The sequence below is a fragment of the Macaca nemestrina genome, chromosome 1 (assembly GCF_043159975.1).
Source record: "Macaca nemestrina isolate mMacNem1 chromosome 1, mMacNem.hap1, whole genome shotgun sequence".
Taxonomy (NCBI): domain Eukaryota; kingdom Metazoa; phylum Chordata; class Mammalia; order Primates; family Cercopithecidae; genus Macaca; species Macaca nemestrina.
Genome location: NC_092125.1, coordinates 98,487,606 through 98,599,885, shown reverse-complemented (window position 1 = coordinate 98,599,885; position 112,280 = coordinate 98,487,606). Strand labels below are relative to the sequence as shown.

At 48.5% G+C, this 112,280-nt stretch overlaps 9 protein-coding genes across 37 annotated transcripts; 5 read left to right on the top strand and 4 right to left on the bottom strand.

Annotated features, from left to right (window-relative positions):
* Nucleotides 1-2,254: 2,254 nt before the first annotated feature.
* LOC105498195 (nectin cell adhesion molecule 4) lies at nucleotides 2,255-19,440 on the bottom strand. Of its 4 annotated transcripts, none has more exons than XM_011770124.2 (9): nucleotides 19,108-19,440; nucleotides 9,421-9,780; nucleotides 6,936-7,226; nucleotides 5,838-5,958; nucleotides 4,406-4,554; nucleotides 4,013-4,169; nucleotides 3,516-3,591; nucleotides 3,023-3,097; nucleotides 2,255-2,672 (listed from the first exon to the last, which is right to left on the bottom strand). In XM_011770124.2, exons 1-9 carry the CDS (start codon nucleotides 19,184-19,186, stop codon nucleotides 2,448-2,450), a joined length of 1,533 nt encoding a protein of 510 aa, XP_011768426.1. In that variant the 5' UTR covers nucleotides 19,187-19,440; the 3' UTR covers nucleotides 2,255-2,447. The 4 variants fall into 4 exon arrangements, with proteins under 4 accessions (XP_011768426.1, XP_024653853.1, XP_024653854.1 ...); XM_024798085.2 differs by having other exon boundaries at nucleotides 4,013-4,172; nucleotides 19,108-19,419; XM_024798086.2 differs by lacking the exon at nucleotides 3,023-3,097 and having other exon boundaries at nucleotides 4,013-4,172; nucleotides 19,108-19,419.
* A 9,118-nt stretch (nucleotides 19,441-28,558) lies between these two features.
* LOC105498196 (kelch domain containing 9) lies at nucleotides 28,559-30,486 on the top strand. The gene is made up of 4 exons (XM_011770127.2): nucleotides 28,559-29,210; nucleotides 29,484-29,643; nucleotides 29,736-29,934; nucleotides 30,198-30,486. Exons 1-4 carry the CDS (start codon nucleotides 28,684-28,686, stop codon nucleotides 30,362-30,364), a joined length of 1,053 nt encoding a protein of 350 aa, XP_011768429.1. The 5' UTR covers nucleotides 28,559-28,683; the 3' UTR covers nucleotides 30,365-30,486.
* Nucleotides 30,487-30,695: 209 nt separating this feature from the next.
* Nucleotides 30,696-48,765, bottom strand: LOC105498200 (prefoldin subunit 2). 2 transcript variants are annotated; one of them, XM_071082381.1, is made up of 5 exons: nucleotides 48,643-48,740; nucleotides 40,904-40,952; nucleotides 32,425-32,513; nucleotides 32,186-32,309; nucleotides 30,696-30,999 (listed from the first exon to the last, which is right to left on the bottom strand). In XM_071082381.1, exons 3-5 carry the CDS (start codon nucleotides 32,442-32,444, stop codon nucleotides 30,823-30,825), a joined length of 321 nt encoding a protein of 106 aa, XP_070938482.1. In that variant the 5' UTR covers nucleotides 32,445-32,513; nucleotides 40,904-40,952; nucleotides 48,643-48,740; the 3' UTR covers nucleotides 30,696-30,822. The 2 variants fall into 2 exon arrangements, with proteins under 2 accessions (XP_070938482.1, XP_011768446.1); XM_011770144.2 differs by lacking the exon at nucleotides 40,904-40,952 and having other exon boundaries at nucleotides 48,643-48,765.
* A 20-nt stretch (nucleotides 48,766-48,785) lies between these two features.
* Nucleotides 48,786-51,759, top strand: LOC105498199 (nitrilase 1). Of its 3 annotated transcripts, none has more exons than XM_011770142.3 (7): nucleotides 48,786-48,916; nucleotides 49,474-49,569; nucleotides 49,826-50,080; nucleotides 50,201-50,304; nucleotides 50,514-50,647; nucleotides 50,802-50,927; nucleotides 51,195-51,759. In XM_011770142.3, exons 3-7 carry the CDS (start codon nucleotides 49,836-49,838, stop codon nucleotides 51,459-51,461), a joined length of 876 nt encoding a protein of 291 aa, XP_011768444.1. In that variant the 5' UTR covers nucleotides 48,786-48,916; nucleotides 49,474-49,569; nucleotides 49,826-49,835; the 3' UTR covers nucleotides 51,462-51,759. The 3 variants fall into 3 exon arrangements, with proteins under 3 accessions (XP_011768444.1, XP_011768443.2, XP_011768445.1); XM_011770141.3 differs by having other exon boundaries at nucleotides 48,788-48,869; XM_011770143.3 differs by lacking the exons at nucleotides 48,786-48,916; nucleotides 49,474-49,569 and adding an exon at nucleotides 49,010-49,235.
* A 941-nt stretch (nucleotides 51,760-52,700) lies between these two features.
* LOC105498198 (death effector domain containing) lies at nucleotides 52,701-63,114 on the bottom strand. 7 transcript variants are annotated; one of them, XM_071082347.1, is made up of 7 exons: nucleotides 62,978-63,114; nucleotides 61,252-61,284; nucleotides 59,884-59,947; nucleotides 54,530-54,918; nucleotides 54,231-54,338; nucleotides 53,770-53,916; nucleotides 52,701-53,213 (listed from the first exon to the last, which is right to left on the bottom strand). In XM_071082347.1, the coding sequence occupies exons 4-7, from the start codon at nucleotides 54,852-54,854 to the stop codon at nucleotides 52,837-52,839; spliced, it is 957 nt and encodes a 318-aa protein (XP_070938448.1). In that variant the 5' UTR covers nucleotides 54,855-54,918; nucleotides 59,884-59,947; nucleotides 61,252-61,284; nucleotides 62,978-63,114; the 3' UTR covers nucleotides 52,701-52,836. The 7 variants fall into 7 exon arrangements, with proteins under 7 accessions (XP_070938448.1, XP_011768434.1, XP_011768442.1 ...); XM_011770132.2 differs by lacking the exon at nucleotides 59,884-59,947; XM_011770140.2 differs by lacking the exon at nucleotides 59,884-59,947 and having other exon boundaries at nucleotides 54,530-54,913.
* On the top strand, nucleotides 63,068-84,168 carry LOC105498197 (ubiquitin-fold modifier conjugating enzyme 1). Of its 3 annotated transcripts, none has more exons than XM_011770130.2 (7): nucleotides 63,068-63,207; nucleotides 79,338-79,532; nucleotides 82,315-82,382; nucleotides 82,619-82,682; nucleotides 82,935-83,011; nucleotides 83,438-83,528; nucleotides 83,729-84,168. In XM_011770130.2, exons 2-7 carry the CDS (start codon nucleotides 79,410-79,412, stop codon nucleotides 83,807-83,809), a joined length of 504 nt encoding a protein of 167 aa, XP_011768432.1. In that variant the 5' UTR covers nucleotides 63,068-63,207; nucleotides 79,338-79,409; the 3' UTR covers nucleotides 83,810-84,168. The 3 variants fall into 3 exon arrangements, with proteins under 3 accessions (XP_011768432.1, XP_011768433.1, XP_070938470.1); XM_011770131.3 differs by lacking the exon at nucleotides 63,068-63,207 and adding an exon at nucleotides 63,662-63,767; XM_071082369.1 differs by lacking the exon at nucleotides 63,068-63,207 and having other exon boundaries at nucleotides 79,326-79,532.
* Nucleotides 84,169-84,797: 629 nt separating this feature from the next.
* Nucleotides 84,798-91,522, top strand: LOC105498201 (ubiquitin specific peptidase 21). Of its 6 annotated transcripts, none has more exons than XM_011770145.3 (12): nucleotides 84,798-84,990; nucleotides 85,677-86,552; nucleotides 87,346-87,405; nucleotides 87,578-87,698; nucleotides 87,923-88,034; nucleotides 88,227-88,382; nucleotides 88,859-88,923; nucleotides 89,181-89,284; nucleotides 89,467-89,553; nucleotides 89,843-90,254; nucleotides 90,341-90,455; nucleotides 90,668-91,518. In XM_011770145.3, the coding sequence occupies exons 2-12, from the start codon at nucleotides 85,953-85,955 to the stop codon at nucleotides 90,756-90,758; spliced, it is 1,923 nt and encodes a 640-aa protein (XP_011768447.1). In that variant the 5' UTR covers nucleotides 84,798-84,990; nucleotides 85,677-85,952; the 3' UTR covers nucleotides 90,759-91,518. The 6 variants fall into 6 exon arrangements, with proteins under 6 accessions (XP_011768447.1, XP_011768450.1, XP_024653855.1 ...); XM_011770148.2 differs by having other exon boundaries at nucleotides 85,932-86,552; nucleotides 90,668-91,517; XM_024798087.2 differs by lacking the exon at nucleotides 84,798-84,990 and adding an exon at nucleotides 85,013-85,078 and having other exon boundaries at nucleotides 85,932-86,552; nucleotides 90,668-91,522.
* A 111-nt stretch (nucleotides 91,523-91,633) lies between these two features.
* On the top strand, nucleotides 91,634-104,242 carry LOC105498203 (protoporphyrinogen oxidase). 9 transcript variants are annotated; one of them, XR_011615356.1, is made up of 14 exons: nucleotides 91,647-91,973; nucleotides 92,142-92,236; nucleotides 92,404-92,538; nucleotides 92,677-92,792; nucleotides 93,295-93,427; nucleotides 93,736-93,880; nucleotides 94,299-94,489; nucleotides 94,966-95,026; nucleotides 95,212-95,330; nucleotides 95,709-95,819; nucleotides 95,919-96,068; nucleotides 96,206-96,248; nucleotides 99,695-99,821; nucleotides 102,488-104,242. XR_011615356.1 is itself a non-coding variant. In XM_011770157.3 (13 exons), exons 2-13 carry the CDS (start codon nucleotides 92,150-92,152, stop codon nucleotides 102,520-102,522), a joined length of 1,326 nt encoding a protein of 441 aa, XP_011768459.1. In that variant the 5' UTR covers nucleotides 91,648-91,973; nucleotides 92,142-92,149; the 3' UTR covers nucleotides 102,523-104,242. The 9 variants fall into 9 exon arrangements, 4 of the variants coding, with proteins under 4 accessions (XP_011768460.1, XP_024653856.1, XP_011768459.1 ...); XR_011615358.1 differs by lacking the exon at nucleotides 99,695-99,821 and having other exon boundaries at nucleotides 91,648-91,973; nucleotides 102,488-102,597; nucleotides 103,354-104,242; XR_011615357.1 differs by lacking the exon at nucleotides 99,695-99,821 and having other exon boundaries at nucleotides 91,648-91,973; nucleotides 102,488-102,597; nucleotides 103,022-104,242.
* On the bottom strand, nucleotides 96,609-103,151 carry LOC105498202 (beta-1,4-galactosyltransferase 3). 2 transcript variants are annotated; one of them, XM_011770153.2, is made up of 8 exons: nucleotides 103,055-103,151; nucleotides 102,070-102,215; nucleotides 101,437-101,703; nucleotides 100,625-100,860; nucleotides 99,505-99,695; nucleotides 99,251-99,373; nucleotides 97,525-97,629; nucleotides 96,609-97,387 (listed from the first exon to the last, which is right to left on the bottom strand). In XM_011770153.2, the coding sequence occupies exons 3-8, from the start codon at nucleotides 101,687-101,689 to the stop codon at nucleotides 97,114-97,116; spliced, it is 1,182 nt and encodes a 393-aa protein (XP_011768455.2). In that variant the 5' UTR covers nucleotides 101,690-101,703; nucleotides 102,070-102,215; nucleotides 103,055-103,151; the 3' UTR covers nucleotides 96,609-97,113. The 2 variants fall into 2 exon arrangements, with proteins under 2 accessions (XP_011768455.2, XP_070938412.1); XM_071082311.1 differs by having other exon boundaries at nucleotides 101,437-102,215.
* Nucleotides 104,243-112,280: the final 8,038 nt, after the last annotated feature.

The following is a 112,280-nucleotide window of genomic DNA, read 5'->3' as shown; positions in this document are numbered from 1 at the left end:
GGCTGTAAAAAGCACACGCACAAGGGAGGATGCCTGGGTTCTGCCTCTGATGGGTCTAGCACCTCAGTCAAATCACATTACTTCACTGAGCCTGTTTCCACACCTAGGAAAACGAAGGGAGAAGACTAGAGGACCTTTAAATGCTCCCACCTCTAAGAGTCTGTACAACTTATTTAACTTGGGTTTCAGTTTCTTTACCTGTAAAAAGGGTACACTGCTGCCTATTTCACATAGCTGTTTTTGAGTCTCCAGTACAATAAGGAATTCAGGCTGGGCTCAGTGGCTCACGCTGTAATCCCAGCACTTTGGGAGGCTGAGGCGGGTGAATCACCTGAGGTCAGGAGTTTGAGATCAGCTTGGCCAACAGGTGAAACCCCGTCTCTACTAAAAATACAAAAATTAACTGAGCGTGGTGGCAGGCGCCTGTAATCCCAGCTACTCGGGAGGCTGAGGTGAGAGAATTGCTTGAACCTGGGAGTCGGAGGTTGCAGTGAGCCAAGATCGTGCCACTGCACTCCAGCCTGGGCAACAAAGTAAGACTTCATCTCAAAAAAAAAAAAAAAAAAAATGGAATTTAAAACACTTTGCAAACTAAGGCACTGGCCATGCTCGAAAGGGTTCTTAGCTCCACTCTCCCACCTGGGGACTCTCAGAGATGGCCAAAGGCCTTGTGGAAGCCAATTCTTTTCCTATCCCTCCCAGCTACAGGCATCCTAAGTCCTCCCCTACTTGGGACTACCAGAAGGATGGTACCAAGACAGAGAGTATGTGACTCAGAGCTTACACAGTTCAAGGGGCAAGACAGGAACCAGACAGAACAAGTTTTGTCTGTTTATTTAAAAACAGAATATCATTTTATGTACAAATATGCACATATTTACATACAATGTACATATTAGGATCTTAGATCTTCAGGCTCCACATTCAAAGTCCTAGGCTGGCTGGGGAATGAAGGATGGGAGCCTTTCCTTTATGCCAGAAATCCAGCAGATTTCAGACTAAGAAGAGTTTGGGTACTAAATCTAGGTATTCTGGCTGAGTGTATCTGGGTGTGCCAGCTAAAAATAAACCTCATGGAACTCCAGCCCCCACCCAGAGAAACATCCAGAAGAGCCTTGAATTAGTGATCCAACACCCAGAGGGAAAGGCGACATTCTCACCCCAGCACCTCCTTCACCTCACCTGAACTCCTACTCTCTCAGTCTGTAATCACTGCTCTCTCTCTCCCCAACACACCACCATTGAACAGGAGCCCTTGTCACCAAGTCCAAGCAACTCCCCAAGGTATCACAAACAACTGTGGATGCAACTTTACCTTACCCAGTAACCACTAGGCTCACATCCCTAATTCCAGACTCCACCAGCTCTCAGGTGCCCTCCCAAGGGGTTGTCTGCATGAAGATGCCTTGGAAGGAGCCCCTTTCACAATCACAGGAATTAACCCCCTGGTGTTGGGGGGGCCTCACTTTAAGCAATCCCAGTAGTAAGCATTGGATAAATCTAAAGCCTTTCTTTAATTTTTCTTCTCTTAGTAAAGGATTCAAAGCAGGCACAGTGGTATACACCTAAAGTCCCAGCTACTAGGGAGGCTGAGGCAGGAGGATTGCTTGAGCCCAGGAGTTCAAGGCCAGCCTGAGCAACATAGTGATACCCCATCTCTAAAAAATAAAAATAAAAATAAAAATAAATAAAAAATACAACTAATGGAAAGGGCAAGAAAAAAAAAGAAAAAAATTAAAAATGATTCGGAGCAGTATTCCTGCAAGAAGCTCCCGGCGCATGTTTATTTACAGAAAATATGTACATGCAGCAGGCCCAGAGGCCACCAGAGGGCAGAGGGCTTCTGTAACAGTTCAAGCCTCTGGCTGCCCCCACTTGCCCCCATGGCTCCCAAGTGGTAGGAGACAGGTTCCCTCACACCGGAGGCAGATTTCAGGTCCAGCTATGCCCGCACACCTGGGTCTGATCCACAGTCTCCACCTCTCACCTCCAACCTCTGCATCATTAATACTGCTCTGGGGTCTGAGAAAATACCTGCTTTTTCAGGCAGAGGTCACACACAGCCACACGACACACATGCCAAACCCTGACAGTGTTGCCCACGCAGCCACTCAAATCCTGTGGCACATACACCATAGTTCACTTGACTCTGATATGATAGCACAATATACACCACGGACACAGTCACCCCTCCACACACACACAGTCAGTGAACACTCACACAGGCACACATGCACACACACAGTGACCTGCATGCATTTTGGGAGAGATTCAATCAGTGGAGCCCTCCCGATGAACAGAAGGGTTGGAGGTAAAGGTCGAGCAGTCAGTGGGATGGGGAGCATCTTCTGCAAGAAATGGGGGTGTTTAAGGAAGCCCCCAAGATGAGCTAAAATCTCCCATGTCAACAGAAGGAGCCAGGCCTAGGGAAGGGAGGCAGGCCTGGGTCAGACCAGGTGTCCCCGCCCATTGATGTAGATGCCATTGCCTGTGGGCTTGGCCCGTAGGGTCCCATTCTCCTGAACAAAATGGTTCATGGCCTGTTTGATGCCTTCATCCTGATCTTCCTCCTCCTCGGTCCGCCCAGAGCCTGGAGACAGCAGTTCAGTCTGTGTTTCGATCTCCCTCACCGTGGTCAGCGTGGAGTAACTGCGGCCCTCAGGCTCTTCACTCTGGAGACCAAGGGCAGAGGGCAAGTCAGGAACCAAAGCAGGGTGGCTGGACATGCTGGGGCACAGCTGGGGCGCACCTGGGTCATGGTGGGATCAGAGGCCAGGCACAAGCAGGGGTAACGGTTGCCTCAGAAGCATAGGGGCCCAGAGATCGGGGACCAGGAACAAGTGTTAGGCATGGGGAGGGGGAGACGGGAGAACAAAGATGTAGCAGAGATGCGGTGCTGGGCTGCATGAGCCAGGGCTAAGGCGAGAGGGACTGGTAAGTGGGCTGCTGACGCACCATATCTGGGACCAGGACAGGGGCCCGAGGAGAGTGGTGGGGACACCGGTGGGGCCGGGGGCCTCACCATCACAGAGCAGCTACTGTTGTCCTTGAGACTATCAGGGTGGCCCTCGGCTCTCAGCCCTACACTCTCCTCCGGCTGCAGGGCCCAGACATGGGGGAGTTAGAACAGGGCTCAGCCTCCTCCCCTCAGCCTCTTCCCCTCTTGTCCCCCACCAGCCTCCTCCCTACTCACCTGTCCCCCAACCCAACAGGTCCATTCTCTTGGAAACAAACATCCTCATTTCCCCACTGCCACCCCAAACCCACCCTGGAAGCAGAACTGATGGTGGCTTCCCAGAGAAGGCTCTAGGCCAATGCTGAAGGGAGCCTTCTGGAGCAGCCCTAGCAGACCCAAAGCAACTACACCCTCTCAACTCTACCCTAGCCAGCCCCAGCTGTGAGTCAGTGGCTGACCCAGCAGAGAGCTGTGCGCCTGGTCTGCAGAGAGGCCCAGGCACAAGCAGACCCCAATGTGACCACACTCCTGCATGCATGCACCCGGCCTTGGCACACACCTGGCTCCTGGGGTCCGTGTGATGGGAATGCAGCCTCCGGATGGAGTTCTCCCTGGTCAGGGTCAGCTCCTCCTCACTGGGAAAGACACACCCTTGTCAGGAGCTGAGGGTAGCGGCAGCCTTCCAAGGTGAGCCTATCCTGGCTGAGCCTAGTGAGATAGGCCTGGAGGGTGTGGGTGCCGTGCTGGCCCTGCAAGTGTGAGTGTGTGGCTGCAGATGGCAGTGCAGCTGAAGAGCATGTGTGTGCTGTGTGCGTGTGCATACTTGGCGACACCCAGGCACATGGATCTGACCCTCACTAAGGTGGAAGGATTGAGTGCTCCATCTGTGCTCCAGACCCTTAGCTCCTCCTCAGCCCTAGAAAGACCCTGCCCACCTCTAGTCTGAAACTCCTCAGTTTTCAGGCCACCCAGTCTCCTCGGTCCTGGCCCACCTCCTGCTATCCTCTTCTTTGTTCTCAGCTTAGTTCTACCCACCCAGGAGTGCCCAGTACTCACTATTTCTGGGTCATCTGCTGGGCCTTGCGCCGATGGTATCGGGACATGAGCACCACCACCACCACCAGAAGGCAGAACAAGAGTGCGGCGATCACACCCACCACCACCACCGAGGCTGACACTAGGTCCACCTGCTTCCCAGAGTCTTCCTGGGGGTCTGCTGGAGACAGGCCACTGTCTGAGGTGGAAGCCTGCAGCCACAACCCACCCCAGACCTCACAGCTCCCCTACAAAACATCTAAAACCACACCTCAGTTTGACTCTCTGCAAAAGACACACAGTCCAGCCCCCACTGAATAAACACTTGCCCAATTCACTGTCTCTGTCTTGCTTCCCGCTGCCCCCACCAAGCCCTTGGCCCAGGTCCCTTGTTTCTTCTGCCCCGGTGCTTACCAAGAACATCCACAGTGACCTGAGAATCCCTCGACGAGAACTCATTGCTGACATGGCAGACGTAGATGCCACTGTGCTCAGTGGTCAGTGGGGGAAAGCCCAAAGTGTCCCCATCCACTCGTACCCCACTGGGCAGAGGCCCATCCAGCCTGGAAGACAGGGAAGCTGAAGGGTGCCAGCCCGGAAGGGCTGAAGCCACCATCACCCAACGTGTCCAGACAGCTCTCCACCCTCCACCCCCATGACGTCACCCAGAGCCGCCGGCTGTTCCCACGGTGTCCCTCCCTCCACCAGGCAGGTCTAGGCAGAAGTCCTTTCTCCCTGCTGCCCAGCCTGACCTGGGCACCCCCTACACACACCCGGGGAAGATCCACACGTGTGCCATCCCACATGCTTCCACAGGCATCACGTCATCCAACACTGGGTACCAGGTACACATGTTATAAAGTCCACCCAACAGGACACTCCACTCCTAGCTGGGTGGAGAGGTAATTGGAAAATGTGACTGCCTGCTCCAACACCCGTGATGTTGCATGGCAGGATACATGAACATAGCCCCAGGCACAAGGCCACATGCATCGTTCATATGCTTACATGTGAGAACATGCCCGTCATGGGCTCACACACATGTGTACCCAACCTCTCCCTGACTCTCTAGATATTTCAGACCTTGGAAAAAGGCCAAGGATGCCTTGAGGGAACTGGAGGTAGTGGGTGTTTTTGAGGTGCTGGCAATATTGTGGTGGTTATAGGAGTGTTGGCTTAACAACTGCAAAAAGACACAGCTGTCTTGCGCACTTTATGCATTCACATAAATATGCAAAATATTAATATCGAAATATTGTGTTACATTTCACAATTTAAAAGTTAGACAAGGCCAGGCATGGTGGCTCACGCCTATAATCCCGGCACTTTGGGAGGCTGAGGCGGGCGGATTACCTGAGGTCAGGAGTTCAAGACCAGTGTGGTCAACATGGTGAAACCCCGACTCTACTAGAAATACAAAAAACTAGCTGGGCATGCTGACGCACACCTGTAATCCCAGCTACTCAGGAGGCTGAGGTAGGAGAACCACGTGAACCCAGGAGGTGGAGGTTGCAGTGAGCCGAGATCGCGCCACTGCACTCCAGCCTGGCAACAGAGCGAGACTCTCTCAAAACAAAAATAAAATAAAAGACAAAAAATTTAAGGGCTTATCCATTTATTCCCTACTAATGACCATGTATCTTAGATTCCCTGGGCAAGCCAATAATATATGGTGACCATGCATATTCTTGTACAATGAGTATAATAATACAAGAGATGTGAACACATACCCCAACTTATTTGGGGGCTCAGAATATATTGTCCCATCCCATAGTGAGTATACCCTGGCCCTGAGAGGGCAGGAACCTAGTCTCAAGTTAGGCCTTCCCCAGGCTCGGGCCCTTACCGTGTCCAGTTGTATGAGGGAGGGGGCTGCCCTTCACTCAAGCACTTGAGCATAGCTCCTTCTCTGCCAACGTGCCACAGATTTTGGTCTTCAAGGCCCCTCACAGAGGCCTCAGCAAGGACTGGAATGGGAGGTGGGAGGAGAAAGAATGGGAATGATGCCTTTGATCATGTGGTACCTCAAAGGGCTCTGCCCCCACCCCACCCTGCCTGAAATACCCTCCCTTGCCCTTCTCCATCCTACTCATCTGCTGCCAAACCTAGCTCAGCCCCACCCTGCTGACAGCTCCTGGCCACACTGTTCCCTCCCCTCTCTAAGCTCAGAGAGTCTATATTGGTTTACCTGTACAATGAGGCCATAAGTCCCTCAAGGTAGTGATCCATCACACATTCTCTGGATGTCCTGTGTTGCCTAGCATAGTGCTAGTCACAGAACAGGTGCTGAATAAATAAATGTTGCCTGATTCTTCAAAAGTGTAACAATCCTACTAGTTCGTTCATTTCTTCAACAAACATTTGTTGAGGACCTACTTTGAGCCAAATGCTGAAAACAGTCTTATCCCCTCCAGAAGCTTGAAATCTAACACTGGGAAAATAGTATCTACCATTTACCAAGCGCCTTCAATGCGCTAAGCACTGTGTGAGTTGCTCTGCGTTCATAATTTCTAATTCCCGTCAAAACCGTCTAAAGTTGGTATGAGTTATAAATAATTATACTCATTGCTGATAAAGAAAATGAAGCCTAACACAACTGAATAACAGCTGGTAAGTAGAACTAGGGCTTGTCTAAGTTTATCTGTTTCCAAATCCTAAACTAATATTTTAGAAAGTGTTTTCAATTCCATATTTATAGTTGATTCTCCCAACAACCCCGTGAAGCAGGGCAATCTCCTTTCTAAAGATAAGGACACAGAAGATCAGAGAGGTCTATCCTCTGGGATCGGGCTCCAGGTCTTCCACATTTGGACTAGTGCTCTCTTACACACTGTAGCCTCCAGGACCCAGGTTGACCAGCCCGGCCTGGCTCAGGGACCTATGGCGTCCCACCAATCTGCTCAGAACCCCTTGGGCCTCCCTATCCAAGCATCGAAGTACTTACAGGACACGTGGAGGATGTGGGTGATCCTTTGGTCCTGTAGCAAGCCAGGATGGGACACCACACAAGTCAGTGGCTGCCCATTCATGCTGCGGCTAGGCACCAGGTGGAACTCTGAGGTGACAGCGGCAGAGCGGGAGTGCTTGAAGGAACGGCTGGACGTTGTGCCTTTGACCTCTGTGTCCCAGGTCACGCTGGGGGCTGGGCTGCCCTCAGCTGTGCAGGAGGCCGCCAGGGTCAGGCCCTGGCCCTCTTCTAGTGCTGGCCCAGGATTCAGTGAGGGCAGGGGAGGCACTGAAAATGGGGAAAGGCAGGGGTCACAGGTCTGCACAACCCCTGTTAGGAGGCCCCCACTCATCGCATTTCAGTCTTGTGCAAGTACAAACTTTCAGGCCCCCGGGCCGGGCACGGTGGCTCACACCTGTAATCCCAGCACTTTGGGAGGCCGAGGCAGGCGGATCACGAGGTCAGGAGTTCGAGACCAGCCTGGCCAATATGGTGAAACCCTGTCTCTACTAAAAATATAAAAAATTGGCCGGGCGTTGTGGCGGGTGCCTGTTATCCCAGCTACTCGAGAGGCTGAGGCAGGAGAATCGCTTGAACACGGGAGGTGGAGGTTGCAGTGAGCCGAGATCATGCCACTGCACTCCAGCTTGGGCGACAGAGTGAGACTCCGCCTCAAAAAAACAACAAAAAATACCACAAAACAAGTTTCAGGTCCCCTTTCCTTCTCTTACTTCATGGAGACACAGATGAATGGGAGAAATTGAGGTGACTTTGTATCCTTCCCTACTGTGTGAATTTTTTACAATGAACATAGGTCATTTTAAAAAATAAAAATAATGAAGTAATTAAAAAACTAACCAGATATCATCTACATAATAATAATAACCACCTCCTAGTAAGCACTTACTATGTGTCAACTATTATGCTAAATATTTTATAAATGTTATCTCAAATTCTGTCAACAAACAGTGAGTTAGGTATTATTATCTCTATTTTCCAGATGAGGAAACCAAAGCACAAGGAAGTTAAGTGACTGTCCCAAGTCATCAGCTATTAGGTGACAAAGCCTAGATTTACACTTGGTTTTTTTTTTTACTCCAAGGCTGATGTTATTAACTTATATGTGAATAAAGGGGAACTATAAAAACCTTTATTGTATTTATTTATTTATTTATATTTATTTATTTACTTTTGAGACTGAGTCTCCCTCTACCACCCAGGCTGGAGTGCAGTTCCACAATCTCAGCTCACTGCAATCTCCGCCTCCTGGGTTCAAGTGATTCTCCACCTCAGCCTCCTGAGTAGCTGGGCACGAGCCACCACGCCTGGCTAGTTTTTGTATTTTTAGTAGAGATGGGGTTTCATCATGTTGGCCAGGCTGGTCTCGAACTCCTGACCTCAGGTGATCTGCCCACCTCAGCCTCCCAAAGTGCTGGGATTACAGTGTGTGAGTCACCTCACCCAGCAAAAAAACCTTTATTTTTATCTTCAAAATATTAACACAGAATGGAAAAGACCATAAGTCCAGAGTTGACCACAAGTGCCCGCAATATAAAGTGATGATTTAAAAAGTGATTGTGGCCAGGCGCGGTGGCTCACGCCTGTAATCCCAGCACCTTGGGAGGCCAAGACAAGCGAATCACGAGGTAAGGATATCGAGACCATCCTGGTTTACACGATGAAACCTCGTCTCTACTAAAAATACAAAAAAAATTAGCTGGTCGTGGTGGCGGCGCCTGTAGTCCCAGCTACTTGGGAGGCCGAGGCAGGAGAATGGCGTGAACCCGGGAGGCGGAGCTTGCAGTGAGCCGAGATCGCAACACTGCACTCCAGCCTGGGCGGCAGAGCGAGACTTCGTCCGAAAAAAATTAAATTAAATTAAATTAAAAATTTTAAAAAGTGATTGTGATCTCAGACCACATTCACTGAAGGTCCATATCAAGGAAGGTATTAGCCCCACTGGCCGCGTATGGCCACACCATAGCTGGGCCTGTGTCCACACTCAGGACCCACATTGTAAAAAAAAAAAAAAAAAAAAAAAAAAAAACATGGAGCACAGGATGGTGAGAGAGGCTTTGAAACTGTCTTTGGTGGAACTGTGTCAGGAACCAGTAAGTTTAGCTTGGAGAAGAGTAGATTTGGGTGGGGCATGACAAAGGGCCTCTGCTTTTGGAAAGGTTGTTGTGCAGAAAAGAGAATAAACCGTGCCATATTGCCACAGGGCAAAAGTAACAGAGGGAGTTTCATGTCGTCGGAAGGAAGAACTTCCTAATAAACGGAATCTTCCCCAGCTTTTGGGGTTACTTGGAGAGAATTTCTGGATTGGGTACAAGGACAGCTAGCTGGATGAAGCTCCCTCACCTGAACAGGACCCTACATTTTATTCCTGTTCTACTTCTGCCCCATTCATCTCTGCAGTTCCAATCTCTGCTTCCCCCTGCATCCACAGCAGCTCAGACCATCCCCAGAGAGCCCCACTTACCCAGCACTCGCAGCCGCAGCCGCGCCTGGAAGCTGCCGGCGGGGAAGGTGCTAACCCGGCACTCGTACTCGCCCTCGTCCGCCTGCACTGCGTTGCGCAGGAGCACCGAGCCGTCCAGGGGATTGCGTGGAGGCGGCGGCTGCTCCACGCGGCCCTCGTAAGCCGGGCTCACATGAAGCCCGTATTTGGAGTGCAGTAGCGCTAGTTCCTGGGCGCCTTCGCCCGCGTCCGCCCGAGCCCATGCCACTTGCCCCACTTGCTCGCCGGAGTCCCCTCTGTAGAAGCAGGGCAATTTTGCGTCCTGGCCCAGCACCACAGTTACCACGTCTGAGGTCTCCAGCTCACCCGCGGGGCACCGGCCTGCAGGGGGCAGACAGGGACAACCACCATTAAGGGTGCTGCCAGAGCTGGGGGAACGCATTCATAATGATAATGATAGCAAAGGTGGCCGGAACTCCTGAAGCATTTTGTGCTTGCAAAGCACATTCAGTTCATTACCTTATTAAATCTACAAAACATTCCCAAGAGGTAGGTGTTATTATCACCATTTAACAGATGAGGAAACTGAGACCCAGAGAGAGGAAGTGGCTTGCCTAAGGCCACACAGACGATTTATGGAAGACTCACACCCTCTTGCAGCCTAGGATTGTATCCTGAGCAGTTGCAAGGTGGGAGGTTGTAACAGAACAGGAGACCCAGCCTCTGCCCTCAGGGAGCTCACAGTCATCAGGGAGGTGGAATTCATGCACAAAGAAACAGGGAAAGCCATGAACAAACTTTCAGAGGAGGTTCAACCCACCAACCAGGAAAAAGTGGATAGTTTCAGAAAGTGTGGCCGGGAGCCACGGCAAGAATCCAAAACTGTTGGTGTCTGGAATGGGTCACATAGGGTAGGAAGGGTCTAATTCAGTAGGCCCTTTGGAACATTCTTTTCATGGCTTGAAGATGAGAGACCTGGATTCCCATAGCTTAGGAAGTGTTCCATGTGGGAGGAAAGGCATGAACCAAGGCTCAGAGGCAGGAATGAGCAAGCCACTAAAGACAGAAAGGGCCCAGGTCAGAGGCCCAGAGAGATGAGATCAGAGCAGGCACACAGCAACGGGGTCAGAATTGTAAGCCAGAATCAGAGTACAAGGGACAAAGGGCTAGGACAAAGGGCTAGTATTCTGCATATTAATGAAACCCTCAGGAATTCTGGAATCAGAACTATCCATCATGTTACCTTATCTGCAAGTAAGGATCCACTCCTTGCTCTCATGGGACTTGAGGTCTGCTCAGGAGCAAGAGATACATATGGAGACACATATGGAAACATGTGATGATGGTTTCTGATTTAGTGCTCAGGGGTGTGTTATAGGCCAACTGTGGGATGGGGCAATCGCTATGGGACTGAATCATTTGGGAGGGCCCCATGCATGAGTTGGGTAGGATTAGGAGGCAGAGAGGCCTAGAAAGGCATACAAAGTCAGGGACCACGGTGAGCAAACACCAAGGAGATGGAGAAGGTGGCTTGTTCAGGAAGCAAAGAGGAGAGGACTCAGCCTAATACAGGGTGTGTGTGTTGAGCAGGAGTGGAAAATATGGTTGGGGCAGGGTGGGGCCAAATCACCGGGGAACTTCCATACGAGCAAAGGAATTCAGACTTGGTCAAGAGGAAATGGGGAGTCACTGAAGGTTCCTTAGCAAGGGAGTGCCATGAGCAAGTGGTGAGGGGCAGTCACTGAAGGCTGCAGCTGCAGCCTGGGCGCAGTAGTGCTAGGAGGGGATAGGAGGGGACAGTTCCAGGGGGAGATTTGACAGGGATTTGGTCACTGACCAGAAAGAAAGATAGATGAAGGAGAGGAAAGACTCAAAGACAGCTCCTAAATTTCTAGGATGAGTAACTTATGAGGGAGACAGGGCCTGAGGATGTTCATTGTTGGGAAGAAATAAATTTGGAGTCATGGAATCAAAAGTGAAATATGGGGATTGGGGCCTGGGAGCAGAGCAAAGGAACATGCTGGGATGGCAAGAGCTCCTTGCTTTGGAATGCATGCCCCAGCAATCCCCAACAGTGTGTTGTCCCTGCCTCTGCCCAGCAAGCCACACACCTTGTTGTTCCTCACCTCTGCTCACACAATACCCCCTGCCTGGAATGCCCTCCTCCCTATGTCTGGTAGCGCCTACTCATCATTTAAGACTCTGCTTAGGCATCATTTCCTCCAGGAGTCCTCCCTCCTCCCACCCCCACCTCAGGCAGCATTAGGTGCCCTTCCTCTGTTCTCCTCATCACCCTGCTTTCACTCCTGTCACAGCACTTTATCCCTGTTTTCTGGGCCTCACGTCACATATGGAACCATTGTTTCTGATTTAGTGCTCAGTGGTATGTGGGTTCCATCAACATTTATTGACCGACTGAATGAATGAACAGGTGAATTAATAAATGAGAGAGACAGAAGAAAAGTGTAGAATGAGGAGGAACAGGCTGGGCAGAGTGGCTCACACCTTTAATCCCAGCACTTTGGGAAGCCGAGGCAGGCAGATCACCCAAGCTCAGGAGTTTGAGACCAGCCTGGCCAACATGGTGAAACCCCATCTCTACTAAAAATACAAAAATTAGCCGGGCGTGGTGGTGGGCGCCTGTAGTCCCAGCTACTCGGGAGGCTGAGGCAGGAGAATTGGTGAACCCAGCAGGTGGAAGTTGCAGTGAGCTAATCATTCCACTGCACTCCAGCTTGGGCAACAAAGTGAGATGCTGTACCAAAAAAAAAGAAAAAGATAAAAAACAAGAATGAGGAGGAACAAGCATTGGGCTGGCCAGGGAGGAACACTACATGGTAACCCTGGGGCGGAGGCAGGATAGGCTGGGCTAGCTAGCTAATTGGGTTCACTGGCAAAGGGAGCACCTCCAGACTGGACAGAGGAAAAAAATAGGAATGGAAGGAGGCAGGCATGAAGGGAGGAAATGAAGCTCCACTAGAATGGATCAGAGGGTTTTAGTGAGGCAGGACATAGAGCACAGGAAGGGGTTCCTGTGGCGCTGCTACCAGGAGAGGGAAGAAGGATGCTGTTGGGTGCTAAGAGGTCCCAGATGGGACAGGATAGACCTGCAGGGCCAGATACCAGGGCCCTGACCTGCCTAAGCTAATGTTGGTCCCACCCAGCCCAGCCTGGGAGTCCAGCTAACCACCCGCACCCATCCCAGGCTGCTTCTCCTCCTGGCACTGGAAAGAACAGGGCTGCCAAGGAAGGGCTGCGAGTGAGCTTGGGTAGGGATCTCCAGCACAACATATCCTCTGCTTCAAACGCTGTTGTCTGTGAAGGTCACAGGGATCCCAAGACCTGCCCCACTGGGATACTCAAACCTTTCTAAAGGCTATTTCTGAAACAACATCAGATGGCATATTTTCCAACCCTATTCCTATACTAGTCAACCACCTGCTGCCTCCCCACCACTAATCACCTATATTTCCCTAGGAAAATACAATACCTTCTTAGGGTACAGCAGGCATTAGATATCCAGCGCATGCCTGAATCTCAATCCTCCATGTTCTCACCTGTGAGTCGATGATCCCCACCCCTAGGGGACAAACTGAAGCTTCTCAGACCGAGGAACCCAGTAAAACAGGAAATTCCTTTCTGGGTATCTCCCACAGATCCTCATTGTTCTAAATCCACTATTTAGTAGGAACATCTCAGCCTGAGGCAACACCCTCCTCCAGTTGCATACCCCTCTACCACCCTAGGGTACAAGAGAAGAGAAAATAGAATTTGAGCCCTAGAATCCCTGTCCTTGGCTAAACAGACCCAGGAGTCCAGGCTTCCAGGCCAGGGCAGGCCAGGACTGCCTCCTCCTTCTCTCCTCCACCCAGTGTCAGCCTGGCGTCAGCATGATGATGTCATCAGACCAAAGGAGACACATTGCCTGCCTGGTGAGGTCACCTCGCGGGCAGGTGATAGCCAGGCCAGGCCAAGCCCACAGACCCTTCTGTTGCAAATTGTTTGCTGAGGCTGGTGGACTTGGGCTGGTTGGACACTCCTCCCTCTGACCCTCCCACCCCTCCTCCCTGGAGCACCAGGACGCTGGTCAGGAGCCTTGGTGACTCAGAAGCTGCTGCACAGCAGCAAGCCTAGCCACAGCCACCACCACCTTGCGCAAGGGAGAGAACAGGCCCAACTGGCCAGACGGGATCCCTGCCCTTGGCCTCCCCCACCCTGGCCAGGCCCCCACGGGCCTCTTTGGAGCCCAGCCCTTTGTGTACCCCGCCCGCTCCCAGACAGGCCCTCCGTTCCAGGTTTGGGCTGGCTGTTCCCCACCCTATGCCTGGGTCTCAACTTTCCTTTCTATGTGAGCCTGGCCTCTGATCTCAGGAAGGGAAACTGAGGCTGGCACTTGCTGATATCCAGCCATCAAGAGCATCTTTAAGGAAGTAGGTTTTCTTTATGAGGGGCCTTTCTCCATCAGGATCCCCTGCTGGGACTTACAGGTGTGAATGTAGGGGTACTAGAGATGGGTGTCTGAGAAGGAGGGAGTAGGTATGAGTTTTTTGTATATGGGAGCTGTGGCTGAGGGCCTGGTCTGTCTTAGTGCTGGTTCAAAAGCATGTGAGGCTATCTCCTTGCATATAAACTGGTGGGTGTTTGGCACATATATGTGTTCATGTCTTATCTTAGGGGCATATATGTACTTACTTGTCTGTGTCCAGAGGGAAGAGCTATGCACCGGTATGTGTGAACGTGTGTGCACACACGATTCCGTGTGCATGTCACACCCTCTGTATGCATGGAGTGCATTCTTGTCTCGCGGAACTCTGCACACATAGTAAATATTTTGCTGTCAGTTTATCTTGGCTTCCGCATGTCTCTCTGTCTCAGCTGCCCTTGGTCAGTGGTATGTAGCTCTGAGCCTTTGCCTCTGCATCCTGCCTGGAATGTCACCCCCAGCATCCCTCCCCATCTCACCCCAAGACTTGAGGACAGATTCATCTCAGGCTCAAGGTGGAAGTGCCTAGAGATGAGGTCACTGTCCCTCCAGGTGATGGGAACTTGCCATTAAGGACTCCCCAGCAGAACAAAACAAACGTTCCCTTTCCCCTTGCTCCTCAGGTTCCTACTAAAAGGACTCCCACATTTCTCACCACTACCCCCAGCCACTCCCCTGGGTCCCTCAGCAGCTCTGGCCCCCGAAGGAGGCCTCTCCCTGGAAATCTCTGTCAGGGTTCTGCTGCTGCCACTACCAGAAAAACCAGCTCTGGTTCCAGACCTGGGTAAGGGTTGTCTGGTGTGGGTTTGTAGGGAGTGAGGGGAATCCTGCCTGGGGCTAGGGGGAGGGGTCCAGGCTGTCTAGGGTCTCATGCTCCTTTGTTAACTCCTGCCTCCCCTTACAGCAACAACCTCCACCCGAGAGCTGGAGTATGTGGGTGAGTTTAGGGTGAGAAAGGACCTGGGAGGGATGCACCGAAACTCCCCAGCCAGGACAGGTGACACAAACAACCCAGCAAACCCCTTTCCATCCACTCTTTTCCCCATAACCTTGGCTTTGGAGTGCTAAGGAACTTTAAAAGCCAGAAGATTCCCTCTCCACCTTCATTCGCCTCCCTCACTTACCCCCCATTGTTCTAAGCCCCCCAGCTTAGTGAGAGCTTCCCAGCCTGGGCAGAACGCCCACCCACAGATTAGTGTCTGGGGAGGGGGGCCACACAATCACAAAGGGAGATGAGAACAATGGGGAGGACAGGCCTTGAGGCAGCCCCGGCTCTGGCCCAGACACAGCTCCCAGCACAGATAAGTCCCCTAAACCCCCCGGAGCCAGAGTCTGAGCCTGGCTGAGTCACCACAACAGCCACACTGTGGGTGGGAGACCCAGGATTCAGCTTCTCCCAAACTCCTGAGATCCTAACCCCTGCTCCACACTGCCCCTCCACCCACCATGGCTTGCTCTGCCCCGTCCCAAATCACAGCCTCAACTCCAGCTCTCAGGACACACCAGATTTAGAGGGAAGGGGGTGGGGGTGGCCAGAAAACTATGAGAAAATCTCCAGAGGCCAGAGGCTGCCTGTTCCAGTGAAAGAGTGACCTCAGCCACCTTCTCCACAGCCTTCGTTCAGGAGGCATGGCAGATGCCTCCTCAGTTCTGAACTTCACCTCTTCTTTTTTTTTTTTTTGACACAAAGTCTCACTCTGTCACCCAGGCTGGAGTGTAGTGGTGTGAGTGTAGTGGTGTGATCACGGCTCACTGCAACGTCAGTCTCCTTGGATTCTGGCAATCCTCCCAAGTAGCTGGGACCACAGGTACACCACCATGCCTGGCTAACTTTTGTATTTTTTGTAGAGACGGAGTTTCTCCAGTTGCCCAGGCTGGTCTCAAACTGCTGGGCTCAAGGGATTCACCTGCTTTTGGCCTCCCAAAGTGCTGGGATTACAGGCGTGAGCCACCACGCCTGGCCCCCTCCTCATTTTAGATTCTCTTCCCAAATTTAGACCCTAGACTCCTCTACTCCCTTCCCTTCTGGCTTCATTCCACATATCACCTCCATCGCTTCTCTCTGCCCAGACTTCGGTCAGAGCAAGGGCAAATTTTTGGAGGCCAGAACATCCAATCATTCTCTTCTCACTGGGTTTGTGCCCCAAAGTAGCTAATCCCCATTCACTTTGCCTAGAGAACCCCCAGATCCTGAGGCTCTGGTCCACCTGATGGAATCATGAACTCTAATGTCCTCATCACCATCTCTGTAGCTAGGGTCTCCTTGGCCCAGCCTCCTTAAACACTAGGGTGGGAACAAGGTCACTGAGGTCACAGGGCTTCCCTGGGATTCTCCCAGTTCTCACCACCTCCCTTGCTGGCTTTCCCAGGTTTGGGTAGGTCCTACAGGAAAGGGCCTGCCCCCCTCTGTAAACAGGAGTAGAAAAGTAAGGATGGGCCCCTCCCTTTTGAGGAAACTAACCTGAGACAGAAAGCTGATCCTAACCCCCAGAAGGCAGACCTCAGAATGCAGAGCACCACCACTCACCCTCTGGTCCTGCAGGGCTCCTGAACCCAGACAAAGAGCTAGGGACTAGGATCCTAATGGGGGAAGGGGTGTCTCATGGATTTGGGTCCCTCAGCCCCAGGGCAAGAGATGGGGGAGGGAGAAGGGAGGAGACCTCACCCGGAAACTCAACCCATTAAGGAGAGACAAAGAGCTGTGGTGCTGAGGCGCCTCCCAAGCCTGGGCTCCTTTCCCTGTCAGGGGTGGGGCAGGGCCCTGGGGCTCAGAGCTCTAATGGCCCAGGATTTGGGTGGGGGGTGAATTTGCAGTAGGGCCAGGAAGGCAGTATTCTGGGGAAAGGTACGCTGGTACCCTCTGAGAGATGGGACCAGAACCCCTTTCCTCCTCCTAGCTCCACAACTAGATCCAGTGACCTTTCCAACACCGCAGCACCCCACTTCAACCAGGGCTGGAACATCACAGAGTCATCGTATTTGAGCTGGAAGGTCAGTAGAGATGATCTGGTCCTAGCTCTTGGTCTACTGAAGTCTGGTTTCATCGCTGCCCAAGGTTACCAAATAGATTAATAGCAGAAACGGGATCTGGACCCAAGACTCCTGACTTCCCAGTCCAAGGATTTTTTTCAGAGACATGAAACATTCCAGATTCCTGGGGGCCATTGAAGAGAGTCTATATACAGAAGAGCCAGAATGGGGGTGGTAGTGGAGGTAGGACCATCTGATCCTCAGGCTAGTAGTCTCCAGCCCCCAGAGCAACCTCAGCTCTGTGCAGCGGAGTGCAGCGGAGTGGCCTCCTACCAGCTACCAGCTTCCTGGGGCAATCTGGAGCCAAGCTTCCTCCCTTACTGTCAGGGATTGCATGAGGTCTAACTAGAAGGGGGTCTCCTTTCCCCTTCCCTGGGCTTCTCTTAGTAAGAACAGTTTTGCCATCATGGAAAAGGAAGACAAAAACCATGTGATGCAGTCACCATTGCCTCTCCAGCATCTAGTATCCAGGCTGTATCCAGTGTGCATTCAAATGTACTATTCTTCAATGAACTTAGAATCACAACACCAAGACACTAACCCTTGTCATACTCCTAACACTGAGCAGAGATAATCAGGGATTCCAGACATAGTGACCTGGCCTGGGGGGCTGGGAGGGAGCATGAAAGGGAAGGACTACACTGGCTCTTCTGGGGGCACTGCTGGAAGCTGGGGTTGGGAGAGAGGGATTGGCTCCTCAGTTCAGAGTCAAAGGAAAGAGATTGTGTGTGTGTGCGTGTGTGTGTGCGCGTGTGTGTGTGTGTGTTAACTCCTAACATTGAGTTATCTTGAAGATCTCACTTGCCTATCTCTCTCAGTTTTCTCATCTGTAAAATGAGAGAGTTGGAGTGGTAATCTCTTTGATCTCTTCCAAGTCCTGAGATGGCATGACTCCACTCTTTAGGTGTGGGTAGATCCCACAGGAAAGTGACTGCTGGTTCCCCGACTCCAGCAACTAGGCTCCACCTTTTTGGCCTAAACAAGTTGAGAAGGATTATCTGGAAAATGGGAATTAAAACACAGGTGGTAGGGGACTGTGAGGAGATGGCAGGGGTAGGAGCTGAGTATCCTACGACTGGAGGCTGAGCCATGACCTATTATAAAATCAGAGTGGGGGCAGCCCATACCTCCACCAATCCACACATCTAGGCCTTATTCCCCTCCTCAAAGCTTCGGCTGGAGATGGAGGTGGGGGAATCACTGCCGGATCTTGCTGGGCAACAGAGGCTCCCTTGCTACTGCTCCTGGGCCCGAGAATCAAACTGTCCTATCCAGATCAGCCCCCATCTTTTAAAGGAGAAAGATTTCTGTTACTCATTACCCTAGGAACAGCCTATGGAATCCCACTGAGTCTCACTGTGCACACACACGCACACACACTCTCCTCTACTCTGAAGATTATACATTCCTATAATTCATATTTGTTGTATATACATTAGACAGACAGGAGGTGAGGAGTAATACAAGGCATCTAGTTAAGAAAATGGGGGAACAGGAGATGAACAAAAGGGGACCACATCCTATCTAGATGGTTCCCTATCTTAGACCCCCACCCATCTAAACCCCCTTATTACCACCCTGGCACCTAATACTGCGTCCAGGGAAAGGGAGGGGTAAGAGTGACAGGCATTCTCAGTTCTCCTATAGTCCCCAACAGGTGCCCCCGTCCTGGTGCTCTAGAACATCATGGAGAGAAGAGAAGGAAACAGAAATCCCCCATCCACTCTGTGGGCATCAGGCTTCCAGCACCCTGATGACTGCCGAAACCAGCTGAGCCCTGAGTCAGCCCCAGTTCCAGGCAGCTGTTCTAGAGCCCAGCGGGTAGGCCAAGGCACCTCCAGGAAACCCTGGGGTAAAAAGAATCCTCACAAGTCCCATCTCCCTGCCCACCTGCACTGGGTCTCTATTCCCCAAGACAGCTCAGGCCTAGGCAAGGCTTTGGCAGAGGTGTCAGGGATCCCAGACATAGTGACCTGGCCTGGGGGCTGGGAGGAAACATGAAGGGGAAGGGCTATACTGGCTTTTCTGGGGGCACTGCTGGAAGCTGGGGGTGGGAGAGAGAGACTGGCTCCTCAGTTCAGAGTCAAAGGAAGGAGAATGTGTGTGTGCATGCATGTGTCTATGTGTTTGTGCATGTGTGTCAGTGCCGGGTTGGGCTCAGAAGCAAGTGTCCTGATGGTTCAGGCAAGTCCTACCTGTAAACGATGCCAGCAGTAGCAGCAGCAGCAGCCAGGCCTCAGGCCCCCACATCTCGGCTCCCAGGGACAGGGGCATGGTTGAAAGGCAGACTGCCCAGCGTTTCTGAAGTTCCACTGAGATCTCCCTGGGAGCCAGCTGCAGACGAATAAGGAACTGACCCAGAAGGCAGGAAGCTGCAGAGTTCTTGCCTCTCGTACTTGGGTCTGTACTGGGGGACCCAGCCCCGGCCCCGTTCTACCCACCCAGCCGTAGCTACCCCCAAGAAGCCGTGATCCGGAGCTCCGAGCTCCCCCAGAGCTGCTTCCCACGCTGTGGCCAACAACGACGGCAGAAACCTGGGAACCTGCTCAGCAGGTCAGAACAGGTGCGTCTCTGGGGGCTGGGCCTGGCACGGAGACTCAGCAGCCACCGCCCCCACGGCCTGGGCTAGCTAATGGGCGCCAGGGAGGGAGGGAAGAAGGAAAGGACCTGGGTGGGGGCAGTGGGGTCCCATCCTCAGCTCCAGGCTTTACCTGTGAGTATGTGGAAGGGGCTGTGAAGGGAGAGGCAAGGGCGGGGGCTAAGGGAGGCCCAGGGTACCAGGGCAGGCCAGGATGAACAGGGGCAAGGCCCTTGTGGGTAGAAAGGAACCCAAGCATCCCACACCCCAGCTAGCCTTGCTACCTCCTGGGGGCCTTGACAAGTTCCCGGATCTTCCGGAGGGTCTCAGCTTTGGAGCCACAGAATCAGAGAAGGCCGGAACTGAGGAGGAAGGAGTCTGTCAGTGCTGGGCTGTATACTTCATTCTTCAGATGAGAAAACCAAGGCCCAGAGAAGGGGAGGGACTTGCCAGAGGACACACAACTTAGTCTCATGGTTTGCTCAGACACCTCTATCCCTGAGGTAGGGAAGTAGTTCAAAGACCCCTGATAAATAACTTACGTAACTCCTCTAATCCCAACTCCATATGGGAGAAGCCAAGGAAGTGGCCAAGGAATTAGCCCTAGGGGTTCCTGGCTTCCCTATCAGGGCCCTCTCTCAGCTTCAACATCTTGTTACCTGGCCAGGTAACAAGCGCAGCAGCACAACTTGAATGGAGAGAGGTTCCTCTCTAGGCTCTCCATGGTCATTTTACCCAGTGTATTCCTACGTCATTAGACAAGACTACATGTCTGGACTTTGCAAGGACAATCTTAATTTCAACGAGTCCTGTATTCCTGTAAGTACACTCATCCTTGTCAGACCACATGTTTCCATTCTGAATGCATAAAAAGTGACCGCCAAGTTACACAAAACCTTACTGGCCTCCCTGGGATAGCCAGAGGAAGAGGGGCATATTCTGCGCTCACTGAAAATTTAGTGAAGGGGAGAGGCAAGATCACTTGCAGACTAGGGCTAAAACAAAAACCAGGTAAATATAGAGATAGATGTGGGAGAAGAAAAAAAAAATAGGTTAAAGTTTTGCAATAGGACCCTTCCATCTGGAGGAGGCAGAGAGGAGGAATAAAAAAGCCGTAAGGAAGAGTTTTTCTATGTAGATTTTCTACCACACCATCCCCACCAACTCTACCTGTCAAACTCTTATTCATCTTTCAAAGCTGACCTCAAATGCCACATCTTCGTGAAGCCTTCTCTGCTCCTCCCACCCCAAATTAATCTTTCTTCTATTCTTCCTCAGCCTTTACTAGTCCTTTTATTATAGCTTATGTGCTCATAATTTGTGCACATCTTATCTCCTTAACTAAATTGTAAGCTTCAAGTCAAAAAAACATTGATTGAGGCCTGCTGTGTGCCAGGTATTCGGTATTATATTGTGGGACAGGGCAAGAGTTGTAGCCTGTGAACTCCTTGAAAGTTGGGCTTATTTTATAATCTTGTCTCAGTCTTCCATGCTAGGACAGGCCACAGCATTTCATGGGAACTGACTACATTTTGGTGGAGGCATGAATTTCTGAATAAATGAGTTGTCCAGATGGAAAGGGTGGTGAAGTAGGATCAGTAAAGCAGAGATCCCGACTAGCTGTGAGTTACTGTCCTGAACTGGGGTTGTGACCTGTACTTTACTCCTGTCACTGGACTATGACCCCAACTCTGGCTCTAGATCCCAACTGTCAGCAATGACCACGGCAGTGACCTCTTCTTCAGGGGCTATTTCCTGCAGGTCAGAGGCTCTTACAGGCCAGGCCAGATGCCAGAATTCCCCAGTTTCTCTCTGCCTCCAACCCCTTCCCCTCTTCAGGTCCCCACCTGTGCCAGGGGAACAGCCCCACCCAGATGCTGCTTTGAGATCCACTGTGGCAGGGGTGGAGTAGGGCCAGCGGGAATGGGAGGGGGAGCATCCTGTGTTATAATTATAATTATCACACCTTGGATCCTATCGCATGCTTTCAGAGGAGCTGCTTTCCTTCCCACGGATTCACCCCTCCAGGTACAGGAAGCCACAAGAGAAACTGAGGCACAGGAGTGGAAAAGCAGTTAGTTCACAAGATGGGTATCCAATCTCCTTCAGCCTGTCCATTCAGGGTATACCCCTGTGAAAGTGCTACCAGTCAGGATGTCTCTGAACCCCTGGTTAGGCCCCTTAATCACTCACCCTGAACTCTAGCTATACAGAGCATGGAAGGGAGGCAGAACTGTCCAGAGGTGGAGTTAGGGTATGGCTATATTCATTTTTTCATGGGTATGTTTGGGTCCCAGTAAACACCAGATGCAGCCTTGAAGTAGGCTAAGGGTACCACAGGGCCTAAGAGGGAGTACTAGAGTCTAGCAGCCCACTCCAGGCCTTTGACGGAGGTAGGGATCTCTCTCTCTCCTCATTTCACAAATATCTATCTCAAGTCCCACTGTCTCCTCCCTCCCCTCAGCGCTGTATGTCTCACAAGGGCCATGCTCTCAGAGAATATGCCCTCAAACTTAGGTCTCTCTTACCCTCTCCTAGCATGAAGGCTGGGGAAGGCATATTCTAGGATTGAGGCTGGAAGGAAATATTGGATGAGGAAGATTTTCAAGACCAATGCCTGGTATCCTGGTTCGGTTCTCCCTTCCATATTGAATTCTCATTCCCCACATGCCTCACTCCTACCCTCTTCCTACCCATATTGTGGACCCTAAGAATGAGAACAATTCAAGCCATGATAGTGTCTTTATCATGTACACGCCTGCACCCATGCATTCCTTCAACAGACATTAAGTGAGTACCACTATGTGTCAGGCTCAAGGGAGGAGACCAAGACACATAACACATAGTCCCTGCCCTCAAGGAGCCCTCAATCGGGAGAGTCAGACACAGAAACAACTGTAATATGCTATATCCCACCATCATGTGCTCCCTACGTATCTCTGTACGTGTACATGCTATGCACATATGTGGAACTGTCTCTGTGTGCACAGCAGTGGATGTTCTTCATGATCTGCATGCATCCAAGCGTCCACTTATACCTGTCTCTGTCCCCATGACAGGCTGCACGCCTCAGCCAAACCGGTTGGAGTGGGTTGTGCTGAAATTTTTGTTTGTGTCAATGGGACTTGAGGTGACTCAGGGAGGGACAAGGATGGGTGGGGTGGTGTGGGGGAGAAGAATAGTGAGAGTGAGGGTCAGATTGAGTGGGGGAGGGAGGGAGTGGGCCCAGGTGGGAAGGGGTGGGAGTGAGGGTGGGGTGCAGGAGGATGAGTTGGGGGTAGGAGTAGATGAGAGAGCTCCTTGGTGAGTAATATCCTGTCTGTCTGTAGTGAGGTCCCAGGTCAGAGAAGAGTCAGAGGCTGGGGGAGAGTCCCTTGTGCTTAGGGAGAGAGGAGGGTGAAAAATAAATCAGAGTGTAACTAGTTGGAAGCATGAGTGTGGATAAAATATTTATGATCCATTTCTGTACAGCTTTGTCTCTGTGATAAGCTATTCCTGATCTGCTCATTGCAAACTGTCTGCAGTTTGTACAGAAAGGTGTTGGGGAGCTGATGACACAGTGAAAGATTACCAATATAGGCCTTGATCTCGCCCGCCAGGACCGAGGCTTCAAAGTCACTCCTCCTGCTCTTCCCTAGGATCACTCCCCCCATCCATGGAGGTATGGACATTCCCCTATACAGAACACAGGGGCTCCAGCAGTTTTTCCACCCCTAGAAAACACCTTTGCTCTCCTCCAGATGGAGCTTCACTATGCTCAATATTAGGATGGTGGCCTTCTGTTTTCTAGGAAATTACGTCAAAACATTGCCATGTGCTATGTTGTTCTTTGCCTATCCTGCAGGCCCACCGATTCCCCAATACCCAGCCCCATTCTTTAATGATAACCACATTTCTTGGTTGCCTAACAACCCTTGGAGCTCAGGGGACTGAATTTGCTTGTTCCTCGAGGGCCCTAAAGCTGGAGTGTGCCATCCAGGGGAGGAGGCAGTTGAATGCAAGGCATATTCAGGTCCTGTTTCTCAGTAGATCCAGTTGTGTGCAGAGCCCCGTCCTCCTTGCACTCACCCCATGAACTTCCCAAGTTTCCATGAACACACTACCATGAAATCCAGGACCAGAGTATGGGTTAAGGCACAAATGTCTTTGTTTTGATACTAAGACCCCACTGTAGGGAAATTCTACTCCCTGAAAAGGCCCTATGTATTGAAGCTCACTCAGGTCCTCATCAAAAATTGAGACCTTATGACTGTGCCTGAGGACCCCAAACTGGTGCTACAGTTCTAGAAAGCAGCCAAAGGGAAGAAGAATGGCCACTTCTGGAAAGTTCTAAAGCTCTTTGCAGGAAAATCAGATGGCTGGCTCTGTCCAGCAGGAAAAAAAGGGCAGTAACCCAGAGAGAGAAACGCAAAAGTCGGAACAGTGATAGACAGATCTCAAGACACAGTGAGAAAAATGGAAACTTAGAGACAGAAAAAATACACAAATGCTCCTTGACATTTATGATGGGGTTATGTCCTGATAAGCCCATTGCAAACTGAACATATAACTTGAAAATGTGTTTAATATACCAGTCGCTAGCCCTAGAAAATATCAAAATTCAAAATTCAAGTATGGGTCCTACCGAACACATTATCATTTTTGCATCACTGTAGTTAAAAAATTGTAAGTTGGGGCCGGGCGCGGTGGCTCAAGCCTGTAATCCCAGCACTTTGGGAGGCCGAGACGGGCGGATCACGAGGTCAGGAGATCGAGACCGTCCTGGCTAACACGGTGAAACCCCGTCTCTACTAAAAAATACAAAAAAAAAACTAGCCGGGCGCGGTGGCGGGCGCCTGTAGTCCCAACTACTCGGGAGGCTGAGGCAGGAGAATGGCGTGAACCCGGGAGGCGGAGCCTGCAGTGAGCTGAGATCTGGCCACTGCACTCCAGCCTGGGCGGCACAGCGAGACTCCGTCTCAAAAAAAAAAAAAAAAAAAAAAAAAAAAAAAAAAAAAAATTGTAAGTTGGGTTGGGCACGGTGGCTCACATCTGTAATCCCAGCACTTTGGGAGGCTGAGGCGGGCAGATCATGAGGTCAAGAGATTGAGACCATCCTGGCCAACATGGTGAAACCTCATCTCTACTAAAAATACAAAAAATTAGCTGGGCTTGGTGGTGCGTGCCTGTAGTCCCAGCTACTCAGGAGGCTGAGGCAGGAGAATCACTTGAACCCAGGAGGTGGAGGTTGCAGTGAGCCGAGATTGTGCCACTGCACTCCAGCCTGGTGACAGAGCAAGACTCCGTCTCAAAAAAAAAAAAAGGAAAAAAAGAAAAAGAAAAATTGTAAGTTGAACCATCATAAGTCAGGGATTGTATTGGACACACACACACACACACACACACACACACACACACATATGAGTTATTGAAGGGGGAGAATTCAAAGAGACAAAGTGGCTGAAGTGGCCAAGACAAAATCTGAAACAGAGACAGAAGGACCCGAAGAGAAATTTCTGGTTGCCATGATTACTCAAGTCCTTCTCTCTTCCGCCGTCAATTCCCACCACTCAGCAATGACCCAATGATACTTTCCTATTCAACATTGCCTACTCCCTCAACAACATAAGCTCCTCCCCACCCTTATCCCACCTCTCCATCATTCTCTAACTTGGCTGATTACCACTCCCCTCCACCCTAAAGCCTGCTTACAATTTCACCTTTCTCTCAATCTCCTAGCTTACATCCAGTCAAAGGAGCTCTCAAGATCTGACCTCATGCAGTCTCTTTGCCTGATCATTGCTCTGTCCTTTTGTCTATGTCTTTATTCTGGCTGAGTTGAGAGCAAAGAGTCAGAATTGGGGCCAGGATGGCATAGGGCCAGGAAATCAAGCTGTGTGAGAAATAGAGAAGGGTCAGGGGACAGCAAAAGAAGAGTCAAAGAAAGGGCCTGAAGGATGGGGACAGCCTGGGAGACACGGGCAGAGGGAACTGTGGGAGTCTTGAGAGTGCGACTAAGACCCTTTGGTGCAATTGTTGGCTTTCTTTCTTTCTTTCTTTCTTTCTTTCTTTCTTTCTTTCTTTCTTTCTTTCTTTCTTTCTTTCTTTCTTTCTTTCTTTCTTTCTTTCTCTTTCCTTTCTTTCTTTCTCTTACTTTCTCTCTCTTTTCTTTCTCTCTCTCTCTGTCTCTCTTTCTCTCTCACTCAGTCACCCAGGTTGGAGTGCAATGGCACAATCGCAGCTCGCTGCAACCTCGGCCTCCCAGGTTCAAGCGATTAGCTTGCCTCAGCCTCCAGAGTACCTGGGACTACAGGCATGCACCACCACGGCTGGCTAATATTTTTATTTTTATTTTTATTTTTAGTAGAGATGGGGTTTCACCATGTTGGCCAGGCTGGTCTCAAACTCCTGGCCTCAAGTGATCCACCCACCTTGGCTTCCCAAAGTGTTGGGATTACAGGGGTGAGCCACCACACCCAGCCCAATTGTTGGTTTTCTGTATGTACTGAATAATGCTAAGAAGCAGAGATGGTTCCAGGGTCAGAAAATGGGGCTAAGGGAGGGAGAAGATAGAGTAAGAGCTTTGTGAAGGTTTGAGGCAAGGGGCCATAGATTTGGGGCTAGGACACACATCTAAGGCTAGGTAGGAAGCTGGGTGCTTGCTTGCTAGAGATCACATAGACTCTTGGCCAACTGAGACAAAGCCAACATCAGAGGATCACATCAGGACTGTAAGACTTTCAGGATATCCAGTCCCTGCTCTCATTTCTGGACAGAGGTTGTCCCTAGATATTATCAGCAGGTGAAAGCAGGTTTACAGCCCTGGCTGCCTTTTTCCCTGTCTCACAATTTTCTCTCAGTTCTCCCTTTCACTTATCTTAATGCCCTTTCAGTTTGTATCATTGACAAGGTCATTATAGACCACTGCAGATGCTGTCCTGCGGTGTGAAGCATGTGTCATGCAAGTCCAGGTTGGCTGGCTTGCTTTCTTCCTCTCTCTGTTTCTCTCTTTCTGGCTTCTCTTCTCTCTCCTTCAAAATATAGATTTGGTTCAAACCAACCTAAGAAAGTAGGAGTCCTAGGCAGTTCCTCTCCCAGGGTCTTGGGATGGCAAAGCAATGGACAGATGCTTCCAGCTATTAGGAGGAACTGGAAGCATCTAGGTCAGAATTGAAGAGGGTACAACCAAGGAGTATGTGAGGTTCAAGCTCTATGTCTAACTAAGATGCCTACTGCTAAGGACTCAGAGTCAGAGAGGAAGCTGGGAGAGAGGAGCTGGAAAGGCCCCTGGGGTGGGGAGTTCCCATTTCTATCCAGGAGAGACAGAAAGTAAGTCTGACAGAACAGCCAAGACTTAGGCAAAAGCAAGAGACTAAAATGGACATATAGGCCAATAAGGTTTAAGCAAAATTGCCCCACCCCTAAGGCAAGCCCTTGCCTAATCCTAGGAGTATGACAGATCTGAATCCAGCTGTTGGGAGGTTAGCCAGTGAGAAGCCTGAGGGAAAAGACTGACTTTTAAATTTCAGCCAAGGACAGTAAAAGTCAGTGATTTTTTAGAGATTCTTACCATGATTTTTGGAAAACTGAGAATACTGCCTGTCATACTCAGGGAAATCTGTAGTTGGGAGGGCAGAGACTTTCAAAGCTATTGTTGAATCTTGGCTTTAAGGCACAGGTGGGGAACAGGTCCTGGTAATCTTCCAGTCTCTATAACTGTGCCTTTCCTGCCCATGCCATCCCCATGCTGTGTTCTCTGAGGACCAAGAGTTGGGAAGAGGAGGGGAAAGCCCTGCTGTGCTATCAGACCCTGCATTACATGCCCATCCTCACTGCAGCCCTGGCCACTCTCTCCTTTCTTCCTTTTTTCTTTCTTTCGACAGGGTATCGCTATGTTACCCAGGCTGGTCTTGAACTCCTGAACTCCCGGCCTCAAGTGATCCTCCTGCCTGGCCACTCTCTATGGTCTCAGTATCTCAGGGATGATGGGGAGCAAGGTGATGTGTAGAAACCAAAGGCCACAAGTAGCAGTCATCATTCCCACTTACAGCCCAGTCCCAGAGGACACAGATCCTGTTTTTGCCCCACCCCAGCTGTGTTGGGAGGAAAATTCTGTCTGTATTTCCTCCTTCAGCTGAAACCAGTAAGCTTGTATCTGGGCCTCTTCAGTTATCACTTGGTCCTTGGGGACAGAGTTAGTATCTGGAACCTGGCTTAAATAAAAGATATCAGGGAAAGAAGGGTAGGGGTCTGTTTTCTCATTTTCTCACTTTTCCCCCACTTCACCCTTCTAAGGCTGCGTGGGTTCTCTCTCTCTCTCTCTCTCTCTCTCTCTCTCTCTCTCTCTCTCTCTCTTCTCTCTTCTCTCTCTCTGTGTGTGTGTGTGGGGGGGTTCTCTCTCTCTCTTCTGTGTGTGTGCGTGTGTGTGTGCGTGTGTGCGCGCGCGCGCGCGCGCGTGTGTGTGTGTGTGTGTGTGTGTGTGTACGTACCCTGAGAGACTGGGTTCTGCTACCCTCTAGTGGCCAGAGCTGAAAGGACTCTCCCACCCAATCAATCGGGACCTTCTTTGGGAATAAACCAACAGCCTATTTGATGAATGACAAACTGAGAAGGCCTAAAGAGAAACAATGCCTTTGAGGGTCGGGGCATAGTCGGGACTAGAACCCAGGTCTCCTCTCTCTCGGGCCAGTGCTCAGTCCACTTTCACCTCCCCCACCCTCTGACTTTTGCTTCTCCTTCCTTGTTCATCCCTGGGGTGGTTAGCCGGAGTAAGAAACCCTGAAGCCAAATGATCCCTTCCGGCCCTAGTGGAGCAGCACCTGCACCTCAAATGTCATAATCGCAAATCAGTTCACAGCTGAGATCACAAGGGTTTATTCTGAGGAGCCGACTGTCCTCCGACTTTCTGAAGTTAGCAATCTTGCAAGACTTTTATTGACCTGATACAGCTACGGTTCTCGATAGCAACCCAGGTGTCCTGTCTCCACGGTGACTGCTGCTTTGCGACCTTCGGTTTGCAGCGGTCGCGCTGCAGCCGCTGCAGTGGTTGCTGGGCGACGGCGGAGAGAAAGCCTGGGCTTGAGGTGGGAACCCCGGCTGGCGTCTGGTAGGGGGAGGTTCCCGGGGAAGCCCGCGGAAGGCGAGGTGCCTGGCCTGCCATGTAGGGGCTCGTTCCAAGCCGCAGACCCCACCGCCCTTCCTCTCCCCGGGGCCCATGGCGGTGGCCGTGCCCCCGGGTCGGGCCGCAGGCTCAGGCTGGGCCTGGAGGCCAGTGGCGCGGGACGCGCTTTTGGCTAGGGCCTTCCATTCATGCACCGAACTGCGGGGACGGTTCTATCTCGTAGGTGGTCTCCTAGCAGGAGGAACGAGAGAGCCCAGCAGCGATACGGTGGTCTTCGACCCGGCGAGGGGCCAGGCCGTACGATTGGGATCCCGGGGCAGCCCCCCGCGCAGTCACCACGACGCGGCACCCGTGGGCGGGCGTTGGCTCTGCGTGGTGGGCGGCTGGGACGGGTCTCGCCGCCTGGCCACAGTGACCGCGCTGGACACAGAGCGCGATGTGTGGGAGGCGTGGACAGCGACCCCTGGTGACTGCCCCCCCACCGGCCTCAGTAGTCACACCTGCACCCGCATCTCTGACCGAGAGCTGCAGGTGGCTGGCCGGGAGGGCGGTATCCACACTCAGCGACGCTATGGAAGCATCTACACATTAAGGCTGGACCCCAGCGCCCGCACCTATTGGTATGGCACCCCCTGCCCAAAACCTTTCACTCTCATCTACACTCTGGAAAAACAAAAGCCTAAACATTTCTCAGGCAATTTATCCACGTCCTCACCCTCGCACCCTCCGAACCTACCATGTTTAAGCTAGCTGAGCTCTCTACAGTATTACCCTTCCTCTCATCCCACCTACCGCACTGCCCTATGCCTCTTCTCCATCCATCCTCGGCAAGAGCGGTGGCACTTACATTTTCCAGAAAACCCACTCAGGCCTGAATTTCTGCATGTCCACAGCTACAAGCAAGAAGGCTGCCACATAGCCTCACGCTCAGGTCATTGTGCGGCCCTGCTCCAAACTCCTGGACCCCATCCAGGTCATCAGCTATTGCTCTTCGGAGGTTGCAACTTAGCTGAACCAGAAGTAGCTAGGCATTGGAGTCATGGGAAAATAAAGGTATTAGCTCCCCACACATCTTGTTTAGGATGGGAAGAGGCTGAAATTGTGATGCCCAGGTCTCTTCAGACAGTGCTTTCTTTCTCCCCAAGGAGGAACCACCTGTTGCTCCTCATTTGATGGAAAAGCTTGCAAGGCTTGTGAGCAGTGGGCAGGGGTCCCAGAAGGGGCCCCATGGACTACGGCATCACTCATGTTCTGTGGTTGGGCCCTTTGCTGTGCTATTTGGTGGAGAAACTCTGACCAGAGCTAGAGACACCATCTGCAATGATCTCTACATCTATGATACCCGTGAGAGCCAGACTAATGGCTGAAGGGGGGAAAGGTGGGAAGATGGGGGAAGCTGAAGACTACAGAAAGAGGATGGAGTGATGGGGTAGGGAGGATGAAAAATTAGTTGACAGGAGTTAAAGGAGTACACAGAATATTAAGCATTTGAAGAGGCCTACAAATGAAGTGAGCAGAAAAACAGTGGGCAAGCCCTTGGTCGTGTTGTGTTCTGTGAATGACAAAGTGCTACTGCCTCAATAACCACCCTCTGCCCCATCCAACAGGCACATCTCCTCCTCTGTGGTTCCACTTCCCCTGTGCAGATCGCGGGATGAAACGCGTGGGCCATCGCACCTGCCTTTGGAATGATCAGCTTTACCTGGTTGGGGGTTTTGGTGAGGATGGCAGGACAGCCAGTCCACAGGTTTGCGTTCTGGACTTCCTTATCTAAATAGTGCCAAGACACACCACTAAGCCTCGTTTTGTTTTGCTTTGTTGCAAATCTATAAAGCATTATCACCAGAGCTATCTGCTTCACTTCAAATGCTTATTAAATTTCAATCTGAGACTCAAGATTTGTCTCTGAAATTTTTTTGGGGAGGGGGAAAGGCAGTAAATAAGTGGACATACCTTTATTTGCAAGGAAAGGATAAAATAAATATGGGTCCTATTCTCATATTATGAGTCATTAACCTGATGGAAACAAAAACCACAAATCATATGCTGTTCCATGTCTCAAAACAATTTCCACCCCTAAGTGGGAGAAAACTTCAGGCTACAGCTAAGCATTCTGACCAAAACATTTAATTAACAAAAAATATTACAATAGCAGAGAAAATAATAATAATAACAATAAAGAGAAATCAGAAGTGGGAGTCAGGGTAGAAAAAAATGCAAAGGCCTTGGTCCCTAGGAGACCAACACTCCAGCTGAGCTGGCCTTAGCCCCAGCCCCTTCTGAGTTTTCCTTGGCTGCTGGCTTCTCATCTTCTCCCATGAGACGAATGTTGTGCTTTTCCCGGAATTCATTTAGTTCTTTTCCTTTTGCCTGAAGCTGCTGTGTCAATGTCTCAATGATCTTCTGTATCTAGAGGACAAGTGACAGGGATTATATAAGGTATTCAGGACTCCTTTTCCCCACCTGGAATGGACTATGGCTGGAGGAAGTGTTAACACGTTTAACCTTACCTTTAACCAAGTAGAGGAGTCCAGATATTAAAATTATTCCTTTCTTGAAAGCAGTGGTTTATACACTTTAATGTACTTAGAATCACCTGGGCTGTTTATTTTTATTTTTTACAGAGACAAGTTCCCACTATGTTGCCCAGGCTGGTCTCAAACTCCTGCCTCAAGCAATCCTCCTGCCTCAGTCTCCCAAAGCACTGGGAATACAGGCATGAGCTTATTTTTATTTTTTCATTTTTTACTTATTTTTTTTTTTGAGATGCAGTCTCGCTCTGTCGCCCAGGCTGGAGTGCAGTGGCGCAATCTCGGCTCACTGCAAGCTCCGCCTCCCGGGTTCACACCATTCTCCGGCCTCAGCCTCCCAAGTAGCTGGGACCACAGATGCCCACCACCATGCCCAGTTTTTTGTATTTAGTGGAGACAGGGTTTCACCATGCTAGCCAGGATGGTCTCGACCTCCTGACCTCGTGATCTGCCCGCCTCGGCCTCCCAAAGTGCTAGGATTACAGGTGTGAGCCACCATGCCCAGCCTAGCTTATTTTTAAAATGTCACTTCATGGCACTCCCAAAGGTTCTGATCCAGTGGGTTCGGGAAGCGGCATTTATAAATTAGTCCTTCAGGTGATTTTGATTCACATACCCGTGAAACACACTCTATGAGAAACACTAATCTAACCCCAATCCTCCCACCCCAATTCAGCCAGGTCACAGAGCCCACAGCAGTCAGCAATTCCTCTTGTCTAAGAGTTGGCCTTAGCATAGCATAATGAGCATAGGCTATTTTATGCTGTTGTCCTTTTTTTTTTTTTTTTGAGATAGGGTCTTACTCTGTCACCCAGGCTGGAGTGCAGTGAGGTGATCACAGCTCACTAAAGCCTCGACATTTTAGGCTCAGGTGAGTAGCTGGGACTACAGGCACATGCCACCATACTCAGCTAATTTTTTGTATTTTTTGTAGTGATATGGTTTCACCATGTTGCCCAGGCTGGTCTCGAACTCCTGGACTCAAGGAGTCCACCCACCTTGGCCTCCCAAAGTGCTGGGTTTACAGCCACTGTACCCGATCCTATTCAATGATTCTTGCTTACCTGCTCCTTGTTGTTCTCCAAAGCAGGCAGCACCTCTTTGACAGTTCGCTCCACCAGCACTCCTCCAACCATGCGGTAGCACTTACGAGTTTCATCTACCTCCTTCAGTGTATCGATCACTAGGCTGGGATAGGAGAACAAGGCAGGACCTGAGGATTCAGCCCCACTCTACTACAAATCCCCCTCACGGAGTAGCCCATAGAACTGTCCTACTGTTTGCTGCTCCCTGACTTTCTCACCTGTGCTCATTCAACTCCATCTCCAACTCAGCTGCTTTGGATGCCAGGCCTCGCTGTTCCTGCCGAAGGCGGTTGAAGCCAGCAATTACCTAACAAGGTGAGAGAAGAGATGAAAGAGGGGATAGTGGAAATGGCAGAGGGTCCAGATAGCACATAGGGTGGCAGGCTTTACAAAGCTGTAGTGGGCACCTACCTTGGAAAAGGAGTAGAACCACAAGTTTGCGATTTCGACCTAAAATTTTTCTGGAATTCCATTCACCAAACACGGAGGGCCTACTGAGGGATATCATAGAATAGATTTGGCCTCTGGCTTCTCATAGCTTATAGTTTGTTGGGAAACAGGCATTTAATATAATGGGGGCCAGGTGCGGTGGCTCACGCCCGTAATCCCAGCACTTTGGGAGGCCAAGGCAGGTGGATCACGAGGTCAAGAGATCGAGACAATCCTGGCCAACATGGCGAAACTCCGTCTCTACTAAAAATAGAAAAATTAGTTGGATGTGGTGGTGTGCACCTGTAGTCCCAGTTACTTGGGAGGGTGAGGCAGGAAAATCGTTTGAACCCAGGAGGCAGAGGTTGCAGTGAGCCAAAAGAATGGGGGTGGAGAGCTACTGGAGTACCTACAGGGGAGCCTAGACTTGCAGTGAGGGCTGTCAGGAAGGGCTTTGTAATGAGAAACTCTTGTTTGTGTCTGCTCAGTATTCCATCCATTGGGGAACTGCCCCTCCTTAACTTGGTGTGGTTCTTTTGGGGTTATTAACCACACGACCCCTGACCCAGGGGCAGTGACCTACGGAGTCTCTCTACAGGAATTGGAATTTTGCAGACAAATGGGTATAGAAGACAGCTGGAGTTAAGATTCCTATTGGTTCTATAGAGATGACCTTCCATTCCTATTCCTAGATTCCCTAAAGCTGCCCCAGTTCTTGAACTTTGTTCAGTCTATTTAGCCTTTTTTTTTCTGTTCAATTCTGTGAAATACCCACTATTATTCAAAAATAGCCCTTAAAAAAAAAAAAAAAAAAAGACCCAGGCGCGGTGGCTCACGCCTGTAATCCCAGCACTTTGGAAGGCCGAGGTGGGCGGATCACGAGGTCAGGAGATCAAGATCATCCTGGCCAACATGGTGAAACCCCATCTCTAGTAAAATACAACAAATTAGCCGGGCATGGTGGCGTGCCTGTAGTCCCAGCTACTCGGGAGGCTGAGGCAGGGGAATTGCTTGAACCCAGGAGGCGGAGATTGCAGTGAGCCGAGATTGCGCTACCGCACTCCAGCCTGGCGACAGAACAAGACTCCATCTCAAAAAAAAAAAAAAAAAAAAGAAAGCTGGTCAGAGTTGGTTTCTGTAGCCTATAAACCCTAACTGATACACGCTTCCTAAGGGATAATGTAATGGTCTTAAATGAAACCTGAAAAATCAGAGTGTGGGGAAAACAAATGAAAAATATGAGGCTCAGAGACAAAAGACCAGGTTTCAGGTTCTGCCTCTGCTACTTTATTGGCTCTATGGCTGGGACAGACATTTAACCCTGTAGTTCTTAACCACGGCTATATGTTAGAATCACCTGAATCATTTTAAAAACATGAATAGTGGAGCCTCAGAACAACTACACAACTACTGGGGGTAAGGCCCAGTCCTCAGTATTTTTAAAAAGATCTCCCACGTAATTCTATTGTGTAGTGTGAACTGAGAACCACTGGATCAACCCCTTTGAGACTTAAGTTTTCTTACCTGCAAAATGCAGATAATGATTCCTACTTCATAAGGTTGTTGTATCATGTGAGCCAATGAGTGTGAAACATCTTTGTGAACAGTGAAGTATATTAATACTGTCATGGACTTCTCTCCAAGTCCAGAACTGCCCCTTTAGACTCTCCTGGCCATCTGACAACAGTGGACTCAATCCATTCCAACCATTACCAAATCTCTCACTCCTATTTGTAAATATCATCTCCAGTCACACAGCCAGAAACTTTGCCCTAATAAAGATGATTAACCACTTCATCTTTACTAGGGTCCCATCTCTTTCTTTCTTTTTTTTTTTTTAAGAAAGGTCGCACTGTGTCACCCAGGCTGGAGTGCAGTGGTGCAATCACAGCCCACTGCAGCCTCAATCTCCCTGGGGTCTGGTGATCTTTCTGCCTCAGCCTCCCATGCAGCTGGGACTACAGGTGCACACCATCTAATATTTTTGTAGAGACAGGGTCTTCTTATGTTGCTTAGGCTGGTCTCAAACTCCTGGGTTCAAGCGCTCTGCCTGCCTCAGCCTCCCAAAGTGCTGGGATTACAGGCATGAGCCAACATGCCTGGCCTGGCCCCTTAGCTCTAGCTCGCCCTCTGCAAGGATCATATACAGCAAATATTATCCAAATGGCTGACCTGCACCACCCTTATATCCCTTCTACTGCCAATAAACCAAGGAATAATACTTCACCAAAAACTTGCCATTCCAGCAACTTCCTCCTTTCTCCCATCTATCACCCCTTCATCTCAATCTACTTTATCCATTCATTTCAACAAATGCCTTGGAAATCTAACTGATCTACAGGCTGTTTTTCCTTAACCTTCATTGCTTATCTCAAAACCATCCCATTTATATCAGCTTTTTCTCTAGAAAAAGCTAATTCCAGATCAAAATAATTCCAGCTAAAAAAAAAATTATGACTAAAGCAGATTCTAGATGTTCCCTTAGCACCCAAATGATCCACTTTTCTGGATGTATGTTGTTAAATACATCAAAGAAATCAGCTTAAGTGTCTAAAATTTCTGATGCCCCAACTTTTAACTCCTGGGCTCAAGTGATCCTTCTGCCTCAGCCTCCCAAGTAGCTGGGACTACAGACATGTGCCACCACAGCAGTTATTTTTTTATTTATTTTTTTTGTAGAGATGGTCTCGCCATGTTGCTCAGGCTGATCTTGAACTCCTGGCCTCAAGCAATCCTCCCACCTCAGCCTCCCAAAGAGCTGGGATTACAGGCAGCAGGCTGGTCTCAAACTCCTGACCTCAGGTGATTCACCCACCTCAACCTCCCAAAGTGTTGGGATTACAGGCATAAGCCACTGCACCCAGCTGAGATTTTTTTTTTTAATTCCGACTTTTCTTCCACATTCTTGCTAATAACTAATTTCCTCTTGTTCCATTTTATGAACTTTTAATCAAATACCAAACTAAAATCTACTTAAACATGTGAATTATCCACAGTTATTATGGAAAATTTCAGCCATAAGTGCACGTAAAGGAAATGAAATCTCTTAGCAGCTGATATAGTTTATGTGTCCCCTCTAAGTTTCATATTGAAATATAATCCCCAATGTTGGAGGTGGGGCTTGGTGGGAGGTGTTTGGATCATGGGGGTAGATCTCTCATGAATGACCTGGTTGCCATCCCCTTGATGATAAGTCAGTTATTGATCTGAGTTCACATAAGATCTGGTTCTTTAAAAGTATGACACTTACTCCTCTTTATTCCTCCTGCTCCCACCATGCATGAGACACCTGTCCCCTCCCTTTGCTTTTCATTATGATTGGAAGCTTCCTGAGGCCACCCCAGAAGCAGATGCCACATTTCCTGTACAGCCTACAGAACCATGAGCCAATTAAACCACTTTTCTTACAAAGTATCCAGTCTCAGGTAATTACAGCAACACAAGAACAGCCTAATACAGCAGCTAACTGCAACTTAACTGTAGACTATATGCAAAATAAGCCAATATTAAGCCATTTCTGGGGTCTGCCAGGTAATGGAAACAGAGAAGTTATCCTCTATTCCCCCATTTTTCCTTTTAAAACACAACTTTTCTAATGGTCTTGTCCCCTGTGGCTAGGACCTAATTATCCTTCCCTTTCCTTATTCCTTATTCTCTTTAAGTTGTCTGGTGTAAGCACAGATTGACACGTCAGTGTTGCGTCTCCCAACCCTATTAAATCATCATCTATGTACAAACAATTTTTTTCTTTTCTTCTTGAGACAGGGTCTTACTCTGTTGCCCAGATGGAGTGCAGTGGTGCAATCATGACTCATTGCAGCCTTGAACTCCTAGGTTCAAGTGATCCTCCTGCCTCCACTTATACTAGTAGTTGGCATGACAGGCACCCATCACCACTCCTGGCTAGTTTTTTTTAACTTTTTGTAGTGATGGGGTCTCACTCTGTTCCCTAGGCTGGAGTGCAGTGGCATAATCATGGCTCAATGCAGCCTTGAATTCTTGAGCTGAAGCGATCCTCCCACCTCAGCCTCTTGAATGATGGGACCATTGGCATGTGCCACTATGCCCAGCTAATTTTTGTATTTTTCTGTAGAGACAGGGTTTTGCCATATTGCCTAGGTTGGTCTTGAACTCCTGGGCTCAAGCGATCCTCCCATCCTAACCTCCCAAAGTGCTGGGATTACAGGTATGAGCCACCAAGCCCATACCCTATTGATATATTTTTAAAAACTGCTTAACTAAGGCCGGGCGTGATGGCTCATGCCTGTAATCCCAGCACTTTGGGAGGGTGAGGTAGGTGGATCACGAGGTCAGGAGATCCAGACCATCCTGGCTAATACGGTGAAACCCGGTCTTTACTACTAATACAAAAAACTAGCCGGGTGTAGTGGCACGTGCCTGTAGTCCCAGCTACTTGGGAGGCTGAGGCAGAAGAATTGCTTGAACCTGGGAGGCAGAGGTTGCAGTGAGCCGAGATCGTGCTACTGCACTCCATCCTGGGTGACAGAGCGAGACTCTGTCTCAAAAAAAAAAAAAAAAAGTTTAACTAATCCTCTGCTGTTGGAACATTTAGGTTGTTTCCAATTTTTCTATAATAAACAGTACTAATATAAAATCTCTTTGGACAGGCCTGGCACAGTGGCTCATGCCTGTAATCCCAGCAGTTTGGGAGGCCAAGGTGGGCAGATCACTTGAGGTCAGGAGTTCATGACCAGCCTGGCCAACGTGGTAAAACCCCATCTCTACTAAAAATACAAAAATTAGCCAGGCGTAGTAGTGCACACCTGTAGTCCCAGCAACTCGGGAGGGTGAGGCAGGAGAATCGCTTGAACCCGGGAGGTGGCGGTAGCAGTGAGCCTAAGATCGCACCACTGCACTCCAATCTGGGTTACAGACTGAGATTCTGCCTCAAAAAAAAAAAAAAAAAACAAAGGCCAGGTGTGGTGGCTCATGCCTGTAATCCCCGCACTTTGGGAGGCCGAAGCAGGCAGATCACCTGAGGTCAAGAGTTCAAGACCAGCCTGGTCAACATGGTGAAACCCCATCTCTACTAAAAATACAAAAAAATTAGCTGGGCATGGTGGCATGCACCTGTAGTCCCAGCTACTTGGGAGGCTGAGGTGGGAGAATCACTTGAACCCAGGAGGCAGAAGTTGCAGTGAGCTGACATCACACCATTGCACTCCAGCCTGGGCAATAGAGCCAGTCTGTCTCAAAAAAAATAAAATTAAAATTAAAAATTAAAAAAAAAAAAAACAAGGCTGGGTGTAATGGCTCACCCCTATAATCCCACCACTTTGGGAGGCCAAAGCCAGTGGATCATTTGAGGTCAGAAGTTCAAGACCAGCCTGGCCAACATGGTGAAACTCTGTCTCTACTAAAAATAATACCAAAAAAATTAGCTGGGTGTGGTGGCACATGCCTGTAATCCCAGTTACTCAGAAGGCTGAGGCAGGAAAATCACTTGAACCCGGGAGGCGGAGGTTGCAGTGAGCTGAGATCGTGCCATTGCACTCCAGCTTGGGCGCAAGACCAAAACTCTGTCTCAAAAAAAAAAGAAAAAAAAAAAGGAGAATCACTTGAACCCAGGACATAGAGGTTGCAGTGAGCTGAGATCATGCCACTGCACTCCAGCCTGGGCAACAGAGTGAGACTCCATCTCAAAAAAACAAACAAACAAACAAAACAAAACCACTTTGGACAAATAGTGCACGATTTATAGCCACTTTTCTTGAATTTCTTGAATGGTATTCAAAAGTAAGGTCAAGGCCGGGCGCGGTGGCTCAAGCCTGTAATCCCAGCACTTTGGGAGGCTGAGACGGGCGGATCACGAGGTCAGGAGTTCGAGACCATCCTGGCTAACACGGTGAAACCCCGTCTCTACTAAAAAATACAAAAAACTAGCCGGGCGAGGTGGCGGGCGCCTGTAGTCCCGGCTACTCGGGAGGCTGAGGCAGGAGAATGGCGTAAAAACCCGGGAGGCAGAGCTTGCAGTGAGCTGAGATCCGGCCACTGCACTCCAGCCTGGGCGACACAGCGAGACTCCGTCTCAAAAAAAAAAAAAAAAAAAGGCCAGGCGCGGTGGCTCAAGCCTGTAATCCCAGCACTTTGGGAGGCCGAGGCGGGTGGATCACGAGGTCAGGAGATCGAGACCATCCTGGCTAACATGGTGAAACCCCGTCTCTACTAAAAATACAAAAAACTAGCCGGGCGTGGTGGCGGGCACCTGTAGTCCCAGCTACTCAGAGGCTGAGGCAGGAGAATGGCGTGAACCTGGGAGGCGGAGCTTGCAGTGAGCCGAGATCGCGCCACTGCACTCCAGCCTGGGTGACACAGCGCGAGACTCCGTCTCAAAAAAAAAAAACAAAAAACAAAAAACAAAAAACAAAAGTAAGGTCAATAAGTAAAAGGGGCATTAGTATTATTACAGCTTCCATTGCATGTCGCTTGAAAGCTCTCCAAGATGACCAGATTAATTTATATTGCTACCAGCAATATCATGATTATATCTCTTACCCTAGAGCCCTAATGGTAGCTTTTATTATTTCTGTTAATTTAATACTTTTTAGAGTTAGAATGTAACTCCAGAAACCTTGGAATCATCCTTGATTCACTATCTATATCAAATTAATTACATCTGTACTACTATACCCTCCTTATTTCTATACTGTCTCCTGATTTGCCCCCTTTAATCCACTCCCCACACTGCAGCATCAGTGACCAAAAATATAAATCTAACCAATTATTCCTATGCCTAAAACCTTCCCAATGCTCACAGGATAAAATCTAAACTCCTCAAAAAGTCCTATAAAGACCAGGTTCCAGCTTACCTCTCCTAATCAGTCGTTCCCTCCACATCTTAACTCAGCACTCAGTGTCCTAAGTCACTGGTAGTTTCCCTTAACAGCTGTCTTCAGGCATCTGCATAGAATCTTCACCCTACCTTTGGTGTACTTTCCCAAACCTCTCTCATTCAGTTTTTCTCTGCCTAAGTCTAATTCCTTCTTCAGGTTTCAACTTAGATTCTTCTGGGAAGCAGAAGAATCTGGCCATCTTCCACTCCCATACGTTAACCCCTTCTATGTGCTCACATGTAAATGCATATTAGTTACTTAAATAATTTGACAAAATATTTTCTATGTATATTGTGTTATTTTCCACCATGCAGACTGCCTTCTATTATCTTCTTTTAAAATTTTAAATATACAAATGCAACCTATTTTAAAATATCTATTTCTTTCATAGTCCTACTATAATCTGCCTTCCAGTCTCAACAGTAAAGGAACACCCATTATATGCCAGGCACTGTGCTAGACTATCTCACTTAATTCTAAAAAACAAAAAAGACTGTAAGACCTGTAGCTTCAATTTGTAAAGGAGGAGACCAAGGCTGGTGGAGTGTTGTGTGGTGGTCAAAATAACCTAGTGTGGGTCCAGGCACAGTGGCTCCTGCCTGTAATCCCAGCACTTTGGGAGGCAGAGGTGGCCTGATCACTTCAGGCCAGGGGTTTGAGACCAGCCTGGCCAACATGGTGAAACCCTGCAGATCACTTAAGGCCAGGAGTTCCAGACCAGCCTGGCCAACATGGTGAAACCCTGTCCCTAATAAAAATACAAAAATTGGCTGGGCATGGTCGGGGGTGCCTGTAATCCCAGTTACTCGGGAGGCTGAGGCAGGAGAATCGCTTGAACCTGGGAGGTGGAAGTTGTAGTGAACCCAAATTGTGCCATTACACTCCAGCCTGGGTGACAGAACAAGACTGTGTCTCACAAACACAAAACAAAGCAAAACAGTGTGGGACGGGCGCAGTAGCTCACACCTATAATCCCATCACCTTGGGAGGCTGAGGCAGGCAGATCACTTAAGCTCAGGAGTTCGAGACCAGCCTGGCCAACATGGTGAAACCCCATCTTTACTAAAAATACAAAAAATTAGTCGGGTGTGGTAGCTTATGCCTGTAGTCCCAGCTACTAGGGAGGCTGAGGCAAAATAACTGCTTGAACCTGGGAGGCCGGGGTTGCAGTGAGCCTACATCACACCACTGCACTCCAGCCTGGGTGAAAGAGCAAGGCTCCATCTCAAAAAATAAAATAACCTAGTGAACTGCAGAAATCATACCTGTATCCAGGTTTGTCTAATTCTAAAAATCTATCTCTGTTAATATATTATTCCTTATCAAATATTAATTTCTTAGCAAATTTATATTCCTGTTTTTTTTGTTTACCATGTAGTTTTAATAATTTTAGGAAAAAATCTATAATCATTACCTTTCTCTCCAAAATGTCCTTGGGTCTTCTTACATGACATTTACTCTTACTGGTTTCAGTGGAATAGAAGAGGTAGAGAATTACCATTGGATGAACCTGGAAAAGCATGATCTGGGATACTGCTCCACTAATAACCTTCCTTTCAGTTCAGTGCCCCCTTTTCTGGAGAACATACTCAACTCTCTGTCAAAGAAAACTTTTTGACCTTATTACTCCATCAAATAATAGTACTCATCCCTTCTCTTCATGAAATTTTTATTTATTAATTTTTGTAGAGATATGTTTTTTTTGTTTTGTTTTGTTTTTTTTGAGACGGAGTCTCGCTCTGTCGCCCAAGCTGGAGTGCAGTGGCACGATATTGGCTCACTGCAACCTCCACCTCCTGGGTTCAAGCAATTCTCCTGCCTCAGCCTCCTGAGTAGCTGGGACTACAGGTGCTTGCCAACACGAACACACCCGGCTAATTTTTTTTTTTTTTTCCAGTAGAGACAGGGTTTCACTATGTTAGCCAGGATGGTCTTGATCTCCTGACCTCGTGACCCACCTGCCTCAGTCTCCCAAAGTACTGGGATTACAGGTGTGAGCCACTGTGCCCGGTCCGAGATGGGGGTCTTACTATGTTGCCCAAGCTGGTTTCAAACTCATGGCTTCAAGAGATCCTCCTGCTTCAGCCTCCCCAAGTACTGGGATCCAAGGAGCAACAGAGTAAAGTGGAAAGAACCCAAACTTCCTATTCTGACCTGGGTTGAAATCCCAGTTTTGCCATTTACTTGCTATATGACTGAGTTACTTTCCTTGTTTCCACATTTATAAAATGGACCTAATATACCACAGGGCAAGATTTCTCAACATTGTCACTACTGACATGTTAGGCCAAATTATTCTTTGCTATAAGGGCTGTCTCAGGCACTATAGGATGTTTAATCCCTGGACTATACCCTCTAAAAGCCAGTAGCAACCCCTTTAACTTGTGACAACCAAAGATGTCTCCAAACATTGCCAAATGTCTCCTAGGAAAAGATCATGCCAATTGAGAACCACTGCTATAGGGTAACAATGAGAACTAACTGAGATAATAGGTCAAGTGCCCGATACAATGTAGATCTTCAACTCCCCTTTGGTTTCCAGGTCCCTTCAGTTCTCCTTCCTATCTCAAGCCTCCTCCTTTCTCCTTTCTGAAAGTTCTTCCTCTTTCACTCCTACAATGGCCACAGGATCTAAGATTCTATTCACAGCACTTCTTCATTACCTTATATTATTTTTGAAATTATTTTTTATTGATTCATACTCATTCATATTTTCATGGTATATGTGATAATTTGATACATTCATATAATCAAATCAGGGTAATCTATACTATTTCAAGTGGCATTCTTAGCTACTTCTATAGTTCCAGCAATTGCCTTTATTCGAATTGCCTGCAAAACCAGGCCTTTTCAGAAATTTTAGTCCCACATTTACAAGTTAGAAAAAGAGCTTTTTTGTGCCTGACAGAAATGGCTTAACATCAGACCATGACAAGTTCCTTCTTTTCTGAATGTTTCTTCACCAATAAAATACAGATTAATACCTGCCTCACAGAATGCATAAGGATTAGTTACTTCTTTTCTGATGTTTCTTCACCAATAAAATACAGATAATACCTGCCTCACAGAATGTCGTTTAAGGATTAAGTAATTACATCAAGAACTTAGGACAATATCTATCATATAACAAGTTTTCAATAAATAGTAGCTGCTATTACAGATCATCTCCACCTAAATGTCCCATGGGTATCTTACACTCATGTTGTTCAAAGCTGAAGTGATCTTCTTATCTCTTCTATTTCTGCTACTGACATCACTCTAGCCCTCCTGGTAGGAAACCCTAGTTTCATCTTTTGTTTTGTTTTTAAAGATGGGGTCTCCCTATGCTGCTCAGACCGGTGAAACGTGGTTATTCACAGGCATGATTATGGCACACTATAGCTTCAAACTCCCAGACTCAAGTGATCCTCCTGTCTCAGCTTCCTGAGTAGCTGGGACTACAGGCACTTGCCACCATACCCAGGTTCATTTTTTAACATACCATAATCCCATCAACTGCCAAATGTATTGCACTTACTTCAGCAATTTATCTTAGGCTCACTGACATCACCTTAGTTCAGATGTTCATTACTTTCTTGTCTGAACACTGCAATAGTCTTCTAAATGATCCTATTTTTAGACTCCCCATATCTACTGTACACACTGCTAATTTAATCTTCCTAACACTTAGATGACATAGAAAAATGTTCAACATATACTATTAGGCTTAAAAAACAGATTACAAACCAGTACATACTGTAGTATAATCCTAATTTTATAAAATATGTAAAAAAAAAAAAAAACAACAAAACGCCCTCCTTCCATCCACACATATATACATAAAAAGATAAAGGAGGGGGAAAAAATCTCTCAAAGGATATACTCCAAAATGGCAAGAAAAGTTATCTCTGGATAGTTGGATTACAGGCAATTTATTTCCTGGTTTGAACTTTTTCCTGTATTTTCTACAGTTCCAACAATAAATGTATTATTTTATGTAAGAGTTAAACAATTAATAATATAACACATATCCTTCTGCGACTTCCTCACTGCTTATGTTAAAAGGTCACAAATTCTTTGCCCTGCACTCAAAGACCTCTATGGCCTTACTCAACTACTCTCCTCTTATATTCCCTACTTTCTATTCCCACTGCTACCTGTTCAAATCCATCCACTCCTTCAGGGTTCTGCTTAAATATCTCTAATACAATCACGGCATAAGTGGAAAAAATAGGTCTACCTGATTCTTAAGTCCCTCATTTAAAAATCTGCTCTTCCAGTTACTGACCTTGGGCAAGTTAACTAAAACCTCTGAAATTAAAATGTCCTCACCTATAAATGGAGGACAATACAACCTACTTCAAATGGCAGTAATTAAATAATATAAGGTAAGCCTGAGCGGTGGCTCAGCTCATGCCTATAGTCCTAGCACTTTGGGAGGCCAAGGCAGGTGGACTGCTTGAGCCCAGGAGTTCAAGACCAGCCTGGGCAACATGGCAAAACTCCATCTCTACAAGAAGTACAAAAATAAGCTGGGCAGGGTAGCACATGCTTGTAGTCCCAGTAACTTGGGAGGCTGAGGTACAAGAATCACCTGAGCCTTGGGAGGTTGAGGCTGCAGTGAGCTGTGATCACACCACTGCACTCCAGCCTGGGCAACAGAATGAGACTCTGTCTCAATCAGCAACAGAAGGTAAAACAAGTTAAGTGTCTAACACAATGTGTTATTTTCTTCCATCTTGTTTGTAAGGGACATACGTGGCTCAAATTTGCAGCAGTGATAAATCTTGCAATGTTTTACCCAGTGTTCTCTCCAGAATAAACAAAGGCAAGAGAATGTTAATCAAGGAACAGCCTCAAAACTCAATTATAACACTTCCTCAGTTTCCTGAGGGAAGTCTAAGAGCTTCTCTTTAGCTCCCCTAAAACAGTGGTTCCACTCTTGTTCTACTTATTTTTTCACTTTCTGTACAAACTATGGAAAGTGATCATTTTCATACATAACCATGGCTTTATCATCCATAAACTCAATTCTCAAATCTGTATCTCCAACTCAGATTTCTTTCTGTATCTCAAGATTTAAAAATCAACGTGTCTACTGAATGTTTAACCTGGTTGTCCCACAAGAAAACTAAACTCAAAATCCTAAAATAAACTTTTATTTCCCTCCAAATTGTCTGTCTTCCTACATTCCCTATGGCACCATTATCCACCAAAGACAGAAACCTGAGAGACATCTTACATTCCTCTTTCATCCCCTTTTCTCCATATTCAAGTTCTGTAATCCATCTCAAACATTAAGCCCCACCTGCATCCCAAACATGCCAGGCAGTTTCATGCCTTAGTGTTTTGGAACACATTATTCCCTCTACCTAGAAAATCTTCCACTTCCTTCTTTGCTTGACTAACTTCTCTCATCCTTCAGAATTGAGCTGAAGGATTTTCTCCTCTAGAAAACAAAAGCCAACTAGCATTTACTAAACACATACTATCTTCTAATCACTGTGCAAAACACTTTGCATGCATTGTCTTGCCTAATACTCTAAATTCAGAGACAAGGTAGGTACTGTTATGTTTCTACAGATGGGGGAGGCCAAGATGTAACTCATGGGAGGTCATATATAAATAGTAAATAGTAGAAATGAAATTCAAACTTAGGTCTGACCCTATTGCATAAGAATGCTCTTAGCCACCCTACTATACCACAGCTTCCCTTTTCCAGCCCCTACCCCCACAATCCTACAACCTCGTGATTAGTTAGGGGTCTCTCCTTTAGCTGCCATAATGAACGGATTGTGCAGCACACTATAAATCTTTAATGTTTGGTTTGTCTTTTCTCAAATGAGTCTGTGAGTAAAGCAATTTGAAGACAAAGTCTATTTCATTTACAATAGTCTCTCATTATCCAGAGTTATCCAATGTCTGAAAATAAGTGGAAAATTCCAGAAATAAATAATTCATACTTTTTGTTTGTTTTTTGAGACAGAGTCTCACTCTGTTGCCCAGGCTGGAATGCAATGGCGCAATCTTCGCTCACTGTAACCTCCGCCTCCTGGATTCAAGCGATTCTCCCTGCCTCAGCCTCTTGGGTAGCTAGGATTACAGGTGCCCGCCACCACACCTGGCTAATTTTTGTATTTTTAGTAGCGATGGGGTTTCGCCATGTTGGCCAAGCTGGTCTCGAACTCCTGACCTCAGATGATCCACCCACCTCGGTATCCCAAAGTGCTGGGATTACAGGCGTGAGCCACGGCACCTGGCCAACAATTCATAAGTTTTAAGTTGCACACTGTTGTCAATTGCGTGATGAAATCTCGAGCCATCCCGCTCAGGATGTGAATCATCCTTTTGCCCAGCCTACCCATGCTGTATATGCTACCTGCCCTTTAGTCATCAACATCTCCTGCTCAACATTATCATGGCTCAATGATCCAAGATCATCTACAGCAGATGATTCTCCTTCTGACTTATCAATAGTGGCCTAAGGCTATATCACAATGCTGTCATTCACCTTACCTCATCAGGAAGGCAGTTTATCATCTCACATTATCACAAGAAGGGTGACTACAGTATAATAAAATATTTTGAAAAAGAGAGACCACATTCATGTAACCTTTATTATATTGTTATAATTGTTCTATTTTATTAGTTACTGTACCTATTATATAAATTAGACTTTATCATAGGTATGAGAAAAAACAGAGTTCAATACTATTCCAGGTTTCAAGCATCTACTGGGGTCTTGGAATATGTCCCCCTCAGATAAGGGGGAACTACTATATCTGTATCGCTGTACCCAGCAGACTGCTTGGCCCATGGTAGCCTTAAAAAGTATTAGGGGGAGCCACACAAGGTGGCTCATACCTGCAATCCCAACACTTTAGGAGACCAAGGTAGGTGGATCACCTGAGGCCAGGAGTTCGAGACCAGCCCAACCAACAAAGTGAGATCCCCCCCACCCCATCTCTATCAAAAAAAATTTTTTTTAATTAGCCATTCAAAATGGCTTATTCCTATAGTCCCAGTTACTCAGAAGGCTGAGTCAGGAGGATGGCTTGATCACCCAGGGATTTTGAGGCTGCAGCAGGCTATCATCACACCACTGCACTCAGCCTGAGCAAGGAAGTGAAACTCTGTCTCTAAAAAAAAAAAAAAAGTATTGGCCGGGCGTGGTGGCTCAAGCCTGTAATCCCAGCACTTTGGGAGGCCGAGGCGGGTGATCACGAGGTCAGGAGATCGAGACCATCCTGGCTAACATGGTGAAACCCCGTCTCTACTAAAAATACAAAAAACTAGCCGGGCGTGGTGGCGGGCGCCTGTAGTCCCAGCTACTCAGAGGCTGAGGCGGGAGAATGGCATGAACCCGGGAGGTGGAGCTTCCAGTGAGCCGAGACCGTGCCACTGCACTCCAGCCTGGGCGACACAGCGAGACTCCGTCTCAAAAAAAAAAAAAAAAAAAAAGTATTGTGACTCATGCCTGTAATCCCACCACTCTGGGAGGCCAAGGCAGGCGGATCACTTGAGGTCAGGAGTTCGAGATCAGTCTGTCCAACATGGTGAAACCCCGTCTCTACTAAAAATACAACGATTAGCCAGGTGTGGTGGTGCACCTGTAATCCCAGCTACTCGGGAGGCTGAGGCATGAGAATCGCTTGAACCTGGGAGGCAAAGGCTGCAGTGTCGAGATCACGCCACTGCACTCCAGCCTGGGCAACAGAGACTCCGTCTCAACAACAACAAAAAAGTATTAAAAAGTATTAGGTTCCTTTTCCCTTCCCCCACCTCAAGTCAGAAACTATATTCCATAGCACTTTATACTTCTCTTAGGACACTTATCTTCCACCTCATATGAGCACTTTGCTTCCTTATTTATCCCACCAGACTATGCTCTTCGAGACCAGCATGGGCAACATGGTGATATCCTGCCTCTACAAAAATTAACTGGGTGTGGTGGTGCAGGCCTGTAATCCCAGATACTCGAGAGGCTAAGGCAGAATTGCTTGAACCCAGGAGGTGGAGGCTGTGGTAAGCCGACATTCCGCAACTGTACTCCAGCCTGGATGACAGAGCGAGACTCTGTCTCAGAAAACAAAAAAAAAAAATAAAAATCTTTATGCTGATACATCTGCCTGTATTAATTGTTCAACAAAAACTTAACCTATAATCAAGACAGCTATAGGCCGGGAGCGGTGGCTTACGTCTGTAATCCCAGTATTTTGGGAGGCCGAGGTGGGCGGATCACTAGGTCAGGAGTTCGAGACCAGTCTGGCCAATATGGTGAAACCCCGTCTCTACTAAAAATACAAAAATTCGCCGGGTGTGGTGGCGCGCGCCTGTAGTCCCAGCTACTCGGGAGGCTGAGGCAGAAGAATAGATTGAACCGGGAGGCGCAGTTTGCAGTAAGGCGAGATCGTGCCACTGCATGCATTCCAGCCTGGGCGACAGAGCGAGACTCCGTCTCGAAAAATAATAATAATAATAATAAAACAGCTGTTACCTGTTTTCATTTCTATTGTGTAGATTTCCTCCCACTCCTATTTTTCCACTTAGCAAAACATGGTTCCCAAGGAACAAAGGGTTTTCTGATTAACTTATCAAACGCTTCTCGATGCTAGCCACTGGGGAAAATGCAAACTCGGATTAGAAAGGCATTTCTGGTCTCTAAAGAAATTCGATCTAGTAATGAACTCTCGAATCAAAATAGTATATAGAACACTAGGCTGTTCGAGTATGAGAGTCACGTGGCTCTGCAGCGTGACGGCGATTGTCAACGTGGGTTCAGGATCACGTAACAGACTACACAGCCAGCCTGTTAACTAATCCTCTGGGGTTAGTTTCGAGCTGTCTTGCCCGGCCATAACCTGTTTGGAGGGGCTGAGGACAGAGAAAGCAGCAAACCATCTTCCCTCAGACCTGTGCATCTTCCCAGACCCTGCATGTCAGGGCTTTCCCCTTGCTGAGGCTCACCCAACACCCCAGGGAGGCGTGGCTCTCACCCACCCACCCGTCTACCTCTCCGAAGGGGCTCGGCTAGCTTTTCCGGGGACCCTTCCCTCTCTAGGTGCCACGCACATGTGCTACTGGAGTAAAGGCCTGCACAGGCCACAGGCGCCCCCTTCTCGCCAGTATTCCAGACGCAAGTGGGCACCCTCCTTCGCGTTAGCCACTCCTCACCTGCTCTGCGGACACCGCCCCCTTGCCCGCGCCGCTCCCGCTGCTCTTGCCGGCGCGACCGCTGTTCTCCGCCATCTTCGCCGCCTGCTGGGTTTCCGGCCGGCGCAGCTCAGCCCCCGCCTTGCGTCACGTCCGGCCTGCGAGTTACCGCCCACTCGCCGCGGCGCTTCTGGCTGCAGGCCGGCCTCCGGTTCCGATCCTGCGAATGGTTTTGGCCATATCTTCATGTAGGACCTACTCTCTGTCCCGTCGACTGCAGTGAATCCCACCTGCGGTGCTTTAACTTGTGCAACAGAGATGCGCCCATGGCGGGGAGGGATGGGCCAACTGGAGCGGGCGGCGGGAGGGTGGAGGGCGGGTCGCGGCTTGGGGCTTGGGTTCCTTTGCCCCTTGCCCACCATGGAGGGGTTGGACACGAGGGAGGGCGAACTTTCCCCTGAGAGATTCTGGGGAAAGGGGAAATAAGCTTCGAGTCAGTAAAACTGCACAAGTGCACAGTCAAGAAGAGAGTCTTGGGAAAACCAAGGATAGTTCCCGGAGATGACTTTTGGACTGCGGAAACGTTTGTCAAAGGAAAGGGGCTTCAGTTTAATGTGAGATCATTGGAAGTTGAACTATTCAGGCGGCGAGCAGAGCCCCTTCCTCCATCTTCCCACTGTATGATCTTGTCCCTTAGTACATAATTTCTTATACAGTAAAGAGCGTTTTGAAGATTAGAAGGGTTTTACTGGCAGGGCCCTGATTCAGGCTCACAGTATAGAGAAGTCAGAGAATCCTAGAAATTTATTGCTTGAGGAAGGGGTTGGTGTTCTCATTTCTCACCTTCTTCAGGCTGGGCTTCATCACCAGGCCTCCTCACAGATTCCTGTCCCTTCTGTGTCCCGGACTCCGGATACCTCGACTTTCAGTACCTTGTGCTCAGCCCAGGTAACACGTTTTGTTGTGTCCTCAGTGCCTGGCACTTAGATGCTCAGTTTGTTAAATGGATAGTGGGAGACACAGGAGTGTCAACTATCCACACATTTGATTGGTGAGCCCTACTAGCCCTGGGTCAACGTGCCCTGTAAGAGGATAACCAAAAGGATGTCCATTCCTTTCCTACCTCTCCACTTGAACCCCTTAGCATTAAATTTATGTTTCCCCGTGTTATGAAATCTGAGAATCCTGCCTATGCTATTTACAGGCCCAGAGCCATGGCTATCTCCTCTTCCTCCTGCAAACTGCCCTTGGTGGCTGTGTGCCAGGTAACATCGACGCCAGACAAGCAACAGAACTTTAAAACATGTGCTGAGCTGGTTCGAGAGGCTGCCAGACTGGGTGCCTGCCTGGCTTTCCTGCCTGAGGCATTTGACTTCATTGCACGCGACCCTGCAGAGACGCTACGCCTGTCTGAACCACTGGGTGGGAGACTTTTGGAAGAATACACCCGGCTTGCCAGGTATCAGGGAAAGAGCGAGGGAGAGGTAGAATCTTAGTTGGACAGTGTCCCTGGATTGCCAGATGTGAGGGTAGAGCCTTGAGAAGTCAGTAAAGAGTTGTCAGTGTCCCTTCCACCCAGGGAATGTGGACTCTGGCTGTCCTTGGGTGGTTTCCATGAGCGTGGCCAAGACTGGGAGCAGACTCAGAAAATCTACAATTGTCACGTGCTGCTGAACAGCAAAGGTGAGACTTTATAACCCTTTAGCCTGCCTCTTCCCATGCTCTTCTACCTAAACTTAGATTCTCCAGAATTGTTTCTCAACTCTTATTTCCTTGACCCAAGGATTTAGGGGTGTTCCTACTTCAGTTCCTAGCCTATAAACTATCTCCTTGGGAGCAGTAAGCAAGCTTCTAGAACACCAGCACTAAATATTCCTTCTTTCTTACTGTAGGGGCAGTAGTGGCCACTTACAGGAAGACACATCTGTGTGACGTAGAGATTCCAGGGCAGGGGCCTATGTGTGAAAGCAATTCCACCATGCCTGGGCCCAGTCTTGAGTCACCTGTCAGCACACCAGCAGGCAAGGTGGGAGTTGTGAAAGAATGAGGGAGGGGAACAGGAATACTCTGAACTAGCGGTAGAGGATAGAAAACCCTAAGAAAGGGGGTAATGGAAGTATGACTAGTTGCTGTGACAAACAGAGCAGGAAGACTACTAAGTAGGCTGTTTTTCATTCCAGGTTGGTCTAGCTGTCTGCTATGACATGCGGTTCCCTGAACTCTCTCTGGCATTGGCTCAAGCTGGAGCAGAAATACTTACCTATCCTTCAGCTTTTGGATCGGTTACAGGCCCAGCCCACTGGGAGGTAAGACAACACGTTTTTGAAACATAAGGGCCTCTTAACCTTATCCTCCCTGCTTGGCCCTACCAGTTAAATTCCTTCCCCTTTCCACCTAGTGGGAAAACTCATTCCCCAGATAATTCTCATGTTACAGAATAGTTAAAATAGTAAATCATTCCCAGGCAATTATCAGAATAGTCACAATGGGTAGATTGGTCTGTAATGTCCCTCAACTGTCACTTCCCCACTATTTGCTACATGTACTTACGTGAACACACATTTCATCCCCAGGTGTTGCTGCGGGCCCGTGCTATCGAAACCCAGTGCTATGTCGTGGCAGCGGCACAGTGTGGACGCCACCACGAGAAGAGAGCAAGTTATGGCCACAGCATGGTGGTAGACCCCTGGGGAACAGTGGTGGCCCGCTGCTCTGAGGGGCCAGGCCTCTGCCTTGCCCAAATAGACCTCAGCTATCTGCGACAGTTGCGTCAACACCTGCCTGTGTTCCAGCACCGCAGGCCTGACCTCTATGGCAATCTGGGTCACCCACTGTCTTAAGACGACTTCTGTGAATTCAGACCCGCCCCCACCCCGCCATTGTGAGCTGGTGCTCATGTGACTTGGAGGCAGGACCCAGGCACAGCTCCCCTCACTTGGAGAACCTTGACTCTCTTGATGGAACACAGGCAGGCTTGGCTTCTTAGGCAAGAAACTTTCACCTGAGCTTCACCTGAGGTCAGATTACAGTTTCAGAAAGGTGGCATTTTATGTAGTCATTGTTTATTTCATGAAAACTGAAGTTCTGCTGAGGGCTGAGCAGCACTGGCATTGAAAAATATAATAATCATAAAGTCTATGTCTGGACATCGCCTTTGGGAACTAGAAGGGGAGTTGGTATTGTACCAGCTGGACTAAGCTCCAGTTCTAGACCTGGCTCATTCAACATGCGTCCCTACATAAATAAAAGTGCAACACTCAGTGCATGTCCCAGCCCCATTCTCCCAAGCATGGGAGTGGGCGTAGGAGTGGAGGAGGGGGAAGGAAAAAGGAATTACTTCACTTTCACCTACGATGCCCTTTGCCCAAGCCAGAAGAAAGCAAAGGGGAAAAGGGCTGCAGGGTACATTATTTATTTTCACTTGAACATGGAAAGAAAGTGTCACACTCCCCCTTCCCCTTTATAGGGGGAGTGTATTTTAATCAGCAGCCTCTTCTCCATCCACCCTATGTGTGTACACATATACCACCACAATTGGGAGGCGTGACTCAGCTGACCCAGTCTTCTTATGTGTTCCTCCGTTGAAGAGGGTTTGACAAATGGGTAAAAGGAAGGAGCCACATCAGGCAGAGGTTTCAAGCCACGGAATGGAGGAAAGGCGGCAGAGAGGAGCAGCACCAGAGGCCAGGAGAGAGTGGAAAGGGTCACAGCTTCTTTGTTTTTAAAAAATTCTATAATTTGGAAGAGGGTGGCGATTAATTTTCAAAATACACTTCAGAGTCCCACCTTCCACACAGCTCCCTTACTCACAGCCCTTTGGTTTTTTTAGACATTTAAGAGCTCTCATAAAGCCAGAAGTATTGATAACTCCTTAGTGCACCCAAAAGCAGTGTTCACATCAATCCCTTACAAAGACTATGTGCTGTAGACTTCGCTTCTCCCTATACATTTGTCTTACGGCTCAGTGGTAAGGTAGCTGTAGAGACACACATTAGGGGGTAAATGGAAAAGGGAAACAAAGGGGAAGCCCAGGCACATGGGTGCAGGGAGGGGAGGGGAACACCACTTCCACTTTCGTCTTTTTCTTTAAAAAAAAAAAAAAAAAAAAAAGGCAGGGGTGTGATTGGTTGGAAGGGTAGAGAACAAACCCCAGAACAGTGTAAGCTCCAGAGATGGGTGATGGGCACAGTCCCCAAAGTGAGAAGAGGGAAAAGGTCAGGGTAATGCTTGCAGCATCAAGTTCCTCAGGAGTTTCTGTCGGCCCAGCTCATAGTCCTCCTCGTCTACATTTACCAGCAGCTTGATGGCTTCATGGCCCACAGCTTGCTTGAGGGAGTCTGTGATGAAGACACCTTTAAGTGCCTCTAATAAAGAGCCATTGATGTAGTCGCGCCAGAATGCATCGAGGTAGGTGAGCTCAGAGAACTTGATGTCACAGATGATGGAGCCCAGGTCCCGGGACTTGAGGATGGTGTTAGCCTGGTTAAAGCGCTCAAACTGGCGCTCAAGTGGGTCCTGCTTGTTAGAGAAGACGTTGCCCTGCAGAGCAGTCTCATGCTGGCAGTACTCAGCCCGAACCCGCAGTCTGATGTCTGTTGGAAACAGAAGATAGAGAGCAGAAGAGGTTACAGTGAGGGATGAGTTTACAACCCAAGCTTGAAAACTGAAAAGCACAGCAGAATAAAAAAGTAGGGAATATCACCTGACAGCTTCTCTACCTCTTCCCCGGGACTATTTCTATGTATCTCTGAAACGCTTGCCTGAATGCAGGAGGTTCCCTTAAACTGGACATGCCCAGGTCAGCACTGTTCCCATTACCCACAGGTAGCAACTTGCTTATAGGAGATTGTTTCCTAATTACCAGGCACAGAAGTTCATTTTAATACTCTATCTTGACTTGGTTCATCCTACAATAAGGATGTCATAACAACATCCCTGTGATGTAGTATTAACTAAGAAGAGTTGAAATGCCCCTGCCACAGTCACAAAGAGCAGTTCTTCCACCAGACACCAAACCATTCAGCCTCACTTTGCAATGGCAATCAAAGTGAATCTCACACTGAACAGCATAAACTGCCTAGTGTCCCAGCAGTTCTTTATATTCTGCTTCAAGTCTGCTCCACCTCTGGAACCCTTGAACTTCCTCACCACATGTCTGCTTTTCCTTGGGATCTGGTGTCACTGACTTCCGGCGTTTTCGCTGGCTCCCAAGTGTGGCTCTCCCTCGGGCTGGCCGCTTGCTACACATCTGAGGACCCGAAGTGGGGCAGCACACCACAGGATAGTGGGGAGGCACTGACCAGAAAGTAAAAGGGAAGAAAACACAGTAGGGTAAAGGCAGAAATTCAAACACTTCTCTTGGAATGAGGAAGGAATCATTTAGACTTAGCACTAAAAGCAGTGGAAATAATGTGACTTGAAAAGACATAATGTGAGAGCAAATACAGGACCTAGGAGAAACGTCAACACCTCACCTGATTTTTTTTTTTTTATGGGACAAGATGTGGGGCACAGCATCCTTTCATTTAAGCTGGCAAAGCCCAGAATGTGATGGGATCAGTGTCCTTTTACTTGATGATGGAAAGTAGGGGGAGTTAATGTCTTCTCACCTGTTTTAGGGGGCTGGGGAGGCCTTGGTTCTGGATCACTGAGGGCTCTGGGGGTCACATAGCGAATTGATGTCTCCTCCAGATATTTGTCTACAAGATCAGGGCACACTGTAGGAGGAGAAGTAATCATTCAGGAAAATATATACCCTTCCCTTCTGTCAGTCCAAACCCCCAATGGGCCTCACAACTTACTCTAAGTACTCCCCAGGGTCAATGTGTCTTCCCCTTTGGATGCCTATGCTGCTCCTTCCTGGCCTCCCACAACTCTTCCCTGATTCTAGCCCCTAATACATCCTCACCAGCCCGTCTTCTCTTGAGGGTGACATAGGGCAGCAGGTCGTGGCGAGTGATGATGCGCAGCAGCTGCAGCACCTGGCGAAAGTTACTTTCATCACAGCGGCCCTGGCGCTCCAGTGCCAATAAGAAGTCACGTCCATTTCGGATGAGTCCACGCTCGTGGTCATCAATGACATCAACAAAGAGGAAAGAAAGCACGCGCACATCTCTGTGTGTCAGATGAGTGCCCACGATGTCAAACATGCGGTGCAGGCTGTACAGCCCATGTTCCTGCTCACCATGCTCTTCTGGCCACACCTGGCTTGCCCGCCGCTTTAGGCCCGCCATGCTGGGGGCTCAGGTACGCAATGCTTTCCAGAATCCCTGCTCAGCAGCTGCAATCCACACTGTACTGAAAGGGCAGGGAAAGAACCGATGAGATACTCAAGGGCAGGAACTAGTCTTAGGCATTCCCATATTCCCAGTCGCTAATAATGCCTGGCACAGTATAGTGCTTTATACATGTTTATCACATTTTTTAAAGTGTTTGTTTACAAATAAACACTGGCTGGGCACAGGGGCTCACACCTGTAATCCCAGCATTTTGGGAGGCCAAGGCAGGAGGATCACTTGAGCCCAAATATTCAAGACCAGCCTGGGCAACATATGGAGACCCCTGTTTCTACAAAAAAGAAAAAATTAGCTGGGCTTGGTGGTACACGCCTGTAGTCCCAGCTGCACAGGAGGCTGAAGTGGGAGGAAGGCTTGAGGCCAGGAGTTCAAGATCAGCCTGGGCAACATATGGAGACCCCAGTTCCTACAAAAAAGAAAAAATTAGCTGGGCTTGGTGGTACACGCCTGTAGTCCCAGCTACTCAGGAGGCTGAGGCAAGAGGATCACTTGAGGCCAGGAGTTCAAGGCTGCAGTGAGCTATAATCCTGCACTGTAGCCTGGGTGACAGAGTGAGACCCCCATCTCGAAAAGAAAGAAAAGAACTAGTTTAAATTCTGACTCTTCTCACTGAAAAGCTGTGTAGCTATGTGACCGTAAGCAAGTCACTTAACTCCAAATTCTCAGTGCTGTCATCTGTAAACAGGGATGAATGAATCTATACCTCAGAGTTGTTAAGAATCCAATGAGAAAATACATGCAGAATCACTTGGTAACCCTTACATAAATGGTTGTGAAACAGATTTCAAAGATACAAGCATCCTTGGCCTTTGCAGCCCAGAATCATCCCTCCACATTTTTCCTACAGTCCAACCACATCCAGAAACGATAACTGCTCAGAAAGTTTATCAATATTTACCAAAACTCATGGATTTAAAATAACATTTATTACGTTTCTACAATAAGCATTCTTGTAATTCTGTGCCATTTGTACTCCCTTGATCATCACACTATTTGGCAATACCAACTTTTTTTTTTTTTTTTTTGAGATGCAGTCTCACTGTGTCACCCAGGCTGGAGTGCAGTGGCACAATCTCGGCTTACTGCAACCTCTGCCTCCCGGGTTCAAGCGATTCTCGTGCCTCAGCCTCCCAAATAGCTGGGATTACAGGCAAGCGTCACCATGTCTTGCGAATTTTTGTATTTTTAGTAGACACGGGGTTTTACCATGATGGCCAGGCTGGTCTTGAACTCCTGACCTCAGGTCATCCGCCCGCCTTGGCCTCCTAAAGTGCTGGGATTACAGGCGTGAGCCACTGTACCTGGCCTTGGCAATACCAACTTCTAAGCTTCCCTCATGGATGTCATTTACTAATCCCCTATCAATGACCAATCACAGCCCCACATTCATTATATAGTTTGGCACTTGATTCACAAAGTTCCTCCATCATTATGGGCTATGGTTAATAACAATGACACAGTCATTAATCAATTCTCAAATTCAACAACTTTCACTCCACTCAAGTCACTCATACTTACTGCTCCACCAGACAGCACCATCCAATACTGTCCACTCTCTGGTCACAATCTCCAATCACACAATCAATTCTAAATTCCTGTTAATGCTACTTCTAGATATTTCTTAAATCTGTCCTACCTTTCCACCTCCACTGCCGTGGTTCAGATTACAATAATCTTTCACCTGGACTACTGTTACTTTAAAAGTTCTCTGCAACACCAATTTTAACCTACCTAAATCCATCCACTGCCGCATCCAGTTCAGTAAGCTGTCTAAAGTCCACAACTGACCAAGTCACTTTCCTGCTTCAGACCCATTGATAGCCCCTTCCTTATCTATAAGAACACTCCAAACTCTTTTTTTTGAGACAGAGTCGCTTTGTTGCCCAGGCTGCAGTGCAGTGGCACAATCTTGGCTCACTGCAACCTCCGCCTCCCCAGTTCAAGTGATTCTCCTGCCTCAGCTTCCCGAGTAGCTGGGACTACAGGCGCACGCCACCACGCCCAGTTAATTTTTGTATTTTTAGTAGAGACGGGGTTTCACCATATTGGCCAGGCTGGTCTCGAACTCCTGACCTTGTGATCTGCCTGCCTCGGCCTCCCAAAGTGCTGGGATTACAGGCGTGAGCCACCACGTCTGGCCGAACGCCCCAAATTCTTTACACACACATCAAGCCTTCTAAGATCAGGCCTACCTTCCCAACCTCATCTCCCACCACATCCACTTTTTATTCTCTAACATTATCAATTTGTTTATAGCTCACATACATCATGCAATTTGTTTCTCTATACCTTCTTCTCTTTGCTTGAATGCCCCTCTCCCTTCTCTATTCCACACCCCCATCACTCTTTTTCAGATGGCTAACTCCTACTCATTCTTTAAGAGTCAGCTCAGATGCCATCTTCAAAATGCATTCTCTACACCCCCATGCTGAGATAAGTAGTCCTCTTCCATGCTCTTATTGAACACTATGCATATCTCTTTTACACCATTTATCACCATGTACTAAAATTATTTGTGTATTTATTATCCCATTAGATCCTACTCAACTCATAGAGGGGCTATGTCATATTCATCTTTATATCCCTAGTGACTAGTAATGGACAGAGCCTCAAATATAGTAGGAGCAACCCACTGTTGAACTGAACTTAATCTCCAAGAGATCACCTCCAGCAATTCCAATTAAGAAACAAACTCACAAAATTCCGAGAGGACCCCATTAAAAACAGAGATACAGGTAACTCAGTTACCATGCATATATTCTAACTAGCCATAGCCTCCTCTGCAATGTCCAGAACTACCCACACCATACCACACCACACTACCCTACTCAACAATAAGACAGGTTGTTCTGTCCATTTATACAAAAAGGAACTGAGGCTAGACTAAGAAACAATAAAATAATAAGCTGCTTTGGAAAAACAAAGCTGATAGAGACTTGGAAAGCTGAAGAGTAAGTAGGAACTAGTCCTCTCTTCCTCAGATGAGAAACTAAAATGAAAGCACAGAGAAACTCATTCCCTTAAGAAAAGGGGAGGTACACTCTGGGATCACTTAACCCTATACCATGGGTTCTGACATGTAGAAAGGAAATGTAATCCATATATAATTTTGAGAGCCCAGATGCCCCACCCAAAGCATGGAAAATAGCTATTCAACTGTAGACTGGTATTCCTTGTCTCTTCCTCTCGATTCACCTGTTGCTGTCACTGGGTACAAATGAAGGTGCTAAAGGAAAATAAGTTCTTGCTCATAGCAGGCAACATGAGAAAACTGAGCCTCCTCAGAGCCCCTGTAACTTCTCCTTGTTCCCTATCCCACCTGTTCCCTTGGGCCAGCTGTTGATTATGAGGATCTCAGATAAAGCAGATGGGTAGGTTTCACATTAAACCAACCAGAAGAGCCGGTTGCTCCCCAGTTCCCAAATTTAAAGTGTGCTTAAACCCGAGGAAATGAAGAAACACTGTCCCCACATACCCTCACAATGGAAAATGAGGCAAAATACAGGAAAGCACTGTGGTCCTAATTACGCATCTATGGATGTAATTCTATAAGCTTCAATCCCTTGAAGTTAACTCCCTACATTTGAGAGGAAACAGACACACTAGCCACCTTTAAGTCCCAGATCCCAGGCTAGATCATCAATGTACTAGGAATTATAAGAGCTTTTAGGTCAGTGGTTCTCAACCAGGGGCAAATTTGACCCCTGGGGAATATGTCGCAATGTCTGGAGACATTTCTGATTATCATGCCTGGTGGGGAAGGGGACTGCAATCAGCACATAATGAGTAGAAGCCAGGGATATTTAGAAACATCCTATAAGACAGGTGCAGTGGCTCACGTCTGTAATCCCTGCACTTTAAGAGGCCAAGGGGGGAGGAACGCTTGAGCCCAGGAGTTTGAGATCAGCTTGGACAACATGGTGAAACCCCATCTCTACAAAAAATAAAAAATTAGCCAGGCGTGATGGCATGCATCTGTGATCCCAGCTACTTGGGAGGCTAAGGTAGGAGAATCGCTTGAGCCTGGGAGGTCGAAGGTACAGTGGGATGTGATAGCGCCACTACACTCCAGCCCAGGCGACGGAGACAGACCCTGTCTCAAAAGAAAAAAGAAACATCCTATAATGCACAGAACAGTCTGCCACAACAAAGAATCATCCAGCACAAAATGTCAATAATGCCGAGGACGAGAAACCCTATTCTAGGTGGAGCATGATGAAGGGTCAAAAGAATGCATGTCACTTTCCACACTAGATCTAGAAGACGCCATTTGGTCCCCCCAGTCCAAACCCATCAAACAACATTCCGGAAGAAAAGAAAAGCCTATCGGACATACACATTCATTTAACTCCCAAGTCTAACTGCACTAAGGTGTTTCATGCCATTCCAACCTTGGGTCCTCTGTCACCTGCTGTTGCCATTCAGCTGAAGAACAGGTGGTAGTTCTACACCCACTTCTGCCCCATCCCAGGAGGTCTACTTTGACCTAGTTCAATCTAGAGTTCCGTGGGGATATTAGAAATGTAATCCTCTGCAAGACAGATATAAAGGATCCTGCTCGTAAGCCTCAGGGCCATCTTTAAAGTCTTGAAACTGGATGAGTAGCAGACTCTCCTTGTTAGGTCACTAATCAGACTTACATTGCTTATTCAGTGAAGCAAAACATAGAAATATGTAAGTTCCTCAAGGCCATGTCCTTGGGAGAAATATGAGGATACTGTCATGCAGGTTAAGGGGCAGCCCTCTTCACTTAATGAAACCCAGATAAGGGTTCCAAGAATCTAACTTTAACATTAAAATAATGTGATGAGGCCTGGCACAGTGGCTCACACTTGTAATCCCAACACTTCGGGAGACCAAGGCAGGACTGCTTGAGCCCAGGAGTTCGAGACCAGCCTAAGCAACATGACACAACCCCATCTCTACAAACAATAAACAAAAATTTGCTGGGCATGGTGGGACATACCTGTGGTCCCAGCTACTCTAACGCACCACTGCACTCCAGCCTGAGGTACACACTGAGACCTTGCCTCAAAAAAAAAAAAAAAAGGAAAAAGGAAAAAAAATGTGATGAAAGTTCAGCTGATTAGTAAAATTAGAAAAGAAAACATGACCAATTTCTTCTAAAACCAAAATATACTCAGATTTCTGTGGCAGTGAGGCAAGGGAGCTCAACTTAAAACATACAGAGATCCTAGATAACAGGTATCAGAATGGTGAGGAGAATGTAGCCCTCTGAACAGATTAGAACTCAAGTCTTGGTATCTGAAACACTGCCAAATACCAAGAGACAAAACTCCAGCACACAGAAAGTCCTGATCCCACTGACTGGTCTGGCTCTATGTGAGACAGTAACACATGAATTCTCCCCTACAGTTTCCCAAGAATAATTGATTCTGAGGAATTGCTGTATTTCCTGGAGTTTTACTTTTTTCTTTAGAGAAGTCCAAGTCAGCCAAGGGCCAACAGACAGTCTATAGGTATCTTCAGGATTTTCTCCTGATTGGTCCTTCTCTACTATGTTTCTACTTCCAAGCAAAGTCTGGTCTCATCCCAACCAGGAATAGCTGTAGTTTTTGAGGTACTTGGCTCTCTCAGAAGCCCTTAGGGGAAAGCCACATGAAAGAAATAAAAAAGAGTGCTGTCTTGAAATGAAAACGACAGTCATCTTTTCTGAACAGGGATGATATTTGTAATTTCATAGGAGAATTAGAGATATCTGACTCAGAAGTCCTCAAAAGTCATTTGTAGTTCTTTTTTGTAGAAGAACTACAAAAAAAGTGGTGTCTTGAAACTTGAAATGAAAACTACATAGAAAATCTTAAAGATGGTTAAGAGTACATTCTTGCTCCTGGAACTAGGAAATGTAATCAAATATCTGGAAGTCAAAATTACACAGTATGTTTTCAAAATAAAGATGCCAGGAACCCCCCCAACAGCTAGAAGAGAAAGTGAGAGGAAAAGTTTCCCATGGAAGGAAGGTGTCCCAGCAACCCTCCAAGGGCAAAATTTAGTAGACAATGTACTAGAATACAGCCTTCCATATGTTTAAAAAAAAAAAAAAGTTTCAGAGCTGACCAAGAAGACTAGACAATAACAAACCAAAGCTGGGGGATTGTCCCAAGACATCTAAATCTCCTTCTCTTTTCCCTCCTATCTCCAATTAACTGAAGTAACAGTGATTACAACAGATCTCATGCACTCAGATGGGTGAATGAAAACTCATTTTCCCTGACATTCTCCTCCTCATTAAGAGACCCAACCTCAAAATAACTCTCATGCTATTTCCATTCCCTTCCATTGTTTGAAAACAATAAAAAAGTTCCAGACTTACCTCCGCAAGAAACTTAATTTCCCAGGTCTCTTCCTAGCACAAGTTTCACAGCCAGCAGCAAAACAAAAACAAATAAGGAGAGGAAAATAATTAATTTTCAAGTTTTACTTTGAAACCTCGAAGGCCCATAGAATTAGACAATCTCGTTGCAAAAGTACACAGACAAGCCTGAAGACATTTAGAGAACTCACCCTCAACAAGTCTCCAGGCTTCCCTAACTCTCTATTAGTCAATTTACAAAAATACCAACTCCAAGAATTTCCAGTCTCAATGGCTTGCGGTAAGAAAGCTCCCAAATTTAAGAACTTCTGGGAAAATCAATTACCCTCTGGCACCTTCTCGTCTTCCTCCACAATTCCTTATTCCTATTTTGTTACAATATTGTTAACTTTCATCTTCAGAAAAAACTGGGAGGCAAGTGGTTACAACAGACCAGCACTATCCTCCAAATTCTACCTTTGGCCCTTTCCCTTAACTAGCACACAATGAGAACAAAATATCTAATGGCGCAGCATCCACTCATACATCTATGTTTCACCAGGGAAAGTTTTTCTACATACAGTATCCATGTTACCCCCTCCCTTCTAGACTTAAACAGCAAAAGGGTCTGGAAACTACAGCACTCATTTAATTAGCCTGTCTAGATGCCACCCTATCTTTTGTCTTTCCCTCCTCAGACTTCCAGAGCCTCCACCTTAGCATATAGGGTTCCAATATAGCCATGTCTGCTCCCCCACTCTTTTATTGCTAATGCTAAAAACTAGAAAAGTCCTTTGCTCCTCCACACTTGGACGACACCGGCTTCCCCATTTTCCCAAGCAGGAAAAACAAGGGAACAGTAAGCTAGGGAGTCTTTTGGAAAACAAACCCAGTTGAATTCTCATCCAACCCCAATTCTGCAAACCCACATGACCATTCCCTTCTGCCCTTCCCACCCTCTTAAAAGCTAAGGACCTGGCAATTAGAATTGGCTGCAACTGATGCTGCTTAACTCTGTTCTCTCCTCCTCTCACCCGGGGAAAGGGAAACCCCCGAACCTCTATCACCCGTGCAGCTCCACTGTCCTATCTCCCATTCCACTCCTTCTTCCCAAACTTTCTTCCTCCCAGTCTCTCACTTTCTCCATTACCTCCTCCCACCGACACTCTCTCCATTCCCCAAACCTCCGTTCTCTCCTTTTCCACCCAAATTCTCCCCTAGGCCCTTCCCCCTCCCACATCCAATTTAACACTTTCGAAGCCCCCCAGAATCGTCTAAACTCCAATTCTGAGCTTTCCCCACCTCCTCGCAACACCCCTCATCAGAGTCCAGTCCTCCCTCCAACCACATGCCACAGCCCCCTTCCCCTTCACACCCTCAGCCTCTCCCTCCTGCTCCTACCCACTTCAATACGAGCGGATCGCAGCCCCACTCCCCACCTCGGCCTCTCTAATACCCCTGGCTGGGCCCAGACTCAGCCCTTGTTTACGCCCCTCCCCATGCCCTCACTCCTCGGTCTCGACCCCTGCCCTCTCCCGCAGTTGCCATCTCCCCTGCACGCCCCCCTCGGCAGCTCCCCTCCCCCACCTCTCAGCGTCCCGTCACCTCCCTCTCTTGAGGTTCTCAGGCTGGACGTCGCCACCGCCTCCCCCTCCACTTTCCTTCCCCAAGCCCTTTGCGGCCCCGCCCGGCCCCGCCCCGTCCCGCTCGACTCCCTCTCCCCATTCCGGCCGCCCCTCCGCCTCACTCTCGGCTCAGGCTCGGCGCCGCCATATTGGATCCATCCGCGCCGCTCTCCCGGGCCTGTCTCACGGCGCCGCATCCGGGCTCCAGCCGCCGCCGCCGCCGCCGCCGCCGCGGGCGTGGGGGAGGGGAGAGGCGGGCGGGGGTGGCTGCATCCTGAACGGCGCCTCCCGGAACCCGGCCGGTTAGTGGCGGCTTCGAGGCCATAGTGAGACATGAGCCGCAGTAGCCATAGTAAGTGAGGGCAGCCTGGCAACGGCATTAAGCGGGGAGTGGATAGCTTCACTTCGGGAGGACAGATAGGGATTGGCAGCCATCTTGCTTTGGGGCAAGCTGGCAACGCCGGTTTTTCTTGACGGCTGCTTAGGGCGGTAATAAGGAATGGGGAGAGGATAGCGTTCTTGAATGTGGAAACATTGGTGGCGCCACAGCTGGCTGGTGGCCACTTCAAGACCCACTGAAAGGCTGGGATTGGCAGCCATGACTCATAAGGGCGGAATAGCACGGGGATCGGTTTGTCTGGAGAACTTGAGTGAAGGGTCAAGTTCTGAATTTCACCTTTCCTCTGAGCTTCCTGATAACCCGGACGTTCCGTAAACCCGGATCCGGAGCCGAAAGCGCTGCTCAGATCGCGTCTCGGAATTCATTCGTTCAGCATTTACCTTTTGAACGCCGGTTTCCTGTAGCAAGTGTCGCCTAGCTGATCCGTGTAGGGCTGTTGGGAATTGGGGGTGGGGAGGATGGTGCGGGTACGTTCTGGAGCTGCCAACAGCCTGGTGTGGCTTAAGAAAGAGGTAATAGATAGGGGAAGACCAGATTATGCGAAGCCTTGTAAATTAATTGATTTTTATTCTTAAGACTTTTCATTGTCTTTGAAGAATCTCAACAGAGGTGTGAACAATTTTATGGCATTTTAGATCGCTGCGTGCAGTGTGAAGGATGAATTGAGGGGACCAAATGAGAATCAAGGAGAGCAGTTGTGAGGCTCTTTTCCAGGCGTCTGCCTGTGGAAGGGAGAGTGCGGATGGGGAGATACAGATTGGATTAAGAGGTACCAATGTTGTGACTTGGACAACTGGGGAATAATGATACCATTTTCTTTCTCGTTTAGGGGGAGATAATGAGTTTTAGGTGCCCCTGGGATATTAGCTAATGTGGGTTGGGAACCCAAAAGAAAGGTTTGAGGTGTGTGTGCATGTGCATATAGATGGCTGTTGAAGCCATGAAATGGGCTGGAGAGAAAGATACCTGCATTTGCAGAATAGGTTGAGGGAAGCCGAAAACAGAACACTGAGAAGGGGCAAACCGAAAGGAAAGAAAACCATAGAGAACTATCAAGGAAACTGGTTAAAGCGTTTAGTGTAACAGAGATAAAGTAAAATGTGAACTAAAATATATCCATCAGGGCTGGGCGTGGTGGCTCACACCTGTAATCCCAGCACTTTGAGAGGCCGAGGTGGGTGGATCACTTGAGGCCAGGAGTTTGAGACCAGCCTGACCAACATGGTGAAACCCTGTCTCTACTAAAAATACAAAAATTAGATGGGTGTGGTTGCACATGCCTGTAATGCCAGCTACTTGGGAGGCTGAAGCATGAGAATTGCTTGAACCCAGGAGGCAGAGGTTGCAGTGAGCTGAGATCGCACCACTGCACTCCAGCCTGGGCACCAGAGCAAGACCCTGTCTCAAAAAAAATAAAATAGGCCCAGCACTTTGGGAGGCCATGGTGGGCAGATCACTTGAGGTTAGGAGCTGGAGACCAGCCTGGCCAACACGTTTAAACCCCGTCTCTACTAAAAATACAAAAATCAGCCAGGTATGGCAGTGCGTGCCTGTAGTCCCAGCTACTGGGGAGGCTGAGGCACAAGAATCGCTTGAACCTAGGAGGCGAAGGTTGCAGTGAGCTGAGATCGGGCCACTGCATTCCAGTCTGGGTGACAGAGTGAGACTCTGTCTCCAAAAAACTAAAATAAAATAAATAAAATGTATCTATCAGATATTGCAACAAGGGCCAGGCACAGTGGCTCACACCTGTAATCCCAGCACTTTGGGAGGCCTAGGCGGGTGAATCACTTGAGACCAGGAGCTGGAGACCAGTTTGGCCAATGTGGCAAGACCCCATTTTTACAAAAAATACATTAGCTGGGCATGGTGGTACACACCTGTGATCCCAGGTACTCTGGAGGCTGAAACACAAGAATCATTTCAACCCAGGAGGTGGAGGTTGCAGTGAGCGGAGATTGCACCACTGCACTCCTGGCAACAGAACAAGACTTTGGTTTTCTTGTAAGTAAGTAAGTAAGTAAGTAAATAAATAAATAAATAAAAAGGCCGGGTGTGGTAGCTCACACCTGTAATTCCAGCACTTTGGGGGCCGAGGTGGGCCGATCACCTGAGGTCAGGAGTTCGCGACCAGCCTGGACAACATGGTGGAACTCCCACCTCTACTAAAAATACACAAATTAGCCAGACATGGTGTCGGGCACTTGTAATCCCAGCTATTTGGGAGGCTGAGGTGGGAGAATCGCTTGAACCCAGGAGGCAGAGGTACAGTGAGCCGAAATTGCACCATTGCACTCCAGTGAGACTCTGTCCCCCCAAAAAAGATATTGCAACAAGGAGGTCATTTAGGAAATTTGGAGAAAGCTGTTTTGTAGTTATGGTGGATAGAAACCAGATTGAATTGAGAAGGCACAACATATAAAGACAGTTTTTTCATGGTGTTGATGTAAAAAGGAGACTAATGGTAGGGTATTGCAGGAGGGAGAATTCCAAAGAAAGGGAAGAAGTTTTAGGTATCTGTGAGATAGCTAGATAGATATGTCCTAGTGGCATGTTTAATATACAGATCTAAAACTTAAGAGGAAAATATAAGTGGAGGAAAAAAGCAAGCACAGAATACATATGACACATTTACACATGCATTAAAAAATTATGAAGAGTGGGCCTAGGAGGGATGAGACATACTTTTCATTGTACATCTATCTTTATTGCTTGAAATTATTTTTCTATGCACATCTTATAGAAAGCTACTTTATTTTTTTTTTTGAGACAAAGTCTCTGTCACCCAGAGTGACAGTGGCATGATCTCGGCTCACTGCAACTTCTGACTCCCAGGTTCAAGCAATTCTGCTGCCTCAGCCTCTCGAGTAGCTGAGACTACAGGCGCATGCCACCATGCCTGGCTAATTTTTTGTATGTTTAGTAGAGACGGGGTTTCATTATGTTGGTCCAGCTGGTCTCAAACTCCTGACCTCATGATCCACCCGCCTCGGCCTCCTAAAGTGCTGGGATTACAGTCATGAGCCATGGTGCCTGGCCAGAAGGCTACTTTTTAGAAAGTCCTATGATCTATAGGCCAGAAATTCTGAAACATCAACCTTTCAGTGATAATTGAAGCCATAGATTTGGATAAGCGCGCCGGAAAAGAGCTGAGGGCTAAGAAGAGTGCTCTGGGAAATTCCAACATTTAAGGCACAAGTAGAAAAAGAGCCCTTGGAGAATCTTTGAAAAGGAACAGTGAGTGAAGAAGAAGAAAACCTGGGAGATAATTATCACAGAATCAAAGGGAAGAGTGTTTCAGGGGGGTGGATGTTGAAAGTGTCAGATGTCCCCAGGAGGCAGCTAATAGGAAAGGTGCTTTTACCTCTGAACCTAGGTTTCTTGGAAGCTTAGCACAAGAGTCAAATCCAGATCTTGAACCTTTTCCCAAGTATCACTGGGCAGTACAACCCCCAGGCTATTCTGCCCTTATGCATCACGGCTGCCAGTCCCAGTCTTTCAGTGAGTCTTCAAGTCAACATCAGCCAGTGCTGGCACCATCAATCTTACTACACGCAAGAATGCTACCCTGGCTGGGTGTGGTGGCTTACACCTGTAATCCCAATACTTTGGCCAGGAGTTCAAGATCAGCCTGGGCAACATAGTGAGAGACCCCATCTCACCATTGCACTCCAACCTGAGTGACATAGTGAGACTGTTTCAAAAAAAAAAAAAAAAAAGAAGAATGCTACCTTCTTCCAGTCCTTACTATGGCCCTGAAGCTGCCATCAACAAAAACCTGTTTTCCTAGAAAAGGTGAAATTAAGGAATTGAAAGTGGGAGTATTAGTTTGAGTTGGAGGTCAGGAACTAACTGTAGTTTTCATGGGTTTGTCTAAAACCTCCCAGGGTGATAGTAAGAGTTGGCACAAAGAGAGGTTATTTAATAGGTGCTGAAGGCTGGGTTTGGAGGATCACTTGAGCCCAGGAGTCTGAGTCTGCAGTGAGCTGTGATTATGCCACTGCACTCCAAAAAGAAAAAGAAAAAAAAAGGGTGCTAAGGGGCAGTAAAGCCAGATGGCAGAAGCTTCAAAGGGAGAAGAATTTTTGCAAGAGGATGGAAGCACAGTGGTCTGAAAGTAGCAGTGGGTAGCAAAGAGAAAGCTGATACCTTGCCACCCCTTCCTACAGGAGCAAGAATAAACAGCCTCTAGAACGTTGAAGGGAAAAGGTGTTCATTAATTGGGAAAAGTCAAAAATTTCTACCTCACCTCTGACCATGTTTTCCTCTATACCCACTGGAATGCTTTTCTTTTGTAAACAGCCTCCCTTATATATTCATTGTCTTCGCAGATTGCTTCTTAGCTTTTCCTAAACTTTTTCTAGAGGAATAGCCATCAGGACAGAGGTAGCTCTGATGTGTGAAATGCAGATGTAATCCATATAAGCCCACAAAAAAGGCAGACACAGGCACTACTTCTTAAAGTAGAATAATATTCTCTCTCCATATGCATATTCTGAAATGGTTTGACACCTAGTAGTCTTGGCACTGTGATGGTAATTCTTTTCCATGAACCCACCTTTCCTCTCCAAACCTAACCCAGTTCCATTCAGAGGATTACAGAAAGCTGAGGATTGCCTTTTCTAGTCATAGTATGATGTCCAGTCTGCTTATTGCAGCCAATGGGGAAAAGAACAGATCGCTTTCTTCATTGAGAATGGAAAGCTTAGCCGGGCATGGTGGCTCACACCTATAATTCCAGCACTTTGGGAGGCCGAGGCAGAAGGATCACTTGAGGTCAGGAGTTCAAGACTGGCCTGGCCAACATGGTGAAACCCCGTCTCTACTAAAAAAATACAAAAATTAGCTGGGTGTGGTGGTGGCATGTGCTTGTAATCCCAGCTACTCGGGAGACTGAGGCAGGAGAATTGCTTGAACCTGAGAGGCGGAGGTTGCAGTAAGCCAAGATCATGTCACTGTACTCCAGCCTGGGCAACAGAATTGAGCTCTGCCTCAAAAAAAAAAAAAAAAAAAAAAGGAAAGCTGAAGGAAGGGCTGAGATTTGCCTTCATTAGGCCTTCCAAAGTAATCTCTCTTCCCCTACAGGACTCACAGAACGCAGTCCTTTTCCCCTGGGGCCAGCCTTCAATGACCAAATTTTCCAAATTCCAAACATTGGGACAGTTGCCTGGCCAGCTGTTCCTAAACTAGTCAGTTTATTTGGAGGGATGTTTTCTGCTTGGGGAGGCCTGGAAGTTCACTCTTTCAACATGAAGCCATAAGATCATAATGCCAACAAAGAGAGCTGTGCAGATTCCCTGAGCTAAGCCAAAGGGACCTCCTGTGTAGAGATGGGCACCCTCATGTCCATCACTGAGAAAAAAATATTTCAAACAGTTTAGGGTATTTCGTTAGCTATAGCTAGATTGCTGTTCCTCCTTAGCTTAAACTATACATCATCTGTACAGTTAAAACAAAAACTTCATCTCTTGCCTTATGAACCACCCTCTCCTTGATTCAACTAAAAACTTGGGAGAACTTCCTCTGAGAAGATTGAGAACGCTCTGTAGAATTATCTTGTGGAAGTCCTCTGCTTGTTATGTTTCTTCCTTTACATTAGTTCCTATCTCTTCCTCAGCTGAGAAAACATCCCTCCAGCTTTCAAAGACTGGCCCCTTCAGTTCTACCCTGATGCCCATCCTTTTCTACTTATCAAAACACTACTCCCACAGTTACCTCTTCCTTCACTGGAATCTGTAACCTGGAACCCTTAAGCTGTCTCTCCACAAGCTCACATTTCCACTGTATCCTTAACTGTAGTTTTCAACTCCCTGTAGTTCTCAGTAATTAGAAAGGCCTTTTTACTATCCTTAGATAAATCTCTTTGTAACTTCCACTTACTGGTTCTGTTTTTTCTCTCTGGGTCAACACATCATAGCCACATGTCCCTACTAAATTTTTTTTTGCAAGTCAGTGGTAGAGTAAAGTTTAGAGTAAAGCAGATCTGTTCTCTTTCTTGATCTGAATACTCTATTAAGGCTGCTTATCCTAGTCCATGTTCCTTCCCAGCTCTACGAGATTAATCTTTTCAAACCAGATACTCCCTTAAGGAAGTCTATATCTTACTAGCACTAGCCCCTTGTCACAAGTATCCTCTTGACTCTTCCAGGGCCACTCAGATCCCTGTGTCCCTACCAGAGCTTTACTCTTCTGCTTTACCCTGCAGGGACTTGCTGACCTGATGATCTGATCTACTTCTTGGTTTCCTATTAACTCTAAGCTGCGGCAGTTACTCATTTTCATCCAGGCATTATACTACTGACTCCTCCTAATTTCAGTTCAGATTCGAACCTAGCTGTAAGTCCTTAGCTAGAATTCTGGCTTCTATGGCTCCTAAATAAAAGAGTAGGGACCTCAGCCACGCACGGTGGCTCACGCCTGCAATCCCAGCACTTTGAGAGGCTGAGGCGGGTGTGGATTGCTTGAGCCCAGGAGTTCAAGAGCAGCCTGGGTAACATGGCCAAACCCTGTCTCTACAGAAAAAAATACAAAAATTAGTCAGTCATGGTAGCATGTGCTTGTAGTTCCAGCTACTCAGGAGGCTGAGGTGGAAGGATCACTTGAACCTGGAAAGCCGAGGTTGCAGTGAGCCAAGATCACACCACTGCACTCCAGCCTGGGTGACAGAGCCAGACCCTGCTGCCTCAAAAAAAAGGAAAAAGAAAAAGAGTAGGGACCACAGTCAGTTGCTGAATCCTAATGATCTGCTGTTCAAGTCTCCTTAACCTATTCCCTTTTCTTCATTCCCCAGCTCTGACCCTCACTAATATGACAGGCAAGTTCCTTAACTTCTCTAAACTTGTTTTCTTATCTGTGAAAGAAATATAACATCCACCTCACAGATCATTGTTCTAATGATTATATTAAATGATGTATAGAAAGTGTTGCACAGGTCCTACTGCTCCATAAATGTTACCTAATATTTATTATTGTATTATATATAACAGATTTCACCAGGTTTCAGAAATTCAGCAGGCTCTTTATCAGTGACTCTCTGCTGCCCCCATGGGGATGACTTTTTCCAAGTCATTGGTTATTCCAAAGACGGTAACATAAAACAACCCTGTCTCACCAATCCCACCAGTTAATTAGAGAATTAACCAATTTTTCTTTGGGTGGTTGTTCAATTAAATAAAAATGCTCTTATATTCTAGACCATTCTCTAACTTTTTATTTTTTTTTTTATTTATTTATTTTGAGACAGAGTCTCGCTCTGTCGTCCAGGCTGGAATGCAGTGGCGCAATCTTGGCTCACTGCAAGCTCCATCTTCTGAGTTCATGCCATTCTCCTGCCTCAGCCTCCCAAGTAGCTGGGACTACAGGCGCCCGCCACAATGCTCGGCTAATTTTTTGTATTTTTAGTAGAGACAGGGTTTCACCGTGTTAGCCAGGATGGTCTCAATCTCCTGACTTCGTGATCCGCCCGCCTCTGCCTCCCAAAGTGATGGGATTACAGGCATGATCCACTGCGCCCAGCCTAATTTTTTCAAATAACATAACAGGCCGGGTGTGGTGGTTCATGCCTATAATCCCAGCACTTTGGGAGGCCAAGGCAGGTGGATCTCTTGAGGTCAGCAGTTTGAGACCAGCCTCGCCAACATGGAGAAACCCCGTCTCTACTAAAAACACAAAAATTAGCTGGGCATGGTGGCAGTCGCCTGTAATCCCAGCTACTCCAGAGGCTGAGGTGGGAGAATCACTTGAACCCTGATACACTGCATCTATGATGTTCTCCTAATCTGTTAATCTAGTAACACTGACAAGAAAGGAAACTCATTGAGTCATTTATTTTTAGTTTAGTTTAGTTTAGTTTAGTTTGAGACGGAGTCTCACTCTGTTGCCCAGGCTGGAGTGCAGTGGCACAATCTCAGCTCACTGCAACCTCTGCCTCCCAGATTCAAACGATTCTCCTGCCTCAGCCTCCCGAGTAGCTGGGACTACTGGCGCCTGCCACCACACCCAGCTAATTTTTATATTTTCAGTAGAGATGGGGTTTTGCCATGTTGGCCAGGCTGGTCTCGAACTCCAGACCTCAATTGATCTGTCCGCCTTGGCCTCCCAATGTGCTGGGATTACAGGCATGAGCCACCGCGCCAGGCCTGAGGAAAATTTTTAAAAAATAATTGAGACTGTTATGGTGACACCACCACCAGAAGCTACAAGCAAAATACTGATAACCTCATATGTGAAAATTTTTCACATTGTTTAAAATACTATGAACAAAAGCAAAGACAACAAACTGGGAAAAATATTTACTACTCATCACAAATGGCTAATATCTTTAATATTAATATTTTTTTAAAAATACAAATCAGATCAGGCACAGTGGCTCATTCCTGTAATCCCAGTACTTTGGGAGGCCGAGGCGAGAGGATTTCCTGAGTCAGGAGTTCAAAACCAGCCTGGCCAACTTGGAAAAACCTGTCTCCATTAAAAATACAAAAAGTAGCCAGATGTGGTGCAGGCACCTGTAATCCCAGCTACTTGGGAGGCTGAGGCAGGAAAATCGCTTGAACCTGGGAGGTGGAGGTTGCAGTGAGCCGAGATCGCACCACTGCACTCCAGCCTAGGTGACAGAGCAAGAATCTGTCTCAAAAAAAAAAAAAAGCTGGGTGTGGTGGCTCAGACCTGTAATCCCAGCACTTTGGGAGGCTGAGGCAGGTGGATCATGAGGTCAGGAGATGGAGACCATCCTGGCCAACACAGTGAAACCCTGTCTCTACTGAAAACACAAAAATTAGCCGGGCATGGTGGCGGGCACCTGTAGTCCCAGCTACTCAGGAGGCTGAGGCAGGAGAATCGCTTGAACCCAGGAGGCGGAGGTTGCAATGAGCCGAGATTGTGCCACTGCACTCCAGCCTGGGCAACAGAGCAAGACTCCATCTCAAAAAAAAGAAAAACGAAAAAAAGATTGGGCATGTTGGCTCACACCTGTAACACGCCCAAATCCCAGGACTTTGGAGGCCAAGGCGGGTGGATCACCTGAGGTCGGGAGTTCGAGACCAGTCTGACCAACATGGAGAAACCCCGTCACTGCTAAAAACACAAAATTAACTGGGCGTGGTGGTACATGCCTGTAATCCCAGCTACTCTGGAGGCTGAGGCAAGAGAATCGCTTGAACCCCGGAGGCAGAGGTTGCGGTGAGCCGAGATCGCGCCATTGCACTCCAGCCTGGGCAACAAGAGCGAAACTCCGTCTCAAAAAAAAAAGCAAATCAGTAAGTAAAATAAATAATAATTTAAAAGGGGGAAAGGAGGTAAGACTTTACAGAAAAGAGCTGGGTGTAGCATGCACCTGTATGTAGCTGCTTGAGAGGCTGGGTCCCTTTGAGCCAAGGAGTTCGAGACCAGCTTGGGCAACATAAGGAGATTCCATCTCTAAAATAAATGAATAATAATGAAAGAATATACAAAACAGGAAATACAAATGGATACTAAACATATGAAAAGATAGTAGGCGAGGTGCAGTGGCTCATGCCTATAATCTCAGCACTTTGGGAGGCTGAGGTGGGCAGATTGCGTGAGCTCAGGAGTTCGAGACCAGCCTGGGCAACACGGCGTGAAACTCCATCTCTACAAAAATATACAAAAATTAGCTGAGCATGGTGGCATGTGCCTGCTGTAGTACCAGCTACTCGGGAGGCCGAGGTGAAAGGATCACTTGAGCCTAGGAGGCAGAGGTTTCAGTGAGCTGAGATTGTACCACTGCAGTCCATCCTGGGTGATGAGCAAAACTCTGAAACATAGGTTTCACTGTATATTCTTTTGTCCTTTTTAAATTTGGGGCAGGTGCATGTATTACCTACTCAGAAGTAAATATTTTAAAACCAAATGTATGTAAAAGTTTGTTCTCATGTTATCATATTTGTGCTTTCCCTGCTCCCTCCTTGCCTGCATGTTTAATGTATTCATACTAAGAGTTCCAGTTCAAAGGCCATCAGCCATATCTGATTCTCTCAGGCATAGTTACTCAGACAGTACTTTGTATATCTCCAGAATAGGGATTTCTTATTTTATGGTAATTGTCACCATATTAGTTTCTCCTACCCAAAGAGGAGGTAGAGATGAAGTCCCATTAATGGTTAAATGCAAAGTCTGTAGTTCCAAAATCCCTAAGGGTGATACCAATACCACAGAAGGTACTGCGCATACCTCAGCCCATTCAAGGGAGGGGGTTAGAGTCCCTGCAGCTCTACTGTGCTTAATGCAGAACCACCAGGCTCTCCTTGTGTTTTCAGAAACAGGTTCAGTATTGATCACTGTCTGCCATTTAGGGCCTGCTACTGCTTCCAATCCCTCAGATCCCTGCTGCTAATTTAATATTGGTCTAGCGATGGTAGAAAAGTATATCAATTGGTTAAGTGTGTGACTTCTAGAGCCAGGCTGTGCTCTGGATTGAATTTCAGGTCTACCATTTAATTGCTATGTGATAGGGCTTTTTTTCATTCAACTTGTGCTGCAATTTCTTCACATGTAAATGAGGATAATGAGAGTACCCACCCCAGGGTTATTGCCAGAAGTAAAGGAGCTGATGTTTGTAAAATGTTTAGGACAGTACCAAACACATAATAAGCACCGTATAAATGTTAGCTTAATATTATAATTATTTTTACCAAGTGATTCTAAGTGTGAACCCAGTTTCTCATAGCATAAGAGACCAAGCTATAATTTACAATAATTCTTTGTTGAAGTCTCCAGGATAATTAAAGGTAATAACAAAAGAGAATAACTTCCAAAACTGGCTATCCATCTACACTAATCTTCTATAACATGGCTTCCTCCCTATAGCAGAGCCATCATTTCTTTTACCATTCTGAGTTATTTTCCAGCATATTAGAGTCCAGACCAATGCTTTAAAGAACAGAGGAGCTGGGCACAGTGGCCCATGCCTGTAACCCCAGCACTTTGGGAGGCCGAAGAGGGCGGATCACGAGGTCAGGAGATCGAGATCATCCTGGCTAACACGGTGAAACCCCGTCTCTACTAAAAATACAAAAAATCAGCCAGGTGTGGTGGCGGGCACCTGTAGTCCCAGCTACTTGGGAGGCTGAGGCAGGAGAATGGCGTGAACCAGGAGGCAGAGCTTGCAGTAAGCCGAGATCACACCACTGCACTCCAGCATGGGCAACAGAGCGAGACTCCATCTCACAAAAAAAAAGAACAGAGGAAAAGCTTCTCCTTTTTTCCCTAATCCAAGGCTTATTTCTCTAACCCAATATTCACTTCTCTTTCTGTCCCGGGAGCTGCCTTTTCCCATGATGACAGACAGTGGGGCTTTCAGCTACCTTCAGGGGCTCTCCAATGCACCCAACTGTCCTATTGCATTGCCTACATTTCTTAGAATTTAGCTATTCAATCAATCCTTTTCGATTCCTTTTTTTTTTTTTTTTTTTTTTTTTTTTTTGAGATAAAGTGTTGCTCTGTTGCTGAGGCTGGAGTTCTGTGGTGCGATCTCACCTCACTGCAACGTCTGCCTCCTGGGTTCAAGCAATTCACCTGCCTCAGCCTCCGGAGTAGCTGGGACTACAGGCACACACCACCATGCCCCGCTAATTTTTTGTATTTTAGTAGAGACAGGGTTTCACTATGTTGCCCAGGCTGATCTCAAACTCCTGAGCTCAGGCAATACACCTGCCTTGGCCTCCCAAAGTGCTAGGATCACAAGTGTGAGCCACCATACCTGGCTGAATTCCTTTTTATAACTATTTAAGGATAATTTCCGTGTGGATGGGGAGTCCACCTACCTATGCACTACTGTATTTCCAATGCCTGGAACATATTAGGAACTCCATAAACATTTCTCATGAATGAGTTCTTCCTCTGAAAAACAGTGAGGCTCAGGTCTACATACTCTTCCTTCAGTCTTCTCAATTTTAGTTTCTTGTCTCATGTGAGCATTACTTAATAGTAAGCTAAATCCATAGTTTAAAACTAAACATTTCTCTAAAAGAGACATATCCTACAGAGATGCAACTATGCCTATAATAGAGGCAGGCCTATGTTTATAACAGAGACAGCGCTTTGTATTATCATACATAGTATGTGCTATGCTTTACTAAACGGTTTAATAAGGTGGTTTTCCAGCCGGGTGTGGTGGCTTATGCCTGTAATCCCAGCACTTTGGGAGGCTGAGGCGGGTGGATCACCTGAGGTCAGGAGTTTAAGACCAGCCTGGCCAATATGGTAAAACCCCGTCTCTACTAAAAATACAAAAAATTAGCCGAGTGTGGTGGCGGGCGCCTGTAATCCCAGCTACTTGGGAGGCTGAGGCAGGAGAATTGCTTGAACCCAGGAGGCAGAGGTTGCAGTGAGCTGAGATTGCGCCACTGCACTCCAGGCTGGGCAACAAGAGTGAAACTGTGTCTCAAGAAAAAAAATAAAAATAAAAAATAAGGTGGTTTTCCAAAACTATGAAACAAAAACAACATGCAGCTTTATAAAGACAGCTTTTCTGGTGCTTACTTTATGTATCGAGATACTCATTGATGTTAAAAATATTGATTGAACATTTAATCTGTGGCAGATGCTATAGTAGGTTTTAGGAGCACAGCATTGAACAAGATAGATACACAATCCCTACCCTGATTGAGCTTCTAGGCTATCGAGACAATTATACAATTAATAAAGTGTGATGAGGATGAGTAGTTACCATAGAAGTATTCTCAGGGATAGAGGTCTTCTGCCTGCACTTGAACAAGAGCAGCGCTATATTGATTGTTTTTATAGTTTGGGACTCCAGGTAAGATTTTGTTTGTAAACCTGGCTTTACTACCATATAAAAGTTTGAATACTGCCATTTATTTATCTGAATTTTATCCTGACAGCCTATTATGTAAATGAATGGCGACTGTGTATATAGTTATAACCACATAAGCTTTTTTTTTTTTTTTTTTTTTTTTTTTGTTAATTGAGACGGTTTCACTCTGTCACCCAGGCTGGAATGCAGTGGTTCAATCATGGCTCATTGCAGCCTTGACCTCCCAGATTCAAGTCATCCTCCCATCTCAACTCCCCAAGTAGATGGGGACACAGGTGCACGCCACCACATCCAGCTAATTTTTAAACTTTTCGTGAAGATGGGGGTCTCTCTATTTTGCCCAGGCTGGTCTCGAACTTCTGTGCTCAAGCAATCCTCCTCCCTTAGTCTCCCAAAGTGCTGGGATTATAGGTGTGAGCCACCATGCCCAGCCTTATAAGCCTTATTATCCTCATTTTATAGTTGAGAAAATACAGTTAACAGAGTTAAAGTAACTCTTTTTATTTATTTATTTATTTTGAAACAGAATCTCGCTATCTATCGCGGCTCACTGCAAGCTCCGCCTCCCAGGTTCACACCATTCTCCTGGCTCAGCCTCCCGAGTAGCTGGGACTACAGGCGCCCGCCACCACACCCACCTAATTTTTTTTGTATTTTTAGTAGAGACAGGGTTTCACTATGTTAGTCAGGATGGTCTCGATCTCCTGACCTTGTGATCTGCCCTCCTCGGCCTCCCAAAGTACTGGGATTACAGGCATGAGCCACCGCGCCCCGCCAACACTCTCACTCAATATTGTACTGGAGGCTGAGCACGGTGACTCACGCCTGTAATCTTAGCACTTTGGGAGGCCAAGCGGGGTGGATCACCTGAGGTCAGGAGTTCAAAGCCAGCCTGGCCAACATGGTGAAACTCATCTCTACTAAAAATACAAAATTAGCCTGGTGTGGTGCTGTGCATCTGTAATCCCAGCTACCCAGATGACTGAGGTAGGAGAATCGCTTGAACCCAGGAGGTGGAGGTTGCAGTGAGCTGAAATCATGCCACTGCATTCTAGCCTGGGTGACAAGAGTGAGACTGTCTCAAAACAAAACAAACAACAACAAACAACTTACTGCCACAGGCTGGAATGATTCACTGAATAAACTGAAATAAACATAAATAAAATAAATATATTTTTAAAAAATTTGGTCTTACTTTGACCCCCAGGCTGGAGTGAATTGGTATAATCTTGGCTCATTTGCAATCTCGACCTCTGGGGTTCAAGCGATCCTCCTGCCTCAGCCCCCAAAATAGTTGGGACTACAGGTGCGTGCCACCACTCCAGGTTAATTTTTGCATTTTTTGTACAGATGGGGTTTTACCACGTTGCCTAGGCTATTTCCGAACTCCTGGGCTCAAGCCATCTGCCCACCCCGGCCTCCGAAAGTGCTGGGATTACCTGCGTGAGTCACTGCACCTGGCCAAACAGGATATTTAAATCCACAATTAATGTGTTTAGGGTTCAAGCGATTCTCCTGCCCCAGCCTCCCAAGTAGCCAGGATTACAAGCGTGCGCCGCCATGCCTAGTTAATTTTGTATTGATAGTAGAGAGGGGTTTCACCAGTCAGACTGGTCTGGAGCTCCTGACCTCAAGTGATCCACCTGCCTTGGTCTTCCAAGGTGCTGGGATTACAGCCTTGAGCCACCGCGCCAGCCAAACAGGATTTTAAATTAAAGCCAAAATTGCCAGCGTGGTGGCTCACGCCTGTAATCCCAGCACCTTGGGAGGTCAAGGCAGGGGGATCACCTGAGATCAGGAGTTCAAGAACAACCTGGCTAACATGGCGAAACCCGGTCTCTACTAAAAATACAAAATCGGCTGGGCGTGGTAGCACATGCCTGTAATACCAGCTACTCGTGATGCTGAGGCAGAAGAATCACTTGAACCCGGGAGGCAGAGGTTGCAGTGAGCCAAGATTATGCCATTGCAACTCCAGTCTGGGCAACAAGAGTGAAACTCCGTCTCAAAAAAAAAAAAAAGCAAAAATTAATGTGTTTAGATTTTAAGACCAACTGGAATTTATTTATTTTTGAGACAGAGTCTCACTCTGTTGCCCAGGCTGGAGTGCAATGGCCAATCTTGGCTCACTGCAACCTCCCAGGTTCGAGCAATTCTACCTCAGCCTCCTGAGTAGCTGGGACTACCGGCGCGTGCCACCACACCTGGCTAATTTTTGTATTTTTAGTAGAGACGGGGTTTCACCATGTTGGCCAGGCTGTTCTTGAACTCCTGACCTTGTGATCTACCCGCCTTGGCTTCCCAAAGTGCTGGGATTATAGGCGTGAGCCACTACGCCCGGCCTTGGAAGGTAACATTTTGCAAAAGGATTACTGAGTACTGTGTGCCATCCACTGGGGTTAGAGAGACAGGATTCCTTCCTAGATTAGTTAATTCCAGATCAAAACATGTCTAGGGGACTGGGCCAGGTGGCTCACACCAGTAATCCCAACACTTTGGGAGGCTGGGGCAGGAGGATCGCTTGAGCCTGGGAGATGGAGGATGCAGTAAGCTATGATCGTACCAATGTACTCCAGCCTGGGCAACAGAGTGAGACACTGTCTCAAAAAAATAAATACATAAAAAGTCTAGGACTCAGTGAATGGCTAGACTAAGGCTCAAATCTTGCAGTGATGTGTCTTTTGATTCTGCATGGTTTCTAATCTTTATCAGGAGTTAAAAACACACTTTAACAGGATAACTGCATCTAGAGGAAAAGTTCTTCGTAGAGGAAACACATGAACTGCTCGTTTTAGGAAGGCAGTGCCTTGAAAAGTGCTTTGGGGTTGGGGGCTGGGGGAGAGATAGCTTTAGGAGAAATACCTAATGTAAACGACGAGTTGATGGGTGCAGCAAACCAACATGGCACAAGTATACCTATGTATCAAACCTGCACGTTGTGCACATGTACCCTAGAACTTAAGGTATAATAATAATAATAATAATAATAATAATAATAAAGAACTAACTAAATGAAAGTGCCTTGAGCAGCCTGAAGTTCTAAGAGCTTTCCAAGTTTGGGAAGGTGTCCGGGTTTTCTGCGATTACTTCTCTGAGCATGAACGGAAGTTACCCTTTGTGCCTTCTGCGGTGATTTTAATGATAGGTGTCATATATAGGTCTGAGTAATCTGTTTACATTCTGTTCTTCTCGATGCACTCACAAGCGGGTAACTAGGTGACAAGAAAACAAAGATCTTATTCAAAAGACAAGTCTTACGGCAACCCAACGTCTCATATTCCCATAGTAAAGATGGCGGCGCCTTGAGGTAAGCTACAAGCAACACCACTTCCGCGTTTCTCTTGCGCCCTGGTCCAAGATGGCGGATGAGGCCACGCGACGTGTTGTGTCTGAGATCCCGGTGCTGAAGACTAACGCCGGACCCCGAGATCGGGAGTTGTGGGTGCAGCGACTGAAGGAGGAATATCAGTCCCTTATCCGGGTTAGTTGTGTTTCTACAGTCTAACGCGTAGCAGAAGGGTTGGGAGACATCAGGTGTCCTCAATAATACGCTCCGTGTGGAAGCCGCTTCCGGTTTTTAAGTTTAACGCCCAAATTCATAGAAATGGGACTGTTGCGGGGTTCGGGGACTTAGGAGGGATGGTGGGGAGAGGGCAAAAAAGACTCAGGTGAGTTTCACAGTGGGGCCAGACCTTGCGGCTAAAAGCAGCAGTTATTTTAGGGATACGCTTCCCCGGAAGGTGACGTGTCTCCCCGGCTCCAGGTGTTTGTTCAACTGGATGTAGGAGAGGTGGTCAGAAATCCTCAGGGCACCAACTCCCAGTCCCCATCTCTCTGCCCCCTCTTTAACTCTTCACTCTTTTTTTAGGGAGTCTCGCTCTGTTGCTAGGTTGGAGTGCAGTGGAGCGATCTCGGCTCACTGCAACCTCCGACTCCCGGGTTCAAGCGATTCTCCTGCCTCAGCCTCCTGAGTGCCTGCCTACAGGCACGCGCCACCACACCCAGCTAATTTTTGTAGTTTTAGTAGAGATGGGGTTTCACCATGTTGGCAAGGATGGTCTCGATCTCCTGACCTCATGATCCTGATCCACCCGCCTCGGCCTCCCAAAGTGCTGGGATTACAGGCGTGAGCCACCGCGCCTGGCCTCACTCTTCACTCTTTCAAATCACGTTAGGGCTGAAAATTCAAGTAGGTGTTAACTACAGAGAGTTGGGGAGTTTAGCTCATAGTTAGAAACGCTCTTCTCAGCTCTCTCTCTTTTGTGGAAGGTGAAAAAAGTTTGTCTTCCTTGTAGTTTCTGTGCACCTAGGGAGGAGATACCAAGCCGAATAAGGAGGAACTTACTGAGGTAGACAAAACCAGATCATTATAATACAGTGTTTAAGTGGAGAAAGAGACAGATGAGACAGATATGGATAGATATAAAGCGAGAAATGGCTAGGATGGTTTTTGTTTGTTTGTTTTGTTTTGTTTTGTTTTTGAGATGGAGTCTTGCTCTGTCGCCCAGGCTGGAGTGCAGTGGCTCTATCTCGGCTCACTGCAAGTTCCGCCTCCTGGGTTCAGGCCATTCTCCTGCCTCAGCCTCCCAAGTAGCTGGGACTACAGGCGACCACCACTACGCCTGGCTAATTTTTTATATTTTTAGTAGAGACAGAGTTTCACCGTGTTAGCCAGGATGGTCTCGATCTCCTGACCTCGTGATCCGCCCGCCTCAGCCTCCCAAAGTGCTGGGATTACAGGCGTGAGCCACCGTTCCTGGCCATGGGTAGGATGTTTTGAGAGCATAACGGGAGATATCCAGTTTGCATTTGGTCAGGGAAGGTTTCCTGGAAGAGGTAATGCTTTAGCTGAAACTTAAAGAGTAAACATAAGTTAGCCTGATAAAACGTAAGAGTAAAATGACATTCAAGCCAAAAGGAACAGCATGAGCAAAGGCATAGAATCTAGAAACGGCACAGGCACCGCCATGATGTGTTTGAAGAAACAAAGTAGTTCAGAGTTGTTAGAGCATCAAATGTGAGGCAGAGAATGGTAGACAAAGCTAGGAGACAGGTTTGACCACTTGAATTTTCTCTTGGAGGCTTTGGGATGCTGTTAAAGGATTTTAAGCTGAGAAACAACATGGCCAGGTTTGGGTTTAGATCAGTTGCATTGGCAATAAGGGGAAAATACAATTGACAGGGACAAGACTGAAGGTAAGAGACAAGTTAGGAGGCTGTCATTAATCTCAGCAAAACAAAAGGCAATCTAAACTAGGCAGTTGTGAAGATAGAGAGGAGAGGTAGATTTGAAGAATATTCAGAAGGTAAAATTAGCATGACATCATGGATTAGTGTAGTAAGGGATAGGGAGGGTCAAGGATGATTCCCAGGTTTTTGCCCTGGGTGAATGCTCATACTGCCATCTGAAATTCATACTTCAGGAGGATAATTCTGGAAGTGTATCTGAAGGAATATTATAAATTCCAGATGGAAATGCTGAGTTTGAAGTACCTGTGAAATGAAGGTCAAACTGTCAACATACAGTTGGATACTAAAGGCTAAAGTTCTGAGGAAAGAGCTGGACCAAAGATAAAAATCTGGGAGTTATTAGCATGTGGGTGCTAGTTGAAACCAGGACTATATGAGGCTAGAAGGAAGGGAGTTACCCAGGGAAGGAATCTACCATTAAATGAGTTGTGGGCTGAGGGCAGACACTATCAGAGAAGTGAGAGAAGAATCCAGATGATATCTTCAGGTCTTTTGTGCTTGCTAAATTGAGTGAAGCCCAAACATTCTGTTCTCTGTTCTGGACAAACCCCCACTTACCAGTATAGCCTTGTCTTCAGCATTGCTAATGTTAGAAAAATTAGGTAAACATATTAAGAAAAAGTAACCGGCCGGGTGCAGTGGCTCACGCCTGTAATCCTAGCACTTTGGGAGGACAAGGCAGGTGTCCTGAAGTCAGGAGTTCGAGACCAGCCTGGCCAACATGGCAAAACCCTGTCTCTACTAAAAATACAAAAATTAGCCGGGCATGGTGGTGCATGCCTGTAATCCCATGTACTGAGGAGACTGAGGAAGGAGAATCGCTTGAACCCGGGAGGTGGAAGTTGCAGTGAACCCAGATCGCGCCACTGCACTCCAGCCTGTGCGACGGGAGCAAGACTCCATCTCAAAAAAAAAAAAAAAAAAAAAAGGTAACCACATACTTTTCTTTTGAGGAGAGGGGGACCGCCCTTGGCCCTAACTACTCTCTCAAAGACCTCATTCTCTGCTTTCAGTATGTGGAGAACAACAAGAATGCTGACAACGACTGGTTCCGACTGGAGTCCAACAAGGAAGGGACTCGGTAGGTAGACCCTCCTGGGAGGTGTGGGGTGGGAGTCTTATATGAGTTAGGCAATTTGGTATCCTAGTGCCCACTACCAAAGCTGCCCTGTCTCATGTTAGCTGTCTCCACTCCCACAGCTCCAGAGTTCCCCAGTTCCCATCCTATGAGTCTCCCAGGCTGGTGGCCTAAGCCAAGTTGTCATTTGAGTATTGGAAGAATAGGCAAATTGGACTGAGGTTTGGTCTTTGTTACAGGTGGTTTGGAAAATGCTGGTATATCCATGACCTCCTGAAATATGAGTTTGACATCGAGTTTGACGTGAGTGTGATAGAGTGGGAAATATGAAGGTTAGTAGAAGGGGAGGGATTAGATGATTGGTAACAAGATATCCTTTCTTGAGCATAAGCATAAGTTATAGTTACTCATCTCCACGTCCAGAATCCTGGTATGGATGTGCTGCTTGGGGAGTTTTACTTAACATTTCAGTTTAACCAAGAAATATGTATGTCTGATTATATTAGTTCCTTTCTATCCTGATTCTGTTTTATTAAGGTTTTATACTTTCTCCAGATTCCTATCACATATCCTACTACTGCCCCAGAAATTGCAGTTCCTGAGCTGGATGGAAAGACAGCAAAGATGTACAGGTAGGACTGAATAGGAGATGGCAAAGAGTCAAAGAAGGCCTTAAGGAAAAACTTCGTGGCGGGAGGGAGATCATCAGGAAAAATAGCTAATGGATGCTTGGCTTGATATCTGGATGATGGGATGATCTATGCATAAATCACCATGGCACGTTTACCTGTGTAACAAACCTATACATCCTGCTTGTGCACCTCTGAACTTAAAAGTTGTAAGGAAAAAAAAAAAAAAGGAAGAACTTTGGAGGCAGAGATTTTTCCAGGGTCTGCTGGCCTAGTGGGGTGCCAGGCCCTCCTCTGCTGAGCCTAGGCAAAGTACTTAGCTGACGTTGTTCTCAATTCTGATCACTAGTAGTCTTCCTATGCCCCCGAGGCTGCTGTGCTTTATGGTAAACTTTGCATGTCAACACCTTCTTCATGTCCCTCTCATAGGGGTGGCAAAATATGCCTGACGGATCATTTCAAACCTTTGTGGGCCAGGAATGTGCCCAAATTTGGACTAGCTCATCTCATGGCTCTGGGGGTAAGTTTTGTGTATTTGGCATAAAAGGAGGAAGAGGGGCTTAGGCCCTGAGCATTATAGGAAAAGCAGCTAAGAATAAAAGGAATAACAGTGTTGTCCCTTAAGCATGTCCCCCCAGAATCTGTCTCCAGGAGGGAGCTTCTAATGGAATAAGAAGCATTGACTGGTAGTAATCTCACAGGATTTTCCTTGTATTGCAGCTGGGTCCATGGCTAGCAGTAGAAATCCCTGATCTGATTCAGAAGGGCGTCATCCAACACAAAGAGAAATGCAACCAATGAAGAATCAAGCCACCGAGGCAGGGCAGAGGGCCCTTTGATAGGCTACGATACTGTTTTCCTGTGCATCACACTTACCTAACTGCTTCCCCGGACACCCTCCACCTCTAGTTGTTACTAAGTAGCTGCAGCAGTCATTGCTGGGGGAGAAACAAACAAACACCAACCAGTATTGCTACTTAGTTTCTAAGGCTGCACAGGGAAGGGAAAGACTGGGCTTTGGACAATGTAGAGGTAATTTATATCCGCCCCTAGGTGGAGCAACATGCGATCCTGGAGGCATGGGGGTAACTGAAAGTGAGTACATAAAGTCTTTCTGGTTTCTGGAGATAACCCATCAATAAAAGCCGCTTCCTCTGGTAGCCTGTGGTTCTCATTGGGAGCTGTTAACATAGGTTAAATGGGCTAAAACCTGAGGCACATGAACAGCTACGACGGGTTGGGCTGGGAGGGAGTCGGAAATAGGGGATGCTGTGGTCAGTAGTGGGAATGAAATCTTGACTATTCCCCCTGCTGCTCAGATCTGCCTTTGTCCTTTAGTGGTAAGCCATGCTTCGCCCTACTGTGTTAGCCTGCAAGAAGTGGTTTTGCAGGACCAGCACTTCCCGCCCTCCAGGGATCTTCCCATTCCTCTGTGAAGTGCTGGATGCTTCCCCACTGGTCTGCGGGCTGGACCCAGGCCTGCAGCTTGCCACACTTGCACCCCTGCTGTTTGGGAAGGATCTGTGCTTTAAGCCTCGCAGCCATACTACGACTGTCAGATCTCCATCCCTATGGGCTACAGGATGGGGCGACGACACCCTATACCTCGGGGACTTGCTTTGGAGTCATGGATTAAAGAGCACTCTGGGCAGCGTTGAGAACTAGCGACCCTAAACTTGGCTGCGTTTCCATGGTGTCGATCGCGGAGCCGTGGGGCGGGCTCACGCAAGCGCCAAGGGGCCGGGTGGGAGGAGTTCGAGTGTGGATGCGCAGGCGCTTTGAGAGACGGTGAAGCCGGTGGCCGGTGGTCGGGCGGGACCAACAAAGATGGCGGCGGCCCCTGCGGCGGGAGCGATCTGGGCAAAGGCTGCGGCTAAAGCTGCAGCCGGGCCCACTGAGGGGCTGCACGGGGGTAGTAGGGGGTGGCCCTGAACTGGGGCCTGGCCCTGGCTGGCCTCTCCCGCCGCCTCATCGGGGGACAGGTACGGGCCGGGGCGTTATGGCATGGCGGGGTGTGGGGGGGCGCAGAGGGAAGACTGCTCCAGACCCGAGAGGACACTCCACAAAGGCGCGTGGGGCCCGGCGGGGCCTGGGAGAACTGGGCTGGAGGGACAGCATCCCTGGACCGCGGGGAATACGCCGCCGGATTCCGTAGCCAATCAGCAGCCTCGGCCTTTCTGCCCTCGAGGGGGGCGGACCCGGCGAAAAGCCCTGCTGTGGTGGGAGAGGTGCAGAGATTAAGGGTCAAGGAGTTGTTCGTCCTGCATCCCCGACCACTGCCTCCTGAACCTCGACACCATGTCGGAGGTCGGAGGTGGGGGAGGGAATGGATCGTAAGTCCCCTATTTAGTCTGCTTCATTTGCAGCCCAGAGAGGCAGGGATTTGAGGATGGAGGACTGTCTTTTGGGCTGTTATTCTTGCATCTACACTACCATTTGGCTAGAGATCTTAAGTGACTCGAGGCACATCCTACTTTACTAGCCGGGTATGGGGTCCTATGTTACGTTAGAGCCGCCATAGGAGTTATCACTGGCTTTTCAGTAAAGCTGTATTCTGCAGGGAGGGGACAGGAGTATAGAAAGGGTCAAAGCCATGGGCTGCTGTCTTTCATTCATTTGTTTACTCAATAGATACTAAGTATTTACTTTGTACCAAACACGATGCCAGGTACTGGGGATACATACGATGGCTGATTCGATAGATCTGGTTCCTGCCCTCAGTGCATATACTGCTCCCCACTTTCGTTGATGTGGTAGTGGTGATGACTGAGCCAACCTAATGTGGAAATGAAAGGACATCAAGATTGTGGGTATGGAATGGGGCAAAGCAATAACGGAAAATTAGTGTGGCAGGGTTCAGTACAGCAGCCTGGGTTCCCATTTCCCCCCATATTCAAATGCTGACACTCTCTTCTCCTCCCAGGTCCAGCCTGTGGTGTCCACAATGCCCCAAGCCTCTGAGCACCGCCTGGGCCGGACCCGAGAGCCACCTGTTAATATCCAGCCCCGAGTGGGATCCAAGCTACCATTTGCCCCCAGGGCCCGCAGCAAGGAGCGCAGAAACCCAGCCTCTGGGCCAAACCCCATGTTACGACCTCTGCCTCCCCGGCCAGGTCCCCCTGATGAACGGCTCAAGAAACTGGAGCTGGGACGGGGACGGACCTCAGGCCCTCGACCCAGAGGCCCCCTTCGAGCAGATCATGGGGTTCCCCTGCCTGGCTCACCACCCCCAACTGTGGCTTTGCCTCTCCCATCTCGGACCAACTTAGCCCGTTCCAAGTCTGTGAGCAGTGGGGACTTGCGTCCAATGGGGATTGCCTTGGGAGGGCACCGTGGCACCGGAGAGCTTGGGGCTGCACTGAGCCGCTTGGCCCTCCGGCCTGAGCCACCCACTTTGAGACGTAGCACTTCTCTCCGCCGCCTAGGGGGCTTTCCTGGACCCCCCACACTGTTCAGCATACGGACAGAGCCCCCTGCTTCCCATGGCTCCTTCCACATGATATCCGCCCGGTCCTCTGAGCCTTTCTACTCTGATGACAAGATGGTGAGGACTTGCCACACATGTGGCCTTCATGCCCATGTTCCTCTGTGCTTTCCTGCCATCCTCTGCCTTTCCCGTCCCCCATTTCCCTGAAGTTCCTTTCTCAGCCCTTCATTACAGCAGTTTGGACACACCTCTCCCTTGCTTAAATACCCTTGAGCCTCCTAGACCCTTTTTTGGGTTGTTGGTGACTCCCCAGCATGGTGTGCCCAGGGTCCCCAGGGAATTAGCCCAACTATTCAGAATTCTTCTTTGGGTCCCCAGGCCCTTACTTTCCCTTGTTGCACTTTCTCTACTGGGACTTTGCCTAGGCCTAATTAATCTCTGGAGCTAAAGAGAGGCGAGCTCAGAACATCTTAGCAAATGTGGTTGCACATTTTCTGAGCTAAGTAAGCTAGGCTGATTGCAATTGGAGCCAGCAGCAGAAGGGCAAGAAGGGGCCACGGGGGCAGGAGGGGGTTTTGGGGGCAGAAAGGTGGGAGTGGTGAGCAGCTGGGCAACCATGCCGGTGCTGGGGGAGTTGCCCCAGGAGCTGCAACGTCGGCTAGCTGAGCAGAGGAGTAAGTGGGCAACAGGTGGGACAGCCATGGCTGAGTCCGTGGTACATTCAGCTGTGATGGGCTTACTGCTCATGACCAGTGAGGTAGGGAGACTAGAATACGTAGTGAGGGGAATAGGGTAGAGTTTGGGGATTAAACATGCATGGGATGGGCAGGCAGTGGGCAGCATGCTGTCGAAAGGTTAAAGTGCTTGGTAGGATATATAAGAACTTGCCGATTGTATTCTGACCTTCCAGGCTCATCACACACTGCTTCTGGGCTCTGGTCATGTTGGCCTTCGAAACCTGGGAAACACGGTGAGAGCCATTCTCCTGTCTTTCCTCTCTAAAAGGAATGTGAAATGGTGCTGGGGGTGGGGAAAACCCGTGAGCTTGGGGAAGGCATGTGGAAGGAGAGCTCTGAGGCTCTTCTAAGGCTTCCTGGGTAGTGGTCTGGAGAGATAACAGCAGTGTCCCTACTGCTCTCCAGTGCTTCCTGAATGCTGTGCTGCAGTGTCTGAGCAGCACTCGACCTCTTCGGGACTTCTGTCTTAGAAGGGACTTCCGGCAAGAGGTGCCTGGAGGAGGCCGAGCCCAAGAGCTCACTGAAGGTGGGGCAACAACTCCTGCTCCCTCTGTTCAAGTCCCTTTTTCCCCAACCACTTGCAGGTCCATCTGCCAGTACTGGTGGCCCCCAACCCTTAAATCTGGCAGTTGTATCTACTTTTCCCAGTGCCTACTTTCCTAAAGGTTATTTTCTGCCCTCTGAGCCACATCTTGCTTGCCTCTTCCAGACATTAACCTTTGTTTCCCTTCCCTACTCCCATCCTAACAGCCTTTGCAGATGTGATTGGTGCCCTCTGGCACCCTGACTCCTGCGAAGCTGTGAATCCTACTCGATTCCGAGCTGTCTTCCAGAAATATGTTCCCTCCTTCTCTGGATACAGGTGGGAGAGCTGAAGGCTATGGGATTTCTCTCTGGCCATGTCTGGGGGTAGGGCCAAGCAAGGGCCCTGGCAGCATTGTTCTGAGCTTTGAGATGTTCTTCATCCAGGAAGTGGGGACCGGTATCTGGGCAGGGAATAGTGTCTGTGGACTAGGAGGGGAGTCAGTTGCCCATACTCTTTGTCTGGCTGTAGCCAGCAGGATGCCCAAGAGTTCCTGAAGCTCCTCATGGAGCGGCTACACCTTGAAATCAACCGCCGAGGCCGCCGGGCTCCACCAATCCTTGCCAATGGTCCAGTTCCCTCTCCACCCCGCCGAGGAGGGGCTCTGCTAGAAGAACCTGAGTTAAGGTAAGGGTCGTTCCCTCTACCTCCTCTCCCCAGTAGTTTATCAGCAGCATTTACACTTCATAGAACTGAACTAGTCAAGATGAAAGATGTAGGGTCCAGGAAAACCCTTTAGTATAGAAAATAGTGTGAGAAGCAGCGTAGAAGTAGAAGGAAGGAAGAGGGGGAGTCTAAGGGAGCAGATGGAGGCAGAAGATCATGCTAGGGATGTCACCAAATTGAAGAAGGGGATAATTAATTTACAGGTTGAGGAAGACAGCATATTCTTCCCTTGTGTACAATCCTTCCTTTTCCTCTCACCTCAGATTTCCCCAGAAAGTTCATTGAGGCATTATTCCTTTGACTTTTCCTTGAAATATAGGGAAGAAGCAGGGGTGTGGGTGGGGTGTAGGGCTCTGTGGGTCGTTTCAGTGGGTGTTGGGGTGCCCAGTGTTCTTGCTGTCTCATGGATGCTCCCCACTTCCTTTGATCTGTGGTAGTGATGATGACCGAGCCAACCTAATGTGGAAACGTTACCTGGAGCGAGAGGACAGCAAGATTGTGGGTATGGAATGGGGCAAAGCAATGAGGGAAAATTAGTGTGTGAGGGGGGTACAGGCTTGGGGGGAAAATTGATACTATCGAGGGGTATGGGAAGAAGACTGGATGATGCAAATGTGAAGCTGTGTGAAGAGTTGATTAGGAGTGTTGGTAGTGGGAAAGGAAGGGTCAGGCAAAGGGGCAGAAAGAGATAGAAATCCGAGAAATCATCTCATAACATCCAACAATGACCTTTTCTCCTGTCCCTGTGCTTCTGTCTAGACCTGTTTGTGGGCCAGTTGAAAAGTTGTCTCAAGTGCCAGGCCTGTGGGTATCGCTCCACGACCTTCGAGGTTTTTTGTGACCTGTCCCTGCCCATCCCCAAGGTGGGATTCCAGAGGATTCCGGGGTGGACAGGACAGGGGCTCTGTGACCCAAGCCTACCCACCCCCAGAGTGAGGGCGGGAACCCTGTGGGTTTCTGGAGCAGAACTGAAGCCTGGATTGATTGAGAAGAGTTGGAAAAGGAAATTCAGAACATGTTGACCTTTCTTCCCCTTTTCCCCCAGAAAGGATTTGCTGGGGGCAAAGTGTCTCTGCGGGATTGTTTCAACCTTTTCACTAAGGAAGAAGAGCTAGAGTCGGAGAATGCCCCAGTATGTGGAGGTTCACAAGGGATATAGTAAGGGTGGGAGACCTGGGGGGAGGGGGACTCCATGTGGATAAAATGGATTGCATGATGCCTTAATATGGGGAATAATATTTATGTATCTGGGTTTGTGTTGGAGTCTCAGATATGTTCTAGTACTCCTAGAGCAAAGGGGAGAAGCCGAGAGGATCCAGCCGTAATGAAGTGCATACGAAATTTATATGTGGATTGGAGTGTCAGAAAAGCCAGTTGAGGTTAGGAGCACATTAACCTAACACTGTTTGCCATTTATTCAGGTGTGTGATCGATGTCGGCAGAAAACTCGAAGTACCAAAAAGTTGACAGTACAAAGATTCCCTCGAATCCTCGTGCTCCATATCCTAATCTTCAGATTCTTACTTCTCTTAGGATACCTCCCATACATTCTCTTTCCTCACCCTCCATGTTTCCAGAGAATTGAATTTTCCTTAGGAAAAGCCTGCCACACCCTTTTCCACAAGCTACTCCCAGTGTTTTGGGAGTGGGGAGAGGACAGCTTTCAGGACAGAAGTCCCCCTCAGAGGCCCACTGCCTCCCAAATGCTCCTTAACCAGGGCTTAGATCTGAATCGCTTTTCTGCCTCCCGAGGCTCCATCAAGAAGAGTTCAGTAGGTGTAGACTTTCCACTGCAGCGACTGAGCCTAGGGGACTTTGCCAGTGACAAAGCCGGTGAGTCTGGTGGGGAAAGTCCTAAGGAGCCAAAGGAGTGGGGGCACAGCTCTGATTGTAGAACTTGATCATCTCCAACCCCGCAGGAAGTCCTGTATACCAGCTGTATGCCCTTTGCAACCACTCAGGCAGCGTCCACTATGGCCACTACACAGCCCTGTGCAGGTGCCAGACTGGTTGGCATGTCTACAATGACTCTCGGTGAGAACAGCCTCCTATTTACATCTTGCCCCATTCCCACTCAGCCCTGACACCCTCCCCTTCTGTGAAGTCCCAGGACAGCAGAGTGCCAGGTGAAAGGAGAGGCGGAGGTCTTGCCTGATCTCTTCCTGGATGCTCTGAGGTTCGGTCTTGAGGGAGAAGGGAGTAAACAGTAATGACCACAACCCTTTCCCGATCTCCCTTTTTCCTAGTGTCTCCCCTGTCAGTGAAAACCAGGTGGCATCCAGCGAGGGCTACGTGCTGTTCTACCAACTGATGCAGGAGCCACCCCGGTGCCTGTGACACCCTCTCTAAGCCCTGGCACCTGTGAAGCCCTTTAAACACCCTTAAGCCCCAGGCTCCCCGTTTACCTCAGAGACGTCTATTTTTGTGTCTTTTTAATCGGGGAGGGGGGAGGGGGTGGTTGTAGCTCCATTATTTTTTTTATTAAAAAATACCCTTCCACCTGGAGGCTCCCTTGTCTCCCAGCCCCATGTACAGAGCTCACCAAGCCCCTGCCCGTGTACAGCCCCCAGACCCCCTGCAATATCACTTTTTGTGAATAAATTTATTAAGAAAAAATGATGTGCTTATTTGTATTTTTGCTTAGGGAGTGACAGAAAACTGGGCCTAATTGGAGTCTTCCTGGGACCCAAGTTCCCTCTCTAATAGGTGGGGGCGCTCTCAGATCCAAGGGGGAAGGTTTCGGAGATGGTGCTGGACCCGGACCTGTGCCCCCCAGCAGTGTACATTAAGCACTGGGAGGAAAAAGAGGGAAGGCATACTTGAGGCTGCGTGCAGGCTCTGGGGCGTCTGGTTTGGTCGGCGATGGGGGATGCCGCTGTTGACAAACACTGGGTACGTTGCCGGGTGGCCCTAGCTCCCGTAGGCCCGGTCTGTTGCTAACATCAAGGAGCTGTTTATGGAGCCACCTCCCAGTGGACTGGCTTCCAGTGTCCCTATCTATTCTCCCTACGACCAAAGCTCCTGGGGCCTTCCCTCTAGGGTTGTCACCCTAGCTGGACCTGGGAAACTTGTGCTGGGGAACGCTAACTCCAGCATTAAGCGCTCGTCGCCTCGGTCCTGAGGAGGGCAGTGCCTGGTAGGGCCGCTCACTCCCAGCTCGGAGCTGACGCGGTTAACCTCAAGCTCTTACAGCTGCCGTCGCTCCGCCTCTGCCAGTTCAATGTTTTCATTGGTGAACGTGATCCGGGACCTTCCAGGGCCTGCCAATCCAGATGTAGGAGAAATATGGTCAGGCGCGTGCCGCGAGAACAGAGTGGACGGAGAGTAGGAGAGACCGAAAAGGCTGGGGGTGGGAATAGCGGATTTGAAGCACTTTTTGGCCTACCGTGGCAAACAGAGCGCCTCAGAACTCAGGCGTACTGCCCGCCGCCCCGAGCCCTGCGAGGGCCGATAGCGAGGGTGTGGCCCTTATCTGCACCCAGCGGAGCGCTGGCGGGGTACGGTCTTAGGACCTCGACCTCCTTCTGCCTCATTTTTTCTCCTCTCCTGTGGGTGAGTCCTGGCACCTGGACGGGGACCTCACTGTTCCACCAGCCCATCTGTGCACACTTAGTTTCCCTTAAAGCAGTGAGTGACCGGGGATAGAACGCAAAACCGGCGGGGCTTCTGGAGCGCAGGGTGTCCCCGGTCTGCCTGTCCATATCGCCCCCTTTCCCCCAGGTTTCCCCATGGGCCGGACCGTGGTCGTGTTGGGCGGAGGCGTCAGCGGCTTGGCCGCCAGTTACCACCTGAGCCGGGCCCCGTGTCCCCCTAAGGTGAGTGCTCCACCTGTGTCAGAGGGAGCTTCATTTAATGCTCTTTTCCCATTTCCATCAAAAGTTAGATGGATCCTGGCCCTCTGAATGTGCCTCTTCCCCTCCCCTCCTGACCTATCCCCGGCGGCTACAGGCGGTGCTGCAGTGTCGCTCCCTCTTGTCGCCAGGTGGTCCTGGTGGAGGGCAGTGAGCGTCTGGGAGGCTGGATTCGCTCTGTTCGAGGCCCGAATGGTGCTATCTTTGAGCTTGGACCTCGGGGAATTAGGCCAGCGGGAGCCCTAGGGGCCCGGACCTTGCTCCTGGTGAGAGGCTTGTGGGATGTCTAGGAGAGAGGTTGTGGAGGGGGCTTCCATTGGGGAATAGAGTTTAGAGGGGGAAGTATGTTTGGTGGGTCAGACCTTCCCTTAGTTTCTCCTCTTCTGAGGGCCTGTGGAGAGCAGGTTTCTGAGCTTGGCTTGGATTCAGAAGTGCTGCCTGTCCGGGGAGACCACCCAGCTGCCCAGAACAGGTTCCTCTACGTGGGCGGTGCCCTGCATGCCCTGCCCACTGGCCTCAGGTAACACCAGCACCTCCGCTGCTTTTACTGTGCCCTCATCCTCATATGCTTCCATTTCTTTCTCTTTTTTTTTTTTTTTTTTTTTTTTTTTTGAGACGGAGTATCGCTGTCGCCCAGGATGGAGTGCAATGGTGCGATCTTGGCTCACTGCAACCTCCGCCTTTCGGGCTCAAGCGAGTCTCCTGCTTCAGCCTCCCGAGTAGCTGGAACTACAGGTGCCCACCACCACGTCCGGCTATTTTTTGTATTTTTAGTAGAGATGGGGTTTCACCATATTGGCCAGGCTGGTCTCGAACTCCTGACCTTGTGATCCGCCTGCCTCGGCCTCCCAAAGTGCTGGGATTACAGACGTGAGCCACCGTGCCTGACCTGCCTTCCATTTCTTCATCTCCCTGTCAGCCTTCCCAGCAAAAGGAAGCCTAATGAGTGGAAATGACCCCAGCGCCTGAAGCTGGGGAAGTATGTCAGGAGCTTCCCCCTCACTAAGTCTTTCTCCATGCAGGGGGCTACTCCGCCCTTCACCCCCCTTCTCCAAACCTCTGTTTTGGGCTGGGCTGAGGGAGCTGACCAAGCCCCGGGGCAAAGAGCCTGATGAGACCGTGCACAGTTTTGCCCAGCGCCGCCTTGGACCTGAGGTGACACTTGCCCAGAGGCCCCAAACATCTTCCCTCCTAAACCAGCTGCAGAGCTCCCTGTTCAAATCTACCACGTAGGGGCTCTTCTGTATCATTTGGAGATGCCCTCTTCTCTTCCTATCCCACCCCCTCATAATTCCCAAAACTCATTATTGGGAGTGAAGGCCTTCACTTCCATCCTTCTGTCATAGTGGGAATGTCTCCCAAACCAAACCCTATCCCACCCCCATTCCCTACCAAATACGGGCTGTGGAAATCAGTCAGTGTAGATTATTCTTTGGCTCCTTAGTCCCAGTCTCACCCTTAAGGTGGCGTCTCTAGCCATGGACAGTCTCTGCCGTGGAGTGTTTGCAGGCAACAGCCGTGAGCTCAGCATCAGGTCCTGTTTTCCCAGTCTCTTCCAAGCTGAGCAAACCCATCGTTCCGTATTACTGGGCCTGCTGCTGGGGGCAGGTGAGGGGGAATTGATTCAAAGGGTGAAGATATTAAGGACTGCCAAAGTGAGGGAGTGGGGACAAAGGGTGCTATTCAATGATTCTTTTTTTCTTTTTTGAGACAAAGTCTTGCTCTGCCACCTAGGCTGGAGTGCAGTGGTGCAATCTCAGATTGGCTCATTGCAACCTCTGTCTCCCAGGCTCAAGCAGTTCTCCTGCCTCAGCCTCTTAAGTAGTTGGGATTACAAACATGTGCCACCACTCCCAGCTAATCTTTGTATTTTTTTTGGTAGAGACGAAGTTTCACTATGTTGGCCAGGCTGGTCTCAAACTCCTGACCTCAAGTGATCCACCCGCCTCCGCCTCCTAAAGTGCTGGGATTACAAGTGTGAGCCACTGCATCCAGCCTCAATGATTCTTCTTTGCTTCCTCTGCAGGGCGGACCCCACAGCCAGACTCAGCACTCATTCGCCAGGCCTTGGCTGAGCGCTGGAGCCAGTGGTCACTTCGTGGAGGTCTAGAGATGCTGCCTCAGGCCCTTGAAACCCACCTAACTAGTAGGGGGGTCAGTGTTCTCAGAGGTCAGCCAGTCTGTGGGCTCAGCCTCCAGGCAGAAGGGCGCTGGAAGGTAGGGGAACCCCTGGAGTGTAATGAACCTGTTAGTGTGTCCATCTTTATCCAAGTGGTTTAACTAGGCCAGGGCCAATAGGACTGGAGTTCCTCGTTGTTTTCGTGCCTTAGAAGCTACTTAGACATGGGCTACCCCATAATCCTAGGCCCTATTTGTGAACCTTCCTCAAAGAGCCTATGCAAGTCTGTGGATAGAAGTAGTACTTATAAGTGGCTTAGAGATAGGGGAAAGAACCCAGGTTCGCTGAACATTTCAGAACAGCCACACTGGCCTGTCTCGTCCACTTCCTGGAGTACACAGAGAAATGATTTTTTTTGTGAAGTCTACACAGTTACCCATTCTCTTCATCCTGGGTCAGTACAGTCTCCCCAGCCACATGGGTGCCTGGGAAACTAAGAGTGAAGCACCAGAAGTCTCTCTTCACTAATCAGATTCTCATTTTCTGGGTCTTGCAAATGTTTTCATGCTCTTAGGTATCTCTAAGGGACAGCAGTCTGGAGGCTGACCACGTTATTAGTGCCATTCCAGCTTCAGGTAATGGGATAGCCACCTTCCCCTTCCCCAACCCCTACCAGTGAGAGGCAAAAGCTGTACCTTCCTGGGTCAGCAGGACCACACCATGCCCCTGAACTGGTCATCTCTATGGGAGTCTAATCCCAAAGAGGACTGACAACTGTAATGGGAATGCCTCCTGAGTCAGGCCTCTGCCTGATCTCTAGTGCTTAGCGAGCTGCTCCCTGCTGAGGCTGCACCTCTGGCTCGTGCCCTGAGTGCCATCACTGCGGTGTCTGTAGCTGTGGTGAATCTGCAGTACCAAGGAGCCCATCTGCCTGTCCAGGTATGATAAAGGGATGGAGAGGCCGGGCATGGTGGCTCACACTTGTAATCCCAGCATTTTGGGAGGCCAAAGTGGGTGGATAAGGAGGTCAGGAGTTTGAGACCAGCCTAGCCAACATGGTGAAACTCCATCTCTATGAAAAATACAAAAATTACCCAGGTGTGGTGGCTCATGCCTGTAATCCCAGCTACTTGGGTGGCTGAGGCAGGAGAATCGCTTGAACCCAGGAGGTGGAGGTTACAGTGAGCTGAGATCTCGCCATTACACTCCAGCCTGGGTGACAGAGCGGGACTCTGTCACCCGTCAAAAAAAATGGGAAGGAGAGACAGGCTTAACTAGAGCCCTTTCCTTCTGACGCGTGAATGTCCTTCTCTCCAGGGATTTGGACACTTGGTGCCATCTTCAGAAGATCCAGGCGTCCTGGGAATCGTGTATGACTCAGTTGCTTTCCCTGAGCAGGATGGGAGCCCCCCTGGCCTCAGAGTGACTGTGAGAGGAGGAAACTTTGCCTAGTGGCATTTCCAGAGGGCTCCTCTGTGCTCCAGTGTAGGCAAGGCCAGACTGATCAGTGCTATATTCCCTCCCTAGGTGATGCTGGGAGGTTCCTGGTTACAGACACTGGAGGCGAGTGGCTGTGTCTTATCTCAGGAGCTGTTTCAACAGCGGGCCCAGGAAGCAGCTGCCACACAATTAGGACTGAAGGAGCTGCCAAGTCACTGCTTGGTCCATCTACACAAGGTAAGTTGGGATAAACTTCCCTCAGCTCTCCACTGAAGGCCTTGAAGACAGGGACTGGAACATTTGTCACTGTATGTCAGCCAAGGCCTAGGACATCAATAATAAACTTTTCCCTGCATCCTCTCCTCTCTTCTCAGAACTGCATCCCCCAGTATACACTAGGTCACTGGCAAAAACTAGGTAAGTTGGGAAAACAGCTGGGCTGAGGAGGGCCAAGGGCATCAGACCCCCAGCTATAACATTCCTTTCATCCTTTCCTTCTAGAGTCAGCTAGGCAATTCCTGGCTGCTCACAGGTTGCCCCTGACTCTGGCTGGAGCCTCCTATGAGGGGGTTGCTGTTAATGACTGTATAGAGAGTGGGCGCCAGGCAGCAGTCAGTGTCTTGGGCACAGAACCTAACAGCTGATCCCCAACTGCCACTCATGAAAATAAAAATTGCTGGAGCTTGGCTTGGTCTGGCTGTTCTATCACCTATAGGCATAAGAATGCGGGGGAGCAAAGAGGCAAAGTGTGCCTGGGATGCAGAAAGTAAGAGCAGATGCAAGACAAAGTCCTTTATTAGAAAATATATCAAAATCCCAGCCCTCTGAGCCAGGACCAGAAGGGGGAGCTATTCCAGCATGGGCAGAAAATGCCCGGGGAGGGGCTTCCTTCACCAAACAACTTCCCGGGAACCATAAATAGAATAAATATTCACAGAGGTCCCAGGAGAAGCCAGATCACTCTTCTCTTTATGGAAGAGGAAGGGGCTTGGGGTCCAGCCCTGCTCCTACTCTAGCGGCAGGGACTCCCAGGAATCGTCACATAAAATCATGACATCAAGGATTCACAGTCATAACCCCCACAGGAGACCCTAGAGAGAGGGACCCCTCAGGTCTACGGGAGCCCAGCTCCAGTCCAGCAGTGAGGAGAGGCCCCTTCCCCCTAGCACGGCACCAGAGTTCAGTTCCCCCGCATCCCTCTGAGAACAGTGAGGAGCTGAGGGTGGGGAGAATACAACCCCATGAATTCGGTTTCATGATTAAGGTAGGCAGGAAGGAGGAGTCAGTGTGAACCTCGGAGGGCTGTGTGGTTGGCAGTAGGTGGAGGCCCAGGCCTGGATGGGGGCCGGCGTTGCAGCATCTCTTGACGGAAGGCTTGGGAGGAACCAGGTGGGTAACGGGGCCCAGAAGGAGCCCGAGGACCCCGAGGGTCAGTCCCAATGTCTGCTGTGATGTTGGTATAAAGAGGCCCCAGCTCTCGAGCCAGCAACTGGTATGTCAGTGAGTTCATCCCATCTTGCGTCCAGGAATTCTGGGTACGGACCAGGAGGTCAAATCTGAGGGTTAGAGGTTGGAGACTAAGACCCAGAAAAGAACAGCCAGAAATCTAGGGACCTTTAGGAGTTTCCTGGCTAGGGGTACAGAACCCTAAGGATTCAGTAACAATTCCCAGGCAGTCCTTCCTTCTTCCTACCTGTGGGGATTTTCCTCGTTGCCCTTATCTCCTCGGTGCTTCACCATCTTATAGTGTCCTACAGATGTGGGGGGCCGAGAGATCTTCATCCCAGCCAGGCGCACCCTATGGGAAAAGTGAGGGGATCATGGGGGATCCAGAGTAGACGAAAGCAAGGAAGGGATTAAATGTTTCTGTACATAAAAAAACAACTATTACTCAGTAGGCAAAAAAACAAACAAACAAAAAAACCCCCGAAGTCAAACAGAAAGAAGAAAATGGCTGAAGAGAATATAAAAGCTGGATGTATCCAAATCCTCAGAGCCCAGTGCCAGTCTCCCTAGGGCCTTCAAACAGTTGGCAAAGGTAGGTTTGTACCTACTCCCTTGGCTTCCTAAAGGGCTCCTAGGAGCTGCCCTTGCAGTCTAGGAAGGACGCTGAGAGAGACCATTCTGTTAAAAGGATAAGAAAAGCCTGGGAGTTGCAGACCCAAGCTCAGCAATTCTTAGAATAGTGACTGAGCTACCCCAGCTTCTCTCCCACATCCCCCATGTTAAGAAAAAGGTAGGCCAGGTGCAGTGGCTCACACCTGCAATCCTAGCACTTTTGGATGCTGAGGCAGAAGGATCACTTTAGGCCAGGAGTTCAAGACCAGCCTGGGAAAATAACGAGACGTTGTCTCTAGGGGAAAAAAAAAACAACGAAAGAAAGAAAAGAAAAGGATAGAGCCAGGTAATCAGGACCTTGAAAGAAACAAACTTCAAGGCCGGGCGCGGTGGCTCAAGCCTGTAATCCCAGCACTTTGGGAGGCCGAGACGGGCGGATCACGAGGTCAGGAGATCGAGACCATCCTGGTTAACACGGTGAAACCCCATCTCTACTAAAAAAAAATACAAAAAAAACTAGCCAGGCGAGGTGGCGGGCGCCTGTAGTCCCAACTACTCGGGAGGCTGAGGCAGGAGAATGGCGTAAACCCGGGAGGCGGAGCTTGCAGTGAGCTGAGATCCGGCCACTGCACTCCAGCCTGGGCGACAGAGCGAGACTCCGTCTCAAAAAAAAAAAAAAGAAACAAACTTCACATGTGACACACAGAAGCATGGAGTGCAGATGGCCTGGGAAGGAACTAGAAGCATACTTATGTATATTTACAATTCACTGGGTATTTCACACACATACAGAGGATGAAAATTCAGAGATGTCATCACAGAGGACACAGGGGGAACGGAGGCAATTGGTCCTGCATACCAAGCCCTAATATTCATACCACAGACATGAAATTGGGTCAGCTGAGGCTGAAGGTCAGAATGTTTCACATGCTAAAAATGAGTTGGCCCTGTGCCAGTGGCACAGGCCTCTTACAAAGTGATTCTGGGAACATAGAGCAGAGCCCCTCTGTCTTAACCCCATAGGAAGTGGTCTGGCTGGAACCCTAGCAGAAGGCAAGACTAAACTGTCTCTGGGCCCCTTTCCAGTTCTGGAATCCAGCGATACTATTGCCTATTGATCTTATGTCCTCTCCCAAGCACAAACTAACCAGGAGACTGAAGGAACAAACTAACCAGAAGATACAATGAGCAGCAGCATGCAAGCCTGCTCTGGGTATCCTAAAAAGACTAAGGGAAAGGAATGGGCTCAGTGCAGGACCAGGGAGCTAAAGGTTAGTGTTGAAGGGATATGGCCAAAGGTGGTCTTAGAGGACAGGGATCCAGACTGGGGTCAGGAGGGAAGAAGTGGCAGGAAGTCTGACCTGGTAGCAATGTCATCATCCTCACCACCCCAGCCCCAGTATTCATTGGGGAAGCCATTCATCTTCAGGTACTGGTCAGGAGTAAGCGCCGAGACTCCTCCGAAGTACTGGGGGTATGGGAGGCTAGGGAGAGAAAGATCCTTGCATGCCCCAAGTCTTCTGGGGAGACATCCCCAACCACAATCCCCTTGACTCTCCTCCTTCCACAGGATGGTGGGCTTCCCTGTTTCCCAGTACCCTTCCATGCTCTCTACCTGTATCCAAACTTGTTCATAGCAACAGCAACATGGCGGGGTCCCCGGGGGTCACACACATACAGATTGTGGTCATTTTCTGGCAAGAGGTCCACATCATGCAAGAACAGGCAGTCCCACTCTTCATCACGCAGGGCCTCTCGCACCCCAACATTGAGCAGTTTTGCCCTGTTAAATGTTCCATTTCCAGCCTGGAAGATAATGGAGGGGGACCAGACTATGTCTGTAGTGGCATAAAGAAGACGGGGCTAAAGAATAAAAGTGAAGGCCAGGCACAGTGGCTCATGCCTGTAATCCCAGCACTTTGGGAGGCCAAGGTAGGCGGATCACAAGGTCAGGAGATTGAGACCACCCTGGCTAACACGGTGAAACCCCATCTCTACTAAAAATACAAAAAATTAGCTGGGCGTGATGGTGCTCGCTGTAGTCCCAGCTACTTGGGAGGCTGAGGCAGGAGAATGGTGTAAAACCCGGGAGGCGGAGCCTGCAGTGAGCCGAGATCGTGCCACTACACTCCAGCCTGCGCGACAGAGTAAGATCTCAAAAAAAAAAAAAAAGAATAAAAGTGAAAAGAGGGAAATCAAAGTGGGGTGGAGGGCAAGGAGAATGAAAAAGAAAGACTATCTTTTTCATTTTTCCACCTAGTCATTTGACAAATCTTGCTTGTGTATTGATATGGGCCTGATACTTAGATGCTGCTGTCTAACATTTAATCCTGACAATCGGCAACCAACAATGGTGTGGTGTGGAACAGGTGGTATATTAGTTATCTTTTGCTCTTTTCTCGTGTTAGATGTTTAAGTATCTTGCTCAGAGTCATACATGTTAACAAGTGACGGAACTAGAATTTTAGCCCTATCGTGTCCAATTCCAACTCTGCACAAGCCATTCAATAAAGGAAAAATCACAGAAGAGTGTAGGACAGTGGGAATAACCTAAGCAGATTAAGGGGAAGTATGGGACTAACAAATTTGGAAGAACAGTGCCAGGTGCTTCTCCACACTCTTAACAGTCTGGCCCTCTTAAAATTATTCTAGGGACCCATTAGATGAAAATGGAGTGGCATGTGCTTGAGGCTTCCTTAGAAGAAAGATAGTCAAAAAGGTGGAGATTGGGGTACCTGGTGGATGACATAGATGCCATAAGCAAGCTGCTGGCGCTGCAAGAAGGGGTGCAGGTGGTAGAGCAACAGGCGCAGGTGGTGCTCCCGGGCACGATGAGGCACAATGATGGCTGTTCGGGAGCGGGGCTCACAACCTGCAGGGCGGTACCGGCCCCCTGGTTCTACCCGGGGATTCCGCTCCACAATCTCTGCCAGTGATGGCACTGGGCTAAAGGACACCGACACAGGACCCACTGTTGGGAAGGAATGGCAAGTAGAGGGATCAGAGAGGCAAAGAGAAAAGAATCAAACTAGGGTCTGGGAATACCTCTGGCACTGGCAGTCTGGTTCTGGGGCTTAGTTCTCAGGGCTCACTCAGAAATCTCACATGCCTTGGATTCCCCATCACTGGGACAGCTCTACAAAGGCTGGAAGGTGCAGGATCCTTACCTAGCCTTCTCTTCTTATTTTAGGGTTGCATAACTCTCCTGTCTCACAGGGTTGGAAGCTATAGTTGAAGGCTGGAAAGAACAGGACTTGCAACTAATTAAACCAGGGCTCATCTACAAGGAAAACAATTCCTAGCCTGGAGCAGGAAGAGCCCATAAAGGGGCAAGCAGTAGAAAGTGAAAACCCAATAGTCTAGTCTAAACTCCAAATTCAGAGTCCACTCTATCTCAACCTCAGCCCTCTATCTCAACCTCAGCCTACCTGCAGTCCATGATCCTCTTCTAAGTTCCACTTCTGCCACTCCATACCTCCCTATCCCCAAGCCTCCCTGTCCCCACACTTTGTCCTTCCTTTCACCACCCCCTTCCTCCTGCACTTACCTAAGAGAGGAGATCGTTCTGGACAGTAGGGCAGACCTTGAGGAGCTGGAGGACCCCCTGGGGCCCCAGGAAGGTGACTGAGGTTACTGTAGACATCACGAGGGTGAGAATAGTCATATGTCAGCCCCTGATCTCGGCCAAATAGGGCACTGAGACTTCGGAAGCCCCCCAGTGACAGGTACATCATGACAGCCAGCTGGGAGCCCACAAGCAGGGCCAGTGTGCAAGGCCGCTCCAGCAGCCTCCGCAACATCCTGGGGGTGAGATCTAGGGAGGGAGAGGGGAATTCTGGGGCTAGGCAGGAAGAGAGCAAGCCAGCAGAGAGGTCAGTAGGTAGGGTTGAAGGTGGTGCCAGGAGTAAAGAGGAAAAAGAGGCAGAGAACAAAGTCACAGAAGGGAGCACACAGGTGCACAGTCACGCAAGGAAACAAAATAGAATGTAACCACCAGTAACCCTACCACCTGTCACTTCAGCCCAAGTTTCACTCTCCTCTACCTCCCCCGAAACCACTCCCACCATCTACTGTCAGTCCTCACCCCCAAAAATGTTTACATCATTCAAATCTCATGTTCATTTCAGAAGGGTCTCTAGAGACCCCTCTTCCAATTTTAGAGGGGAAGAGATAGACTCACGTAGGTTCAAGCTGTCTTCTTACGGATCATGGGGGCTCCAGGGGGTCCCGGGGGGACAGAGATGTGAGGCATTATCTAAAATTGGAAATGTCACAGAGGGCAGAGAATGGCTCCATCCAGCACTCCAGCAGCGAATCTGGGACCAGCTGGAACAGAAGTGGTAAAGGATAACTAGCTACCTGCACCACCAGAAATCAGGATCAGGGTGAAGCTGGTTTCCCAGCAGGGGAAGTGAAGGAAAGTGGTTGGAAAGGAAGAGGAGGAGAAAGAGATGGTAGGTCCCTCGCCTCTCTCCCGTGCTACCCTGGAGTGATAAGTGATAAGTGGTTCATACTTAACCACCCCCGTACCCCTACCCCAACAGGACAGATTGGGGAGTGGGGACAGGGCAGCTAATGGAAACATTGTTTTCCCCCAGGCCAAGAACCTGTTCAAGTGGCAACAGAGTCATGACAGGACCGTGGAGTGACCTAAGGAGTACTCAGGGCGAAGTAGGAAACAGGCTCCTTCTGTTCTTCATGTGCCTAGGTGCGAACTCCTCAGGTGCAGGGACCGTGACCACCTGGGGGCTGTAAGCGAACAGCCCCGAAGCTCGGCGGAGAGTAGGGTGGGGGTGGCGTCCTCCACCTTTTCTACCTTTCCCCTGTTCTAGCGGGGGTGGGGAGGAGGGTTACAGCTGAAGAGAAGGGGTGAGGGAGAGCAGGGGCAGAGACAGGGGTGGCTGGAAGGGCTCACCTGAAGGGGCGTGGTCCGCGCTGTGCAGGGGGTTAAAACCCAGCTCTTTCGGAGCACGCCCATCCTATCCCAGTCTCTTGCTTTTGCCCTACCTTGCAACGTGAGCCCTCCCGGCCCCCGTCCATACTTCCACCTAGGACCCCGTCCCTGCTCAGGCTCGTCTCCAGGCGTTACCCAAAGCTTCTCACTCTCTCGAATGCCCAAACCTTTATCCCAGGCCTCCCCGCCCACGCGTCCCCAGCGAACATACCTGGTCTTTTGCTGCCTGTCGTCACCGCCACCCCAACAGCCGGGCAGGCATTGCTGTCGCCATCTTGGAAGCGGGCGCTGCGGGGGCGGGGCCTCGCGTCACGGGGCGGGGCCTCGGGGCTGAGCCACCCGGGCTGACTAGGCACCCGGTCCGAGACACCGTGTGGTCCGGGGCTTGTGCGGGAGCTGCGCCCGAGCGTACCCGCCTCGAACCCGTTGCAGGCGACGCTTTGGGAAGCGGGTGCGAGGGTCAACTCCACTACGCAGACTGCTAGTGGGATTTCATTTCCTGCCCCTCAGATTTGTAAAAGCAGAAGCTCAAGCCATTCATTTTCCTCTGGGCCGAGACAGACCAAGAGGCTAGTGAGCTGGTTTCTGGTGCTCCGCTGACCTCGTTATCACCCGGGGGTTGGCTGAGCCCTCTCCCAGTGTGTCAGTGGCACCCCCTGCAGCCTACTGCCACTTATTATCAATAGTTCCTCACGCAGGCTACAGCGTCGCGGACCGCTCTAGAGCATTTTTGTATTCCCATGGTATCCCGCAGGCCTGGAAATAAAAAACGATTAGTTAATAAAACAATGAAACATTGAATGTGGAGGGAAAGGCAGCGTCTTCTTTAAAGTAAAATTGTGTTTCCTCAGATATTAGAGTAAAATGGATGCTCCGTTAACATGTAATATGTTTACGACAGACACTACCCCTAGCATACTGTGTTCCTTAGAAGCAGATGTTCACGCTGAAGAAACAGAGACTTGAATAACTCACAGAATCTGCCCCAAAAGCCCATGGTCTTGTGTATCTTGTATGGAAGGAGGGATGTAAACAATATAAGGTGATAAATATGCTGGCCTAGAAGTGGCAACTCATTCATACGTGGAGATTCTAGAAAGGCTTCCTGGAAGTGACAGCTAATGGGAAACCTGAAGGACTTGTCTATAGCATATCCTTCTGCTTTAAAGGTTCTGTTTTCATGCGAGTTATTTTACAATTCATGTAGGTAACTGATCTGTATGCAAATTCTGTCCTGTCTGGTAGAGGTTCAATTAACCTGCTATTCCCCACACTGTGCGGAAAAAAAGCAGTTTTGGCCTCCATTTTCATGTTCATTTCTGTTTTCCTGATCCATAAATATGTCCGTTGTCTAGATTTTCTCTTGTATTAATTATAACATCTGCTAGTTTCTTCATGAGTTAAGTGAAATCAACACATGTTCATTTTTTTCTTAATTTCTCTTTTCTTTTCTTTTTTTTTTTTTTTTTTTTTTTTTTTTTTTGAGACGGAGTTTCGCTCTTGGTTCCCAGGCTGGAGTGCAATGGTGCAATCTCAGCTCACTGCAACCTCTGCCTCAGCCTTCCTGAGTAGCTGGCATTACAGGCATGCGCCACCATGCCCGGCTCATTTTGTATGTTTAGTAGAGACAGGGTTTCTCCATGTTAGTCAGGCTGCTCTCGAACTCCCAACCTCAGGTGATCCACCTGCCTCAGCCTCCAAAAGTGCTGGGATTACAGACGTGAGCCACCACGCCTGGCCTTTTTCTTTATTATTATTTTTTAATTTAAAAATTTGTAGGCCGGGCGCGGTGGCTCAAGCCTGTAATCCCAGCACTTTGGGAGGCCGAGGTGGGCGGATCACGAGGTCAGGAGATTGAGACCATCCTGGCTAACCCAGTGAAACCCCGTCTCTACTAAAAAATACAAAAAAAAAAAACTAGCCGGGCGAGGTGGCGGGGCGCCTGTAGTCCCAGCTGCTCGGGAGGCTGAGGCAGGAGAATGGCGTGAACCCGGGAGGCGGAGCTTGCAGTGAGCTGAGATCCAGCCACTGCACTCCAGCCTGGGCGACAGAGCGAGACTCCGTCTCAAAAAAAAAAAAAAAAAAAAAAAAAAAAATTTGTGACACGGTTTCACTCTGTCTGTCACCCAGGCTGGAGTGCAGTGCCAAGATCACAGCTCACTGCAGCCTCAACCTCCTAGGCTCAAGGGATCCTCCCACCTTAGCCCAGCAAGTAGCTGGGACAACAGCACATCCAGCTAATTGTATTTTTTGAAGACACAGAGTTCTGCCATGTTGTCCTGGTTGGTCTCCATCTCCTGGGCTGAAACTATCTGCGTGCCTTGGCTTCCACTGGGATTACAGGCGTCAGCCACAGCATCAGGCCTCTTACTTTTGTTTCTCTTTTTCCTTCCTTCCCTCCTTCCTTCCTTCTTTCCTCCCTTCCCTTCCCTTCCTTCCTTTTCTTCCTTTCTTCCTTTCCTTCCCCCCCACCTTTTTTTTTCCCCCCAAATACCTAGTCTTCAAGGAGATTTTTTTTTTTTGGAGGCGGAGTCTCGTTCTGTTGCCCAGGCTGGAGTACAGTGGTGCGATCTCAGCTCACTGCAACCTCCGCCTCCTGGGTTCAAGCGATTCTCCTGCCTCAGCCTTCAGAGTAGTTGGGATTAAAGGTGCCCACCACCAAGCCCGGCTTATTTTTGTATTTTTAGTGGAGACAGGATTTCACCATCTTGGCCAGGCTGGTCTTGAACTCCTGACCTCGTGATCCACCCACCTTGCCTCCCAAAGTGCTGGGATTATAGGCATGAGCCACTGCACCTGGCCTATGTGTTCATTTTTATGTTGGTATTGACAAAGACCCTCTCCTTAACCAAACTTTCAACAGGCTCCTCTGAGACCTCTTTTTGGCTAGGTCTTGTCCTTTCACCCTGTCTTGGGCCTGGCTAGCCAGTTATAGGAAGAATCCTGCCAAGTCAGTTTAGGGATAATTCCCTGCCCACTTCTCCACCCTTTATATCTGATCTATCTGATCACTCTCACCTCCCTTCAGGAAAGATCCTGTTAGGTCAGTTTAGCAAGAATCCTCCCAGCCTTAATGTAATTTTCCTTCCATCCACTGACTCTGATTCTGCTCATTGACTATTGCAATAGTCTTCCTTACTGTTTTATCAAGTGTCAGAATAATTTTTTCTTTAACAGTTTAAGGGTCATAATTTTACCTTTTTCTGAAAATTGCCTTTTTTTTTTTTTTTTGAGACAGAGTTTTGCTGTTGTTGCCCAGGCTGGAGTGCGATGGCACCATCTCGGCTCACCGCAACTTCCACCTCCCAGGTTCAACCGATTCTCCTGCCTCAGCCTCCCGAGTAGCTGGGATTACAGGCATGCGCCACCACACCCAGCTAGAAAATTAACTTTTAACAGATGGACAGTGTTCCAGGCAGAGGAAATCATAAGGGCAAAGGTCTGGAAATGAGGAAGATATTAGGGAGTTGGGGAAATTAAAACTGGGCCCGCAAGGCTGGACAGTAGAGTGAAGGGAATGAGATGTGAGACTGGAGAGGTAAGCAGATACCAAATAATGAAGGACTCCACAAACCACATTAAAAGAGTTTGGGTCGGCCGGGCGCGGTGGCTCAAGCCTGTAATCCCAGCACTTTGGGAGGCCGAGACGGGCGGATCACGAGGTCAGGAGATCGAGACCATCCTGGCTAACACGGTGAAACCCCGTCTCTACTAAAAAATACAAAAAAAAACTAGCCGGGCGCGGTGGCGGGCGCCTGTAGTCCCAACTACTCGGGAGGCTGAGGCAGGAGAATGGCGTGAACCCGGGAGGCGGAGCTTGCAGTGAGCTGAGATCCGGCCACTGCACTCCAGCCTGGGCGGCAGAGCGAGACTCCGTCTCAAAAAAAAAAAAAAAAAAAAAAAAAAAAAAGAGTTTGGGTCTTATCCACAGGGCAAGAAGAAGGCATTAAAGTGCTGTAAATAGAGAGTGCTATGATCAGAACTTTAGGAAATGTGGAGCGCTAATTGAAGTAGTCAAGACCAGAGGCAGGGAGACTATTTAGAAAGTTACTGCAGAAATCCAGGAATAAGATGAAGCTCATGCAGAATAGGTAATAACCGAGGGACTGGAGGGAAGAAAGTACCTTTGAGAACTTTCAGGAGGCAAGCAGGACTTGAAGATTGACTGGATGTGCCAAGTTAGGGAATTGGACTCCAAGAGGACACCCAGATTTCTAATTTGGACCACTGGGTGGTGCCATTTAATGAGAAACAAAACTTAGGAAGAAGCACATTTTGGGGAAGGGGTAGAGATGACAAACTTTAGACTTAATGAGTTTGAGGTGCCTGTGAAGGCTCAAAATGAGATAATGCTGGGTTTAAATACAATACCAACTTTGAAACCCATTGGCTGTGTACGGAGCAATACACTCTCTGGATTTCATCTGTAAAATGAACTCTAGTCTTAAGGGGTTTTGTGATCATTAGTGAGAACTATGGAAAACTTTTGAGCACAAATAGAAGCTGAAACAAAGCCTTGATTTTTTTTTTATTATAAATTTTTTTTTAAAGAGACAGTCTCACTATGTTGCCCAGGCTGGTCTCAAACTCCTGGGTTCAAGTGATCCTCCTGCCGTGGCCTCCCAAACTTGATTTTTTGTTTGTTTGTTTTACTTCTATTTATTATTATTATTTTTAGCGTCTGATATAGTATAACTCAAAAAGCCTTGATTTTTTAAGGATCTCACGTTTAGTGGAAAAGATAGACTTAAACAGATCATTGAAATGTAGTTCTTGGCCTGGCATCATGGCTCACGCCTGTAATCCCAACACTTTGGGAGGCTGAGTTAGGTGTATCAGTTGAGTTCAAGAGTTTGAGACCAGCCTGGGCAATATGGCAAAATTTCCTTTCTATGAAAAATACAAAAATTAGCTGGGCATGGTGGCTCACGGCTGTAGTTCTAGCTACTCACGGGGCTGAGGTGGAAGAATCACTTGAACCCAGGAGTTCAAGGCTGCAGCGAGCTGTGATTGCACCACTGCACTACTCCAGCCTGAGTGATAGAGCAAGACCCTGTATCAAAGAAAAAAGAGAGAAAGAGAGCAAATGTGGTTCTCCCAGAGGACCCTTCCTTTGAACTTCTGCTCCTCCATTGCATCCTGTCTTACAGGACTGACCCTCACTTTCTTTTTTTTTTTTTTTTTTTTTGAGACGGAGTCTCGCTCTGTCGCCCAGGCTGGAGTGCAGTGGCGCGATCTCTGCTCACTGCAAGCTCCGCCGCCTCCCAGGTTCACGCCATTCTCCTGCCTCAGCCTCCCTAGAAGCTGGGACTACAGGCACCCGCCACCACGCCCGGCCAATTTTTTTGTATTTTCAGTAGAGACGGGGTTTCACCGCGTTCGCCAGGATGGTCTCCATCTCCTGACCTCGTGATCCGCCCGCCTCAGCCTCCCAAAGTGCTGGGATTACAGGTGTGAGCCACCATGCCTGGCCTTTTTTTTTTTTTTTTTTTTTTTTTGAGACAGAGTTTCTCTCTTGTTGCCCAGGCTGGAGTGCAATGGTGTGATCTCCAGCTCACTGCACCTCTGCCTCCCGGGTTCAAGTGATTCTCCCGCCTCAGCCTCCCAAGTAGCTGGGATTACAGGCATGCGCTACCATGCCCGGCTAATTTTGTATTTTTAGTAGAGACAGGGTTTCTCCATGTTGGTCAGAATGGTCTCAAACTCCCAACCTCAGATGATCTGCCCGCCTCGGCCTCCCAAAGTGCTGGGATTACAGGCGTGAGCCACCACACCCAGCCTTCACTTTCTATCCCCTTCTCTATCTAACCATTTTCTTCTTTTTTTAGAGTCAGAGACTCACTCTGTCACCCAGGCTGGAGTGCAGTGGCATGATTATAGCCCACTGCAGCCTTGAACTCCTGGGTTAAGGTGATCCTCCTGCCTCAGCCTCTCAAGTAGCTAGGACTACAGATGTGTACCCAGCTAATTTAGTTTTTTGTGGAGATGGAGTCTCACTCTGTTGCCCAGGCTGGTCTTGAACTCCTGGCCTCAAGTGAGTCTCCTGTGAGCCACTACGAAGGCCTATCTACTATCTTCTGACCATTCCCTTACATTAATTTGTAAGCTCCCTGTTTTCAAGAACCTTCACTTCTGCTCTGTGTCACCCTGGCCACACCCTGGACTTAGTCATCACCTAGAACTGTTACATTTCTGAAAACTTAAATTTTAATATGCTGGTTTCCACCACAATAGTCTGTCTTTCTATATTCTGAATAAATCCTGGGGCCCAGTCATGACACATAACACAATAGAAGAAACCCAGCTTAGTAATCAAAAACTAATTTAAATCTCTACTTAATTTTTCAAGGAAATATCAGAGACAGGGGAAAGGGGCAGTGAATTAGGAGCACATTTTAATGGACAGCCCAATGTCTTTAAAATCCTCTCTCTTGGCTGAGCGCAGTGGCTCACGCCTGTAATCCCAGCACTTTGGGAGCCCACGGCAGGCGGATCACCTGAGTTCAGGAGTTCGAGACCAGCCGGATCAACATGGTGAAACCCTGTCTCTACTAAAAATACAAAAATTAGCCGGGCGTGGCGGCACATGCTTGTAATTCCGGGTACTTGGGAGGCTGAGGCAGAAGAATCGCTTAAACCCGGTAGGTGGAAATGGCGCCACTGCACTCCAGCCTGGAAAACACAGTGAGACTCCGTTGGAAAAAAAAAAAAATCCTCTCTCTCCCATTCAACATTTTCTACTTGGATGGTATTTCTCCCCAAAACTATCCCTTCTGACTCCCCTCAGCCCACATTGTTTTTCCAGATCTCTCTCCCACTCAGCTCTTTCTCTTACCATATTATCCTCCAGTTTCTGGTTTTCTGGTCTGTTCTCTTTACCTGTTTACCTCACTTTGGTTTTGAATAACATAGAAGAACCTGAACCTGACCTAGCAAACGGAAATCATGCCCCCCTAACAGCCTCCCACCATCCATGGGTTCCCTGCGGTCTTACAGCTTTTTTTTTTTTTTGAAACAAGATCTCATTCTCTCACCCAGGCTGGAGTGCAGTGGCACAATCACAGCTCACTGCAGCCTCCACTTCCTGAGTTCAAATGACCCTCCCACCTCAGCCCCCACCCGCCCCCGCCCCGTTCCCTGAGTAGCTGGGACTACAGGCATGCACAACCACACCTGGCTCATTTTTTTTTTTTTTTTTTTTGAGATGGAGTCTTGCTCTGTCACCCAGGCTAGAGTGCAGTGGTGCAATCGTGGCTCACTGCCACCTCTGCCTCCCGGGTTCAAGCAATTCTTCTGCCTCAACCTCCCAAGTTGCTGGGATTACAGGCGCCCACCACCACGCCGGCTAAATTTTGTATTTTTAGTAGATACGGGGTTTCATCATCTATCTACTAGGCTGGTCTCGAACTCCTGGTCTGGTCTCGAACCAGAGACCGGGTTCTCAAACCAGGCTGGTGTCGAACTGCTGACGTCGTGATCCACCCGCCTCGGCCTCCTAAAGTGCTAGGATTACAGGCATGAGCCACTGCACCCTTTTTTGTATTTTTTGTAGAGACCAGGTTTCATCATGCCCCCCAGGCTGGTATTTAACTCCTGGCCTCAAGTGATCCTCCCACCTTCACCTCCCAAAGTGCTGGGACTACAGGTATGGGTCACTGTGCCCAGCCTTACTGCTTACTTCTAGGAGTGACAGACACCTCCTCCAGAAACACTTCTCTGACCTCATATTCTGTGCTAGGTGCCCCTCCTTGATCATGGCACCTATCACACAGGTCTGAAATTTTTGTCCTACCTGACTGTCTCAGCCACCAGATTGTGAACTCTCTGAGGATTAGGACCATGTCTTTCCTTTTATCATCCCTTCAACGTAAGCCAGAACTTTTTGCACAAATTTACAAAATGGCCCTTAGATCTGACCTAGACAGTTCCTTGGTATAACTGTTTTCTCACTCTAATGCAGGCTAATGCAGGGGTTAGAAGTCGGGGAGCAGACAAAGGAAGAGATATAAGAAAAGGAGAATTGGCCTTTATTGACCACTTACTAAAAACCAGACACAGTGCCAAACATTTACATCATTATATTCTTAAGTCTGGACCTCTCTGTAAGGCAGGTAACAGTACACACGTTTTATAGGTAAGGAAACTGAGATTTACAGAGATCAAGTAATTAAGGTTGCATCATTACATGTAAGTAAGTAGCAAGGCTTAGATTCAATGTGACTCCAAAAATCCATGTCCTTTCCACATGCTGTGAAATGTTTACAATGTTTACAACCCATTGGCTTATTTATTGAAAAAATAAATGGGATAAACAGTCAATTCTCAATGCCAGATTAGGTCAATTAATATTTTACTCTTCAGATCCATTTTCAAGTGACCATTCTTATGTTTTCTGCTCCCTACTGTTTATTTGCATCTACATTATCAAGAGAATATGTTGACCAGGCACCCTGGCTCACACCTGTAATCCCAGCACTTTGGGAGGCCGAGGCAGGCAGGTAAGTTGAGCCTGGGAGTTCAAGACCAGCTGGGCAACATGGAAAACCCCATCTCTACTAAAATTACAAAAAATGAGCTGGGCGTGGTGGTGCATGCCTGTAATCCCAGCTACTCAGCAGGCTGAGGCAGGAGAATCACTTGAACCTGAGAGGTGGAGGTTGCAGTGAGCCGAGATCACATCATTGCACACTAGCCTGGGTGACAGAATGAGACTTTGTCTTAAAAAAAAAAAAAAAAAGTGCTAGTGTGTCTCTATGAACTTGGATGTGTGTATGTCAACGTGTCACTGTTGGTGTGGGTGTATGGGGCCTGTTTGTTGTCCCAAGACTGTGAGGGATACTTAAATCTACTTCCTCCCCTCCCTTTCCTTCCTAATGCTACTTAAGTACTCTGGGTCTGTCCCCATGTAAGATCCTGCCTGGGGAAGTTGTTCAGTGTTGTTGCTCCCCCGCCTTCCCTGACCCCCCTCTTTCTGAGCATTTTTAGCACTGGTGGTTTCCTCCAGCTGTCATCTGGTTTCTCCTGGTGCCAACGATTTTGGCTTTGCCCCAGCAACAGTCAATAGGGAAGGTATTCAGTTGGTTCAGAAACATCCTCTCAGCCAATAAAATGTGAATACATTGAAATTCACTTTCTTCTCCCTTCCTCCCCTACAAGCCCTGACCAATGAGATGCTAGTTTTGTCACCTACTACCAATCTGGTATTTTAGAAAACAAAATACTGTAATACTGTATGAAGATTACAGAAATGGGACTAGAGATGGAATAGAAGTGTAAACGCCTATTCCACAGCACCCTCCAGGAACCCTGGCTATCCCACCTCCATTACAAAAATGGTGGCTGGACAAATGCCCAGATTTCCTCTGTTCAAACCACAGAAGCAGAGAATCTCAGGGGCAGAAGGGGCTTTAGGAAATTGGCCCAACCTATTGCTTCAC

What these genes read in the sequence shown, in the direction of transcription:
- LOC105498195 (XM_024798085.2), bottom strand. Translation starts at nt 19,186, where the DNA reads ATGCCCCTGTCCCTGGGAGCCGAGATGTGGGGGCCTGAGGCCTGGCTG. An exon ending in CCCTCATACAACTGGACACG is followed by an intron (nt 4,555 to 5,837) that starts GTAAGGGCCCGA and finishes CCTGTCTTCCAG; the next exon opens with GCTGGATGGGCCTCTGCCCA. An exon ending in GGTCACTGTGGATGTTCTTG is followed by an intron (nt 4,173 to 4,405) that starts GTAAGCACCGGG and finishes GCCTGTCTCCAG; the next exon opens with CAGACCCCCAGGAAGACTCT.
- LOC105498196 (XM_011770127.2), top strand. Translation starts at nt 28,684, where the DNA reads ATGGCGGTGGCCGTGCCCCCGGGTCGGGCCGCAGGCTCAGGCTGGGCC. An exon ending in CCCAGCGCCCGCACCTATTG is followed by an intron (nt 29,211 to 29,483) that starts GTATGGCACCCC and finishes GCATGTCCACAG; the next exon opens with CTACAAGCAAGAAGGCTGCC. An exon ending in GGAGTCATGGGAAAATAAAG is followed by an intron (nt 29,644 to 29,735) that starts GTATTAGCTCCC and finishes TTTCTCCCCAAG; the next exon opens with GAGGAACCACCTGTTGCTCC.
- LOC105498200 (XM_011770144.2), bottom strand. Translation starts at nt 48,717, where the DNA reads ATGGCGGAGAACAGCGGTCGCGCCGGCAAGAGCAGCGGGAGCGGCGCG. An exon ending in GGGCGGTGTCCGCAGAGCAG is followed by an intron (nt 32,514 to 48,642) that starts GTGAGGAGTGGC and finishes TCACCTTGTTAG; the next exon opens with GTAATTGCTGGCTTCAACCG. An exon ending in ATGGAGTTGAATGAGCACAG is followed by an intron (nt 32,310 to 32,424) that starts GTGAGAAAGTCA and finishes CTCCTATCCCAG; the next exon opens with CCTAGTGATCGATACACTGA.
- LOC105498199 (XM_011770141.3), top strand. An exon ending in GTACCTTGTGCTCAGCCCAG is followed by an intron (nt 49,570 to 49,825) that starts GTAACACGTTTT and finishes TGCTATTTACAG; the next exon opens with GCCCAGAGCCATGGCTATCT. An exon ending in CAGGCCCAGCCCACTGGGAG is followed by an intron (nt 50,928 to 51,194) that starts GTAAGACAACAC and finishes TTTCATCCCCAG; the next exon opens with GTGTTGCTGCGGGCCCGTGC.
- LOC105498198 (XM_071082347.1), bottom strand. Translation starts at nt 54,854, where the DNA reads ATGGCGGGCCTAAAGCGGCGGGCAAGCCAGGTGTGGCCAGAAGAGCAT. An exon ending in CCTCAAGAGAAGACGGGCTG is followed by an intron (nt 54,339 to 54,529) that starts GTGAGGATGTAT and finishes CTCCTCCTACAG; the next exon opens with TGTGCCCTGATCTTGTAGAC. An exon ending in TCCCCAGCCCCCTAAAACAG is followed by an intron (nt 53,917 to 54,230) that starts GTGAGAAGACAT and finishes CTTTCTGGTCAG; the next exon opens with TGCCTCCCCACTATCCTGTG.
- LOC105498197 (XM_011770130.2), top strand. Translation starts at nt 79,410, where the DNA reads ATGGCGGATGAGGCCACGCGACGTGTTGTGTCTGAGATCCCGGTGCTG. An exon ending in AGTTTGACATCGAGTTTGAC is followed by an intron (nt 82,683 to 82,934) that starts GTGAGTGTGATA and finishes TACTTTCTCCAG; the next exon opens with ATTCCTATCACATATCCTAC. An exon ending in AAGACAGCAAAGATGTACAG is followed by an intron (nt 83,012 to 83,437) that starts GTAGGACTGAAT and finishes TCCCTCTCATAG; the next exon opens with GGGTGGCAAAATATGCCTGA.
- LOC105498201 (XM_024798087.2), top strand. Translation starts at nt 85,013, where the DNA reads ATGGCGGGGTGTGGGGGGGCGCAGAGGGAAGACTGCTCCAGACCCGAG. An exon ending in TCTACTCTGATGACAAGATG is followed by an intron (nt 86,553 to 87,345) that starts GTGAGGACTTGC and finishes CTGACCTTCCAG; the next exon opens with GCTCATCACACACTGCTTCT. An exon ending in TAGAGTCGGAGAATGCCCCA is followed by an intron (nt 89,554 to 89,842) that starts GTATGTGGAGGT and finishes CCATTTATTCAG; the next exon opens with GTGTGTGATCGATGTCGGCA.
- LOC105498203 (XM_011770155.3), top strand. Translation starts at nt 92,150, where the DNA reads ATGGGCCGGACCGTGGTCGTGTTGGGCGGAGGCGTCAGCGGCTTGGCC. An exon ending in GCCCTGCCCACTGGCCTCAG is followed by an intron (nt 92,793 to 93,294) that starts GTAACACCAGCA and finishes TTCTCCATGCAG; the next exon opens with GGGGCTACTCCGCCCTTCAC. An exon ending in AGGTCACTGGCAAAAACTAG is followed by an intron (nt 96,249 to 96,332) that starts GTAAGTTGGGAA and finishes CTTTCCTTCTAG; the next exon opens with AGTCAGCTAGGCAATTCCTG.
- LOC105498202 (XM_071082311.1), bottom strand. Translation starts at nt 101,689, where the DNA reads ATGTTGCGGAGGCTGCTGGAGCGGCCTTGCACACTGGCCCTGCTTGTG. An exon ending in AGAACGATCTCCTCTCTTAG is followed by an intron (nt 100,861 to 101,436) that starts GTAAGTGCAGGA and finishes CCTTCCCAACAG; the next exon opens with TGGGTCCTGTGTCGGTGTCC. An exon ending in ATGAACAAGTTTGGATACAG is followed by an intron (nt 99,374 to 99,504) that starts GTAGAGAGCATG and finishes TTCTCTCCCTAG; the next exon opens with CCTCCCATACCCCCAGTACT.